The sequence below is a fragment of the Taurulus bubalis genome, assembly GCF_910589615.1.
Source record: "Taurulus bubalis genome assembly, chromosome: 11".
In the NCBI taxonomy this organism is placed as follows: Eukaryota; Metazoa; Chordata; class Actinopteri; order Perciformes; family Cottidae; genus Taurulus; species Taurulus bubalis.
The window spans coordinates 14,849,192-14,975,425 of record NC_136599.1 but is presented as its reverse complement, the minus strand read 5'-3'; the positions used below and the strand labels follow the sequence as shown (position 1 = coordinate 14,975,425).

Here is a 126,234-nt window from a genome sequence, read left to right as displayed (position 1 = left end):
CACTATTCATGCAGCGGTGGACAGAGAAGCCCACATCAGGGTCTTAATCCAAATAATGACTGAAGCTCCTGATTGCGTTCCCACACACACAAAGACTCATAAATCCACCCCTATTATACAATTGAAGCCGTGATGGAGAATAGGGCACAAATAGAGGCGTCATGTATAGAAATGAATTTAATTTTGGCAGAGTGAATTACCTTATTACAGCTTTCAGAAGTGATGGCATGCGAGAGTACAAATTGTAGATTTCCCATGTGTGACAAATATGATATTGGTGGTTAAAATTACTAAACTGGAACCCCATCGGGGATATTACTTGAAACCAGGACAAAAATTAATTACTGCCAAACCAATAATGCAATTGGAGGCCCCTGGTATTGGAGAATAAATCTCAAATTGAGGAAATAAAATAAATGTGTTATTTATTTTTATTATTATGGAGCAAAAACAATGTTGAATTAAGGTGCAAGGCTGCAAAGCAGAACACATTAATAAATACACATGATAAGAATTATGAATTCGGGGAGATGTGAGACTGATGACGGCACTGGTCTTTGCCTCCATGATGTTGTCTTCATCCTTTTTCTGTCTTGGACAAAATCATGTCTTTGTTTCAGCGAAATGGAGAATTCCCCTTAGTGTCACTCCATCTGGAACAGAGTCAACTCTATCAGAAAGGCTTTATTGTTCACATCAGTGACTATATTTGGACTAAATTGACCCTTTGTCCAGTGTGTGTCAAAACTCCGTCTATGAAGTGTACTGTTGATTTTCAAAGATGTTTCTCTGCGCATTTGTGTGCGTGCATGTCTCATCACTAGCAGTGACCAGTATGAGATGACCTCATGAATGAATTATCTATCATGAAATACCAAAGTTTGGTTATAGCCTTTCATTTGTGAAAGATGATATGAAGTATCTGATGGCCACATTGCTGAGATACAGTAAGTCTGAAGTTGAATCGCTTCTGAGTAAAATAGATTATGTTCTGCTTCACAGAAAGTTATTAATGCTTTTGTTTTGCCTCTCTATATTTCTACCGTAAAGCTCTTTGTCATTTAATTTATTACAGAAGCTTATTAATGTTCATCTTTTTCAAACTCTTGTCATGGTTTATAGCTTATCTTCATCTCCGATGGAGTTAGATACACTGATTAAACAAAACAATTTAAAATTAAACTAAATATATATTTTAACCTTCATTATTCTACCTTATATAAATGACATTATAGCGAATTTAGCACCACTAACCTTATAAATGAATATGTTTATTTGTTATATAAGATGGTTTATTTGTTAAGGACAACTTGGACCATGACACCATTCTGGCTTTGATTACATTGGACAGGCTGTTTATTAACGGGACATGACAGCATTGGTTTACTGATTTATTGATTTGTTGCTGAGAGGCGAGCTGCATTTTTAATGAAACTTGGGGGCATGATGTATCTCAGAACTGTAGGAAACTTCTGCACTGTTGCTTTGCTCTAAGTTACATCATATTGTTCCACTAAACTTTTTCTAACTGTGCTCTGTTTCCCCTTGACAATGTTTCTCAATCTCCTTGGCACGACTTTCATTCTAGCTTAGAATGGTTTTTCCTTTGCCAATTCTTAAGCTTCGGGGAAAAAAAAAAATATTCTGTCAATACTGTTAATGGAAAAGCGATGATCAGCCACCCTTCATACGTACAAGTGCAAATTTTGCACAGGTAGCATTTGACAGTCATCAATCTATAGCTCATTTAAATAAACATCAGCTGACCAAAATGCTTTACAACCATAGGCATAATAAAGCAGGAATGTCTGTTTCGTGTGGAGGCTGCAAGTCTCAGTTAACCAAAGTTGAGGAAGTTATCCTGACAGACATTTGCATTCTGGCACTGAGCACGATCACATTCAAGTAGTTTCCATGTTCCTTTATGTTCTCTGAAAGCCTGGACTGGATTGAAACATTGAGGCTTATGCCAGAGCATATCCAGTAATTTGTAGCATCACAGAAGCACACTCAAGAGTTTACTGATTAAGATGATGTTCCCTGAACTCTGAAAATTAGGTCTTGAAATTCCGTGCCTCAGTTGTAGAATAATTAAGTCTTTAAATTGTACTGATAAGATGGGAAGCAATGTTTGTTATGTTTCTGTCAAGAGACGCATAGTTGGCAGAACAAACATACAACAACTGTGTTTTTTGAGGCATTAGAGTTAGTCTGCTGAATTGAATGTGACTGCTAGACATTGACTAAGTGGCACACCGTGTGGTTTGATTGTGTTCTGAATCCATCTAAACGCTTATTTATTTGGACTGTTTACGTTTATTGATTTTGTTTCACTTGTCTCTTCCCCACTCTATTGCTACACTTCTTTTGAATGAACCATAAATGAAATAGATGGGGCATGAAACACAAGCACCCATACACACTTGAACAGACACAGTGGCCTCAAGTATTGTCTGTATTTGTGTCTGTGTGTCTCTATGATGTTGTGACTGTAGTTTCTAACAGGCGCTTTATCTGCTGTGTCAGCCATGATATATTCATTAGGGTTGGATTACAGAGAGTGGGAGGGGATCAGGTTTTGAGTGGGTTGTAATCCCCCATACACTGGCCTAATTTAATCTCACCTACTGTGCCATCCTATTACACACTACGCCCACCCCATGCGTGCAGACGCTGGCTGGAGGAGAGCGGTTGAAGGGCAGGCCAGGTTAAAACAGGGTAATGCCAGACAAGAGGAGGCATGGAGACCAAGAGGGAGGATTGTAAGAGAAGATAAAGAGTGAAGTTGATTATGAGCAGCAGGAGAGATTTATGCAGAAGTACAGAGAAACTGTAAATGTCAAGGAGTAAAGAAATGTCAGAGGCAAAGGTGTATACAGATAAGAGTTAGAGAGGTGTGCTCTTTGAGATAGTTTTTATGTGTAACAAGAGTTGTGTTGCCTATTTCCCCTCTGAGAAGGCAGCTCCATCTTTCAGAACGCCCTTATGACTTTTTATATATCAAATGCAAGAAACAGTGTGTTATTTATTTAGCTTTTGGCATTTTAGCCTGTATTGAGAGTGACTGTAAAGATTGTCAAAAAGCACATGGGAAGCGAGGGGGGAAACGTTTTCATGACCGTAAAGATCACGTGATTTTTCAACCCATGCGCGACTGCAGAATGCCTCAGCTGCCGATGAAACAGAGATTATTATCGCCTCTTGCTTTCTCATCAACACCATCATAATTGTAGTTATTGCCATTGCATGTAATGTATTCTATTTCATCTGTTTGGTTTTGTGTTTTTTTACTCTGTCTATGGCCCCTATTACACTTATTCATCATTGGGTTGAAACATTTTACATTTTTCAGTTTGGATAACTAGATGCTTAATATATTTCGGGATGCCTCCCCATCTCATTATATTTATTCGGCCAAATTGCAAATAATTTGCATGTCAGGGAGACTGAACACAGTAAAGTAAGGGTTTATATAACCTATTATGCTGTTTTATTTCCACTTTATGACCCACATCCCTCCTTATCCTTATCTGCTCATAGCCAGAATAAATCAGGCCATGCTTACCTGCTGCACACTCCACGCACTACCTGAAGAGATGGATGTCTTTGAATCGGTTCTTGTTAGCCTCTTCGGAATGCAGACTTTTAAATCAGGTTGATGTTGGAGATGTTTGAGTTTGCTCCCTGAATTGATCAGGGGTAATTGGGCATGGCGCTACAGAGAGGCTCCCACAGTGCCTGAGCTGCAATAACGAGACTATATTTAGCTATAAAACTGTCTGTTTACATCAGCCACCATTCTGTTGCACAGCAGGAAGAATTGAGCAATTGTGTTTTGTGGCCAAACTTGTAGGTCACACTTTATGTGTAACAATTTTTGTAAATCATTTATAGAAATCTGTGCTGAAGAGAGGACCCAGTGATGTAGCAGGAAGTGATAAGGAGACACGGGGTGAGGCTTCTTGTTAATACGAGGAAAAGATAAAAGGCACAAATCCCAAGAGAAAACACATGAGCAACAAGAAGGAAAAATAGATTTATTCAGAGGGCCAGATGTCACATCGGGGGAAGGCGGGAGATGAAGAGAGAGAGAGAGAAGACGAAGAGCAGAAAAAAACCCACATGGAGATAGCAACAGGAGAGAAGAGACAGAAAGCCTGGATATTGTTAACGAGCTTAATGAGGTAATTACACACGTAAGAAAAGACCTCACCCTCCAGGCCTTACATGGTAGTGTGGGGCAGGAGAGAATGTGTAATACTAGGAGAGAAAGAAACAAAGTTTATCATAGTAACCTTTAAATAAATGTTAATTTCACTGTTAAAGTGTGATCCTGCTCAGGGCAACAAGCAGGACGTGTGAGAGTGTGGAGGTTAAGACGGGGGGACAATGAGGGAAGATAAAGAGAAAGAGATACAAGGAGCAGAGAGAGAGAGAGATATGGGAGGGTAAGGGATAGAGATCCTGTAGCGATTAAAATGTCAGCGCGTGCAGGCGGCAGATGCACACCTGCCAATCTCGCACATGCACACGCACACGCACACTCACACCCACAGGTAGCTCACCATAATCTTCTTAGGCTGTGTACAGAGTGACTCTGTGTCGTATATTAAATAAGGAGTCCAACCCCAAACACAAATAGTAGGACTGCCTACAGACTGAACTGACGGGATGAAATCAGCTGGGACGACTTCATTCTCAAGGTGGGCCATTTATCATCCATCTTTAACGTATTTGTAGCTTTGTCTCTTCTTCATTCCCACCTTCCCTTCAGTCTTTCCATTTCCCACTCCGTCTTCCTCTCCTCCTCCATCTAGTACTCCAGAAAGTCTGTGTTTTATTTATGACTTTGACCAATGCTTGGTTCAGAGGGGGAACAATCCAACAGTAAACGTTACTGACAGGGCTGTTACTAGCCGTGCGGCCGTCAGACATACAGTTGCCTGTGTTTTGGTCCCTCAGCCGGTCTGTGTGGCTGTCCGCCTCCACAAGTGACAGAAAAGCTGGTTTCTCCTTTCAGTTTGAATAAAAGGAAAAAAACTTGGAGGTGTTTGAGAAATGTTATCACGCAAAAGCTGTGTTTGTAGGCTAGTGCACGCTGGCAGGAGTTGCCGACGTGCACTAGCCATTCCTATAAAGGAACCCGCACGCTCAGCAGGTTATAAGCCACGCTATCATGGGATGGAGATGATTTAGATATATGCCACTATAGCAGGGCAAGGTGAGTTTATTTATACAGCACATTTCAGCAACAAGGCTATTCAAAGTGCTGGACATAAAACATAAAAAAACTAAATGCTAAAGAAACATATTATATACGGACATTTAAATACATAGTATTTAGTATAAGTATAAATCATTAAAAATCCAACAGTATAGAAAATACAAACAAGCTAAAATACAATAAGACAGGTATAAAATGCAGGAACAAAAATGACATTGCAGTGTAATAAGTTATTTAATAAAGGCAGCGGAAAACAGAAAAGTCGATTCTAGATTTAGAAGAAAAGAGAGTTGTGCTCGACTGCAGTTTTCTGAGAGTTTGTTCCAAATATATGGTGCATTAGAACTGAACACTGCTTCTCCCTGTTTAGTTCTGACTCTAGGAACAGACAGCTGGTCCCAGACAAACTAAGATGTCTGCAGAGTTCCTGATGTAGCAGAAGATTGAAAATGTATTTTGGCCCTAAAGCATTCATTACTTTATAAACCGTAGTATTTTAAATTATTTGACCGACAAGAACCCAGTGTTTTTGAATTTCTTTTACGTATGAAAGGTGCTCTATAAATAACATTATTATTATTATTATTATTATTATTATTATTAAGAATACATATTTTTCTCATATATTTGACTGTGGTATCAACAGCTGGCCGTGAGCATCTTTGTTTTGTTTGTGTCTACAGTATAGATGTGGAATGTCAGACCTTGTTGGCCTGACTCTATGGAAAGCTCATCAACCGGTTGTTTAGCCGCAGGGAAAGGTCACCACAGCTTCCTCTGCATCCCTGTGGCCACTCTCTCAGTTTCTATCCGCTTTTCTTTTCCCTCTCGCTCGCTGGAAATAGAGCCGAACCCTTTCTGTCATCTTTTATAACTGAAGCAAAACGAGAGGGAAAGTGAGATGAGAGAAAGCAGTGGAGTTGCGGCCACACTGGGGCTTCAGTGCACGGGGCAGTACCCCAGGAGGAAGAGGAGGGGGAAAGAAAAGCTGATGCAGGAGGAGGGGAGCGAGGAAGGAGAGGCGCAGTGAAGCTCTGCAAAACAATATTAATAGAGTGGCGATATAACGGCTTCCTCACTTTTCTTTTTTTTCTGTCTGCCTCCTTGAATAGATAATATAAAGACAGATTTACTTGTCACTCCCATGATCACACACACACACACACACACACACACACACACACACACACACACACACACACACACACACACACACACACACACACAAACGCAAACATAGGCGGGATGGAACAGGTCTGTTTACTCTCTTTCATATTTCAAATTGCGGCGCGTTCTGTAAAATGTCACGTCCTTGATCTCTTTACCACGACACACTGGTGTGTGGAGGGGCTGTGTGGATTCATGGGGAGGGGGATTTGCAGAGACAGGGGTCTGCAGCAGAGACAGGCCTGCGCACAGTAGATAACACTGCAGCCTTTGATGGAGTTTGGCCCTCCTCTGTTGGAGAGCACAAGCTGCCCTTCCTCAAATAGATTTCCGCTGCGGACTCCATCGGTAATGATTGGATTTAGTTACAGAGCAGAAATGGTTTGCTGATGATAATGATAACAGATGCGCTGGGAGTTAGTCAGACACTTAGAGTCGAGGGACTGTATCGATGCTGCGCCAGCCTGCAAATTTCCCCTAAGACTGGACAGTCTCTCTCAGGCTTGATCCAAGTTGATGGCAGAGGTTGATAGAATGCTACCTGTAATCACATTGTGTATAATGTTGGCTGTTAGCTAGGAGGCTTGTAATGAAGATATAGTGCAGCACAGATGGAAGACAATGTCCCATAAGCATAAGTTTCTTTCTATGAGGAAGGAGAAAAGGACTGTGAGCGAGGGGTCGGGTGAAAGAGTTCACAGAGAGGAAAAGGGAGTTTTATATTGAGGAGTGAGAGGCAATCAGCAGGGAGCAGGGCATAGAGAACAGAAGTGAAAGAGATAGAAGAGCACAAAAAACAGACAGACTTTCAGCAAAGACGACAGTCAGGAAGGAGGAACTCTTTCAAGAATGGGAGGCATATGTAGACATAACAGGGGAACTGGAGAAAGCTAGTGATGGGGGAAGAGCAGGAGATGGAGACACAGGAGACAGGAGATGAAGGTAGATAGTATAAAAGAGAGCGAGAGAGAAAGAGAGAGAGCGAGAGAGAGAGAGAGAGAGAGAGAGAGAGAGAAAAAAAGAGGGGGGGAGGAGGATGAACATGTAGGAGGGGGAGGAGAGAGAAATATTTTCTGTGCGGCTGAGCTGGAGTCAGGAGGTTGTCATGGTGATAGTAGGGTGAGGAAAGGGAGGCAGGGGTATTGACACCTAGCTCTAGACATTGCACACGCACGCACGCACGCATGCAAAAAGACATGTTTTCATGACTTTGGGGACCATACATTGACTTACACTCATTTCCTGGACACTTGCCCTAACCATAACCGTGAAACCAGCCTAATCCTCACCAAGTCTTCACTCAAAAATGTTATGATTAACATTATGAGGATGTGCATTTTGTCCCCATAAGGAAATCAAGTCCCCAATGGGACTGTGAACAGATGTATGCCCACACAAGACGACTAAAACACACACACACACACACACACACACACACACACACACACACACACACACACACACACACACACACACACACACACACACACACACACACACACACACACAGGACAGATTCTACAACAAACCACATGAGTCATGCATAACAATACTGACACGTCACATCCTAACTACACTCACACTCACACTCACACTCACACACAGGTGCAAATAAGATGAGCCCATGTATGAAGCCCAGGAGCCATATCACCATGCAAACTCTGTTCCCCATGTCTCTCTGCCGGCTTCAACCCTCGCTCAGCCTTATTTGAATGGCAGGCAAATCCCCGTAAACTGACTTGTCTCGCCAGACAATTACCTAAACCAACCTTCAGACTGCTGCTCTGTGCATGTGTGTTTGTGTGCAGGTTTGAGCGACCGTGTGTGTGAGTCTTCACATATCTGAGCTTTGCGGTTTTCCTCATGTGTGTTGATGACACTGAGAGATGAGAGAGGCAGAAACAAGCTGAGGTAGAGACAATACGCAACTCCAGTGGGGCATTGTTTTATAAGCCAGTGCACACACTTATATAATAATAATTTGTACTTGTATATCGCTTTTTTTTTAACACAAAACGTATGCTCAACAAAACTACAGTAAAACAAACCACATATCTACACTGCATTACTGCTGAAAGAAATGTAAAACATATTACGTCCTTACAACTGAGGGTTGAACTGCATAAAGGTTCATCACTACGGCCTATAGTAGATAACATGTTTACAGAGAAAAGCAATTCACTAAGATGACTTGAATCATGTGAATTTTACCATTAGAAGTTCTGCAAGTCTGACTGACACTTTTTTGAATTTGCACTGACACAATTGACGTGTCACTGCAGTGTGGTGTGAGGCTGGAAGCATAAAAGAAATACAGCAAAGTGCAAACACAGCAAGAAAAGAAAAATGATTACCATCTTGAACAACAAACAAATCAATAAAATGTCTCACTCAGTACATTGGCTCTTATATAAAATGTGGTTTTAGTTGTGTCCAAAAGTAGACAGAGTGCTGGAAGGTGGAGTTATGTTAGATAAATTCTCCACAGTCTATGAAACTGTGATCAATTTTAATATGTTATTCTGGACTTGCGAGACTAGACAGTTTGAAGAGAGTTGAAATACTGAATCTTCCTCTTCACTCCTTTTCTGTTCCTTCTCGTCCACAGACACCACCATCCTCTCTTTCCTCTGTGATTCTACTCGAAAAACATTTACTCGCTGTTTAGGGGCGTTACATCTCCTTCCTCAGCCCCAGAAGACTTTGTATTTGATTAGACGAGGAGCACTTAAGGGGAAGTGCTGCTTGTGCAACTTTTAACAAAGTTAATGGGATTGCCAAGAAGCCGTTGTTTGAACTAGTTAATCATTTTGAAAATGCAAATGGTCTGGTTCTGTGAGCTGTTTTACTAAGACGGCATCACCTACACCTCTAATGTAGTCAATTCACTTGTGACATTCGATTGGTATGCTATATGCTATTTCAGCAGCTGTTTTAATTTGCTTTTGTTGTAAAGAATTTACAAAATTGTATATTTCTTAGTTAGCATTGCTTTGATTAACAAAGCAACTGTGGCAGTGCAGATGTGTGTTTGTACAGTACTGATACTGATGTATGTTTTTATTCAGAGACTCTCTGTAATGTCATGTGTGATTTCTTCATGCTTCCACAAGTCCAGCATCAGGATAAAAAAGAAAAGAAAAGAAGAATCAGCCCACAGTCGTGGTGCCACTGGGCTTCTTCCATGCAAATGTGTGAGCAAAGCACTGTGTATGACCTTGGCCTGCCAGCAGCTCATTTCCCTGAAGTGGTCGAAAAGACAGGATTACATCCAACCTAAGGAGACCTTGACAAATGTTTCTGGCAACGTCTAAATCTTAGCAATGAGCTGCCTGCAGGAAAGCTCAGGGCAAACAAATATTGTGAAAACCTCGGGATGAAGAACAAATGTATTTCTTCAAAACAAAGCTATGCCACAATTTTGCGTTGGTTAAATTTGTGACATGGTTTTGTTTCTTCACTGAGTGTTTTTTTTCTTCTAACCTTTTGTGGTGGAGGTTGTAGGTCATGTATACACATTCCGCCCTTCTCCTCGGGGTGTGGCGTGCCGATGGTCCCTGCGAAGGCAGCCACGTGTCCTTGCGTGTCACACTGGTTGCGGGCAGCTGATTCCTTGAGCCCTGTACGGGCCACTTATCACCTGACCCAAGGGACCGTTCCCTCCCCCTCTCTGTCTTCCGAATGACTGACTGTGCAGCCCCTCCTCAGACATCACTACCTACAACAGCCAACACCCACCTGCCGCCACCTGCACACTTGATGCAACCCAGACACACACACACACGCACACACACGCACACACACACACACACACACACACACACACACACACACACATGCTCCCATTCATGCCCGAGGCTCGTTAGTTAACCTTAGCGCCTCAGCCTTCTCTTTGATGCTCATAGCTTTCTCCTCGGCTGCTTTATCCTGTATTTAAGCGTGGCTGACTTAAATAACAATGTGACCTGTATGGAAAAATAAAGTAATGTGTTGTGCCCTTTCATGGTATGGTTATTCAAGAATGCGCTTCAGTGGCCCATTTCCCTCTGGTGCTGGTGCATACTGTTTGTGTTGTTCCAGCTGGTTTTTCATCTCCAACAGTGTTAAGCTGCTGCATCTGGTTTCTGGGCTAACACTGATAGATACTATACTGATGTCAGCTTCTTTTTTTTTACCAGCCTGCCTAGCTCCAGTTTGATCCCCAAAGGCTGTACAAGCACACACACACATTACAATTGTCTGATCTCCCTCTAAATTTTCTCTCTAAGGGATAAATGGCTGCATACAAACACGTTTACGGAAGGATCTCCACTGAGTTTCACTTCACACAAACAGTGTATGTCGTCACAAAGGTAAAGAAAAGGAAAAGAAAGTTGTCAGTGAAGGTCAAAATGCACATCAAATAAGAAAAACACAAGCCAGGCTGTTAGCTCCAGAGGAACAGGAGAAAAGGGGAGAGGCTGACTGTGAGAGATAAAGAGAGAGAGAAAGAAAGAGCTGTAGGACTGAACAGGAGGCATAAAAGGAAGCAGGGAGGGGAACAAGAGAAGGTCACTCCTAATCGTCCACGTAATTTCATAATGCCATAATTGCCCCTATTTACTCATCGCCATTAACTATCCACGTGCACTAAACCATTCAAGTATATTCGTAAGCTGTTCATGTGTTGGCATGCTCCTATACTGCACATACGCAGAGTGCATAACAATGTGCCTTTGAGGATGTGTGGGGTTCATGGAGGCGCTTGTGTGCATCGCATCTTATATCTTCTGCCTGACACGGAGGGTGTGTTCGTAATTACTGCGCTTTGTGCTGCAGGCGCAGAATCTGACTGATGCTGCTGCTAATGAAGCAAATGACGCCCACAGGCAACAGTGCAGCAGTGCAAGAAGACTCTGTGCTTGCGTGTGAATGTATGTATGTGAATATGTAATCCATATGTTTCTCATTTAGTGTACAGAAACAATTCTATTTGTTTCTTTGTTGTTGTCAATGTTTATTTTTTCCAGTGAGACCAAACTGTCTGTTTTATTTCCATATTTATTGAGATTACAAGTAAATTAAAAAAGAGATTCATATTATATGCAGCACTGCCAACATGCATATATTTAAACTTCCCATACAAAAGACTACAGTCATGATTTTATCTACGCAAACACACAAACCTACCATTCTGTTTATTTTTCCTTTTGGTTTATTGATGGCATATATCTCCATTTCCTGTGACTATATAACAATCCATAAGCCATAAGCAAATTACCTTATCAGTTGTGGACTTAAGTGAGCAGCAGCTAACATGCTAGAAGCAGAGAGAGAGCTTCAGGCGGCACTCCATCTGCAAGACCGGCTCCATTAGCTGACAAGAGAGATTAGCTGACCTGTTGACATACAGGCTGATCTTGACTGATACACACACACACACACACACACACACACACACACACACACACACACACACACACACACACACACACACAGGGATATGATACACTATCACATTCGGGGTAACACCCCTGTTTTTGATCGTTGCAGAGCTTTTACTGGTCAGTGATCCCATAACCAGATCTCTCCCTTTCCACATCTGTCACTTTTTTCTTTTTTGTTCTTTCCATCCTACTTCCTTCTCTCTTTGTTTTCAATTCCTATGAATTTTTTAGACTTTTTGTTGTTGACTTTGTTGTCAATTCCCCGTTTGATCTCCCGCCGGTGATGCCCTTCTTTCTCTTTGTCAGTTTTCTTTCCCTCCGTCCCTCCATCCACCTTTCCTTTCTTTTTCCAGTCCTCACGGATGTCTTAATGAGTTCACTGCCTTCTTGTTCAATTATTCACCACTTCTTTTATTCTACTATTCCCACTGTGTCTTTAGGGGGAAAAACATCAATAAATAAATCACGCCAGAGGTAACTTCTTTTGTAGCCTTGGCATAGGAGGGATGCCTGTGTGCATGTTTTTGCCGTTCAAAAGGGAGGGACAGTAGAGATTTGTAGAAGACTTTGGGAATCTTGTACTTCTGTTTTGTATTTTAACTTTCAGCTGGATGAGTCTGGAAATGATTTCACTTTATAAATCTTTGAGTAACTTAAACGTTATGTGTGTGTGCACATGGTATACATATGAAGACATCCAGTATTTGTACTTACACCTGTGTGAGTGAGCAAGGGCCTGTCAGTGTGCAGCAGCAAGTGAGTGAGTGTGTGTACGTGCGCGTGCATATGTAAGTGATACCGCAAACCCGTTGGTGTCCATGTGTGTGAATAACTGAATTTGTATGTACAAGGGGGGATGCTGTGTGGAGACCATGTTGTCATGGCAACCAGGATAGAAAGAGAGAGAGAGTGGGCGGTTGCCCTCACAGCTCCTCTGACAACCTTTATTTTATCCAGCTTTGTGTCACTCCAATTTTAACCCCTAACCCTTGACAGAACAGTGGGGGTGTGGCGGGGTCTTCGGAAGAGGTGCCGGCGTTTGGAAAATGAGGAAAATATGGCGTCTGGGGTGCTTTCTATCGCAGCATTTTACTCTAGTGGGAGTAGCTATCTAACGGCCAAGCTTATGCTAATAGTGGTATTGATAAATGTGCTGTCTGTGTGCCCTGATTCCAGATACTATATAGCTCTGCAGCTTTTTCTGCTTGTAAATTTCCATTTGGAGTTGACCATGGATCATTGGTCTTGAAACACACTTTACTTGGCCTTTTAAACAATGAGTACCACTGGTACCCCACTGTGCTGTAAGGCCCATTTTCCATTTAAGTTGCAAATATTAAATGAATCAGTCATATTGCCTAATGTCCAAGCCAGAGTGAAAGGTGTTGAATACAGTAAGAAGAGCTGCAGAGTAAAGGAAATGTACTGTGAAAAGTGATCGGAGGGGAATTGAAGAAAGCTTTTAGTGTCAGCTTCCGAGGGGGCTGAGAAGAAGAAGACTGATAAAAAGGCGACAGGAAAATGGGCACTCATCCTTCTTGGACAGTTCCTATTAAAGGGTTCAGCTCCTAAGTAGAAAACGTGAGAAAGGCTTGTAAGAAATGCAATCTTCACTGCGGTGAATGATGAAAGACATGTCTGTGTTTCGAAGTGAATTGTGGAGTCGACCAGAAACAGGTAGCCAGTGTTATTTCACATGATTTGTGGTATTTTTCTGCTGTAGTGACAAAGTGGGTCTGAGACTTGTCTCACTGCAACAGGCTCATGCATTAAGTATGACCCTGCCAGAGAGAGGAAGAGGGAGGAGAGGGGGAGGGGGAGGAGTGAAGGAGAGAATCAGACGACCACAGACACCAGGTATAGATGGACGCATCACTCAGGAAACAAACCAAATGTATGGGGGTGCAAATTAATTATGAATTTGGGTGAATTTAGGGCAAATTGTGCCGACAGGAAGGGGATTTCTATGAATAATTCACTCCGTAGGGGGCCTTATCATCAAACCCCCACCAGCATCACCTTGTTTCTCAGACGTCCCTCATCACTTTTACCATCCATTGACCCTCATAATCTCTCACTGCCTTTCTCGTGTAATGCCTATCAGTCCATTTCTTCCAGTGAGTGCTTCCTTTTGATAAAGTCTAAATCACCCCATCCTCCGCCTGTTCCTCTGTCTGTCTCTTTTCAGCCTGATGTTTCTTCAGACAGACGAACCCTGAGGGAAGAGTAGGGGGTAAAGGGGGGCATGTTTTCATTTATTTTTCTCCCCCCCCTTCTTCCGTCCCTCATCCTCTCCCCCTACACATCTTCACAGCTGGAGGTAGTTAATATTTAAAAGCAAGGCATGACAGGACACAAGACCTGCACACATGTTTGAACATGCATACACACACACACACACACACACACACACACACACACACACACACACACACACACACCAACACATATGTACAAACACAAATCCAGTAGCGCAGCACATCCGATTAAAGAACGGAGAAGCTTTCAGAATTAATAATTGCATGACTCACAGTGTTGAGATAAAATATACAACACAGCAGCTCCTCATGCGAATACATAGGGATATGAAGCAAACAGTAAAAGTCTCTCATGTATATGTGGGTGGGTGGCACGATGGGAATTAGAATATGTGTGAATCTCAAAACACGATTTGAATCTTGAGGTTTGATCTTGTGTGTGTCCCCCCCCCCCCTCCACCGATACGAGAGCCTATTCAGCATTCAAAGTCCTTGGCAACACCCAACATGTCTACTTAATGCTAATTACTACATTTTGCAGTTGAAGGAAGGGTGCAATTTTCTATCTAATGGATGACAAGGGGGGTATTCGCCACAATGGTGTACAGCAATTATATTCTACTAATGATAGCAACACCCACAGTATAATACAAAATGTTTGGGTTATTTGGGTTTTTGTAATTCTAATTTTCTGCAGTCAGGCTTTCTTGTAGAAAAATGAAATGGCCACGCCCTGAAATCTCAACACAGCGCTGTTCACTCTACAATCTCCGTGTGATTGACCGACTTCTGATGGCGCCTGTTGACATTCTAGCGGTGATAATAGTTTTTAAAAACACTCAGGAACAGTGTGGGGGGGTCATCTCTGCCCAGCTGCAAGCATTCATCCCAGGCATGACCTTTGACCCTGTCCAATGAAGCAGGTAACAGGGCTTGGATTGGATCGTTGACAGCTGCACAGCAGAAGTGAAATCAAGCATCTTCTTCGATGTCAGTGACTCTCACCCCTGTGATAATGGAGCTCCACGAGGCTCCATGCCGTGCACACAGCAAGTGTGTGTGTGTGTGTGTGTGTGTGTGTATGTGTGTGTGTGTGTGTGTGTGTGTGTGTGTGTGTGTGTGTGTGTGTGTGTGTGTGTGCGTGCGTGTGCGTGCTGGTGTTTCAGGTCATCAGTCTGTGCTATCAGCATGTTTGGGTGGCTGGGTTAGCCTTATTACATGGCAACCTTCCGTGCCACTTCTCTCTTTCTGTCTGTCTCAGCCCCTCGCTCACTCACAGTTCCTCCTTTGCACTCCCCTCCCAACCCATTATAGTGTTCCCCTTTACTGCTCCTACTCAGCATGACTGGAATATTCTTTGGCCAGGCCTACCTCCTGACTGGAGCCACTGGACCGTGCCCTTTTTTCAGTCTGATCTCTTCTGTCAGACCACTCAAGGTGTGTGTCTGTCTGTCTGCCTTCCTTTCTGTCGGTCTATTGCAAGCTTCTTTGTTTTTATTTTACTCCCAAGAGTGTGTACTCGAGCACACTCCCTTGGTGAATTGTGAATGGCGGTATGACAAGCGGCGGCGTGCCACATCGTTAAGCAGCGTCCTGATTTGCTCCACTCGGCTCTCCCTCACCGTTACTGTGGAAGGGCCACTGATAGGAAAGCTCCAATAGATCATTAACACAAGTACTAATACCCTGACTAGCCCTGCTTCATTCATCTGCTTCTAATGGCATTTTGGAGAGGCTGGTTTAATACTAGAACACTGTAATTGGCCCCCTGTCTCCAGAGAACCACAACCACTAAAGCAGTTGATAAAAGGACAGAAGAAGAAGAAGAACAAGGAGAAAGTGAACCAATGATGCACACTGATTGGAAGAGCTTGCACATGTGTGTGTGTGTGTGTGTGTGTCTGTGTGTGTGTGTGTGTGTGTGTGTGTGTATGTGTGCAATTGAATGGATATATAGGATTAGTATCACAGCTGTCACCCTTTGTCATCCTTCCTCCTCCTCTCCTTCCATATTCCTCCACTCCTCCCATCACCTCTCACCCTCCCTCCTCCACTCTGCCTCTCTCCTCCCATCACATCTCACCCTCCCTCCTCCACTCTGACTCTCTCCTTCCTCACCTCCACTTCTCCTGTGCTCTCCTCTTTAAACCCACTTTTCATTTGTATCGTCTCCTTAAGTCCTCCACCCACTTCACCCTTCCTTCTTCTCACTCTTTATGTGGCTGTTGTAGCATTCTTCTGACAAAGCATGCATGTTAACGTAATGGCTCATTTAATCCTAATGCTGTCGGTTTAAACTGCCTTATTAAAGGCTCAGCTCTTGTTTGGTCTTTAATTTCATCTAATTTGGCTCTGTTGATGTACACAAATCCCATCTTCCTGTTGCTCTTTTCAAGATATTTTTAAATTTTATTTCTCACTGAGTGGCATAGAAATCTCCCTTGCAATTAACTGGCCATCCATTCCCCACTAGATCACAGAAAATTAATAATGATTACATCTCTCCATCCTCCTCTCACCCACCGCTCTTCTCCATCATCTTCATCCCATCTCTTCTCTGACCTCCTCTTCACTCTCCAAGGTCATCCATCACTCTGTTGTGACATTGCCAACAAACAGCGGAAAGCAGAGGCAGAACTCTTTCAATCAAGCTGCCATTACTGTAGAGCTGCCAAATAAGCTTCCTTTCTCTATTGTCGCCATTTTCTTTTGTCTCACATTTACGTCTCAATCATGGTGTGCAATAACAGTTCTTTGTGTGTGATACTGAGTAGTGTAAACAGTCAGCGGGCTGCGCCACGTGGTGTCGCGGGGGAGGACAGCCTGCATGTTGTGGTGCGGACCGGATCCAAGGGTACAGATGGAAAACGGATAGTATCCTAGCAGGGGTGGCTTGCTTCACTCACCATGACTGATAGCATCTTTATTGCACATTTATCACAGCACTATCACCCAAGTACAATACGGACTGTTCAGTTCGTTCAATGCAGCCCGGACCAGCCAACCTAATTATCAACTTTTTGTTTGACTGTCTTGCGTATTATCTGATTTGACACTTCATCAATCTGCATTGTCTGAGCCCATCTGGGTGATGCGAGGCTCTGTACAGCTTCTTCTTGCAGTATTCTGTCCATCTGTCCAGCTGACTATAGCCTGTTACATATGGGCCACTCTCATGTAATTAAACAAATGGGGATTTTTGTTTTTAGCAACAGGTTCAGTGATAGGCATTGTTGGTGCTTTTTGATGGGATGTGTATTGTTCCCCCTTGATTGGTGTGTTAACTCCATGTCGCGGTCTGTGCTCAGGTCTAACCACATGGTGCAGGGTAATTTTTCTCCCATTCTGACACATGGTCCCTCTCTGCCCCTCCCTCTTGCTTCTCCACTCCTCTCCTCCCCCTCTCTTTTATGTTACAGAGAGGAGACCAGCAGGAGGGCGTTGACCTGACTTATAGAAGAGAGCAAAAAGGAGTGAGGGGGAAAATAGAGAGAAGACCAGAGGGACATACGAGGCAAAGCTGAGGCCTCCTGAAAAAGAAACAAAGCCTCACACTTGCTCTGCACAAGTGTGTGTGTGTGTGTGTGTGTGTGAGGTTGACCTCTGTTTGCGTTTTACTGTACATTTGTGAGCAGGTGGGACTTTGATGGGACAGTGAGCAATGCCTCACACGCAGCGACAGCAGGTTGGCAGTAGGGGGCGGTGCTCCTCTCCCCTCCTCCCATTCCTCCTCCTCCTCTCTCTGGCTGCCCAGCCCAGCGAAGCAGCCATACACATACCCTCCAACTGTGAGTACAGATTCATATCGTACCATTCATGACAACGTAAACTGAATGCTTCCATGGGGTTCAAAGATCTGTTTATTGTGTTAATTACATTGTTGATTCATCAAAGCACGCTAATAATGATCTTTTATCAGGATTCATTTGTGCAAATGAGCAGAATGAACATGTATTTCTCTTTCAGTAATCTCAATACTCTGGGTTGCATTGCTCGATTATGCTCGAAATACTACACTGTCTGAGATTTCTTTGGTTAGCGAGCATCTGTGCCTGTTGTGTGTCTAATTACTTTGTAATTGATCCCCTCATACAGCATTGATTAGTCCCACTATTGATCTGGTTTCCTTGGTGCGAACCAGAATCAGATTGGGGAGTAATTTAATCAACAGTTCGGTTATACAACAAAAATCCAGCAAGGTTTTTTTTCCTCATCTTATTCCTTCCTTCTCCTCAATGCAATATGTGGGCATTAGAAATACAGCTGAGCTTGTGGTCCTGCAGGGAAATTGATCTTCATCTACTCTGCTGTGTCGGCCTGGCCACGAAGGGAGGGAGGTAGAGAGAGAGGGGAGAGAGAGAGAGAGAGGGAGGGAAGGAGAGAGGGGGGGAGAGAGAGAGAGCACTTCTGCTTCTGTTGTTCACTCTTTGTCTAAGATACTTGCAGTGAGTCACAGTCCTTCACCACCCACACAGACTTCAAAAGTGTGTGTACAAACAAGGGTTTGCACACGCCTGGACACACGTGCATGACCTGTAAAGGTTGATGAAATGCAGTAAATCTCCCAGTCTAATTCCCAAAGGGGGAATCGGTGACACAGAGGTGAGAGGGCTGAGGAGGATGAAGGGAGGATGATGAGGAGGAAGATGGAGCGGGTCAAATACGTAAAAGGTCAAGGTCTCCCCTGCCTTTCAATTAGCAAGGCTCCTCCATGTCAATGAGAGTCACTTGGACAGTGATCAGGATCAATAAAGGAGATGTGTTCAAATCTGTGTCAAGGAGGCCGGGGTTAAAGCTACGCTCAATTACAGGAGACATTACACTGCTTTATCTACCATGTATCATAAATGTTGTTCAATTATCAGTGATCATCGTCAGTCTATCTGTCTGTCTCTCTGTTTGTCTGTATGTTCACTAACTGTCTGTATTAACTATCTCTTTCTCCTTCTTGTTTACTGTAACTAAAATATTTTTCCCTCATTGCCTTTTCTCTGGCCACCACTGCGGCGTTACAGACCACATAAGTGATCGTAAGTGCTTTTAACTTTATTGACTTCTATCTGTCTTAATGCAGGTGCTGGCAAATTGTATTGTACACTTTCATTATGCCAGAGAGGTTATTTTCCATCCAGCACACACTGAAAGTCCTGTAGCACTGTGCTGCACTTTAATGAATCAGGTTTAGTGTGCATTTGCAGTGTTATGCTTGTGTGTGTCCGTGTTTATGCTTCTGTTTCTGTATCATGCACGTGTGTTTGTACGTGAGGATGTGTGTGTGTTGTATTGTGAACATGCGCCTGTTTCTGTTTGCCTTTTTCTGTATGTGGGTGCGTGTTTATCCTCACCGGCTTCGAGTAGGTGAGATCCCTCTAGGAGCAGGGAGGAAGAAGTGTGAGGAGCTGCTGTCTGTAAGGAGGCAGCAGGGCTGTCAGATCAAAGACACAGGGAAATAAAGAGGAGTTAAAGTACTAAGCAACGGCTCCTCTCCTCCTCTTCCTCTGCCAATAATGGAGCTGCGCCCGCAGCCCAAACTTCAATTTGATCAGCTGAGGAAATGGGCTTATTGCCTCTGTCAGTGGGAATTCTTTCATTAAATTCCCTCACTCTCCCATCCGTTTCTTTCTGAATCTCTGTAAGTCTACCTCTTGTTTGTTTTTTCCCTCTCCCCTCTGTCTCCATTTGCTCTGCTTCTCTGTTGCTCTATGTGGGCTCTCTCTTTGCTGTACTTCCATCCATCTCGTCTGTCCGCTTAACTCTCCATCTCCATCACCTTCTTCTCCTCATCTACCGCAACCGCCCTCCATCCTGTGTCCTCCTTTACCCATTTACCGGAATAATATAAATTCATCTTGGGCTCTGTCTCTTTCCCTTGAAGCCACATTTTGTAAGAACTACTATCAAGCTTTGACCTTTATTTCATTGCCAACAGCCCAAAGTCACTGAGCTATGTGGAGAAAAAGATTTACATTTCTGTCTATAGGTATTGGAAAAACAGAACATAAAAATACAACATGGGCCATAAAGCATGTGGAAAAATCGAACATGCTGGTTCAATACTGTATTCACAGCAAATCCCAGCGTGTTGGTTTTTACAAGTCTCTTATTGAGGCATTGCTTTATGGCTGTTGCGGTGGTCATTACTTTTTTTCTCTTCAAAATCTCTGCTTCATTTCCCCGCAGACTCTTTCTCTTTCCCACAGGGAGCACTGTGCCAAATATCCCTTTTATACATGAACTTAAATTATGCTGTATCAATTTCCTCTCATCAACGCATTTTCTCTGTCTGCTTTCTTGCTCTCACTTTTTTCCTCGGCCTACATTTCATCTCTTTCTCTGAGGAGTCTATTTCAGTGATATTGACTGAATATACTTATTGGCAGCTGTTAAACTAAGAAAATTAGTGGTATCGCTGGTTATTCTGTGCTGTTTGTTAAGCCATTAACAACAATGGGATGATATATGTGTGTATGTCAGAGTTGGAGTTATTACAGCAGCATGCAGAATGAAAGCAGGTCATGTGAAGACTGCCGCACTATTTGGACTGTGTGCATGTATCTCTATCTATTTAAACCAATAGGTGTGTAGTAGCACATGCACGCCTGCTCTGTAACTGTTGTTGTGACAGCATTAACTCTGTTTCTGGCCGTTGCAGTCAAGAGGCCTCCATTGATCATCACACAGCCGGAGTCTGTCACCGTCTTTAGTGTTGAAGACCTCGTCATGAGCTGTGAAGCCACTGGCAACCCTCAACCCATGTTAGTACACACACACACACACACACACACACACACACACACACACACACACACACACACACACACACACACACGCGCACACACATGCACACACGCACGCACGCTAACGGTCTGAAGATCCTATATTGGTCATGGTGGAGCTTAGCCACTAGTTATCTTTTTAGACAACTGAGAACGTTGACCTTCCCTCTCCTTGTCCAGCTGACATCTATGTATTAGTATTACATGAGAGTACAGCTTCTCCCAGTCATAGTTCTCATTTCAACAAGGGATAAATGTCATTAAGCCCTCGAGCAATCTTTTCAGAGTGTCTTAGCTGCTCTGAAGTGGAAAACTGCTCCAATTGCCACGGAAAAGATGAACATCGCAATTACACAGCACACACGTATGAGTCCCACTGGGGCATCTCCTGTACATTTTGCATTAATTCATTTGTACCCTCAGATTCAGTGACATAGAAGGACATTTTGTGTGTGTTCAAAAACTGCTTTTTCAAAGGCATGGAAATCATTTTTTATTGTGAACATCCTCCCATCAGCATTACTGTTTAATTTTTTTTTCGCTCAAGTTTCCGATGGACAAAGGATGGAGAGGAGTTTGACCCAGGCAGTGACCCAGAGCTGAAGGTTTCTGAGCACTCTGGCTCATTTGCATTCTACACACTCAGTAACACCATGGAGAGCGTGAAGCAGTACCAAGCCAAATACATCTGCTATGCATCCAACGAGCTCGGGACAGCCGTCTCTAATGAGGCCCTCCTCAGCACTGATGGTAAGAACATGCTGTTTACTTCTAAAGCAACCACTGACCAGTGAACAAGAAAGAGTCATTCATTTTGATGGTTCATTTGAATATTCAAATTTCATCCTGCTCCATGAATATTTACTGATTTGGTATCATTTGGCTTTAGCCTTGAGAGACGAAATCACACCACTTGAAATATTATCGAACTAGATATGTTTTTAAAACAAATTGCATCACGTTAGAGGAGTTACACATCTTTTATGGATGTCAGTTTCAGAGTTTGAGCACTTGTAAATGCCTTCAAAGTCCAGATTAGAAGCAAGACATGTTGTTGGTTTTCATCAGCGATAACAGAGTGATTTATAAAGCCAGCGTATAAACCTTTTCCTCGCCCTGCTTTACAGAGAGCTCATTTGTTAGCAGATGGAGGCTCACACCTAGAACATAACATAATAATCAGCATATACACGCGCATACACGCACACACGCGCACACATGGGCCCTTGGGGCGAAAGTAAAGAGCACCTCTGTGTATCCATCCACCTGTGTGACTGGCTATCTCCTGGGCGACCTCCTTCCATCACAGTTTCCCTGACAACGGTTTCCCCAGAAACGCTCTTGAGTTGATGTCATGCGAAGCGCTCTTCAGTAGCTCCTGCGGGGTTATCAACGATGGGCAGAAGGGAGGAGGGAGGGAGACGTGACTCACAAATCACATAATTTTACAAGGCAAAAGACAACCTGGCGCCTCCTCACACGCTGTTCCTAAGATTATGAAGTTCTTTAAAAATGGGATTTACAAATATTACTCCATATCCAATGAATTGTGTGTTTTAAGTTGACGTAAACGTGTGCAAAGGTGTTTGTATGAACAGATCTGTGTGTTTCCTCACTTGCTTGCCTTTAGTTCCCCCGACCCAGCAGAAAGAAAAGAAGGATCATCTGAAGTCTGATGAAGGAAGCAGTATCATTCTGAAGTGTAACCCCCCGCAGAGCTCCATGGAGCCTATTATTCACTGGATGGACTCGAGTGAGTACATTACCTTTCCATCTCTCCTTCCATTACATCCTTCCTGTTTCCTCAATAAATCTGCTACGTGGACAATCTATATGTCCTTTTGGGCTCCACTAGCATCATAGTGAGGTAAAGATGATTGTTTATTTCTGAAACAATATTATCTTGTTTCCTTTCTCAATGTCCAGGATATCCTTTCATGCATTTATCTGTCCCTGAATGTTTTTTTTTATTATGTAGTACCGTTTGTAGGCTGAGCGGATTCAATTTTTACCCTTTTTCTCAAACGTCTCTTTATTCTAGTTCTCTCTTTGCCTCATCCTATTGTATCTCTATGCCTCCCTATTCTATTTCCGCTCTCTATTCTATCCTCTTGTTAAGCTCCTCTCTCTCTCTCTCTCTCTCTCTCTCTCTCTCTCTCTCGTTTCCCATTTCCCCCTCTATCTGTCATACATTTTCTCTTATATCCTCCCCTCTCTCTCTCCACAGGGCTACACCATATCCAGCTAAGTGAACGGGTGGCTGTAGGGAAGGATGGCAACCTATACTTTGCCCATTTGACAACTGAGGACAGCAGGAATGACTACACCTGCAATGTCCAGTACCTGGCGACACGCACCATTCTGGCAAAGGAACCCATCACCCTGACTGTAAACCCTTGTGAGTTTTGTTCTGGATCAACTGACAGTAGACTGGACTGATCTGACCTAAACTGAATTCCAGAAATGCATCTTTAAGCAAAGACTGTTTATATCTAAAGCAATAAAGTTGTTGAGATATCTCAGTCTGAACCAAGTGGTGGATAAACCAACCGTTCCACAGAGCAGCAATGCCATCCCCCTGAGCCATGCTGCCAGCATGGCTAATATACACTCACCTAAAGGATTATTAGGAACACCATACTAATACTGTGTTTGACTCCCTTTCGCCTTCAGAACTGCCTTAATTCTACGTGGCATTGATTCAACAAGGTGCTGAAAGCAATCTTTAGAAATGTTGGCCCATATTGATAGGATAGCATCTTGCAGTTGATGGAGATTTGTGGGATGCACATCCAGGGCACGAATCTCCCGTTCCACCACATCCCAAAGATGCTCTATTGGGTTGAGATCTGGTGACTGTGGGGGCCATTTTAGTGCAGTGAACTCATTGTCATGTTCAAGAAACCAATTAGAAATGATTGGAGCTTTGTGACATGGTGCATTATCCTGCTGGAAGTAGCCATCAGAGGATGGGTACATGGTGGCCATAAAGGGATGGACATGGTCAGAAACAATGCTCAGGTAGTCCGCGGCATTTAAACAATGCCCAATTGGCACTAAGGGGCCTAAAGTGTGCCAAGAAAACATCCCCCACACCATTACACCACCACCACCAGCCTGCACAGTGGAAACAAGGCATGATGGATCCATGTTCTCATTCTGTTTACGCCAAATTCTGACTCTACCATCTGAATGTCTCAACAGAAATCGAGACTCATCAGACCAGGCAACATTTTTCCAGTCTTCAACTGTCAAAATTGTAGCCTCTTTTTCCTATTTGTAGTGGAGATGAGTGGTACCCGGTGGGGTCTTCTGCTGTTGTAGCCCATCCGCCTCAAGGTTGTGCGTGTTGTGGCTTCACAAAGGCTTTTCTGCATACCTTGGTTGTAGCGAGTGGTTATTTCAGTCAAAGTTGCTCTTCTATCAGCTTGAATCAGTCGGCCCATTCTCCTCTGACCTCTAGCATCAACAAGGCATTTTCGCCCACAGGACTGCCGCATACTGGATGTTTTTCCCTTTTCACACCATTCTTTGTAAACCCTAGAAATGGTTGTGCGTGAAAATCCCAGTAACTGAGCAGATTGTGAAATACTCAGATCGGCCCGTCTGGCACCAACAACCATGCCACGCTCAAAATTGCTTAAATCACCTTTCTTTCCCATTCTGACATTTAGTTTGAAGTTCAGGAGATTGTCTTGACCAGGACCACACCCCTAAATGCATTGAAGCAACTGCCATGTGATTGGTTGATTAGATAATTGCATTAATGAGAAATTGAACTGGTGTTCCTAATAATCCTTTAGGTGAGTGTATGATCTTTGTAATTTTGGTAAACCAAACCTTTAATTAAGATCGTTTGTTTTGTAAAGTACTTTCATTTTGAAAGTTGGCCTGCACGGATTGACATTACGAAAACATCGTCTTATTTTCATTACATAAGAGAAATCTGTTACAGTAAAACACTGTATATGAAAAGACCTCATACTTAAAGCAAAGTCATCTCACCCCCATGTGGTGGCATGTTGTGCTGACCAAAGCAGTATCTAATCCAGTAGATGGTCACAGAGCCGCCGGGGGGCCCTTCACCTCCTCAGTTCAGTGCTAATGAGATGCAGCTCACACTGAGATGTGGCTGCCAGCATCTGTGGCCAATAGAGGTCAGGAAGATGAGCACATGTTAACACGAGACCTGTGTGTGTGTGTGTGTGTGTGTGTGTGTGTGTGTGTGTGTGTGTGTGTGTGTGTGTGTGTGTGTGTGTGTGTGTGTGTGTGTGTGTGTGTGTGTGTGTGTGTGTGTGTGTGTGTGTGGAAGCTGTACAATGATGTGTTGTTAGAAAGGTAAAGTCTTCTCCACATGATAACACCCTGCATATGTTTGTGTGTATCAGATTCTCTAAAGTGGCTGCTGCGCTAGCAGCACGGCAATTTGAAAACTACCCATACATATGCATGACTCTTTTGTTCCGTCTTTATGTTTCCGCCTCTCCAGCCAACTCTCTACTGCGGAACAGGAGGCCCCACATGATGAAACCTACTGGAAGCCACAGCACTTACCATTCCCTCAAGGGTCAGACCGTGGAGCTTGAGTGCATCGTCCAAGGCCTGTGAGTGTCTGTGTGTGCACATATTTCTCCCCCCATCATTCAGAAAACTTAAGCCGCACCTTTATATCTTACATAGGTCTCATCCGTTCCTCTCCTCTCCTTCTACATCCCATCTCTCTCTCTGTTCAATGTGTTGCTTCATCTGTTGCATCCCTCCATCCACATCCTTCTGATTCCTGCTATCTCTTCCCTTCCTCTCTCCTCCTCCTCAGTCCAACTCCCAAAGTTTCGTGGCTGAGGAGGGACGGTGAGATGTCTGAATCTCGGATCATTAAAGAAATGTTCAACCGCCGCCTGCGCTTCAACAATATCTCAGAGAGTGACGCGGGCGAGTACCAGTGTATGGCTGAGAACTCCCAAGGGAAGGCCACACACACTTACACTGTGACTGTGGAAGGTATGACACACACACACACACACACACACACACACACACACACACACACACACACAAACACACACACACACACACACACACACACACACACACACACACTATATGATTTTAAACTATAATGGTAACTACAATAATACAGATTCACATTACTGTATCTTGTGTTTATTACGTTTAACCAGTTGGCATGTGTACATACTGGCTTCACCCTTAGCAATTGATGCAAAAACCATCATTTGTCCCCTGCTACGTGATCAATTAATTCTACACTTTTGTTCTGAGTTTAAAGTATTCAAGTTCATGTAAAGTTATGGCACTTTTAGTCTGCACTATTGGTCAAACTCATGCACTTCACACAACTGTCACAACCCGAGTAGTACTCGCTGTGACTAGTAAATATACCTGGACTTGAAAAAAAAAGTTTATTTTTAAGCCCAACAAAATCAGTTGCTTCATTTTGGAGACTTATTTGGTGTGACCGATCAATCCCAACCCATCAGTCTCACTGATAACTATCCTGTGGAGAGGTTTGGTACTGTTTAATTGAAGAATGTATTGTTTTGCTTGCGCTGTGTGTAATTGATATATTGTGGCCCTTGTAGCGGCTCCCCACTGGATCAAGGAGCCACCCAGTCAGCTATATGCCCCAGGAGAGACTGTCAAGCTACACTGCCAGGCGGACGGCATCCCAAATCCTACCATCAGTTGGACCATCAACGGGATCGCCCTCTCAGGTCAGCGCATACACCCAACAATACGTACCTTAACACACAAACTTGTGCACTGTGCTGACTGCATGTTTTTTAAATAGCAACCGACAAGGACCCCAGACGTTCTCTGACAACAAGCGGATCTCTAGTACTAAAGGATGTCAACCTGGGAGACACTGCCATCTATCAATGCCAGGCCTCCAACAAGCATGGAACCATCCTCACCAACACCAACGTCTATGTCATTGGTGAATGTTTGTTTTGTCTCTTATTAAATAGAGTTGTGGGTGTTGTTCTGTGGATGTCTCATTTCTCTTTGTGTGCGTTGTTTCAGAGCTGCCCCCCCAGATCCTGACAGAGGATGGAATTACATACACATTTATAGAGGGCCAGAAAGCTTTACTGGAGTGTGAGACCTTTGGCTCTCCTAAACCTGAAGTCACATGGTGAGTGAGGCACATAACCTCCTTATTTAATTGTGTTTGAGAGCGTTGTATTGTGAAATGTATTCTAATGTCTTGTTTGACAGATTTTTCTTTTCACAAATTTCACAGAGGTGATATAATTGCGTAGGTAGCTGTTCATATGCATACATTAACAGCTAAATACTGTTACATCTGAGCTGTTGCTGTAAATGTGATCAGTTTGGCAGCTGCCCAACAAGGCTTTGTTCTTTTGGTGAAATAGTGGCAATTAAACTGAATTCATTAGCCCCTGCAGGAGCTGAACAGGTTTATTTGTTACTCTGTTTGCCAGGTTTATAATGTGTGATTTTGTGTGCACGTGTGTGTCTTTTCCAGGGAGAGTAGCAGAACCTCCTCCCTTCTGGCCGATCCCAGAGTGAAGCCGCTCACCAACGGAGTGCTTGAGATCTCTAATGTCACCCATGACGATGAGGGCTTCTACACATGCGCCATACAGAAAACCAACTTATCTGTCAATACCGAGCTGGAAGTGCTCAGTGAGTGGATACACACACACACTCACACACACACACACTCTCTCACACACACACACACACACACACACACACACACACACACACACACACACACACACACACACACACACACACACACACACACACACACACACACACAGTGTCCCTTAGCAGCTGATGTTACTTGCACCAGCTTGACTCAGCATTGTGTGTCTGCTTGCTTTTTCCTCCAGACAGGACAGTGATCCTGTCGCCTCCACAGGCTCTGAAGGTGCAGCGTGGAAACACAACAATCTTCACTTGTCTGTCCCTCGTGGACCCAAAACTGGGCTCTCCACTCATTCAATGGAGAAAGAACAATCAAAAGATCTCTGAGTCCCACACTGACGGAAAGTAAGACCAAATTGTATGCATTAGAACTGACCAAAATGAGGATAATGTTAGAAATGACTGAATTTGTTTAGTTGTTTTAAGCCAAATTAGGAACAGAGAATACACGTTCAGCTAGATACCCTATAAACATTACATTTCTTTTCCCATATAATGTGTATCTGTATTGTTCCTCTTACATAAACAAACAAACAAATGACTTACCATGTTGAAAAAAGTAGTAGAAGTAGTAAACGATGGTGGAGAAGTAAGATGAACATAACAATGATGACATTGATTCTTCAGATACACAATGGATGGACCAGACCTAAAAATAACTAATGTTGAAGCAGATGATGAGGGTGTGTACACCTGTCAGGTCATCACTAAGCACGACATGGCTGAAGCCAGTGGCACCCTGACTTTATGGGGTAAGATCAATGAATATGTACTGTATGAGTTCTAATGATTAAAAAAACTGTTAACGCTTGTAGTGTGTCGACAAGCAGTGTGCAGATAGTTGTAGTGATGATATTATTGTTGTCTCCCTCAGATCGTCCAGACCCTCCTGTCCTGCTCCAGATTATTGATCCTAAGCGTCGTGCAGTCACCCTAACCTGGACTCCTGGAGACGACCACAACAGCGCTGTGCTAGGTTTGCAGACAAACATACACACATACTCCCGATACAGACGCATACACATGTGCACACATCTGTCTCGTCCGTCCTCTGTTTTTCTTCTCTGCAATGCTAAAACTGCTTTTATATGAATAGGGATTTTATTTTATTTATTTGATACCACACACACACACACACACACACACACACACACATACACACACACACACACACACACACACACACACACACACACATACACACACACACACACACACACACACACACACACACACACACACACACACACACACACACACACACACACACACACACACACACACAGAGAAAAGCAAACATACAATTTTCATCTTGTCGAACTCCAATACTCCAGAACAACAAACCCATATCTTCATCTCCCTCTGGCAAAATGAAAGGCTGATCTGTTTTCATTACGTTGACAGGATTATCATTATTTGATCTGCAGCATCCGACTTTTGTAAAGCTCAAAGTGTCTCGACATGACTTCATCGCTACTGAGTGTTGATTTTATGTTTCTATTTCTTGCTTATTGTTTATATCCTGTCTTTCTCCATCACCCCTTGACTCTTTCTTTCTCGCTCTGCAGAGTATGTAATTGAGTTTGAGGACCAAGGTTCGCAAGAGAGGGGTTGGGAAGAGCTGAAGAGAGTGACAGGAAACAAGCCGCATGCGAGCCTCCCTCTGTGGCCCTACATGTCTTACCGTTTCCGGGTCATTGCCATCAATTATGTGGGAAAGAGCGGCCCCAGCAAGCCATCTGAAATCTACAATACACCCGCTGAAGGTGAGAGCCAGTGCTTTGAAACCACAAGTTGTCACACTCAAAGTGAACTCAGAATAAAACTATAATTAACTTGTTTCCAACCACAGCTCCAGACAATAACCCTGAAGATGTTAGGAGTGAGTCCAAAGACCCAGATACTCTATTCATCAGCTGGGAGGTACATTTGTTGCTTCAATGTACTAATTATCTAAAGCAGCATCAAGCTCATTATCTGGAGCAACATCAAGTACATTTTCTCTGCATCTGACTTTGCCTTATTGTTTGCTGCTGCTTTAACTGCAGGAAATGGACAAACGTAACTTCAATGGACCTGACTTCAAGTATCGGGTTCTGTGGAGGCGAGTGGTGGGCAGCGGACCCAGCTGGCACACCAACTACACAACAACACCTCCATTTATGGTCAATGACATTGGCAACTTTTCTGCCTTCGAAATCAAAGTTCAGGCTGTCAATGAGAAGGGGAAGGGACCTGAGCCAGATCCCGTCATCGGTTACTCAGGAGAAGATGGTAAAAAAATTAAAATTCAATAAAAAGCTTTTCTTGTACTAGGAATATTTCTACTTTGTATTCTTTCTCACATTTCACCGTCCTGTCTGTTGTTGTTTCTCAGTTCCATTGGAGGCTCCAATGAATGTGGGTATTGATTTAATGAACAGCACTACCATCAGAGTGAACTGGGCAGCAGTGAACAAAGAGACGGTCAGAGGACACCTGCTCGGATACAAGGTACTGCTCCTGTATCTCATCTGTTCTTTCATATTCAGCCCTGTCCTCATGAATAATACATATTTTGGGTTTACAGCGGAGGCAGCCAGACCGTAGCTTGGCAAAGGCTTCAGAGTTCTCTTTAGTGTCAAGGTTGTGATGAGAAAAGCATTCTTTATTTTAGATGATCTTACCTTTAGAATGTATCAATGTAGTCACAATGCTTTTGGGTCTTTGATTCATCATCTATTCAACACCCTATCCGTACCAGTTTTAATGCCATAAGAACATTTCTTGATAGGCAATGAATTAATAAGAAGAAGTGTATCACATTTATTTCAAAATGTAACTAAAAAACTAACCGATGATTTCCTCGTCCATAATTTTACAATGACGGATTTTATGACTCCAGGTCTCCTTGACCAGAATTGGCTCCAGGAGCCACCACAGAGGCCGGAGGTCCAGGGAGCCAGAGAGCACTTCGGTGGTGGAGACTGGACCCAACGAGGAGGAGAAGGTGATCAGTAATCTCAGACCATACTCCCACTACATGCTGGTCGTCACTGTATTCAACAGCAAGGGAGAGGGACCCCCCTCTGAGCCGCTGTCCTTCAAGACTCAAGAAGGAGGTGAGAATGAAAATGAAGGGGGAATTGATGGTGGAAGAGGGATGGTGATGGATAAAGTGGGTGAAGTGGTTTTAATTATAGACATGGAGAGACAAAGATGGGAGGAATGAATAGTGGATTTCAAACAGGAAATGACATTGTATCCAGAGGTTGACTGGGTGGAGGCCCGTGAAGAGAAGGATGGTGAAATTGATGCAGGGATAGATATTATTGAGCAGGTAGTTGTTGGGAAATAGACAGATCAAAATAGTAGTACATTTTACAGTAAGCAAAGGGAATTTTAATCAGGCATGTTTATGTTGCTGTTAGTTCCTGGTCCTCCCATGTCCCTGATGCTGGACAGCCAATCAGAGACAGAAATGACCCTCCACTGGACGCCACCTGCTCAGCCCAATGGAGTCCTCATTGGATATCTACTACAGTACCAACAGAGTGAGCATTGTTTGCACAAGTGCTTTTATGCTGCATTAAAAACCCCATGAATGTATCGACACAATATAATTACGGCAAAATCAATAACACAAATATCAAAGAATAGCTTCCTAATGATGCTCATCAGTCAGTCGATGTGTCACTCAAAACAATGTGTTAAAGATCAAATTGTGATTGAATGTTTTTTTCTGCTGGGATGTGGTCAGTTGTGGAGAGTGATGACAGCCCCATGCAGGTACAGACAATAGAGGACCCCTTAGTTGCCCACCTCACCCTGAGGGCCCTGGACCCCCACAGCCAGTACCGCATCGTCTTGAGGGGGCGCACCGCTGCAGGGGACGGAGAGCTCATCATGAGGGAGGGTGCCACCACACTGGATGGAGGTACAAAGCCGGATTCACAGAGGTCTTCACACTCACAGATTTGTCACAAATAGGATCAGATTGTACTCAATTAAGAGTTTAATTCCTCTGTCTGAATGTTTGCAGCACCTCCTGCCATCATCGACATGTCTCCTGGAGAAAACTTTGTTAACCTCAGCTGGGTGGCCAAGAAGAGACACAGGAACGTTAGCTTCCAGATATACTACCTAAAAAAAAATGGTATATTTTCTAATAAGCACATAACACAAACCCTAATTATAGTCAACCTTTTAAAACCACAAAGCTAGCCGTGGTATAGTTTCATAATCCTAAACAAGAGAAAGTAAATCAATGTTCTTGTCATGTCTCTGCAGATGCCAGTAAATGGAAGAAAACAGAGAAGGTGAACTCCTCCCAGTCTTTCTACCAGCTCCAGGGCCTGACTCCTGGCTCTCATTATCGTCTACGCTTCATCTCCAGCAACGCCACCTTCTTGGAGAAAAAGTTTGACACACTAGGAACAGGTACTATAAGTGTTCCGCCTTCATTCATCCTCTTTTCTTTCATCTTCTCTGCTCTCTCCTCTGGGCTTCCCACATCTAAATATAAAGCCTGATCCTACAGAGAGTGCCTTGCAGTTCTCTCCACTGCCTGTGAAGTGCTTTCAAAGGCTCTCATGAAAAGAAAACTTGGTTAGCTATATGCAATGATCCATTACTTGTTTGTTTGGTGTATTGTGCTGTATTCTTTGGTTCCCGGGTGTGCAATGCCACCTTGTCAAAATACATATTGCTCTGTCTCTTCCGCTCTAGATTCTTTCTCTTTTATCTTGCTTCTCTTACCGTTTTCATCCTTTCCACTCCTCTTGTACTTTCTTCCAGTTTTCTCATAACAAACGTACACTCACTTCTCCCCACCTCGTCTTTTCTCTCAGAAGAAGTAACTGAGGTGCAGCCCAGTTTTGCAACGCAAGGCTGGTTCATCGGTGTTGTGAGCGCCATCGTGCTGCTTCTGCTGATCCTGCTTATCCTCTGCTTCATCAAGAGGAGTAAAGGGGGGAAGTATTCAGGCAAGTGCAGCCTTGAACAACTTTTTTAAAGAATGTACTATATCCAGTCCATCTTCTAAGTCTGTCTGTAAGAACAAAACAGTGTTAGACAACTTCTGTGTCACAGACTGAACAGTCTGCTGGAGCCATAAAGCTGTCTGATAATGAAAATTACACTGCGGTAGAAAGCCTTGCAGTTACAGAAATGCATCACAGTAAACAAGGTCATTCTTACTGGAAAGACAACAGTAAATTAAGATTGCACCATGTTTAAAATTCTTTGTGTGATCCTTACAGTGGCTCCATATCTAAATAATTGACCACTTCTTTTCACTTGGCCATATTTTTTCCTTCCAGCTTTCACATCAAACATGTAGTGAAACAGACCTCTAAGCCTGTACTTCCTTACTGTGACAGTAAGAGGCTCTGAAAAGAACAGTGAAAAGATAATCACAAACCACTGGAGTAACTGCAACCTGCAGGCTACTGTCTGACTGGTCAGAGAAAAGCACCGGCCTTTCATCCCTTTCCACATGAGGGAGAAACAAGTGTCTGGCTCCTTTTAAAGTTTACCTAATTGTCTCTGCTAAAAGCAAGGACTAATTGAATAATACATCCAACCATACCCACTGGCATTATACTTCTGAGAGATTAATTATTTAAATTTTAACAGTAATATTCAGAGTGCTATCTCTTATGTTGAAAATCAGATGAGAAATTAAGACAAACATCAAACTTTAAACTACATAAATACACAGATTTGGTGTACAGATAGTCCAAATCTTTTTGCAACACAATCCTTTTTTTTCAACGGGTGTTATCTTATGGTGTGGGACAGAATGTCATTATCAATGTCTGAAGCAGTAGTTTAGAGCGAAACGTAATGTAATGAAACATGGTTGAGATCTCACTGATAATAAAATCCAATATGTTCTCCTTCTCAGTGAAAGATAAAGAAGAGGGTCCGATGGACTCAGAAGCACGGCCTATGAAGGATGAGACTTTTGGAGAGTATAGGTTTGTCATCTGAATGCTCATCCTCTCTTTTTTGGTGTTACATTATACTTCTATAGATCATTTACATTCTAACTCCCAGTCTTGATTGCCTCAGCACTGTTTGTTTTTCCTAACCCTGTGTGTTCCTGTCATTGTCCCTCTTTTCTCAAATGCCTGCTCCTACAATGCAGATCTCTAGAAAGGTATGCTGTGGTGTGATTTGCTATGCTAAACCCACTTTTGTATTATCCCTGCCAATGCCTTACTTACCTACTGACTTCCCTGTAACGTTTGGTATAATCACAGAGAGTGTATTACCTTGTATATGGCCTGCAATTAACAATCATATTATATTTTGCATGAATCGTGTGATCTGTAAAATGTTAGAAATCAGGCAAAAATGCCAATCACAGTGTGCTATAGCCCCGGGGGACTTCAACAAAAGTCTTCTTTTGTCCATTCAACAGTCCCAAACTCTAAAATAAGAAATGTACTATACAGTAAGACCAAGAAAAGTTGCACATTTGCACATTTTAGAACGTAGAACTATCAACACTGGGTACTTTGGCTTACTTAAATGCTGAGTCGATCATCAACATAGTCAATCAACCAACCGATGAATCGACTAATGGTTTAAATTGTACCTATTTTCAGCTTGCATATTCCTTTTTACTGGCCATATAATAACATTTCTTGCTTTTACTTCTTCTGTGCTCTTGCATGCTGTAGTGACCTCGAGGAGAAGCGCACGGCCAGCCAGCCGTCCCTCGGCGAGGAGAGCAAGCTGTGCAGCGAGGACAACCTGGACTTCAACGGCAGCAGTGCCATAACCACCGAGCTCAACATGGATGAGTCTCTGGTTAGCCAGTTCAGTCGTCCCAGCGAGGGTCCGGAGGCGCTGCATGGCCTGCCAGACAACTCCCCGCTCAATCCCACCGCCGTCTCCCCCGCTACCAGTGGCATGCCCAACTCGGTCACCATCCTCGATTAACCCCACACGTCCACCGGGGGCCATTCAACCAAATCATGTCAACCCATATGTGCCCATACATTCCTGTTCCCCACTGACTTGCTGATCTGTAGTTAAACGACTAATATACAATCAATGTATTGACTATTCAGATGTCCCTGGCAGTCATCTGATCGACTGGACTGTTTTGACCAAAGGAGTGTCCAAAGTAGTGAACAATGTGATACAAGTTTGACTGACCTGAAGATGTCTTTTAACCCTGCTTTTATCTGTGTAGTTTACAACATATCTTAATGACTGAGATTAATTTCCCTACCTTTCTTCTCTTTCTTTCTCTCCACAGACAACTATGTAGAAAGCTAAAGAGAGAATGTTGTACAGGTAGAAAATATCAGCGGGATTGTAGGTACAGAGACGCAGAGTAGTGCATTGAAAGAGGAGGATTATCATAGAGCCTAGCGTGGGGAAAGAGGCGGCACATGCTGCTGTAAAAAGTCTTTGATATTTATCATGCCTTATATTATTTTACACATTTGTATGTCTAATGCCATTTGATGTCTCAGATTGTACTTGCCACTGACATTTTTCTTTTCTTTTCAAAAATGTGTTTGAATACAAAACATCCTTTTTTATTACCCATTTTTATTTCTATCATAACTATTTAATATTGTTTTCTACACTATTTATATAAAACTCCTGACTTTTCTCAGTTGACATATTTCACAGATCAAGATGTTTTCATTGAAACTAAGTAAAGCCAAGTTTCTTACTATAAATAACATTGGATGCATTATGGGAACTTGCTGTGAACATGCTGAGTAGCATCTGGTGTATATAGCTGCATCTACATCTATCTATTTAGCCATAATACAGTATTATAGATATGTACATGCTCCTTATAAGTTCCTGTGCCTGCTGGGTCTGCATAGAGCACCAGATTGATGTCATTACTCTCTCGCCTTCCCACCAGAAGTGTAATGTCATTTTTGGAAATGATGTAATTTTGTGTCGAGACCTTTGTGTAGCTTTCTGTATCTGTCTTTGTCTCTTTCTACACTGTATTAAAAACATTGTTGTCTCTAATTAACAATCTTTTCATACCTGTTCATCTCATGTTTCACAAACGGTTTGAGGAGCAGTATTTATGTATATTTACAGATCAGGGAGTGGAGTCTTGTGGGCAAACACTCATGTTTTATTTTCAGACCCTCATCAATGCAAGTTGATATTGCAGACAGGCAGAATGATTGCCAGTTGATGTATAATAAAGCAAGCAGTTGGTATTCACATCAAACACAGAGAATGTATTCTTTTCCGAGCTGGGCAGACATTGTATTTACATGCTACTGATTAAAAAATAAATCTGAGATACAAGGTACTGGAGTGGTTTTGAGTACAACTGTTTTTGTCTCCACAGAATGTAAATACCCTTATAAGATTGTTTTGATGAACCCAACTGTGATTGATATGAAAATGTGCAAGTTTGAAACCACTTATCTTAAAATGTTAAATCGTTGCAAGTTGTCATTTTTCTTCTTTGTACTATAAATTCAAACTTTCCATTTTTGACAAATTATTGCAGTGATATCTGGCTGTTTTAAGCAAAACAAATTTAAAAGGTAAAAAAAAATTACAAATTAAAAAATCAAAAACATATTTATTAGTTGCATTTAGTGATAATAGCAGTTCCATTACAATGAAAGCTATATGCATTCATACCCATAACTATCTTGCAATGAATTGCAGCTCAGTGAATATCTGTGGAGTTTTTGTTTGATGCTGATATGAGAGTCGGAGATGCAGTATGCTGGTTTGTGCATACCACAGGGAGTACCTATATGCAACCTTGCTGCCTCACTTCTCCCAATTTAAATAAAAGCTTGACACTGGCCGAATTCCATCTGACAGTCCCTGAGATAAAGTGTATGGGTTGTCTTAACAGGCTAGTGGCACTGAAGGAAGTTAGTTACACAGACACACTCGAGGACAATAAAGCTTTTGAAAATCTATTTTCAAACAGGAGCAATGAATGGTGCAAAATATGCCAATATTCTAACTTAACTATCTGCTGCTAAACATCTGTGTTTGTCAGTGTTCAGGGCAAACGTTAGCTTTGAATGAAGAATAAGTGTACACACACAGATACTCACTTGGCTGCCACTCACGCTTTGCTTTTCATGTGTCGAGGGTAAGGCTGAGGACACTGGTCTTTGCTTTTCCACTGTTGTTTTCCCCCTTTTTTATGTGTAAAAAAAGAGAATTGGTTCATTTTCAGAAGCTTCTTCAGAACCCAGAAAAAAACAGACAGATTTGAAAAAACAATGCCTGAGTGGGAGGGGAGGGGGAAATGAAAATAGTGGAAAATAGTGTGTGTCACGGCCGGGTGTAGATGTGCTTCTTTGTGTTCTGTGCTGTGCACAATGGGACTGATGTATCATGGGTAAACGACAGGAGGTGGGTGGACGTGTACTACACATGGGGCCAACATAACTGTAACTGCACTATGAATCTACCACTGTAACTGGTTTTATGAAATAAAACACGTGGAACAATCTGTACCAAAAAATCAAAAAGGGTCCCTTCTTTGTCATCAGTATCTGTAGATAAAATCAATGCATGTGTGTCACTCCAAAATAAGTAGGATGTATTGATTAAACAACATTCAATTTATATTGAGCGTGAGTATAACAATCAATAGATTTTATTAGCACATTGTCACAAAGAGACAAGCCTGTGTACTGTGTGTGGTGGTCAGCGGGAGCTGGTGTTGAATTGATAAAAGTAGTCCTTGCTGGGTTTGTTGGTGTATAGCTTCTTGTTCAGGTACTCCTGGCTGGGGCACACAGAGACACACACAAACACACACTGAGTAACTGTTCCCAAAAATGGTTATTTAAATCTGAATCCTACATCAGAGTACTTTATCAACTACACCCAAAATACATTTGGTCTCTGAATAGTCAGTGCTCACTATGCCTGTTGCTCTCTGGCCAGCTGCATGTTGTATTGGTCTGTCTGAATCCTCTTCTCTCTCCTCAGCTCCTCTGCTATGCACTCCTCATCCTCTGCTTTTCTGGACAGCTTCAGGAGCTGGAGTTCCAAAGCTGCATCCTGAATCTTCTCAGCTTCACGTTGTCTCTAAAGATGGAAAGGAAAGAAAGGTATAAATGCTAAACCTGAGCGGAAGTGTTATATGGCATAATGCATTTAAAAACGTTCTTTCATATGTTTTTTTATGAAGGAGTGTTTAAGGACCTGGACCTTAGAACAAGACTCAATGTCTGCATGAGGAATCTGAGGAGTTCCAAGATGATAAATAGGATAAGAAAGAAGAAGAACAACATATTTCTGCTACACCTTATGTCAAAATTAGGTATATTTTTAGACTTTCTTTCAGGCCTCTAAAAGGTATTTAAATACTTAAAGAAAATGAATAATACCTCTCTGGTCACAACCTTTAGACATATGTAACATGGAAAAAAAGGTTTACAAGTAGACAGAAAGATGGATGACGGAACGGAATAAATTAGAAGATAAATATAATGATTAGACTAGCATGTTAAACAGAGGGAATACATTTAGGCAGAATGGTATTCCTCCCTCTGATAAGAAGCTGTCTTTCAATTTGCCACCCATCAGTGGTTTAATGTTACAGGGTCACCGGTCAAAAGCTTTGATAGATTTCTGCAGAAAGACGGAAGTCAAGAGGAGTTTTGAGCAAAGCACGATGTGACTTGACCGTGAATTGCTCATCGTAACCTGTGTGTGGTAGAGCATTGTGTCTTAGAGTCACTCCAGTACCTGTCTCTCAAGATGCTGTTCTTCTCTCTCCTTGTGGATGACGCTCAGTTGTTCAGGACTCATACCCTTCCATCTGTCTACCAGAACCAGTGGCAGCCTCCCTCCTCCCACCTCTCTCGCCGCGGCCTCTGCACACTCTGTCATCATGTCGGATGTCAGAGTGTGCCGCATCTCTGCAAGATTCTCCCTCTCCTCTCTCCTGTGCTGCTCCTTCATTGTCTCTGTCTGCTCCGCCGCCTGTGGGGAGCAGGACATGGTGAGGCCTTACCACTGATGTAAGGACAGTCGATTGATCATTGCCTTGGTGGTTAGAATAGCAGGAGCTTTATGAAACCCGACCTTTAATATGTGGTTACTTCTAACATGGAGCGAAGAGTCAGCCATATGGTGAATATCCTCCTGAGAGATCCACTCAGTCTGTTGTATTTGCTTGTGCATTGTGCATGAGAGTTGTTATTAGAGAAACCACATAATTGTCATGAAAAATACCATGACCTGAAGGATTTATAATGATGCCTCCCAATGGAGGATTCAGTCGAGTGCGTTCAGTCAAATCAGGGCAGCGCTAAATGGAGGCTTTTAAAAACAGACAGGGCCCATGCATACATCAAAGCAGTTTAACCATCCATGTTGCTTGATATCAACTAATATGATGGCCACCCTCCTGCAGCAAGTGTGTGTACGCATCACTTAACATCTTCAATTAGCAATTTCAATTTCTAAATCCCACCTGAGAACACCATGTCAGGGCTTAAAACCCCAGTGGATTTTGCTTTGAGCATCCACATCAGCATGTGGTGTGTGCATCTGTGTGTCCATCTGTATGTGCATTGTGCACACGTGTGTACTGTACCAGAGCTTGATTGTAGTTGTTGAGTGCGAGGCGGGCAGCTTTCTTACACTCCTCTTCTAGTGCACGCAGCTGAAGCCCCCTACAATCCTGATGCACCAGCTCTTTGCTCACCAGCATCTCTGTAACACGTGTTTTTTCACACCTGCATTAGCTGTTGCCGTACACACTCACACATTCATAACGGCTCTTTGGGATGAGCATCCATCAATGCCACCTGGCAATAAAGGCTGTGCGTAGGAGTGTGTAATTGTTTGTGCAGGAATGCATGAAGTGTCTGTGTGTGTACTACAGAGGCTGCAACATACAGCATATTAGCTCACCAGTAATAACAGAGTATGTGTGCTTGTGTTTGTCTCTTTTTACCTCTGTGGTTGTCTCTCAATAGCTTTCTCTCATTGTCTTCCTTCTGTGCTCGCAGATCTCTGTCTGTCTTTTTCTTTTGTTCTCTCCTCCTCTGTTCTTCTCCAATATCCTCTCCCTGTATGAAACAAGAAAAATGGTTATGGTGGAGTAACGCGATTATTCATTTAATCATTTGCTAGATTTTGTTCGGTTTTTGATTCACATCAAGTTCCTACCTGAAATATTTGCATACTTGCAGGCCCCAGCTCACCCTCTGGAATGGTGATCCTGAATGCCCCCTTCAGGCCACACTGGAGATCAGCATCACGTGTGTCCTCTACACGTTGATGAGTGGCCCAATACTGGGTCAGTCCGGTGTGTATAGCTGCTTGCTTCTCTCTTTCATCAATGTCTTGCTGAAGCAGTGTTTCATCATGATATTCTCTCAGTTTATCTACAATGCAATGACAACAAAGACACTTGTGATCAATGCTTATTAGTGGTGAAAGAGGATTTCATAAATGGAGGTATACCTACGACAGTATTCTAAGAGAGGATTCAGTATTAGGTGATTAATAGTTGTGTTCAACTGATTTAATCATGACCCACTCCCCGGCTCTCTTCATGCGCATAATTTACCGAAAGCTTTGTCCCGTTGTTTCTCCATGTTTTGCTGATGTTTTTTCTCCTGGACCTGTTGGTTGAGAGCATCAAGGTCGAGGCCCAACACGCGCCGCCGGGTGTTGAAGATCCGGGCCTTGCGTGCTGTTTCTGCAGACCTTCGCATCTCCACAGCATTTTCTATGGATGGGTCTACAGGCAAATCCACTTTGTACATGTTCTCAGTTTCTAATGAACATGGAGGGAGGAGACACAGCATTACATCACTATAGCTGATACCATTGCAGGAAAGGAATTACTGTGTTAAATGAACCACTAGGCCCTGATGTATTCATCTTCTGTCAGATTTGATCCTATTCCGACCTGACAACGCCACACCTGTAGAGTCAACCATATTGGATGCATGTTTCTCAATTAACAGACAAGGATTATGGATGTTACAGTTTTTTCTGAATGCTTAAACACTAACAGTGATTCTTGAAGCACGATTTCTGAAACCATTAACACTTTTAGCCAATGCATTTACCAAGTGTGCCAAACTGAATGCACGTTCTCTGCTTTACACTCAGTTTATAATTTTATAACACATTTTTGCAAAACTGTAAACATAAATCACTGCTTTACACTCAGTTTGCAATTCATTAACACACTTCTAGCAAAACTGTAAACATTGGTCTCTACATTGCTACACTATTTTGCCAATTGCTTTTCCACATTGACACATGTGAAAACACTTTTAGATAATGAGTTCACTTACAAATCAAAGCTTGAGCACTATAAATAGGCCACAGGTAAACATTTGGTTTGGACAACAATGGAGGCCAATATTGGACAGAGAGTAAGAGGTGTGAGAATTAGAAGAGGACGAGGATGAGGACGTGAAGAATGTTATTGTTTTCTTCTACTGCGCTTGTGTTTGTTGTTTAACTGTTAGGAACAAAAATTAAACTTTTCTTATTTGTACGCATTTGGATACCCTTGTGTGTGTATGTGTGTTTACTACACAGAAAAAGCAAAAGCCACAAGTGTTTTTCATTTATACTATCAGTGCGTAGTTGGTGCTTCGTGTGCTTATTCAAATAATGGTTTGTGTGTACTGTATTGACGCAAAAACAGATGTTTTTCAAAGAGTTTGAAGAGTTTTGCAAGAATTGTTTGCTTTTGCAAGAGATATATAACGTTAATGTTTTGCTGGTTTGGTGTAAGGTTTTGTGGTTAGTGTGTAGAGTTTTGCAAAAATAGCCTATAGTTTCAAAGATAGTGCCTAAGCAATCAGAAAAAACTGTAAGAAGTACTTACCTTTGATGGACCAAATTTAGCCGAACAATCTCCTTAGTTTAGTGACTAGTCACACTAGTGTCCAGTGTGGCGTTGACAAAGTCGGGTGAGTCTGACCCAGTTGTGTTTGTATGCCCTTGGTAACCATGGTAACTCACGTACGTGCAGCGCCGAGCTTCGTGCTTTGAAACAAATATAATTGGACCGGAACCAAACATCAAGACTCTATTAAACTAACATACATTGTTGTGGAACTCAGATAACCTACGTTAACGTTAGTTGTAGCATAAGGGACACAATACTGTAGTCATGAGAACCGTTCCATTGGTCTCGCGATAAACTGCGGGATTTCGCGTCTCGCGCGCTCGAGGGTCTTCCTGTAAGATTGTAAAATGGCGCATTGTTGTCACCGCCGCATCGCGTCTATTTGTTTAGGATTATGAAGCTATTTAGACTATTGAAGTAAATATGCACTTCATAATGTGACGTATGCATAGAGCAGCAATATATTGAACAGAGAGGGTCATTTATTTGCGTGACTACATCGTCTTCGAGATTGCTTGCTCGGTAAACATCGGTTGGTACCGTTAGCTAGCTAGCTAGCATTTTACGAGCTGCAGCTATAACACTCACTGCAGGTTTTCCCCCCACAACAGAGTCATTACTATCACGAAGATGGGTTATTTAAAACTGATAGAGATCGAAAACTTCAAGTCGTACAAAGGAAGACAGATCATTGGACCCTTTCACAAGTTTACTGCGATCATCGGACCCAATGGATCTGGTATGTTATGATTGTACATATTAACTCGCGGCTAATGCAAACTTCTTGCGAGCGTTTGCTAACTGTAAACACCGTGCATCCATGCCCCGCTGTCTTTAACGTTTGATATCACAACGTGTAGCTTAAATATGCAGTTGGACAACGTTAACTTTCGTTCTAATCATCTGACCAGCTGACATTACCATTCTGCACTGCTTATTTCAATGTGTTTGTGACTATCAACTTGTACAATGTTTGGTTATGATCAGTTTTAGTTTCTGTAAACTGTTATTATGATCACGTTTTCTCTGTCAAAGTAATAGTTTGTCATCTTTGTGAACTATATAAACTATGCTCAGCGGGATTTACATAGTTACATATGAGGAGAACGAACTCTTGGAAATAAGCATCCTTCTTATGACATCCGATACAATGCCACTAACTACTGCCTTGGAAATTAAGTCACATTTTACAATCCTCACCTTTCTGACAAAATGTAAACTGAACAAATAAACTTGTAACTCATATTTGTATATATTTGTGTTTTCATATTAGATCTGAATAAGTTACTAAAATAAATTCTGAATGCTGTTGTTGTAGGAAAGTCCAACCTTATGGATGCCATCAGCTTCGTGTTGGCAGAGAAGACCAGCAACCTGCGTGTGAAAACTCTTAAGGATCTTATTCATGGGGCACCCGTAGGAAAGCCAGCTGCCAACAGAGCTTTTGTCAGCATGGTGTACCAGGAAGATAACGGAGAGGAACGTTCTTTCACAAGGGCCATCATTGGTATGAACCGCCATTGACTGTCATGTTGGATCGTATGCTTCATCATTAATGCCATATGTGTGACATGGAAAAACAGCATTTTTATAACTATCTTCTGTCATTTATAATAGAAATTAGAAGGCATGAACTTTACAGCATAAAAAAAAAAGTAATTTAGTGTGTTTAACAGCCTACAACTGCACAACCACAATACTGTTACTGCCAGTACTAAAGTGCTTAAGACAATTGTCTTTCTTTCATTGGACAAGGTAAATGAAAGACTCTTGCTGCCATCTTGTACGGGACTTCAATATATTAATGTGCTGTCTTTTTATCTCCTTTTATTGTGCATGTGGCGTGTGCACCAGGTTCCTCCTCTGAGTACCGTATCAACAGCAAGGTGGTGGGCCTGCCTGAATACAGTGAAGAGCTGGAAAAACTTGGCATTCTAATCAAGGCTAGGAACTTCCTGGTCTTCCAGGTGAGACTGAAATCCTAAAAATCTCTTCTCGGATGATTTTAATCATATAGTTTCTTTCATAATGCTTCTGTAATAAACCACAGGTTTGTGATCAGACAGTTTTGCTTAACATTGATCTCAGAACACTTAATTATTATTTTAAGTTGCTTATTGCAGATGAAGATTTCACAAATAATATTGGGTTGTTGGTGATGAAAAGTAATTGTTAAATGTCCCTCGTAGTGGGTTTGCTTTGTTTTCTTTAATGCCTCTACTCATGGGGGTGTGGTTAATGCAACCATCCATGATTTTTTTTTTCTGTGCTACATTAATATCAGGTAACATGGTGTTGGCAGTTGCTATTGTTAATTGTTATTTTCGGCGTATTCTCCTTTCAGGGAGCTGTGGAGTCTATTGCCATGAAGAACCCCAAGGAGCGTACAGCTCTGTTTGAGGAAATCTCACGTTCTGGAGACCTGGCACAGGAGTACGACCGCAGGAAGAAGGAAATGGTTAAAGCAGAAGAGGACACGCAGTTCAATTACCATCGTAAGAAAAACATTGCTGCTGAGCGCAAAGAAGCAAAGCAAGAGAAAGAGGAGGTATGTACACTTCTATGTATTTGTGTCCAACTTTAATTGGAAATTAAATGAAATGCTTAATGTAAAGTTTATGTCCTGTGAGAGGAATTTTACTTGCTGAAAAGTTTAGTTGTTGAGATACGCTTCCAAATAGTTACCGATGTGTATTTGCTGTTTATTCTGTGTTGTCTGTGCCTCTGCTCCCATCTTTCCACTAGGCTGAGCGTTACCAGCGTCTGAAAGATGAAGTGGCCAGGGCAAGTGTTCAATTGCAACTTTTCAAGTTGTACCACAATGAGACTGAGATTGAGACGCTGAACAAAGAGCTGGGCCAGCGAAACAAGGAGATCGATAAGGACCGTAAAAAGATGGACCATGTGGAGGAGGAGCTGAAGGACAAGAAGAAGGAGCTGGGCAGACTGATGAGGGAGCAGCAGACCGTAGAAAAAGAAATCAAGTAAGTGACAGTTATGTGATAGTCCACTCACAGTTGGCTTGATGTTCTCCTCAGATGATGTATAACTATGCTATTTAGAACCTGGGCTTTGTTAATTACTTGACTCCTCTGCCCACAGAGAGAAAGACTCTGAATTGAACCAAAAGAGGCCACAGTACATCAAGGCCAAGGAGAACACTTCTCATAAGATCAAGAAGCTTGAGGCGGCGCGCAAGTCATTGCAAAATGCCCAGAAGATGTACAAGAAACGCAAGGGGGACATGGATGAGCTGGATGATGAAATGAAGGCAGTGGAGGTGACCAAGCAAGACTTTGAGGAGCGCATGGAGGAGGAGGCACAGAGCCAAGGCCAGGACCTCACCCTGGAGGAAAACCAGGTCTGTTTTTAGAACTTTAGGCACATTTGATGGCCCCTGGATACATAATATATTAGGATTCAATAATGTATTATTACAAGATTTAATTTAGTTGATAAACTTGAAATACTGGGAATAATTCTTAATTTATACTGTAATAAGATTGCAGTAAAAATAGCTGACTATCATATTACCTGACTACTATACTTCTCAAAGTATCTCAAAATCTATTCATGCTGGCACATGTACTTTTCACGTTTTGGTGTGTGAATTGTAACTAACATTTTTGTCATGATGTCATAGAAAGTTGAGCTTAAAGTTAGGATGGCTTTATATCACCCACTGTTTCTCCCCTGCCAGGTCAAGCAGTACCATCGTCTGAAGGAGGAGGCCAGTAAACGTGCTGCCACACTGGCACAGGAGCTGGAGAAGTTCAACCGGGACCAGAAGGCCGACCAGGACCGCCTCGACTTAGAGGAGAGGAAGAAAGTGGAGACAGAGGTAAATAAATACTGATGGCTGCTTTCCTGTGTCAGACTCAATTGATTTAACCAATTTGAATGCATACAGCCATATATTTCATTGTTTCTCTCCAGGCCAAAATCAAACAGAAGATACGTGAAATTGAAGAAAACCAGAAACGTATTGAAAAATTAGAGGATTACATTACCACCAGCAGGTATGCCGCTCTCATTTTTGCAGTGTTTTAACTGTGCTATGTTCATCTTATTGATTTACTAGGCTTTTCCCATTATGCTCCTTTATTTCATGTTTTGTTTGTTACCCCTCAGGCAGTCACTGGATGAGCAGAAGCGCATGGAGGAGGAGCTGACCGAAGAGGTGGAGGGTGCCAAGAGGAGAATTGATGAGATCAACACAGAGCTTAACCAGGTGCTTAATACATCCACAAAGAAAGACAAGCAACTTACTTTAAATGTTGTCATCTTGGCTGACTGTCAATAATTTCAGTGTGCCATGTTTGAGTTCATGATTAAAGGCCTTACTTTGTATCAGTGTCTTAAGCGAGACCTCTTGCTGCGTCTATAGCTAATCCGTGCCTTGGAATTGATCGGGAGAAAATGAAATTTCTCCATGTGAATCAATAGCTGTTTCTCACTACAGACATTTCCACAGGGAAAAACACAAATGTGATCAATACAATAAAGGATAGTTAGGTGTGCCAGTAATCCAAGCCAGTGGGCCAACATGCACCGATTACTGACACACCGAACCATCACCTAACTGCCTGGCACTGACACCCCGGTTGATGATGGTATTAGTTACACCTGTGTCTGACAAGTGAAAATGTCAACTGTGGAAAAGTCTCTAATGAATCCCATTATTATTGGCTATTGCTGTAGGTAATGGAGCAGCTGGGAGACGCCAGAATCGACAGACAGGAGAACAGTCGTCAGCAGCGCAAGGCTGAGATCATGGAGAGTATCAAAAGACTCTACCCTGGCTCTGTGGTAAGACAACTGTGACAGTATTCAGCACACGATTATGTAATTTTTCAATAATTTCAGGACTGCAGTTTTTTGTTTCCCCACTTTATTTAACAACAATGTTGAATAAACTTTGATTAGTAAAACTATTCTGTTCTCTCTTTCCGCAGTATGGTCGTCTAATTGACCTGTGCCAGCCCACTCAGAAGAAGTATCAGATTGCTGTGACCAAAGTGTTGGGCAAGAACATGGACGCCATCATTGTTGACTCAGAGAAGACTGGCAGAGATTGTATTCAATACATCAAGGAGCAGAGGGGAGAGCCCGAAACCTTCCTTCCTCTCGACTACCTTGAGGTGAATACTTAAAAGTACAGATGATTGCTCTTTTTGAGTGGTGAAAGTACACACTATCAAGTGCCAATACTAAATGAAAACATCAAGCTTGGGGGAAAAAGAGATTTTGCCCACAAACTTAAACTGTTAGACCCCTTATTTAAGCCCAATAGAACTACACTTCAAAGGAGAAAAATGTCAAAGCATATTTTGTCACTCTGATTATCTAGTAAACATCTACCGAAATCATTCTTTTGATTTGTATTGTTCATTTACAAGCTGCTCATTGAAATTAGTTAGGTGCCTGGTTTGCAGTTATGTTTTTACATCCAGCTATAAAAGGTTTTTAATTTCTAACTTAAAATCAGACCAATTTCCTGCTGAAAAAGACACTGGAGTTTTAAATGTGCTTTTCTCTTGTCTTATCTTAGGTGAAACCAACGGATGAGAAACTGAGAGAGCTGCGAGGAGCCAAACTGGTGATTGATGTGATTCGTTATGAGCCTCCCCACATCAAGAAAGCCCTCCAGTATGCTTGTGGAAACGCCCTGGTCTGTGAGAACGTAGAGGATGCACGAAGGATCGCTTTCGGAGGGCCATACAGACACAAGGTATTTAACTTAATTTAGTTCAATAATCTACATTTTTGTGCCAGGAAAATGGAAAGATTGGAAATCTTAACATGTCCACCTGATGATTTGATAGATGATAATGTTGTCTGTTCTTCCACCTAACCTCTCCTTGTGTGCCTGCGTCCAGACGGTAGCCCTGGATGGTACTCTGTTCCAGAAGTCTGGAGTCATCTCTGGAGGAGCGAGCGACCTAAAGGCCAAGGCCAGGCGCTGGGATGAGAAGGCAGTGGACAAGCTCAAGGAGAAGAAAGAGAAACTCACTGAAGAGCTCAAGGTAACTTTCAGCATATCTTGAGCAACTTAAAAATGTGAATCGTTTTTTTATCTACATACAGTGACTGCAGTTTAATAGATTGTCATTTGAAGTAAATTCACAACAATGTCCACTTAATGCTTTTTCTTTGTAGGAGCAAATGAAGGCCAAGAGGAAGGAGGCAGAGCTGCGTCAGGTGCAGTCTCAGGCCCACGGTCTGCAGATGAGACTTAAGTACTCCCAGAGTGATCTGGAACAGACAAAAACCCGTCACCTCTCACTCAACATGCAGGTACGGCCTGTAGAGTATTTCTCTCACTGATTGTTATTGCTATAGTGGCGGTTGCATTTAAACTTGATTAATTTGTGTCATGCAGGAGAAGTCTAAGCTCGAGAGTGAATTGGCAAACTTTGGCCCTCGCATCAACGACATCAAGAGGATCGTCCAGTCCCGTGAGAAGGAGATCACTGACCTGCGAGATCGCATGAACCTGGTGAGACTGACACAAAGCGAGCTCCATTTAGAAGCCCGTCTATAAATAAGAAGTATTTCAGTCATGTCAATATGTATGTTTTTGTTTTCCAGGTGGAGGATGAGGTGTTTATTGAATTCTGTAAGGAGATTGGAGTGAGGAACATCAGAGAGTTTGAGGAGGAGAAAGTGAAGAGGCAGAATGAGATCGCAAAGAAGCGGTGAGTTTAGTGATGAGTCGGTTTAAGTGTCAAGTTTTGCCACATTGTTCTTTAACTTGTTTCCTATGTTGTTTTAACCTTACACACAACCTGCTGCTTCAGTCTTGAGTTTGAGACCCAGAAGACCCGCCTGGGCATCCAGGTGGACTATGAGAAGAATCAGCTAAAGGAGGACCAGGAGAAAGTTATGATGTGGGAGCAGACCGTCAAGAAGGATGAGGCTGAAATAGAGCGACTGAAGAAAGTAAATACATAAAGTGAAGGATGACAACTTTACTTATAATGTAGTTTGTCCTCAATCTTGACATCAAGTTATTTTTCACTTGTTCACTTGTGTTTATTTTTCATCCGCCTGCAGGAGGAGCACAGACACATGAAGATCATTGATGAGACAATGGCACAACTGCAGGACCTAAAGAACCAGCACCTCACCAAGAAATCTGAAGTCAATGATAAGAACCATGATATGGAAGAGATCCGCAAAAAACTGGGTGGCGCCAACAAGTCAGTGGCTGCAAACGCACATAAATTTGTTGATGTCCTATGATATGTGATGGATATATTGTATGATAAATATTACACACGTTTTTGTATCTTGCAGGGAGTTGACTCACCTCCAGAAGGAAGTGACGGCCATTGAGACCAAACTGGAGCAGAAGCGTAGCGACCGTCACAACTTGCTTCAAGCCTGCAAAATGCAGGACATCAGGTTGCCTCTTCGTTCTGGAACGATGGATGATATCAGCCAGGGAGAGGTACACACAAACACACTCCTACAGGCCCTACCCTTTGGGAGTGAAACAGAAAATGACATCTTTCTTTTGTTTTGTTTTTTAACCAGGGGAGCGCCCAGACAGAAGAGTCGAGCAGCCAGAGGACGACATCCAGCACTGTTCTTGCTAAAGAGGCTCTCATAGAGATTGACTACGGCATCCTGACTGAAGACCTTAAGGTAGCTAGCACACAGAGAACGATGCCGTATATTTAAAGGGTCCAACTTGACCAATTCCCTCATTTTATTTTAAATTGGTATTTGTGTTACTTGGTTTTCCAGCTGAAAGTAATGATAATAATAAAGCACTTTTCTCTACAACGTGCTTAATGATGTACAAAAGAGGAAATGTGAAGAGATGTAATGTATTTAGTTAAAGGCAGCTATTCTAAACCACTTAACTGTCGCAGCTTTTCTAGATTTTATGGCACTTGTTCACTCAGTTCAAAACCAGTATGTCTCATGTTCAGTGACTGATTATTAAAAGCGGCAGTTGAAGCACCACCACGAGCATAAGTCTTTTGAGCAAACGTACCCACTCAAATCCAAAATGAAGGCACAGAAAATAAAGCGTCTAAGACAGGGGTGTCAAACTCATTTTCACCCCGAGCCACATCAGCATCATGGTCGCTCAAAGTGCCGGTTGTAACTGTACAGTGGCGGGCCGTGGATTTTCTACCTATGCATTCAGTGGATCAGCTGTCGTCTCTCTCCCCCACCAGCTACAAATTAAAATGTCTCTGTTACTATGACACAAATCCATTTAATTCATGGTTAAGAAACCCACATTACTCTTATCAAAGATCAAACTTAAAACAGATGAAAATAACAATGACAAAGGCACGATATTATATTAACTTTGTTCAAAGCTTTTTTGTCACAGTTGAGAAGGACATAACTCTAATAAGAACATGCATGTGGTCTGGGGCAGTGGTTCAACTGGTCTGTCTGCAAGACTCACCATCACCCCGGAATGACAAGCCGCGACCAAAGCGAGGAATATTTTCAACTTCTCAATTTGATTTAATGAAAATACTGTGCAGTTTGAACCTGAGATAGTATCACAGTATGCCAAACACAGAAATATTCCCTTTCACACTCAATTAAAAACCCCATAGTGCATCTTAATGACACAAGTTAATACAACACACATAATAATGTTATAAGTTCAGCCTCTTTGAACATAACATAAAAAAGGTTCACAAATAGTCCGGTGTGTAAACTCACGCAAGTAAAGTGTGTTGTGAACGCAGCATTGAGGAGTGTGTGAATATTCAATTCAGTTTATTTTATATAGCCCAAAATCACAAATTAAAATGTGCAATCTGTACACATAACATTCCTGTCCCGGGACCTCACATCAGATCAGGAAAAACTACCCAAATAAAGATAATAAAAACCCTTTCACAGGGAAATCAGGAAGAAACCTTCAGGAGAGCAACAGAGGAGAATCCCTCTCTGGATGGACAGAAGCAATAGATGTCATGTGTACAGAATGAACAACGTAACAGAGTTACAACACATTACATGAATATGACTGAAATTGAATAAACGGCACTCTGCCGCATAAAAAAATCCCTTCAAAATAAATGCACAGGATTTTTCTTTTTTGCCCGCGAATGACTGAAAACGGCTCCGCGATTTCATGGCTTTCAAGCCTTGAGTTTGACACCAGTGGTCTAAGAGACCATATGATCGATCCTCCAGATTCCTAACGCAGTCATTCACTAAAAACAAACAGATGTAAACAGAGCTGAAACAAGTGGTTTCTATAACCACAGATCTAGTCCCTGCACAGTTTTCTCTCTTTTTAGAAGATGAGAATAATATGGATATTGTGTTTGTTTTTTTTGATTGAAATCACTTCACATATATATGAACTGAATTTAATTCTGCAGGGCAAAGACCATTCATTTATTTATCATTCATTCATATATTATTTATGATTCATTCATTTGAAAACTGACTATCAATATTGTTGAGATATTAGTTCATTGCACTTTCTTTATTTATAGACTTTAATGCAATTACGAGGCTACTTCAATACACATGGCTCTAAATCATAGCGAAAGTTTAACATTGTGATGGTCCGGACCGTTGCATGAGGACATTTTTTCTAACTGGACCCAGTTGAATTTTAATTGAATCCCTCTGTCCTACAGGATGCATTGTGCGAGGAGGAGATCAAGGCGGAGACAAACACACTGCAGCAGCGCCTGAACGAGCAGCAAAGTATCCTTCAGAGGATCAGTGCACCCAACATGAAGGCTATGGAGAAGCTAGAGAGCGTCAGGGACAAGTTCCAAGAGACCAGTGATGGTGAGACGGGAGGATAATGTTAGAGGATGGGATTAAACGAGAGAGAAAAAGAAGTGATGCCGGTTACAGTACCTTTCTGGAGCTCTTCATAATGTTATCCCCTTTTCTCTTTCTCTCCCTCAGAGTTTGAGGCTGCCCGTAAGAGAGCCAAGAAGGCCAAGCAAGCCTTTGAGCAGATCAAGAAGGAAAGGTTTGATCGTTTCAATAACTGCTTCGAGTCTGTGGCCACCAACATTGACGAGATCTACAAGGCCCTCTCACGCAACAGCAGTGCCCAGGTTTGCCAACTTAAAACACACATCACAGAACATGCATGTATTGTGAAGCCACAACTTTTACAATGATTGTGTCCCTCTTCTTTAGGCTTTCCTAGGCCCAGAAAACCCTGAGGAGCCATACCTGGATGGCATCAACTACAACTGTGTGGCTCCGGGAAAGAGGTTCAGACCCATGGACAACCTGTCTGGAGGAGAGAAGACTGTTGCTGCCCTGGCTTTACTCTTTGCTATTCACAGGTGAAACAACGGACGAGCACATAGTCTTAATACATGTTTATGTTATTTATTAATTTGTGTTCAAAAGTATTGTCAACAACATATTTATTGCGTGTCTTTAGCTACAAACCCGCTCCCTTCTTTGTCCTGGATGAGATTGATGCTGCTCTGGACAACACTAACATCGGAAAGGTCTGTAAAATTATAATTGTTTCAGTGACTTGAGTGTTTTATCAATGTCACTTTTGATGTAAACATGCCACCATAACTCATACCTTACATTTGTGCCTTCAAGGTTGCCAATTATATCAAAGACCAGTCGGTGCTGAACTTCCAGGCCATCGTCATTTCTCTGAAAGAGGAATTCTACACCAAGGCAGACTCACTCATCGGTGTTTATCCAGAGGTGTGTTTCTCATTATTGTCTCTACAAAATACAGCGCAAAATACTAAATAACAGCCATGACGCTTTAATTTAAGCATTGCATATTAAAGCAGATATGCTGATCTTAAAAATTCTTAAAATGTGTAAAAAAAAATTGTATGTGGTTACAGACTGTCTGTAGATGTATAACATATACAACCACATGTCAGCTTAGTGCAACAGTGGATAGTGCATGCAGGTCAATTTAGTGTAAATTTGTCAAAAACTTAAATTAACAAAAAAAAACATTTAGGACCAAGTCAAGTAAATTGATTACATATATCACTATAAATTATTGTTATACAGCTGGGAAGTAAGCAAAAATGTGGTTGATAAATAATGGTCCTTATTGTACCTACTGGTATTACCTTGAGGAAGGTATGTCGTGTTAAAAAGTAGAAAATATAACTACACATAATTCGGTAAATACTATGGAAATCGTGTATTATAGATTTCGAATAAGTCATAAATCCAATTTCGAACGTCTAAATTTCAAACATGACATCATTAAAACCCGTCAGACTCCCTAAGAAACCTGCCAGTAATAATAAAGTATTTTGATCTGTTGAATTAATCCACATTTTTGCTGGACAAATTATTAAAGTATTAACTGCTTTTCTTTCTCTTTCACTCACAGCAAGGAGATTGTGTCATCAGTAAAGTGCTTACTTTTGACCTCTCCCAGTATCCTGATGCCAACCCAAATCCGAATGAATAAAACGAGCCAACACCAGCGTTTTGGCAAATTGAGCAAGCAAATTATTTTGCTACACTCTCTGGATTGCTAACCTATTCTGTAGTCACAGATTATGTATTCATTAGGTCCCACATGTTATTTCCTTTTCTTTTTAAAAAATATAATGATGTATTTTTTGGGGTATGCTAGAGTAGTAAAATAGTGAGGTTTTTTGTTGTTGTGGGGGGTTGTTGTATAGTCAGCGACAACCAGGATGTATGTACATTTATAAAAGCCCGCCCTTTCTCAATTTGGCAATACAAGAGTGATTATAATAATCCATAAATCATTATAATCAAGTGTAAATGAGAAGGAATGAAACCTTTTTCACAGACTGTAGAATTTGTATCATGTGGTAAAATGTGGCGAATTTACCTGGAACAAGTTTTTGTTCTCAGAGCTTTTATACTATTTACGGCCCTCTTTTCCATTGTGTGCTTTAAATACTTGCCTCTCATTTGTTGTGTGTAATATGAGATATATTGCGTATGCATTTTCATGTGCTACTCTTTTCTTCTTTTTTTTTAAAGCGCAATCAGAAAACTGTTGTTATAATATGGTGGATCTATTCCCTTGTGTGATGGCTAAATAATACTCTCAGTAAGCTGCAACTGGCAGCGCTATATTGAGATCATGGAGGTTTGTCAACAATGTCGTCAGAAAATGTCAAAGAAAATGTGCTGAGGCTATTTTGCCGTATGAATAACGACAGTCTCTTTATATTCCTTGTATGATAAACTAAAGCAGCTTTAGGAAAATGGAAAAGGGGCAATGCTGTTTGGTCTGCTTCATTGATTGACTTACTTCAATAAATACAATTTGACTGATTTAAGCCCCTTTTTTATTTTGTTTACTTTCACATTGTAATGCAAGCAGGTGCTGCTTTTGACAGATTTGTGCATTTTCCTTTCCAATAATTTGAACCTATATTGCAGAATGCATCTTAATGCATTCATTTCCATTCCATGAGGGAGAGCCTGAGCTTTGCTTGGCGGTACTATTTATTTATTTTTTTTATATAGAGGGTCTCAGTTTTCACACTGACTTCTGCTGGGGGCATGCAAAGCACGCACCCATCTTTTCACTAAGGCTTTGTCTTCACTAACTGTCCCATTTTGGGCCATTTCTGTCATTAGTTTTGATTATTATTTAATGAATCAAACTCACCTGTTGTGGGTGTGTTTGTTCCCTTCGCTGTAACAGCCTGGTATTTGGTCCATATTTGGTTTGTTTGCAAAAAGAAAACTAACACAGAAGTGAATGTTTTGGATGATTTATTTCTTTTGCCAATGTAACATCAACCATAATGGCATAGATCCAGACGTAAAGGAAACTTGAGGTTGAGCAACAAAGTTCACTCAAACCATTTCCAAAATTGTGCAACATAGTGTATGTATAACAGCAAAACACAGGCTGATCCGATGTTAATGTTAGAAAAAAAAGTCCTGTAGGGCCTGTCACTGTTTGAATTAGGCAAAAATATGTAAAGCTAAATCCACATACTCCAGGTATGAAGATGCATTATCTGTATGGCTCAAACTAAGTGACACTACTTCAAAGGTTTGACATATTTATGTAAATCAAAAAAGTAGCAGTAGAGCGACTGACAGTACCTTGAAAAAAAAATCACTTGCACTGCTTTGACTACAACACAAGTTTAAAATGAACAAATACTTTAATACAGCTAAATCTTTGGACAATAATCTGAGAGATTAAATGTACCTCTATGTCCAGAAAAAAATAAGTTTCCTCTTTAAAATCTGCTAATACCAACCGCACACAAGAACAGTGGTGAGTAGGAGAAAAATCTGTAAACCTCAGTTTTAAAAGACAGAAAGTCCGAACTGATCAGAGGACGGTTCTTTGCCAACAAAGTGAAACGTGGTTTAACCTGCATAGTCATCGTAGCACCGTGCCTCGTTTTTAAAAGCATGAACTGCTTTTTCAGTTGAACTTCTCTGGGCCTGGATGCACAGAAACTCTGTCCTCGCTGAACGGCAGCACACTAGAGTCGGCGGCCTGCTCCCTTTATTCAGGGAGTTGTTTAAGTCTTCAGCGAGTCGACAGTAAGACACTCCGCTCACTCACATGGTTGTCCCATAAGTCGTATGGAATGGATAACTTCAACAAGCGTTGCAAAGAAAGAAGTGCGTCATTCTGTTTGCTCTGAGATAAGTTAGTATTTTTATTACAGGGCTTTCAATAAATCTGAAAATAAGATGTTCGATCATCAGATATTATTGTTTCTTCTTGGTTAAGTTTCAAACACACTTAACAATACATTAAACCTGAGCCAACCTGCCTTTAGGCCTTGAGCCAGGCTATACAGACTGTTAAAAGGGCAACACGCTTAGTAAAGTGAGTTTGAGGTGAAGCTACCTGCAGGTGTAAAAATCACAAGATTACCACATAAACTCAAGTGCCATCTTCTAAACGTTGGAGTCTTCCTCCTGTACGGAGGGAATCAGGAGGATTGGACGTCTCTTTCTCCTCACAGCTGGATCTGGCTGGCCCATCACCTGTGCAGGAGGGACGGGGATGGGACGTCTCTTTTTGACAGAGGTGACGCTGCCGGTACGTTCGCTGAGGATGCCCTGCGCCACGCTTTCCATCTCGCCAACGGTTGTGTGCATGGCATCAGCCATCTCCTGCTTAGCCACAGAGACGAAGCCAGGGTCTTTGGCCAGGGAGGCCAGGCCGCCCTTCACAAGCGCCTGAAGGAAGAGCACGCAGGGTCCTGGCTTACATACAGTAACATGTTCTTGTTATTACTGGTAATACATCAACCATAAACCCGGAGGTAAGTTATATTGTTATCATACAATTTCAGACCTGACATTTTGAATAATCTTAATAATGATGTGCTACTTTATTGAACCCTGCAGATGAAGGCACAGCGAGTGTCTTTCTCAAAAGGGAAAATACAGCCACATTTCAAATATATTTAGTTAACTCTAAGCTTTAATTTATTCCTTACACTTGACTACTGATGTGATCAACTATATACTTTGGTTTGTAATTAACAATAATAACTGTAATTTGTGTAGTTTTTCTAAATCTCATCATATAAAACTCAATTAGATGTAACATTTCAAACAACTTTAGCAATCCACAGTGTACTGAGTTCTTTAACAAACTAAAACAGTTTAATAAATTAAGTTCAATCCAGGACTGGTGCTGAAAAAGGAGTTATGTTGATGATTCCCTCTCTAGAGTTAGAGATCCCTGTTCACTCACCTCCTGGACCAGCTGGTCCGCTGCAGTACTGGAGCTCTCGATCTGACTTTCACCATAGTTAGGGTCATAAGGGAACTGCAAAGAAAAGATATGTATCATACTTTGTCTACATAAATTGTTCATCATTGTTTATGAGTCATCCTTAGATAAGATAATACCTGCGTTTTGTCTGTTCTCACCGTGAAGTTCCAGGAGCGAAGGTTACCTTAACAAGGGGAAATAAAGAAAAACAGAATTAATAATTATGAAGAGCAGAGAAATTCATCTCTTTTTTATTGTGCACGGTTCCGACTTATTTACCAGATTGTATATGAACATTATCATATATATCTATTTGTGGATCTGGAATTGGCAGTGGGTAAACAACAACGTAAAATGTGTTATTTAATGTGTATTAAGATCAAATGTTTACAATATTTCTCAAAATTCTTTGAGCAAAAAGTGTTATGGGGCTTGGTCAACATATAAAATGTCATAAAACATATTATGGACTTCCTCGCCCTTCATGAGATTCACATTTTTTGCATGCATTAGTCTCAAATACTAATACATCTTACTGTTTATACTTAGGTTAGTATTTTTACTAATGTATGCTTGTCGGTCATCTGTAAAGCACTTTGAATTACCTGGCTCCGAATCCTCACTGAGATTATAAAATTCGTCGGGACTGCCTTCTCGATCAAATGAATATCTGAAAGACAACTCAAACTGTCACACATCGGACATGTTTACTGCGAGCGTATGTCATTTAGTCTGTGTGTTTGTGACACTCACTCTGCAAAGGCGTTGTTGTTGGTGTTGCTTTTTGGTTCAGTTGTTGGGAAAAATTCAGTCGTGGGCACCAAGGCAGCAGAGTTTGGTGGAGACTCGGGCTGGCTCTCGGAGAACTTGAGGGGCCGCTGGTTGGTCATCTGCTGGGACTGAGTGTTGACCGGCTCAGTAGAGAACGAGTCCACCCGATTACCAAACAGACCGTGTGTACGCTGGGAAGACAAGCACACATGGATAATATTAAAAAAAAAAAAAATCTAATTGACCAGACACACAGTATTTTGCATGTATAACTGTTCTCCCCAGTTGCAGACAGTTTCTCTCACCTGGTAGATGCCTTCCTCCCCAGCCTCCTCCATAGCTTTGTCCATATCTTCCTCATTCTGCAGGTCTCCAGAAATGGCCCTGTGCATCTCTGGAGCAACCTCTTCGTCGATACTCCTCAGACCCGCCTAGTAAAACATGGAGGATGGGGCAAAATGGAGAGCCAAAGGAACATGGCAGCGTGTTAACAAGGAAAGACAGAAGAGGAAAATTAAGTTGAGTATTGGTGTAAGAAAAGCTGCCTTAACGGTGTAAATGCAGGAATTCTGAAGTAAAATGTAATACATTTTAAGACCTTATTGCCATTTCAAGCAGAAGCAGTTTAATATCTACGTGAGATTGAAAATAAATAAAAATGTCATTAAAAAGTATTATTATCGTATGTCACAAAAATTCCATACACGTTTGATAGTTTAGTAGGTCATAAAAGTCATAATTGTCTATTTTTTTAGATACATTAAATCCATTCTTAAACATCATAGAGTATGTCATAAAAATATTAAAAAGCCATAGTGTGGTATGATGTAAAAACGTTATACTAAATGTTACAGTGCGTGCTATGAACATTTCATAAATTGCAATTGCATATTGTGCCATAAAGTTTTTAAAAAGTTTAAGAAATGGTATAGCATAGTATACCGTAACAAAGTCATATGAAATGCCATAGTATACCATACAAATAAAATAAAAAAATCATAATATTGTGTGATATAACAAAGATCATAAAACGTTTGTTTAGTATGACATTAAATGGTCATAAAAAAATATCATTGTATAATGCATAAGAAATGTAAAAGGCAATGATTACATTTACTTTAGCATTCAACGTCTTTGGACAAACATACATGTTTAAGGGCCATAATTATCGCTAAATTAATTCAACAATTCTTAAGACATTTTAATGATATAAATTATTTTCATATACATTGAATGTGTTGTAACTCTGTTATGTTGTTCATTATGTACACATGACATCTATTGTACTTGTAGGATCCTCCTCTGTTGCTCTCACTAAGGCTAATGTTTTTTTTGGGGGGGCAAGTTTTTCTCCCCAATATCCACCGATGTGAACCGATGTGAGGGTCCCGGGACAGAGGATATCGTATGTGTGCAGATTGTAAAGCCCTCTAAAGCAAATTTGTGATTTTGGGTTGTACAAAATAAATTGTATTTAATTTAATTTAATTTAATTTAATACACCCTGCTTAAGAGATTCAACATACATACCAATTTTGCATCGCATGCTATTCAGAATTTTTGTTATTTATCTAATAAGCAGTGATTTCCTGTCTGACAATGTTTACATGACAATAATTATGGGATTTTGGCCCCATAATGATGGCTCACCTGGATCTCTGGGCCCGAGGCATTCTTCTTAGAAGGCCGGTAGCCATAGTACTCCTCCTGACGCTTCAAAAACTTTCGGAAATGATCCTGGATTAGGAAGGTGGAGTAGAATTTCCCCACAGTCACCTCATCATCTGTAATCAGACACGTACAGTGCTGTCAGTTTGAAAAATAATGGATTATTTTGTAAAGGTGAAATTAAGGTATTTCTATTTATCTTGAAAGACTCACCTCCAATAGGTGGGATGACCTGGTCCAACAGTTTCATACTTGTGCGTTTCCAGATTGATTTTATAATGGCTCTCAGCTCCTCGTTGGCCTGCTCGAAGTTACCTGTTCAGAAGAATCCATAAAACATTTGAGGGCACTATTGCATTTACATCAAGTTGAAGTAACACATAAGCTATTTGTTGAAGCTCTGTACCTTCTGTTTTGATCTTGAGTGCCGTCCGGACGAGAGCAAACAGGGTGGCATTAAAGGTGACGGTGCCGTCACTGTTGAGAGGCATGTTCATGCCAATCAAACGCTGTGGACAGGAAGTTGCTTTTTAAAACTGCTACTAGTTTACCCACCCACTCTTTTTAAATAGTGCATATTTTTAAATGAGCTATTATCATGCTTTATCATTCATTATCTTGATTCGTTTTAATACTATTTAAGCATGTAGTTGACCTTGTATTTTGAATTGGTATATTTTCACAAATGTCATTTCTACATCTAAACCGAATCAGTGTAGTATGCCAAATGTCAAATGTCAGGTTGTCATACACAATTGTACAATTTGTAAAGGGTCTAAATCTAAACCTAAATAATCTAACCTAATCTTTTCTAAAATATCCACAATTACATTGTGACGTGGACAATGTTAATAGTTTTCATTGGGATATTTAATATGCTATGGTCTCACTTTTTGTGTAGTGTGTGTCTCGTTATGCTTTTATAATACAATGTTTATCTACATTGATTTTATTGTTAATGTCCAACACACTCAAAACCCTTCGCCATACCAGTCTGATGAGTTGTGTATATAGTACCTTGCATGCAGCACGATGAGGACAGAACTTGCCGAAGCCGAGTGGAGGCTGGAGGCTACGCAGCAGCGTCACCACGTCCAGATGCTTGATTCTCCCCCTTTTAATTCAGAAAAAAACCTAATCATCAACTTGAATCTGGTCTATTTATTGTGCTGGCTGAGCATAAATAATCAAGTTTCAGTGTTTAGGCTTACGTGGCTTCAGGGTCATATTCAGCCCAGGTCTTCTTAAACTCATCCAGATGGTGTGGACCAAGAAGAGACCAATCACGGGTGAGGTAGTCAAAGTTGTCCATGATGACAGCTACAAACAGGTTGAGGATCTGAGGTAGGTAAGAAAAAAGACACTTATTCACACAGTTTTAAACTGTCTGGACATAGAGGTTTAAAAAAATATATAAATTGATGTTGACATACAACGACAGTTACTATTTAAGCTTAAATATAAATGTTGCTGCTCACCAGGAAGGCGCAGAGACAGTAGAAGCTGAGGAAGTAGAAGACGGCGAAGTTGGACCCGCAGGTGTACTCCTCACCTGGCAGGAAGTCAGACTTGGGGTCGCACTTCTTCCCATACATTGAAGCCATCATTACCTCCTGCCAAGCCTCTCCAGTAGCACACCTGAGTATTTAAACCAAAGTGAGATTCTGGCTCAGTTTTTGACCTTGCAGCCAATGGGCTCTCAACCAATGACGCTCGCTTTAAGACTCACCGGAATAACATCAGAACAGCCTGAGGGAATGTCTGGAAGTTGTTGTTGCGGTTGACTTGGGTGCCATCCACTAAGGCTACCTTTCCAAAGATCTGAAGGGTTGTTCAGCCAGCCGGAAATTGTAGGACAAATACAGAAACTTATTGGCATTTATTCAGAAACATATTAACAATCTACAGAGGTGTAAATGTTTTTAAGGCCTTGAGTACCTGCATCCCAATGACGGCGTAAATAAAGAAGAGCATTATGATGAGCAAAGCTACATGAGGAAGAGCCTGTCGACAAAAATACAAACAGTCGGTCATTAATTGTTATTTCCACTTTTAACATGTCTTTAATAACCTGAGTGTGACAGACCTGGAAGGATTTAATGAAGGTCCACAGCAGGTTACGGATGCCCTCCGAACGGTTCAACAGCTTGACCAGACGCATGACACGGAAGAGTCGGAAGAACGTGATGGAAACTGAGGCATTTTCAGACGCCTACAGACACAAAGACCGGAGGATTTGAGGAAAAGAAAACTTGAAAAGATAAAGGAAAAACATTTATGGTTAAGTTTAAACTTACCGCAATTGCTTGCATAGGATTTGTTTCCTGTACAAAGAAGATGAAAATATTAAATACTGTAGTTACAGTAACTGGAGTTATGTTTGATAGAAAATGTGATATCATTAATACGAGGTACATGGCAGACATAGCACTGACCTGTTAAACATTAAGTTATGATTTACGATTACAAATCAGGGTTAATATTAGAGAGCGATGTTTCCACCTTTAATGAGTTAAAGCCTCCAGGTCTTAGTTGCTGAAGACCAGAAGAACAACTGCAAGTTCTATCTCATGCGAAATAAACTCTATACAAACTTTATTGTCAAAATATTAAAGTGCAGAACCCCCGACATTGAGAGTAATAACCATGTAGGAGAGGCAGCAGGAGTCTGATATATGGCGAAAAATCCTAGGAAGCACCCAAGAAGAATATCTGGAGTGGATGCTCCAGATACAAAAGCAATATGTTTCAAGAGGAATAATTAAAGTAAAAAAAAACTCACTTGCAGGCATACGTGTGTCAACATAAGTTACCACAACTCCAGTATACTCCAAAGTACAGATAGCTTTCCCTGGTAAAAGTCCGCACAGTCAAACCAGCCATCATTAATACTTACGTACTGTGCTGATATAGTTAATGTTGAGCCCTTATAGTATTTTAGTCATACCGGAACACAACATATCAAACACCTTTAGGTCTAATCTTACGTTTGCACTGCAAGATTAGACTAACAGTACAAGCGCAGATGGTTTACCGGAAGTTTGAGCCACACATGGTCCGTGATCACTACAGTTTAGTAGAGAACACAGTGGAGTGCTCACACAGCAAGACTCATGCAGCAGTGCAGTGCAGTGAAGATCAGATATTTACAGCACAGCCATGGAGACAGTACAGTCCTCCACTGGCAGCCAGGGCGCTCTGTGGAGGATAGACAGATGAGGAGTGAGGTGCGTGGGGGTAAGAGAATTGAGAGGGAAAATAAGCAAAAGAGAAAGGGGGGAATAGCAGATAAAGAGGAAACAGGAGAGGATGTGAAACTAGATGAAGAAAACAGAAATTGCAACAGGCTTGTGTTTGTGGATGGAAAAGGTGAGGACAATGCAGTGCAACAATGGAGAGAAATAGTGACTGGAAAGAAAAAAACACTGAGTTTGTGTCGCACAACCACATAACATAACAGTAAAATCCTTTATTGATATGGTGCTCTTTTTAATTTTAAGTGCTCAGACAACACACAAACATCAAATCACATACAATATTGTCATGGATAATTGTGGGAATAATGGAAAGTTTGGTGGTTTGGTAATGGAAATGGCGATGCTTCAGAGGTCGCACAAGGCACTGAGGAAGGTGGGAGTGGGAGAGATGGCCAACGACAGTACTGACCACGTTCTGTGAGCTAGTTGTTGGCAAAAATCAGCTGTTGGGCCACTTTATATGCTGCTGCGTCAGAGCATTGAATAAATACATTCAGTCGTTTTAAATCGAATTAAACTATTGACTGAGAATGTCTCATGAAGACAAAACCAGGGACTTTTATATACAACACCTGCAATGTGAATCTGAAAATCTTTGGAATTCATTGGAACAGAAAAGACGTATAACATCATACTCACATCGACTTCGCTAAGGATGACATCAACGACACTGCCGATGACAATGACGAAGTCAAAGACGTTCCAGGGGTCTCCAAAGTAGCCCTGCACAGACAGACAGATGCAGCATTGCTGACACAGCAGGACATTGGATTGGGCAGATCTTGATTTGAACTACAACGTGTGAGACTGTTACCCTCGCTTTGAAGGCCATGAGCTTGAGAATCATCTCCACAGTGAAAAGCACGGTGAAGATCAGGTTCAGAGTGTCTGACAGCTTGGTCACATGGTTGGACTGGTTACAGTGCTGTTCAAAGTGGAATGAAAATATTAAATCTAAAATAACAACTATTCATTTAATGTAGTTTTACTACTAAATGTAGCTTTATTGAAGGTGATTACACATAACTTGAAGGAAATTAAAAAGGTATACCGGCTTAAAACCCATCCGTTTTTTCTTTAAAACATTAGTTATTCTTGACTGAATATATTATATAAGAGTTTAAAAAATACATCTTTTGGCATTTATCGTGTCAAAGGCAGAAGATCCTTGATTATTGTGTTGCCGGTTGAGTGTGTGGTTTCTACCACAAACAATTGGTCTTATATTGCGGTTGCCACCACCTCCAGCCCTTTAGTACATGCTGAACATCTTTTTGGTGAGTACTATGTTATCACAAACATTTCTCCTTTCTATGATTGGAAAATCTAGAAAAAATAAGATCTAAGTAAATGACCCTTTAATAACTAGTAAATCGGGTCCATAATGACAATTTAAAAATGAGATCTCCCCCTCTTAGTGTTTTGTCTGGTTCCCTCTAGTTAAATACAAAAATGTTTTCTGAAAGTGCAAAGTAAGGATTTGTGAATTAATTGAAAAAGACTTTGATGGCCACGCTGCATTAATGCGCTCCCAATCCTCCTCAATCAGTCTGTGACTGCTGGAAATCCATATGTATGTATTTTGAGTACAGTTTCAAAATGTCCACTTTTCTCAATAATTAAATGCTAAGTGTTTGTACGTTGCAACATCATCTTAATTTACATACCTGCATCCCCAGACACAAGGTGTTGAGCATAATTAGGAAGAACATGAGGTATTCAAAGTAGCAGGAAGTGACAATGTACCAGACTTTGTACTGGTTTGGGTTTTTGGGGATGTAGCACCTCAGGGGCCGAGCCTTCAGGGCGTACTGCACACATTGGCGCTGAAGGGGAGGCAGAAGGTGTGTTATAAAAAAAACATATTCGACACTTGAGCAACATTTTTTTGATTTTACTGGAAATGATTGGTGTCTTAGTGCACCTGGTTTTTGTCGAGCTCACAGTCTTTGTACTCCTGTTCACCCTGCTTCTGGAAAGTGACAATGACGAAGCCCACAAAGATGTTCATCATGAAGAAGGCAATGAGGATGATGTAGATGATGAAGAAGATGGACACATCTACGCGATTGTTGAAGACAGGACCCATGTCTTCTTCGTCTGAATCAATGGCTCTGTATAACAGTCTGGAAACAAATGGAGTGATGAGGAAACATTTCAAGACAAAGATCAAATACCAGAGATACCAGAAGGCTAATTTGTATAGATAAAATGTATCATTTAGTCGAAAAATAATAACAGTGTCTTTACTATCATCTCTGGCTCCAGGAAATAGAATAACTTCCAACTCAATACCGACATAATAAGATATTCTGTGATCTAACTCAATCAAACAGATGACACACAAAAAAGAAAAAGAAAATGTATGCTGTCCTTACTTTGGCCAGCCCTCAAATGTGGAAATAGTGAAGAGAGCCAACATGCCATTGAGCACATTGTCAAAGTTGAAGTCATTGTTGAGCCATTCTCTCTCAGCCAGCACTGTATCTTGTAGGGAATTCTCCATATGCTTCACGAAGAGTCCCCTGGGAGCAGACACAGAGAATGGTGACTCTAGAATAGCGTTACAGTTTTGATAGATGAAATCTACGATGTGTGAAAGATGTTGACCTTACTGGCATTCCTCCCCTGTCATTTTTGACGAGTCTGTGCAGCTGTAGAATTTACCCTAGGAGGGAAAGGATTAGGGACACATTTAACACATAAGAAGCCAGGCATACATAGTTATAGTAGATTAATCTGGAAATAATACCGTAACAGTATTGTGCTACATTCAGTGTCACCATCATATTTTAAAAAATTACCTTGAAGAGCTGCACTCCGATACAGGCAAACATGAAATTTAGCAGCATGGTGACCAGGACGATGTTGCCGATGGTTTTGATGGCCACAAACACACATTGGACCACATGCTGTCATGAAAGACAAACAATGACCACTTAATACTGTTCATACATGTACTATACTCAGGTACAATTTTGAGGTCTTGTACTTTACTTGTATTTTCATTGTAAGGTACTCTATATTACGACTCAACCACATAAAACAGAATGAAATATTGTACTTTTTAGGCTCTTTTAATACTTATAATTACTAGCATGTTTTCAGATTAATATTTAACATTAAAACATTTGATTAACTTATAAAATACAAGGCACTGCTAAGATGCCAGTGGTTCCAATTTATATTTGCTTGTGAACATTCACAAAAAAGCAGTGTCTTGAATGGCCCTCTGTTGTGTGTCAAATGTCTAATTCACAGAGGACATTTTTCTGCAGAACAAGAACTATTACTTTTGATTTAACTAAAGTATTATTTTGAATGCAGAACTTTTACTTGTGCTTGAGTATATTTGTATATTGATTGTATTGTATTATTAAGTAAAGGATATGATTACTTCTTCTACCACTGATTTCCCCAGGGTGAATTACTGTATTCATGCACGTGTTGTACCTTTAACCCTTTGGCTCTATTGATGGCCCTGAGAGGCCTCAGCACCCTCAGCACCCTGAGAATCTTCACCACGGAGATGGCACTGGATCTACATACAACACATAACCAAAATACATATTTAAATGTGCATGTGGAGCATATCTATTTAATGGGGCAATCTTAAAATGTGTACTCACTCCATCCCCATAGAAAGCAGAGAGACTGAAACCACAATCAGATCCAGGATGTTGAAGGAGTTACGGCAGAAGGAGCCCTCGTGCATGAATGCTCCATATACTGTCATCTGTCATTCAGATACATAGAGTAACACCCAGGACGTTGAACCAAACATATTTGTGTTTAAGCTTTTCATTCAGTCAGAAGAACCTGTGTTGCATTGCATGTCAAATAGAACTGTGAAAAGCAGTTAATTAACCAAACGGCCAAACGACAGAACATTAATCTGATGCCTATTAATTAACAGTAAAATAAAACTAATTTATATTTTCTGCGCTAACGTTGTTTATTTACAGCAGTACCGACACACAGTTCACTGACTTTAGTGTTTATAACTCAGTCGGGCAATAAATACTATCATTGTTAATTAATTAGGTTCCCAGTGATTCTTGTGAAACATGGAAGGCCTTCAAAGAAACCTGCCTCATCCTGCTCCAACATAAAACAATCTCATTATTATGACAGAAGATTCTAGTGACCTGTGATACATAGAATGCTGTTTCATAGGCTTTTGCCTTTGCCAAGTAAAACCTTAGAGATTTAATTGTTTAGTATTCTGTAATGGCTGGGACAAAATGCCCAGAATATCAGAAACAATGAATCATCGGCTTCAGAACAAAACTATATCTGTTGTCTGGTTTCTTGACAAGCCAAATGGGTAAAACAACAGCACATTACCTTAAGTACAATCTCAATGGTGAACACAGTTGTGAAGACAATGTCAGCGTAGGCCAATATCTGGAGGAAAAGCACAAAGTTTGCTGTGACATTTTGGCTTTCTTTTAACTGATAACGCGCTCTGTGTCGTGGTCGACCTGGTCGTTACCTTGTTTCTGTAGGACTTGGGATCGATGGGGTCCTCGGCTGCCAGGGAGATGGAGGACAGCAGGATGAACAACAGGATTAAATTAGTGAAGGAGGAGGCGTTGATGATCTTGTAGCACAGTTTACGGATTCTAGATACCAACAGATATGTAAAGACATCAGTGAGTTAAATCAATTCACTGTTGGGTATGAGAAAACACAGAAATATAACCACTGTTATTCTCAGGTTGGTATGGCTGGTTCCTACTTGTTCTGAGGGCCAAAAATGAAAAAGGAGCTGGCTTCAGGCAACGGAACGGCTTCTTCCTTCAGCTGCAGGTCGGCCATTGGTCGAGGCCTAGGACTGATGGGGATTTCAGGCTCTACCTCCTCGTCATCGCCTGGAAAAAAATAGACTCACATTTCTACAGAGAAATGACAAATTCACTTTAACACTGGTTGGTAGTAGTTGTGTTGCAGCATTACAGAAGAGAAAACAAAGCAAAAATCCAACAAATTAAACTAATATTGTTGGAATAAGGGAAATCTCTCGATATTGAATCATGTTATAGACCTTATATGGTAGTCACCAGAGTAGTGTGAAATGAGCCTAACTTTAGACTCTGCTATAAATTTGAGTCTAATAATAATGAGGGGCTACTATACTTATACTGTAACTTAGCCAAGAAAGCAGCACTGGTAAACAGCCAGTGTAATGAATATCAATTCCTGCCATCAGTGACCGCCTCCGACCACAACTACATCGCTGGGAAATCTGAGAGGATGAAGAGTTTGGGGTGAGGTCTAGACATTTGTTACCTGGGAAGTCATCAGGTGGGAAAGGATCTTTCACTTCATTGACATTGGACTCAAACTCGTCAATTTTGAGCTGAAAAAACAAACAAACATGCATTGTAGCAACTTATGCTCCTGATTAATATATAATAAACAACAGTAAATATGTGATATGATACCAGAAATAACACTAACCTTAGCTGTTGTGGGCATGCCCTCCGTCTTGGCTCTCTGCTCTGCCAGTTTCTTAGCTATCCTCTCCCGGTCCTCATCAGTCTTCTCAGGCATTTTGGACCTGAAGAGTAGGAAAAAGAGGGAACATAGTAAAGTCTAGCTATGAGAAGACTTATCATACTTATGTATTTGTTTTCTCACCTTCCTAACTTTTTTTTCAACTTCTCCTCCGCCTTTTCTTTCTGAGCTGAAGTCAAACTCTCAGCCTCTGCCAAGTTGTCGACGGCAATGGCCAAGAAGACATTGAGGAGGATATCTGATTGTGCTAAGCTCAGGAGAAAAAACACTTTGTTTTCCTTTCTTTCTTATTGCTAAGTATCAAGTCCAAGCTTTAGCCATGCTAGTGGCATTGTCCCATAGATGGTCGGATGTCAGTTGGCCGACCACTTTGGTCCAGATTGAAATATCCTAACAACACAAAATTGGTGTCACAAACCATCTGGCGGGTCAGTTTAGAAACTGGAGTGATTGATATACAATTTAGTACAAATATTTATGAGTCCCAGATAATGTATCCAAATTTGGTGATCCCCTAACTTTTCCTCTAGCACTACCATGAGATTAACTTTAGAATTTGAGTGAAATATCTTTGACAACTATCGCATTGATTGCCTTGAAGTCTTGTTCACACATTCATGTCCCTTCAGGATAAATCATAATAACTATGGTGTTCCCCTGTTCTTTCATCTAGCACCATCATGAGGTTTAAACTCAGCTGTCTATTGTGGTTAGTGCTAATTAGTCAATGTTAGCAAATTAAGCCAGGAGCAAGCCTGTAGACTCTTGTTACATCCTACATTACACTGTGCGTGTATGTGAAGGATACAGTTTCCACAGACAAAGAGGATGATAAAGTAGATGGCGACCAGGATGCCAGGAAATTCAGGCCCTCCATAGGCCATAATGCCATTATTCATTATAGTGGTCCAGTCCTCTCCTGTCAGGATCTGAGAGAAAGCCATGTGGTAAAAAACGGCGATTACTTATTGTCCGGTATGAAAATATGATGTAGATGCTACTACTGTTAATTAAATGAATGATACAACATGTATAATTAAAATCAGGCAAGAAAGGTTTAACAAAATCAAAGTTTTGTTTAAAGCAGAGCATCTATTAATCAGTGTCTCGCCTCACCTGGAAAACACTGATGAGGGCCTGAGGGAAGTTATCAAAGTTACTGCGTCGGGGTCTGTGGTCGGTAAAGTTGAATTTCCCCCCGAACACCTGCATTCCCAGGAGTGAGAAAATGACAATGAAGAGGAAGAGAAGAAGGAGCAGGGAGGCAATGGAGCGCACAGAGTTGAGGAGAGAAGCCACAAGATTACTCAAAGGGGTCCAGTGCCTGCAAAACAGTTAGAAGAAGAGAGGCTATACATTAAATTGACTCACACTTAATGCAAAATGATCCTTTGAGGGGACATGACTTACTTTGTGACTTTAAGGATCCTCAGCAAACGGATACACCTGAGTACAGAAAATCCCAAGGGAGCCACGGCTCCTGCAGAGAACATGATCATCTCCAGGATACCGCTCAGCACCACAAAGAAGTCAAAGCGGTTAAATAGGGACATGAAATATCCTCGTGGACCCAGAGCATACATCTTCACAAACATCTCTATGACAAACAGCACCAGCAGCATACGACTGGCCACATCTGATGAGATAAAAGAGGAGAGAGAGGAATGGATGGAGCTGTGAGAGACAGAATTTCCTTTTAAAAGAATCATAATTTATATATTTTATTCACCAACCTTGTACAGATGTGAGCCAGTTAGGCTGGTGGTGGTACTCTGTTGCTATGGTCAGGGTGTTGAGGAGGACGAGAAACATCACGAGCCAGTAAAAGCTCTTGGTTTTCACATACACCAGACACTTCATCCTGAAGAACCGATTCCAGCGACGGGCCAGGCGACTAAACACAAGGATAACCCTGGCTTACTGTGTTGAGTCGCGTGAATATTGCATGTTAACATTGATACATTTACAGAACTGCAGACTCACTAGTAGTAGACAATGCGGCTCTTGCCTTCCAGGTTATACAGGCTGTCTGCATCAGGGTCGCTGGTTAAAGGCAGGAGTCCTAACAAGAGAAGAACAGTTGTGAAACAGTAGCTCTACAAGGGATGGGTCCTGAGGTGGATTGTAGTGCTGACCTTTGCCCTCTCGGTCAGCATCCAGGACCTCAGCGTAAGTGATCCACTCCATGTAGCCGTGCACGTCTTCATCCAGTTGCTGACACTCTCGCAACTTCTGGAACTCTCCACGGGATCTGGCCTTCTCTCGCTCTTTGGTAAATTCTCTGAGTGGAAAGTCAAAGAAAAGTTAAAAAAAAAACACATGTGGTTATTGTTTGCTTGTTCACGTGAAGAGGCAAGATTCACACATTAGAAGATCACAATTGTCTTACCCACTCAGCACGCCCAGAACCAAATTAAGCACAAAAAAGGAACCCAGCAGAATGAGGGGAACAAAGTAGACCCAAGGCCATTCATTTCCCACGGCATCATTAACCTGAAACACAACTATTTGTCAGCCACAAACCATGAATTCTGTGAGGTACACTTTACACAATATATACCTAAATTGTAGACATATATAAAGGTTTTGGTGGCAAGAGCACAAACAGTGAAACCAAAAAAACTACCTAGAAGATGTTCAAGTAGTCACTGACCCAGTAGAGAACTTTGGTCCATCCCTCCATGGTGATACATTGGTAGACTGTAAGCATGGCAAAGCCAATGTTATCAAAGTGGGTGATGCCGTTGTTGGGACCCTCCCAGCCTGGGCGACACTCAGATCCGTTGATCGTGCAGCGGCGTCCGTTACCAGCCTGAGCACAGGGTGACGGTAGCTCGCCTTCTGCTATGGAATAGATGTCTGTCGGCCAAAGAGAAGAAATACATGTATTTAAATGTTGTTTTTTATTAATTATAGTTGGCAATAATAGTGTGAGGTATGACTAAAAATGACAAAATATATAAAATCCCAAATGAAGCAATGTCATATTCATACTTGTGCCAGTGTAATAGCAGGTTTTATGCATTTTGCACTTGAATAGCTCCAGCCCCATGATGGCATAGATGGTGACCAGTAAAAAGACCAGAAGGGCAATGTGCAGCAGAGGCAGCATGGCTTTCAGGATGGAGTTCATCACCACCTGCAAGCCTGAATGTGAACAGTAAAACCATTACAACAGCAGTGTTTCCAGGAAGCTTTCTTCACACAAACAGTATTTCCACATCTATCACACAGTGTCACATGGACAAAAGGGTTTTCTGCAGTATTTTTATAGTACAGAAGAGGATCTTACTGGGGACTCCAGAGACGAGACGTAAGGGCCGCAGCACTCTGAAGGCTCTCAGTGCCTTCATGTCAAACCCTCCGCCTTTCTCCATTGGCACACCTGCTATCTTATTGATGGTATCCAAGGCAAAGGTGAAGAGACTGCAGGAAATATTATACAACCATAAGTGTTTACCTCTTCTCAATACAAAATAAGTATTCAGCAGAACAATATTCCAGTTCTGATGTTACTATAAGATACACAATGCTAATGGCAGTTTCATAGATGTGGTTAAACACTGTGGGAGAGATATCCACATGCAGCTTGTAGCTCATCTTACCCCATGAAGACGATGACAAAGTCCAATATGTTCCAACAGTTACGTAAATAGGCGCCTTCATGGAACACGAGCCCATACGCCACTATCTTCAGAAAGCACTCTAACGTGAAGATGATCAGGAAGATGTACTCCAAACTCTCCTGCAGCGAGACAAACACATGCCTGGAAATTACATTTTATAAAGCTCACACCTCCATCCATCCATTATCCAAACCGCATATCCTGTTTAGGGGCGCTGGAGCCGATCCCAGCTGTCATTGGGCGAAGGCGAATTCGCCAGTCTATCGCAGCTCACACCTTATAGGTAATATTCTCAAGTAAAGTAATGAGTGATTGGAGTAAACGACAACTTAGGCATTTAAACACTTGCTACGGGAAATAGCAGTAGATGTTGCTGGTAATAGATGAAATCATTAGCTTCAGTAGCCTCATAGCTAATTTTGATGCAGATTAAACATGACCTCAATTTAAAACAGAGGGGTGAAACAAGCCACAATTTACAAGCTTTGTCTGACAGTTTAAGACTAAGCAAACTGTTGCCAGATATCTGAAATATTTAGTTCAGTGGTGGTAAACAGATAAATATCAGGTTTATCGAATAAAATCATCTGTTGTCTGCTGTCTGTATTTAGCATCAGTGTTGATATTTTCAGAGACAACCGCAGACAGACACAGGGTTTAATATGACAAGTGCATGAAGAAGATGGAACGCACACAAGAGGAACTAACATAACTGCAACGTCAGGGCAGTATTATTTTTACTACCAAAACACCCCATCACACACATTCGCTTACAATTGTCATCATTAGATCCACTATGTCTTTTGCTATTCATTGCTGATGTAAATACAAATGTTGTAGGAGAAGAAGCTGTAATATGAGAAGAGTACATGAGAGCTCCCAGGGAAACCACCCACGACTCCATGTCTCATCAAGGTTCACTTGAAGTACAGCGTAATATAAATGTTCTATGATGTGCTGTTTGTTTCCTTTTGATCCTTTTAAACAAATCAGGTCAATCATTTTTGGCTGAACTGTTCAACAGCAGTCCCCAAGCCCTAATCAGTTAGAAAGGCCAACCCCTGCAGACATTAACAACACTACATATATTTATTGACTAACTCAAGAAATGGGTCGGAGGAACTAGCAGAGCAGCGCTTCTACATTGTAGTGTATCACTGTTACGAGCCATCATATTTAGTATATGAGTGTACAGTAAATGTGGTTACATAAAGTACCATTTGTGGACTCTCCTGTATCGACCTGCGTCACGGAGTGACACTGCCTAGGTCGACCTACTTCTAACAGCGACAGGGGGAACAGCTCTTCTTACATCGTTCACCTCTGAGGAATGGCTCAGTAAGAAGTAAGGAGGATTTGGTAGAAGGCTAGTGAGTGGGCCAAAGCAAAGATATTAAAGAAATGGGGTCAGTTTCAGATACCTGAGGACTTGATGAATTTAGCTGTCAATCAGGTGGATACCAAGCGTGTGATGTGTGGAGCTTCTTGACTGGAGGGAGGAAAGCTAATGATGGCTGGCTACGTACGCTGTATTGTGATTTGAGCTTGAGGCCAAGCCTTCAGACAGCGCTCCACATATTACATTACATTTAGCTGATGCTTTTATCCAAAGCGACTTACATTTTTGCTCTATACACCGTAGACACAGCTATGGGAGCAATTGGGGGTTAAGTGTCTTGTTGAAGGACACATCAGCATTGACGAACGGAGCCGGGGTTCGAACCACCAATCCTCTGATTGAAAGAGGGGCATGCCAACCACTGAGCCACAGTTGTTTCTCATCCTTTAACATATAAAATAAATATCATAACACCCGTGTAAATACAACCTCATATATCTAGACATTGTCAATTTGTGTGCACTCTGCAAGAGCAAACATATTTATTTTGATCATCTAAACACACAGACATTTTGATCATCCCTGGGTGCTATTCGTTCAGTCGCTCACCTTTAATACATTACATCCTCACGGCAGATAATAACACCTGAAAACATATCAGCAGCATTCAGTGGCCAAACACCTGCCACTGGATAGTTTGCTCTCCTTTAACATGAGAGACCTTGTGAATCTTCCGCCATCTAGAGTGAGAGGAGTCAGGAAACCCAGAGGCTTCTTTTTTCTTTTACAGAACAAATATTTCTTGAATTATTGTGTTTAGCAAAAGAAAAATAGAAAAATAAAAAAGTAATCCACTCAGATGTAACGATCATAGTTTTAAAGGCATGTGTATTAGTACCAGTTTGGGAGCATTTCAATTAATAATTTCATAAAAACAGACATCACAAGCCATTTCTGCACTTAACATCTTTGTATTCAGTAAATGTATCAATGTAGGTGAAAACATCATCACAGACAACAAAATCCCACATGTTGGTACTTCATTCTCATGTTTTAGTACTATTGTCTTCTTTCACAGCCAGTTTCTGATTGGATGATAAACTAATAGCACAGTTGTTAGCTGGCGTGTTCCTCTGTAGACACAGATGGGATTCCAAATTAAGAACTGAGTTGTGTCTAATGGGGCTTGGCACTCAGATCAGTGACCAGCTGAAACTCTTAGATATGACGTGTCTAAATATGCCGGCTCAAAGCAGTTATATTAATGCGTTAAACACAGCTGCACAGTCGTCCTCTGGTCACGGTAAAAATCCATATCTGAAAAGCCAACGCTCCTTGTGGAGTACTGAGTCATATGTCAAATAAAGGGTTTGTGTTCACACGCATACTCACCAAGTTTATGTTGGTGTTATTGCTGTCTTCTTCAGGCATGGGCGTGAACACGGCCAAAGCAATACAGTTTGCAAAGATGGTCAATAAGATGATGAACTCAAAGGTTCTGGATGGGGGAACTCAGGATCATAACAACAACACAAAAGGAGGACCGGCAGACTCCCAGTTACCAAGAAAAGGGAAATTAACAAAGATATACAATATACTCAGAGAAATATAATTAATGATGATAATATGTGAGATAATTGTGTACTTATGCAGTAAATACTAACAATGAATGGGTAAGAAACACATATTTATCTGTGTATGTTTTGTAATTTAATGTAACAAATCAAATTATCCATAATATAATAATCAAACTCAACAAACTCTGATTATATTAATACGTGCCCCTTAATGCTGTCTGAAACATCATCTCTGTGGTAGCCCATTGGTTAGCCACAGGCCATGTAACCTTGTCTGCTGTGCTGCTTCATTCTTGTCCATGGAGGGCGCTCTAAGAGAATTCCCCTGCCAGGTCAGCATCATGTCTCCCTTTGATGCCGCTCGACAGCTGCACAGCCCAAGAATATGACCAACCATTTAAACACGGGCTACTCATCAGAAACAAATAACAGTTTGGTCACTCTATATTCTATATTGGATATTAATTTGTCCTAAAATCTGTGAGCATTGATATACTTTTTTAAAGTACAATCAGACGGTTTTAAGGGGTTCAGTCTATTTTTGATATTTAGCTGCTAAACCCACCATCAATCCTTTTTGTTACAGAATACCATACCAATGTGATTTACCTAACTCATGACCTGGCTGAGTAGAACTGTTGCGAAACAACATAAATATGTACAGCAGAATGTTAAAGATTTACACTCATCTCTGTTCTATTGTGACATTAGAGCAGTCACTAGATAGATATTAATTCTTCTTTCTATTTTGGATGTAAAACATGTATTATCCAGAAATGGACCTCAGGCTAAAAGCAGGAAACCCCCTATAGGGGCCATAACATCGCTCAGTAGCCTGCCTGTGCTCAGGCTTCAAGCACTTCAGAGCTGCTATTTCCACATTAAAAGCAGGATGTCAGCTATCAGGACACCAACAGGCAGCTTCATTAATGGTCTGCCAGATGTAAATAGATTGGCTTCAGCAGCTTTCCAGGTGAAAATACGAAGGCTACAAACTTGACATTGATATAGAGTTGCCAAATACATAACAAAAGTCTTAACACTTCAGGGATCGCGTTAACACAGATTTGAAAGAGGCTTAGCTTGGGCTTGTTTAACACAGGTGAAATACATGGCTGATAATGAACAGCCTGCAGACACATCATTTCTGTGGCTCAGTGTTCTTAACCAGAGCCCTACATGCTGTTAAAACCTTGAGTATCCTACGTACTTGTATATTCAGGAGTAAAATACTTAAAAATGTTAAGCCAATATCTACTGAATATTACAAACACAAAAGTCTGTGAGCTGTATGTACTGTAGGCAGGTGTGTGTATGTAAGATATAAAGGATACTTCCACTCCACAACGCTGGTGCAGGCCTTGCGGAAGGGGTTTTTGAGGTTGAAGAGGAAGAGGGTTCTCGCAGGTCGAGGGTTTCCCCCTGTGGCCTGTAGCTTCTTCAGCTTCTCTCTCTGTTTCCTCTTCAGCTCCTCTTCATTCATGATGACCAGCTTGTCATCTGCATTGGCCGCCATCTCGACGCCTCGACCGGAGAAAAGCTCTAGTCCTGTAGAAGTGTGTCTTCTTACTGAATAATTCCAAACTGAGGCAGTTTATATCTCCTGGTTGTGAAGGCCCCTGAGTTCCAGACCTGCCGATCCTGTGTGCGCTCCTCCGCCGCCTTTTGTCCCCTCTCCTTCTGACTCCGTCTCCCTCACGCAGAGCCACAGGCCTCTCCTCCTGTCTGAGGGCCTCTGACAGAAAACCCCCCGGCAGAGAAAAATAACAGGAGCCCAGCGTGGCTGGAGGAGCAGTTGGCCCTGCTGTAGTTTAAATTTAGACTGTGAACCACTGACAGGCCATGCTTGGGGGTAGTTAGGAGGGGGTGGGGTGGAGGGTGATAGGTAGACGATGGGAGTAGATGTGATGAAGGGGAGGTTGGGTCAGGGCAGCAGTGGCAGACTAGAGCACAAGAAGGTGAGACACATAGTTTCGGTGCCTTGCGTAACAGCAGAACATCACCATTAGCCCCCTGAACCTGCTCTCCTTTTTTCAAAACGGATTCAGCTGCTCTGCTGCTGAATCCCAAACTGTAAGAAGAGAGAATACACAGATAGTTCTACCTCAGAATCTCAAACTTTCAAACACTGTTTACAATTTGGACATTTACCATCTGAATTCTTGGGGAAGGAAATGTGTGGCTGGGTGACGTGATTAGTAACACTTTATTTTACCCCGTCCCCAATCAAGCATTTATAATCAGTATATTATCCTTTGATAAATGTTTATAAAATACTAATGCAGTTTTAAGCAGATATTAGGGTGTTTTATGTATTTATCACCAACTATGAGTAATCCTGTGAACACCATATGTAAAGGCTAGTGTGTTAACTGAGAACAAATGAAAACACAGTTTTGATCAAATAAAATGTCTTCATAGACTTACATAGTACATTAACAAATACAATGTATTTATGTCTGGGTGGAACTGCATTACCGTCTGCAATAAACCATTAATGGTTGTATTTATATTACTGTTTGTATACTGCTTAAATAGAACTTGGTAAAGGGTTTCCAATGTGAGTCACAATATAGAAAATGCAAGCAAAAATAACATGTACTAATCAAACTGATGTTCAATGGTAAACCTTACTTCAGACCTATATTCCAACATTTTGTAAATTTAAGATGAAAATGTGCTCAAGCCGGAGTGTCCCGGTAGCCGTGTGGATAGAGTGCATGGCATATACCTTCAACTCGCTTCTGGCCTTGGAACCTGTGATCCATGTTATACCCTTCTCTCTCCCATATTTCTACACTGTCCTCTGTGAAATAAGGGCAAACATTCTTTCGAAAAAAAACATGATGATTTTCACTGATTTGTTGAACAAAATAAGTACTAAGCTTACAATAACGTCTAATTTTTTCATGTGTGTACTACAAATGTGCACAAGCCAACTTATTGTGTACGTTGTCACCCCCTACTGTCAATCAGCCATAGCAGTGACTTCTGCTGCAAACATCCAAAGGGAAAAAATATTTATGTTTTTTTATTTCACATCAAGCCGATTGTATAAACATGAGCAGTGAAATAATCCAGTGAGTCTGGAGCAATATATAATAACAAAACTCTGATACCGGTTATATGAAATGATACTTACATCAATCAATCAAAAACACTTCAATAATAATACAAACCACGAGAGGCAAATAAACTGCAGCAGTTCACATTGTGCATGAGATAATGTGAGCCATTTTGCTCAATCAAAAGCTCCCCAACAGGGCAGTAGTGGATGCAACGGGGAATTCACTGACACATAATGATGCACATCAGGGCCAAGAGGCATCCTGATTCTGCTACACTTAACCACATTACCATCAGCTTTACCGATTTAGGACCTTCTCTAGTAGTAGAGATTGGATTACACTGAAGATAGCTTTAAAGCTTTGCGAAATGACCCGTGCTCCATTTCTCTCTTTGCATGGGAAAGTATGTTCACAAAAATCTGACAATGTGCCAACACATGTTCACAAAAATCTGACAATGTGCCAACCTCACTGAACGAACCTCTTTCCAATCAGTTCCCACATGTACATTCAAGATGAAAAATGTTTACCTTAACAACTAATACTACTAAAACTAATGAATTGATAGACCTTACTATCGGTTATATTTTACATGCTGTGAATTGCTGACGTTTAGGATCCATGTTTTGCACTGGACTAACACATGTAGCAAGGTCAAAGCTTTGAAATTACAAACCCCAAAATGTATAATCCATAAATTACTCTATTAATCCAAACTATACAAATATGCCCAGCAATGGGAGACAAATAAATAATAATGATCATAAATAAATTATTATTAGTGCTAAACTAGGAAGTGCTATGCTTGACAATAGCATAGGTAGAGTACTATTTCTACCCAAATAGCTAAATAGACCATTCACATACAAAGTGTACCTGTTATGCTACAAGAAAAATATCTGAACAATATACCAAATTAGCAAGAAGCTAAAGTGAAAAATTATCACGAGGAAGCTTAAAAACTATTCAGTTTTGCTTATTAGAGAAAAATGTCAAGGCGTTCAAAAACTGTTGCAATGCAAATTGCTGAAATGATTGAGATGGTTTCTAGCTGTTAACAGTACGCAACCATGCCGTTTTTTTTTTTACAACTGCAACTATGACTAAAATGTTACATATAATAAATAAAATCATCTGCTTGTTAGTTCAGCGTGATTAAACGTTTTCTTACTGAGGAAATACATATTCAGAAGGTGCAGTACTGTACACAGCATTAACAAAGAGGTTAGTAATAGTGCAGCTGGTGACAGTGGAGTAAACCTTCTTTGAGGTCAGCTGCGGGGTTTAACTAAGCATCTTGTGGCGGTCAAACACGGTCTTGCGTTGTTCCTGGACTTGCTTTTTCCAGCGCTGCTGTGCCCCCTCAACCCGCTCCAGCACTGTGTTCCCTTTGGCCAGGGCATTGTCCACCGGCGGACGCATCTCCTGAACCCACAAAAGCAAAGAATAAATTAGAAATTCAAGAATTTCACATTCAACTGACATATAATTAAGGCATGTACTGTGTGCAGTGTGTGAAATACAAATTTGATCCAGGGCTTTCACAGGACCTCCCGATTGCCACCAGGTATTTCACCCACTGATTGTATGCGTTTGATTACACTTGCTATTTGTTTGAATGGTTACCTCAGAGTCCTCCTCATTGTGCAGAGGCTGGGTGTAGGCATCATGTTTGCGAATAAGAGGATCAACCAGCAGCAGGAACAGCATATAGAGCAGCAGCGCACCCACAACAGACAGGTAAATGATGATGGTTACCTGGGACAGACAGAAAGGAAAACATTTAGAAGCACGTACAAGTTACCACGCTGGTATCAACCACTAACATCGTTTCCTGCTCACCTTCAACAGATCTTAGCAATACAATCATATCTGTATTGGTTATTCATTATTATAACAACCATACTGTTCATTGGGTGTAAAACTATTTCAGCTTTAGGAAACAAAAATCGTAAAATTAAAGTTTTCTTCAGTTTCTCCACTTCTTAAATTCTGATGTGTTCCAGCAGTCAGCTCTCTGCAAACACTGACACTATTGCACACTTCTCTCATTTAGTTATTGTTGATTAAGCAGATGAAAAAAAAGACTTCCCAATGTTATAAATGTCTCATGTTCTGTGGCATGAAATAACATAGTTTATATATTATATAATTTGCACTTTTCCCTACGTTGAACTGCAGCTGCTGAACAGCGATTTCACTCACGATAAATAAAATGACAATCTTATTTTATCACACCAACCCTGTTATTCTTGCTTCGTGTGATTCAAGATCACAGATTGAATGGAGGTATGTTTCCAAGTCACTAAAATCCCAAAGAAAGCTGGTGGTACCTTGATGGTGTTGCTACTTCGTTCCTCGTACTTGCACTCACACAACAGGCAGTAAGCCTCCACGTCGTGGCCGGGCACCGGCATGGGCTCGACTACATGGAGGCAATTACTGTAAAACACATCAAAGATGTTGCAACTCTCAATTATATTTCTCGACGACTGAACGACTAAATAAAAGATTTCTCTTACCAATCCTTCTGAGACACATTTCTGTTGTATATGTGGCCAGTGATGTTTCTGTATGGAGGGCAGATGCATTTGCAGCGGACATCCTCAAAGTTCTGTAATTGTAAAACAAAAGAAGTAGTAAAGGTTTGCACAAACTTGGCAAACTGCTTTCTTAAATGCCTTAGCTCACCTTTTTGTTTTTATGCTATGTTTCTCCATAGCACTAGCCCTTTCTCTGCATTATTAACAAAACTGAGTTGTAGAAAAGGTTTGTTATTCCAGCTTGAAAGGCAACATGTTTTAATTGCCACCGTTACATTAGAGTCAAATATATCCTTTAAGATGCTTCACTTTTTACCAAACCAATAATTTACAGAAACTTAAGACTTCAATGCAAATGTTACTGGTATTAATTTTGGCCTTGCCTGCATAAAAAAAAACTGAAACATTATTTTTCTGATATTACTGACCTTCAATTTACAATACTTGGGAAAAAAATGGATCGTTTAGATACACACCAAGTACTAATTTATCAGTTAATTTACTCTGCCCAAATGTTCATATTCATAAATAAAAATATTCAAGTCAGAAGCCAAACTATTATTATAAATATCAAACAATAAATTTAATCTGTAGCTGAAATGTATCTGCTAAACCCCTCAACACTTTACATGATTTTGAACATGTACAGTAGTTATGTTATGCGTTACATGATGTACTTGTAATATCTGTCTCAAATTAGGGCTGAACACACACAGAAGGTTACTCAATCTTTGCATAAACATAAATAGTAATTAATAAGATCAAGTGCATTCATTTGATTAATTAACGTTTCACAATAGCACTCTTTTATCCACTCTCGATATTTATATTACAAAAAAAAAAAAAAGCGTAGTGTGTAGTCTCCTTTACAAAGGAAATTTCGTTTTAGGACATAAGTGAAGGGGAAAGGGACACACCTTCGCCTGCACAAGAACAACAGCATCCAGCAGCAACCAGGTCACCAGTGCGGGCACAACACAAGTCCAGGATCTTTTCCTTCCAGACGACATCTTCCCACATTAGACGATCTGCTCCCCGGGTGCAGAATCACCTGCAGCACCAAAACAGACTCAGCGTTACCAGTCGGACAGGAGGAGAAACTACGCAGTCCCCTGCAGAGTCACTGCCGCCAAAGGCAGCCTCGTGAAGGCCACCAGGCATGCAGTTAGCTTACGTTGTAACGGCAGCTGGAGGGTTTATTGCTGCTCTGCATCCAGGATGGAGCTACGCAGCAGCAGCTGTATTTAGAAGAAAGATCGCCTACAGGAATGTTGCACTTCCTTATTCCGGGTTGTCGTCATACGTGCGCGTGCATGTTTCATCTTGCGTGACGCAGTTTCAGGATGAAACATGCAGCGACGCTGCCACCTACTGGACACAAATACAGAAACAGACGTGTGCTTTCTGTAACCTGCATCATAGTAATGAGGGAGTATTTGAACTACCAAGGTCCCCAATATGCATATGGATGTTAGGAAGTCAACAAATAAAAGTGTGTTTTTTTTATCTGCAAATATGATCATTATTAGCATAATAAGTAAACTAGTTATGTCTGGCCGAATAAATTGTTCGTCAAGAACGCTTCCAAATCATATTTGAGCCTATCTGCTATCTTGATCAGTTTTACTATTGTGTTTAGAAACATTACTGATGCAAATACCATACATTTGAAGCAGCATCAGCAATGTTGAACACTGTAGACTGAGTTTTTATTTAACATGACTCCCTCCCTCTATTAAGAGCAGTCCATCAGTTTGAGCGTGATAGCAGATTCCAATCCTGTGTATTAATACTGAGGCTTGCCATTTTTAACTTGGGCCTTATATGGATTCTGCCTCAAGGTTTATAGTATAACACACAACAATATAACACTGGCAAGGGTCATTCTGCTTCAATACGAGTACTATACTTTTAATACTTAGTTTAGTATATTTTTCTGATAGTATTTCAGTGTTTTTCTGTTTTAAATGCAGGCCTTTTACTTGAATATGTTTACATAAAGGTAAAAGGTAAAGCTTCTCTATACTGCCTTCACCGTTTCCCTCCTCCGCACACAGAAACACACCTCAAGTGATTTTTTTTCATAAGGATCTTGGGTAACAATCATAATCTACACATTTATGATAACCTAACTTCTATATTCTGTATTATTCTAAACACACAGCCATGGGATTTGTTACTCATCAGAATGTTTTCCCATATCTTGCAGTCAAAACAGTTGTTATTTTTTAATGTCAGATCATGTCTCCCTGGTGAAATTTGAAATGTAAGCCCTAGCTTCTTGACCAAATCAATACCTCTATTTCCTGGTAATCCAACTTTCACATCTCTCTGTAAGATACTCATACCTTTATTAAGCCATAGAAATCAATGCCTCGCAAATTCAGCCTGAACCACTTGAGCTTGTGGTCACAGAGATCAATTGAGACCATGTTTATTTCTCTAATGAGCTGTGACACCGGTGTGAACAACACAACCCCATCCTCTGTGTAACCTCGAACATGCATGTGCCACTCGATTCCACTCAAAACCACTGCAATGGTTACCTTTCTTTCATTCATTTTTTCTCTCATGCTTGTATTTATGCATCTGTGTAATAAACACTGTGTATTTGTAGTCATAATGCATGTAGTAATAAACCAGCTCATAAACTGGCTTCAGTTTGTGACTTATGCAAGCCCTCCTCTTGTTTTTCCATTCTCTCAGTCCTGTCATTGTAAGCCACTTAGTTCTCTGTCTTCTCTGATGCATGGCTGCCCTTTACACCCTTAGGCCAATTACAGCATAAATGACAGTGGCCAGAGCTCAGTGCCAGGTCTCATTATCGCTTCAGAGCTCTCATGAAGAAGAAAAAAGGTGATTCATTTCCTTTTAAGGTAGATCGAACCAATATTGTTCATTTCAGAAAGAAACAAAATCTAGTTACCATATGCAAAATAGTTTATTAGCTCTAAACAAAACTGCCAAAACATCTGCATCAATTACAAAGTGTGTGGGTAGGGACTGCAAACAGTCTGATTATTAAAAAGAAAATGAAAAATATCCCTAATGGAAACACTGCAGAGAAATCTACCTTATAAACAAACTCAAAGATGTCAAGTTATCCTATTTGTCAAGGTACCTGAAGTTTTTGCCTGAATAACATTATTCAAGCATTCATTTTCATGGGACTGAAAACCGCAGGCACTTTGCCCACTAGGAGATGCTATAAGGCCCAAGGCAAAGCAAACTGAATCCAGATCGGCAAATTTGAGTTAAAACAGACTTTGGAGTGGTAGAGGGATACAGATAAGATGTAGGAAGACAAATAACGTAAAACAAGATGTCGTGAAATCCACAGGTAAAGCTACATAAAAACAAACATTGGTGTTGTTTAATTTAAATTGCATTAATGGCGGGTCTGTAGCACCACAGAAGTGACTCAACAGCATTTATTATAAACAATTACAGATATATACTGTAACTAAAATTGTATGTGGTTCATAGCATACAAATAAAGTCATACATGTCCTACTGAAAGAAGATACCAGTGTCTGTGCACTTTCAATACACCCCTCCACCTTTCAGTAGTGTTCTTTTTGACCTTTATCACATCATCTGCAGTATCTTTTTGCTCTCCTCCCTTCCTCTGTATCATGCTTTTGTAGAGAACACTGTTTGAATAACAAGACTATCTCTGTGTGTTAACTGCTCTCCTCTCTAGCGTTGCATTGTGGGCAGCAGGACTATTCTAATAGACACACATGGTAATTGCAGTAGTAGGAGGCAGCAGACAGTGGTGGTCCAGGGACAGCACAAAACTATAAATCACAACTCCTGGTTCCGCCCTCCTGAGCATAGCCGATCACGCTCAACCAAAAAGCAATTCTGCCAACATGTGTTTGCACATTTGTCTTCATCAGCCACTGGCTTGTTTTGGGCCCTTGCAACGGAATTTTCCTTCAAACACGGACTTCTTCTCAAGTGTTACAGTCAGCTTTATCAGGCTCAACAATTAGCCACACTTGAGATGTAGCGAGCATCATTATTCTATGCAAGCGAAAAACAACATGAAAGGGTGAAGAGGGTACTCTGTGTTCACTTTGGACATTGTGGTGAAGTAAAAAACAAAACAAAAACAAGAATGAAACCATTAAATACATACAGAGTTTTACCTCAAATCACCTTCGCTTTAGGTATTGTTTTTTTGTTTCTACGGTAACATGAGATGCGTCCAAATCGAAGCGGTGGCAATAGCAAAGGTGTTAGAAAAGTAGGCAGTGATGGTGATTCAGAGTACAGTGTATCCTCCCCTGCTTTATCCATACGGACAGCTGCCTGTCAGCCAGCTGAGGCCATGCAGAGAAGAGGTGTCTGCTGAGGAGCTGGTGTCAGCAAGGTGAGAGCTGAGCCCAGCTGAGCTGAGCTGAGCTGAGCTGAGCTGAAATGGATGCAGAAGAGAAAGTGTCTCCTGCCTCTGAGGGACACAGATTTTCAGCAAGGAAACAGACTGCTGGAGCAGGAGACTCAGCCAGACAGAACATGAAAGGCAAGAGCGGCCATGACACATGATGGACACAAACGCAGGGAGAGAAGCTGCCTCCTCTTCCTCCCCTTTTCCCCCCTGCTCGCTATTCCTCTCCTTCCGCAGTGCTGCACCGAAACAGGACCCCTGAAGAAGAGGGGAATAGGGAAAGGAGAGACGATGCTTGAAACACAGTGCCTCCCAGTTGAACCCTAACCCCCTGTAATGTGTGGTCTTTGATGTTGCCCAAGATGTTTAGAGAGATGCAGGAAAGCTTCAAAGAGGGCTAAAGGCCAATCATAGAATTGTGGCATGTTGGTCGGAAAAAAAACCAACAAGCTGCCAGAAATCCACATGCATCCTTCAAGAGAGACCAGGGGTCAGGCAAGAAGACAGCTGAAAACAATAGCGAGAAATGAAAGGTGACATGAATTGAAAGGTAGATAAATAGCTGCAGGGGAGGAAAGAAGTTTGTTGTTGGTATAAAAGGATGCGATGTAGGCTTTGGTCGCGGAGAAGCTGCCAGTTGGTTTAACAAGGCTTGGCAGGCCAGTCAATAGACTGTCAGCCATTAATGTCCACATTTCAGTGACACCAGCGCCCAGCATACGACGGATTTATACAACCAGAGATGCATAGAATCCTTAATAGAAATGCTACCTGGCCGAAAAACAGATGCATGTTTGTCACTTGTGTCTCACACCGAACCATATATAAATCATAAGTGACACCGTTTCTGTGTCAGCTGCCTCAAATAATAAGGGTAAACAAGCAATACATGGTAAAATGTCACAAAGAGTCAAGGGTCGGACAAAACTATGGCAGATCAGAAAACGTTGTCAAGTCTAATCCTTCCAAGAAGGACCTCACCCATAATGTCTTCTGTCTGGTGGGGGAGGGGGTCTTCATGTTGTAGATGGGCTTTTCCTTAATGGGATGGTGATGTGTCCCAGTGATCTAGTCATTGCCTCCCATTTAGCTATCTCCAGAGATTCCCATGTTGTGGCAGTGTGTTATCCACCTGCCCCAGCTACAGGCCACATCTGCAGACATGATGGGTTTTGTCTGCAGGGGCCTCCTCCTCCAAATGCCACTGAGACTCACCTTCCTCTGTTTCGGCATTTACTACAATCTGACCTGGCAGCTTGGTGGTGTGGCACCATGGACTAGCCCCCGGCACTTTCACAAACAGAAACCTGAAACAATTGTATACTTAAGACATCGAAGCTATGTACACACAGCATGGCTGAATAACAGAAAACCGTCTTCTGTAGATAAGGGAAACATTGGAAGGGTGCTTTTTCTTTCTTTGAGACCATAGTGGCTTGCAGTGAATCAGATGTAAACAGAGGGATCTGAGACACAACGTGTCATCTCACAGCTTCAGAAATCAATAGAGCCCCACGTTCTCCCTCTAATCTCAACACACGTGCGGATTATGCTTCGGCTGAATGGGTCTGAAAAAGAAGCAGGGAAGTAGAAAGAGAAGTAAAGGAGGCAGGGGCAAAGAAAAGAGAGGATGGGACGCGAGGATTGAGTAAGAGGCCATCTCCCATGAAGTAAAGGAGCGTTGATCAATTCAGATTTTCATGTTCCTCTTTTTGTCCCGGATTTTGGATTATCGTCATAGATTTCTGCCCACACACCCTACGGTGGACTGGTAAATCCAGAGCTTTACCACAATGGTCCGGTACAATGCCTGCGTCACTGCTATCGCACTCTGTCCATCTTACAGTCCATTATACCTTCACTCGTGAACAAGACCCTTAGATACTTGACCTCCCTCGCTTTGGGAAGTGAATCACTCTTGAGTCAACGGAACAAAATCCTGGTACCAAGTACACGTATGAACCGCCCTCTACACTCGAACAGTGTTTGTTATGGCCAATCCATACCGAGCACAAAAGTCCACAAACAAAGCACCACTTGGCTACATTTTAGGTAGGCTGTTCCTCAACTGCCTCCATGTTTCATCATTGTTGTTGTTCACTCTTCGTCTCTTTTGCCGATTTGCTGTGGGTAATTATTTTTCCAACCTAATTCGAAGAATTTCTTTGCATCAAATGAATTCCCTCCCAGTTAGGTAGGCGCCTTCTATCGGCTCTCACTTTGTCTCTGCTCTTTATTGACTTTATTCAATAGACTACCTTAAAAGAGGAGCGAAGAGGCTATTTAACAGACCTGAGGAAAGCAAAAAACAAGAATTGCGAAAAGACAAGGGAAGCCGAGCACGAGAGGTGGAGGTTTAGAGAGATAGAAAAAAACCGAGAAAGAAAAGGGAAAAAAGAAAGAAAAAACAGAAGAGGGTGGGGTTAGAGGTAGACGCTCCACTGCCTGGCTGACAAACAGAGGGTCCCTCCAGAGCCGGGCAGATGAGAAGGAGAGGAGGAGAAAGGGAGAGGGGTGAGAGAAAAGGAGAGGAGTTTGATGTGGGCAGTCAACCCCACAACCCTCCAACAGCCTTCTCTGTCTTCCTCCACACCCCCAGCGGAAAATCTATGCCTGCTCTCTTAGTATTCCTCCCATTTCTTGTGAAGGCTCTGCGGAGGAGAGAGCAGACAAGTGGACTGCTAGTGAGGCCCTGGCCAGCCGTGTGTGATGCTAGCTGGGAGTTTTTTCTCTTCTTCCATTTTAGGATGGAGTGTTTGCTCAGTGCTGACAGGACAGACAAAGCTCCCAGCCACTCGAAAATCTCCACTAAGGACCTTCAGTGGACACGTCTTCCCTGTACACCACTAAGTTAGGTTTAGGAAAAGATCGTGGTGTACGTTAACCTGACTGACTAACGACTCAAGTGACTAGCGATAGGAAAATCTTTCCGGTTGCCATTGGGATTATTATGAAAAAACAACTTGCAATTGAATGAAGCTTGGTGTGCTGCAGAAGAGTTGTCTAACGTTTTAATCTAAATGGACTTCACATTGATCTGCGCTTTGCTGAGTGTTCTCAAAGTATAAAAAATTACTTTACTGATTATCTTCATAAGCAGCTAGAACCAGATGAAAGCACTCCGTGTATACTGTCAACACACTTGAGATTTAAAAGTTGGTGTCAGAAAATCTAATTCAGGGGAAAAATAAGAAGCCAACATGGATGTCGTGCAAAAGAAAATGTAAATATGGTCATGTCCTTCATCAAAATTTTGCCTCTCAGCTGAAATCTTTCATGAAATAAATGTTTGAAGACCAAATATGTGATTTATTACCAAAAAGGCCCACATGAAACAGAAGAGAGGACACCATTATGTTTTTTACCTTTTATTTTACTGGAATCATTTGTCTGTTGCGAATAATACATTGTGTTACAGGCATGCTTACAGTGCGCAGTGAAATTGCGATGGACTTCAATTGCTAATTTTTTTTTTTTTTTTTTTAATCTTGGACTGCTTTGACACACAATTAACCATTGTTCTCTGACAAATATTGCAGTGTTATTGAACAACGGTATACCTATAATCTCCAATACCACTAATGCACCATGGCTGCTAAACCACAGACACACAATGCTTTGTTGTCTTTAACATCCTCTTCCAAAGTATCCCGCTTCTCTGTCACCTTGAGCCCGGTTCGTCATGCTTGTGTGATCGCTCGAAAGGTCACAGCTTGTATAGCTACTGTCATTAGCTGTCACTCTTCCACACTTCCTCCCGCTCCCTGCCTCTCATCTCCTTCAAGTCGCTCTCGGTCACGCGCTTCTTTCTTCTCTGGAACACAGATCAAAGTGCCATCTTTAGTTGGACTTTGAAGGTTCAGGGAAGTGAGAAGCTATTGCAGAACGAGCCTGCTATGTATCTGTGTGCATGTCTGTTATTTGATGTGTAGATGTGCAGTGAGTAGACACAAGTTGATCAAGGTGGCTTCTTCTGGGAGCACAGTATCTTTAGTTGTTATCGTGTATCAGTCAGTATGCTAGTTGTAATTACAGTTGTGCTTGAGACAGAGTGTCTACGGCTATCTGAGGATCCACTGCTTGAGGGCTGAGAAGGCACGTCAACAGCACCTAAACAAGGTTTAATATTTGGAATAGCAGTTCAAACTTGAATGCATTTTTGTTCAGGGACATGAAAAACAGAAGCACAATACTGTTTTTTTTTTTTTAAATACGAACACAATTAATTAACTGAATTCTGCTTGAGCCTATAAACGAGAGGAAATTCAGCTTTATGCTGGAAATCCAACTGAATGAAATGGCAAAGTTACGGACGTGTCTTACATTCCACCACACACAGAGTGACCGCATGTGTTTAATTGAAACATGTTTGAGTGAGAGGAAGGAGAGAAAGACGAGAATAAGTAAAGAGACAGCAAACACAGGTGTGGCGTTTTATCTGTTGGGGAGGTGAGGGGTAATCACTGCAAATTTTAATCAGTTTAGATCAATTATTCATGGTCAGGGGCCTAGTGAGCTGATTTCCAAAATGCCCCTTCTCTCGCTTTCTCTGACAGCCCTGTATGAATTATTCAGACTGCATTTACACAAAGAAGTCCATCTCAGATACCTGATCAGTCAGTTAGAAACATTATGCAACAGGGAATGTCAATTAGAAATGTGTCTCAAGGTATGAGCACAATAAAAAGAAAAACAAAGCCACTCAAGGAGAAGCAAGAGGATAACACACACACACACACACACACACACACACACACACACACACACACACACACACACACACACACACACACACACACACACACACACACACACACACACACACACCAGGAAGTCTTGAAGAACCCCACATGTCATGGTCCCTGTGTTGTGTGTCCTCTATTCATTCATCAGTGTACCTATTTACCAAGTGAACTCCACATAAACGCACTGCATCAAAACTAAATCTTGCTCCATGTTCATGCTTTAATCATTTCCCGAGCAACTCCTCCCTCCTACTCATTGTAAAACACTTCTTCCAGCAACCGCTGCTCATTCAGAATGATTCTTCCGCTTCATTTTCACCCTCATCAAATAACCCTTGTCCTCTTGCAGTTCATTCATTGGCTGCCGCAGGCTGTTTGCAGTTAGATTAAAAACCTGGTGCTGGTTTAAAGCCCACACTCCCTTACCTCAAGGCCGTATGCACCAGCCACTGCCAGTCATTTAGCTCTCCTTTCCCTGGTCATTTTTCCACATGGTCACCACTCTTCTCCCTGCTGGCTCCCAGAGGCGGGAATGAACTTCCCTCTCTGGCCTGAGAGGAAGAGCTACACCCCATCGTCCATCCTGTACTTTCAAGCATCTCCATATCCACAATGAATATTTTTTAAGTGAAAATAACTGCTTTTATCTCACTTCTCAGTACTTTTTTAATCTAATACTGAGAGTTGTAGGTAGCAGGATGACTTCATTGAAATATTGCAAACTGATTACATGCAGTAAAAAGAGATGTCTAAAGAGATGGGATAGACAGACAGACAATCACGATGAAAGTTATGAAGTAATTAAATAAATCCATTTCTTTGCATTCCACCCAAAAGTTGTCATGACAAATTGGGTGAAAGTGTGTGAAAGTGTGAACTTCGTGGTGTAGGTAGAGAACAAGTCAAGGGATCACCAGGGTCAGTAGGATGCATCCTCTGGAAATCATGATTGTCGGTACCAAATAGTGTTCCAATCCATCTCAAACTATTTCACAGAGTAAGAAAAGGTCATTAGCTTTTATCCTATAGCGACCTTGGATGTTCAAAATTTCATGGAAATCCATCCAATAGTTAATAATAATATGTTATACATATACAGTGTGAACCAAAGTGGTGGACCGACAGACCAACATTGCTAAAAGGCCCTACAAAACCTAAAGGGAACACTACTGTATAGTCATCACACATGCTGCTTCATTCCATGACTTTTGAGGACATGCTTCCCCAAAAGTCCATCTGAGACCTAGTACGAGGGCAGAGGCGGTAGAAGGATGAATGTCTGGGAGAAAAGGGGTGGTCAGGCAGAGACAAATACACAGCAGGAGAAATGAGAAAGTGTAATTCCTGCTCAGCACAATTTATCATTCTGTACCTGACAGCCACCAACCATAAGTCACCCAAAAATCACTCTCAATAATTCAGTGGGATCTCTTGTGTCCTCCCTTCCTCTCTGCCTGCCCTTGTAACGCATTCCCAAGACACAAAGTCAAACCTGTATGGCCATTAACATTCTTCATGAATGCAATTGGACTAGACCAGGTTGGACTTGACTGACTGTATTGCAATTGCAGCGGTGCATGACAACAGGTTACAAGCAGGCGTGTTGCTCATTCCTCCCAGTGTTTCTTGGCGATCCTGCATCTCACCGGCTGGACTAAGACGCTATCACAATTGACATCTCCATGGGAACGTTCACTGCATCACTAACAAACAATTGACTGCTGTTTCCTTACATTTAAAACAATATCCTGTTGTACTGTGGAGACACTCAAGATCAGCCAATGCTGTTAACTGCATCTTGGATTTCCACCTATTTCATAGAGAGATAAGACCACAGATCAATGCCAATTTTGCAAGTGTATGGAATTCTGCAGGATGAAAAGATATCACAGTAGATATAGGGGTACATTATATAAGATGCGATAAGATGTTCCTTTATTAGTCCCGCAGTGGGAACATTGCAGGATTACAGCAGCAGGTAAAGTGCAAACAAGAGACACATAGTAAAATTAAAATAAAAAACAAGTAATATAAATAAACCGTAAACAGTAATAAAAACAGTAAAGAATCCACAATAGCAATATTATATATACAGACAGAATAAAAAATAAAAATGTATTTAAAAATGTATTTATATTGCACCAGTTGAAGTGATTGAAGTGTTTTTTGTGCTCAGTTGGTTGTGCAACCTGACAGCAGCAGGAATATATATGAATGACATGAGAAATGCAAGTTCTTGATTACAGGTGTGAAAGAACTGAAGGATAATTGAATGCAGGAACTGAAGGACTTGATCATGATTGAAAGAGATTATGAGGCAGATAAATATATCATTTTCCCAACAGCATATGTCTTGGTTGGGATAGCTGGCCAGTCCATTCATCCTCGTCATGCTGCTGTCAAGGCCCCACCGCATACGAGTGATGACCACTCGTGTCAAACCAAGCGCTGTCTCTCTCCCTTTGAATGACAGCAATGTAGAGTGTGTCTGTACTGAAGGACGGATCAATTTCTTTCACTCTGCCCTCTATGTCTCAGTGCTTTCCCTTGTCATACCTTGAAAATCACTGTGATATCTTCTACCCTGAACTAGAAGCTTTGGGTGTTTTTTTGTTTACCATCACTATCTGAATCTGAATCCACACTTTTCATACATCGGTATAGCTGTGACATCTCTCCCTGCTGTGTGTCACTTGTCGACCTTTTCTTTGTGTGTCTGTCCATCATCTCTTTTGTCTGTGATTGCTGGCTTGGGTGATCATGTGTGCGGCGTGTGTTTATTTCACAGCGTGTCACAGGAGGGCATTGCCACCGACTTGGGGATGCTCTTAAAATGTCATTGTTTGGTTGTGCTCTGCTTTCTGACGCAGTTTATACAGCAGTGATGATTTCTCTTCCCCAGCGTGGCCTTCTGCTTTGTCTGCCTGGAATCGGGAATGGTAAATAAGTGGTAATGGGAGTGAATGGGAGGGGAAGTCAGCCAACGTCTTTCTGTCATCACTTTAGAAGGTTGCGACCCCAAAGCACTGTGGCACAGAGCTGCTAAATTATTCAGGCTGTGTCTCAAGCCCCGATCTCTGGAGAAGACGGTCCTGTGATTGCTTGGAGCGGACTGACTGACATTTGCACATGAAAATCGCCTCTGTTTCCCCCAAACACCCATTCTGCTCAAAGGAAACATTAGAGGGACCCTGGTTCGGTGTGATGGGGGCTCTGGGTTGTGGGATGGTTGGAGGCAGAGGGAGCATTGCTTTTTAGACTCACTCAACTCCCGAAGAAACAAAGTACAAGAAAAGTTCAGTCGTGGGGTGAAATTGCAATTTAGGGTAAATTAATATCCTAAAAGTATCAATATATTTGAGCATTAATGCAGCATGAGAATTGGAGTGGCAGAGCAAGACCTAGGGGACCAGTTGACTCATAAATCATCTTTCTGAGTTGGGTCAAGGGCCATTTGATTGAGACATGAGAGGAAATGTGATTTTAGTTATCAGAATATTTTCTCACCAATGATGCAATAATACATTGTAGATATCCCAGCACACTTATTGATTAAATGCCAACATTTTGTGTACATAGAAATTTCAGATGCCTGGTATTTATGCAAAAAAATAGAATCAATGTGTTCCAAAAGGCCATTGCAAGCGATCTCAGTGAGTGGTTGTACATCTCTATAATGATGCATTACACTGTACAAGGAATATTTGTGCAGCAAAGCTGGCAAAGAGCATTCTTTATAATACATCTTCAGTAGATTGTTACCAAAACAGTCTATACAATCCAAGTTGTTAACTGTTATTTGGCCATTTAAAGGTGAAGAGCTTTTGATTAATCAGGCTCCTTCCAGAGTGCAGTTAAAGTGAGCAAGCAGGAGTGTGTGTGTGTGTGTGTGTGTGTGTGTGTGTGTGTGTGTGTGTGTGTGTGTGTGTATGTGTGAGGGGAGAGAGTGAGAACATCCCTCTGTATGCTGGACCATGTCTCTGTGCTGAAGGCGAACGGAGCTGGGGTGAGGGGTGGGATGAGGTGGGGAGGTACAGGGGATAACTGGCCCTGCTGGGATGGAGGAGAACACATCTACAGAGAGGGAGGGTGGGAGAAAGGGAGAAAGGGAGAAGGAGAGGGTGGAGCATCGGACAGATGACAAATTGTGATTAATAAATGTGGTTTTGGACAGCAGTGTGGAGGGTTGTTATTAATAGGGAGAATTAGAGTGGCTGTGCGACTCAATCTGCACACTGTCACTCTGCATCAGGCCCCATAATCAGAACGTAATGAAACAGCACAGCACCAGGATGTAGACATCTGTTTACAAATAAACTGTACAGTAAACACACATGCCAGGTAAGTCAGGGAGAAAATAATACATTTATGTCAAGGTGCAAGCACAATGTAATGCATGGTCTAGTGGGCCTGCATAAACCAACTTCATATTCATCTTTGAATTATCTTGCTATGAATGGGATATATTGTCTGTGCTTTTACTCCATGATATATCCTTATTTTCAAGGGTCAATCAACACAATCATATGTATCTTCATAGTTACTCTTCATGTACAGACATGAATGTAAATTCAGCAGCGTAGATGTCATTTATAGCATCTTTTTATTCAACTGTACAGTTCTCGTAGATTCCCTGGCTTTGGTCTTGCTTCAAATCACATCTTTATATCCCTAATGACCTCTAAATTGATTTACAAGAGAGTAATCTCTCGCAGCAAAGAATCGGAGCTTGATAGCTGGATTCCTGTCATTGTTAACTGTGGAAGACGTGAGCAGTGGTCCCCCGGGAGCGACGGCCCTCCGGCAGCAACGTGCCTCTTGGGGACTATATGTCATCATCCCTCAGAGCTGATGCTCAGTATGTGCTGGTCACACTCCATGCGCTGGTGTGCCACAGTCTCAAAACAAAACACAATATGTCACATACACCTATCACTGACTGGGATAGCTGTGATTATTCCACCCATTACCACTCCGCTTGCAAGAAACATTTGTTTTGTTGCCTGCCAAAATGGTATATTTAAAGAGTTATTTAAATGTTGCTTTGAATGGCTTAGTTGAATAATTACTGGTGTCTTTAAAAAGAGTATGCAGCCAAACCAACCAGAGCAGAAAAAGCAAGAAATATAAAATGAGTAATGTGGCCATAAATAAGTTCCTGCTTCTCTCTTACTTGTTTACACAGAACAGTAGAGAGAAAAGCTAGGGCTCAAATTATGCAGGCGTGTGCACAAAAGACAGAGATTTATTCTTGGCGTGTCATTATATATGAAATTAATTATTAAACAAACTGATTATTCAAACAGGCCAGTACTGATTCTCCTATGGCCCGTTTTCTATTGGTGACAGTGGCGACGGTGTGACTCAAAGTAAAGTCAAGTGACACAATGAAGCAATTGGACTGAATAAAAAAAAGGCATTTCATCAACATAATGCATAATGTTGAAATTTTGGGGAGTGTGAATACTAAGGGGAACAAATCAAGAAGAGAATAGGGAGAGAGGGAGACAGACAGCTGAAAGACATGCACATATTTCAATATTAATCACCTCAGTAATATTTTAACAGGCTTTAAAAATCCAATCCTGAGCATATTGCCTCTGATGTTGGCAATGATTATCTGCCCCATGCTGCTTAGGACCTCTGAGCACTGTTTTAGTGGGACAGACAGACCGACCATGCAAACTGGGACTGACACAGCCTTCACCTCCCATTTACGCTCAGCTACCAACATTTCCCAAAGGAAATATCACAGGCAATCGCTCCTCAAATGTTCCCCCGGTGGTCGAAATTCTGTAATCAAGACTCATAAGAGAAACGATCTCTTTCAGAGTTTTATTCTTGAGAATCGTTTCACTTACAAGTGGGCAACAATCAATTGAATGATCGATCACGAGAAACTGATGAACTATCCAGTCTGTTATTGCTGATGAACTCACTATATTTACACAACTTCATCCGAACCCTTACAAGGTACATTTCTCTTATACCTCCAAATTAATGTTTTATGTTTGGTTGTATTTTTCCGCCCACACAAACTCATCCTTGGAAAACCACCTCTCCATGTCCGGTGGGATCAGGTCGGTTGATCCCTACATGGCCAGACAGTGGTCATCATATCTGAGGAGAGTGAGGTCGAAGAGGTTGGGTTAATAAAAAGAATGTCATCAAATATGTAGACCTATTCCCCTTGCTCCCAATGCTTCAGCCATCAAACTTTAAACTCACAGATTTGCGATTGTGCGTGTCAGACAGGTGACATAAAATTCTGAGGAAATAGTGACATGAGTTCAAAATTAGCCCAAGATGTAACTGAAATGGAAGGTGATCAGGAAACATTTCCGTCCATAAGGAATCACATTATTTCCCGACTGTCATTGCAACAGCGAGAGAATTGATGCAAGAATACCAAACAAGGCCTTCCATTGCTAATGGTGCAAAAACGGTTTGTCCATCTATACCTGCATATGTCTATGTGTGTGCACTTGTGTTTGTGTGTATACCAGAGTGCAAGCAGTGTATGTGTTTGTGTGTGAGGTTTTAGGTTAAGGAAAAAGAGCAGCACAGTGTGTGGGGCATGGTGTCTCGCTAATGAGGCTTTAGACCTGTGGGATGCGAGTCACACACACAGACAATGGTCTGGGGAACATTTAGTGTCTCCTCTCCATTCCTCACACATCATGCTGAGCCATCTTTTACTTAGTCAACGTCCTCTGTTCTCCCTTCCGCGGTGCACAGAAGATGAAAACATCTGCCTTGGTTCTGCAACACTTTATCAAAAATGTCTTCTCACTCTGAGTTTCCCTCCAACAACAGGTGAATGTCAGGCTAACAAGATGCAGATGGGAGGCGTGTTGGCCAGTCCTTATTTGTTGGTTGCCAGTGAATAACAATGTGGCTTGACACAACATAGCACAATAAACATGCTAGTATGATGTAAGGAAGGGGGGGGGGGGGGGGGGGGGGGGGGTCGAGAGAGAGAGAGAGAGAGAGAGAGAGAGAGAGAGAGCTCTAACAGGTGTCGACGAGGGCTGCCCATGGACCACACTGCGATAAGCGATACAGTCTCAGCCACTCTGAACGAGAGCGTCTGGTTTCCGTGCGCTCCTCATTTGGAATTGCGTCAAAGTGCTCTAAGAGGTATTTTCTTAATTTCCTCTAAAGTTAGCGGAATTTAAACTCTATTTTCTACCTGGGAAGAACAGAAGGGATTAGGCGCTGATTAAGAAACTCTCCTCACTTTCCTCGCGTCCCCTGCGCGCCCGTCGGCTCTCCGGTTCTCCTCTCAAAGTCCTTTAGTCCTTTTGGACATTTTGGTGGACTGAACGGATTCACAGAAACATGTTACCTGCTTTAAAAATATTCTTGCTTCATGACGAGCAGATGGTGAGTTTTTTTTGTTCATTTGTGTTTGTTTTAACTGTTTCAATTTCAACCTGAAACATGTTCATTGTGCATTGTAGATAATCTCGTATTTTATATATAGGCTCATGAGAAATACAATAAAACTAAATAAAATGGATATTATCCTTATTTCTAAAAAACATGAATCCAATCTTCATTTAAAACCCACCTTTTTATTTTGTATTTTTATCATTTGATTTGAATCATTCTTTGAATTAACCCAAACATATTACAGTTAAATAATGAAAATGCCAATAAGGACAAATCAATTAAAGGTGTCTGTGCTCTTTTTCCTCTTTTTTTTTTTCCAGATGCAGATGTAGCCGCAGTGGAGGAATCTATTAAAAGTGTTATTGGTTTCCTGCAAACGGCAAAAAAAAAAATATGTGGACAGTGACATGTGAATTGTGTCAGGAAAAAATATCTGATCTCTGAACTTTTGTCACTAGTCATGGCATTAAGTGAAACGTCCACATGAAGTGAAATCCTGAGCGTTGTAAGGAGGGGCTCGAAAGATGATTTTTCTTTGAAAAAACTTCAAATTATACTCATGCAGCGAAACACAATACAACAATATCTCCACCCCCTCCTCAATGAGCTGAATTTGACACCATCCCTCGTTTCAGCATACTTTTAATAAGCTTTGCTTCCACAACAACCCTCTCAGTGCCAGTCATGCTTTCTGTCTGATGCTGAAAAGAATAAACTGAACTGCAGGACAAAGAGAGAAGTCAAAAGAATTTGAACCAGACTTTATCAGTTAAATTGTGTTTTTTTTGTACTGTGTCACCAAAAATCGGAGAAATACAGATTTTTGTGTTTATTTCCTTGAACGCGGTGATGTAAAGTTTTCATCATTTTAATAGGCTTTAAAATATTGTGTTCTCGGTCCCTTGGACGCGTCTACCATTTTTCAAGGATCCTTCCATCCACTTGTTTCCCTTCTCGCTGGTTTCCATTTTGCGATCTGTCTCATACTTAGCGCACTGATACACAGTTTTCTTTCCACTCCTCTCCACATCCTTCTGCACCTCTTTACCCCAAACTGGTTCTCTGAGAGGCTTCATCCTGGCCGGCAATATTCCAGTCAAGGGGGAAGAGGACTTCCTGACGCTGGCCGCTTCACGGCTCAGCCGCAGGAAACGCGTCATTGGAGCTGCTGTAGGTGTGGCCATGGTTCTAATACTGTTGGTGGCCATTCCCCTGCTGGTCCATACAACCAAAGGGGGGAACGCCGAAAATGCAGGGAGCCATTTTGAAATGCTGGGGAGCTGTAGGATGGTTTGTGACCCCTATGCCACGTCTCAGCCTGGCCAGGAGCTGACAGCTGTGTCTCCACCACCCCAGGATTACTCGGGGAAGAAGCTTAAGTCTGGGTTTCGTGGGCCTCCAGGGATCCCTGGCCCTCAAGGAACACGTGGACCCCCAGGAGAGCCAGGCAAACCAGGGCCACAGGGGCCCCCAGGTCCAGGTCCTGGTGGCTATTCTCCCTCACTCTACACTCCCAAAATCGCCTTTTACGCAGGGCTGCGCAAGCAGCATGAGGGGAGTGAAATACTGAAGTTTGATGACGTGGTGACCAATGTAGGTAACTACTATGAACCCAGCACCGGCAAGTTCACCTGTCCTCTACCGGGCATCTACTTCTTCACCTACCATGTTCTAATGAGAGGTGGTGATGGGACCAGCATGTGGGCAGACCTGAAGAAGAACGGACTGGTAAGATAATGTGCATGCAATAACGTGCATGCAATAAGGTGTGTGTGTACAATAGAGCGTCTGCATGCATGTGTTTGTATGCACACACACGACCATGCGACAGATTCTTTTTTCACAGTTGACCATTCTATCGCATTCACCTCAGTAACATTGAGCTCTTCAGATTCGGAGCACATTCCACTTAGCAGGTGGCAACATGACAGCCAAAGAATGAAAGAGCAATATTTCTTCTCATTAAGGGAAATCCATGCTATACAGTCTAAAATCTCAGCTACGGATATTTGCATTCTCATACGCACTTTGGCTAAATGACAAGTGGCAGAATGCCGCCGCCGCCAAAAGGAACAGTCTAATTAGTAAATATCATGCACAGAGCTTGATTATCGCCTAAACAGAAGTGCAAAAGAGCACAGGAGAAATGTCTGTCAGTACGTGGACCAGTCAGTTTACATCTCAGCTAAATAAATAATGAATGTAAAATTGACAGTCCACTCATCCACTCGCTCATTCCCCAGACACTAATTAAAGACACATGGGCTGATGGGAGGAAGAGGAGAGGAGAGGTGGGAGGAATCACAGGGATTTCATCAGAGGACTCCAAATGCAGGAAACATTCTTCAAGTTGTTTTTTACATTCATTCATTCATCAAGGACTTCAAATGTAAATACTCTCTGCTCAGACCTTCTAGACAAGTAGTGCACCAAGGACTCTCAGGCCGTGCACACGGCCTAATATACAGGTTCATACGTACGGTGTGGTTTAATCCGGCAGTTGTAAATGAGGTTGATTTTTTATATTTAGTTTAGACTAGATTTGGTGCTGCAAAGGTGAATATGTGGCCTACCTAATGCCTCGTATTATCATGCGTCATCTTAACCCGCTCAATAGTTTTACATCTTAAATTAGATCCCATGGACTCCTGCTATACTTTCTTCTCCTTACCCCTCCCCGGCTTGTTCATTGATTCTCCATTAATTATCCTTTCACTCAACTCAATCATTTAACCTTGGTCTATCTGAAACCCGTCAGGTGGCCTTCCTAAACCGTTCCGTTGTAGAGCGCTTTCCTAACAAGGATCTAAACATACAGAGCTGCTGGTAGATGACAATAGAGAGTCTATGAAGTGTTGAGGCGTTCTTGGATATCTTTCTGCCCACTGTATGTTTTAAACACAATAAAGAAGGATTGCCGTCGCCACAATTTTGCCACCTTTCCGCTTGTGTCGTAACTTTGACACCTTAATAGATACGGCCATTTGTAACGTTGGGTTTGTTAGGCAGCCGGTTTTAGTGCACGTCTCGGACAGGTTCAGTGAGAATGAATGAAACACAAGAGACCTGACATGACATAGACATGCCGAGGCGTCCACTCTGAGACAGTAATAGTGAGGAGGAAAACAAGACAAGTGAGTTGATGGGAAGATCAGGGGTGGAGCAGAGGAAGATAGATGACTTAATGGAGGTGTGGAGACAGTGGGCTGGTAGACGAGGCATCAGGGAGGCTGGTAGTGAAGGCCGGGATGAGATCAGGCATGATGACCAATGGACACCCCCTCAACACGTCTCGGCTTGACAAGTGATCAAGGTCGGCCAGAGAAAGAGAGCAAATTGGTTTACAAACTGTATTTATGCACCAATTGCAGATAGGAAGTTTGAAGTGAAACAGCGAATTAATTAGTTCTGGATACCAATAGATTTCCTATAGGAATTGATATAACTCCTGTATCTTTGCTAATGATGTATAAATAGGCCCACTGCCTGAGCTGTTGGACTCATGTGACATGAGTGTGGTAGAGTGCGATGCAGGATCTCAGGAGGATGTGATGACTGCGGCAGCGCTTCTATGTGATTCCTAGATCCAATACCTATTACCTTCACTAAATCCCCACTCTGTGAAGCCTACCTGCTCACACTTCAATCTAACTTTCACAAATCATCGCAGAATCATGACAAGGTTTCAGAGATAGGGGATTTGGGATTGAAGAGGTTCACACTTCAGTTTCCATCCATGTTTGTAATGCGGTGGTATTCGACTTACAGTACAATTCCAAAGTAGGATGTGGATGTTTGCTCCACACTGTTCGACCCCATTCACCCCTTTCAAATGTTAAATGCATAGTTAGGAAACAGGAAGCCCACAATGCCAAATTTGATAATCCAGTTTGGACAGATGATGCATTCATACATCATTATAATACTTAATGATTGAATATTTATTTAGCCTCAGTCAAAACAAATAGTTATAGATGTTCTCCCCGATTGGTGCCACTGCTATTATAAATGTGTTTAATCAGTCTATTCCTAAATCACTGTCAAGGATGCATGAGTTGGATGCTACTTAATATTCCAGATAGGTGGCAAATGTTATTAGGACGGTCTATGCTAATGTTGGCATGCTGAATGCTATGAAGGTTGGTAATACGTCATGCGTACCTTCTTAACAACCTCTTCCTTTCTCCTCATTAACTGGTTGGTGAACTGTTCACCTACTCATTTATATTCCCATAGTGTCCCACTATGATAAATATTCTTATTACAATGTAGACAAATAGATACTAGCTCGGCTCCCATTTAATTTCTCCCTTATTTTTTTTACCAGACTCTTTTAATAGCTCAGTTAAAGGTCAAGTTATTTCACCCAGTAGTGTTAAAATGTCATCAGTTGCTGTAATGACCGGTACCTGTATTAACTTTCCCAGTGCAGAGACATGCAGAGATATGCTACAGGTGAAACATAATTAGCCTCAGAGTGAGGGAAGGTGTTAGATATATAATAGAATTTGTTCTAAGAAGGTAATTCAGACAAGATAATGTCTTTCAGTCTATAAGAGATCTAAATATAATATAAAAATGTGCCTCTGATGAAACACATAATTAAAATAAGTCAATCCCTTTCATACTGTCCAAAGGTTTTGCCATTATAGCGCAGCAGACTGCAGCCTGTAACACTGGATGGCAGGTAATAGCAATCTAAAGAACGGTGCAATGCTACAGTCTCTTGTTGCGACGTAATCCCTGGGGTCCCAAAGGAAAGGGAAAACCTATTCAATAAATATTCTATTTCCACAACATCGCCCCCCACCACCCATCACCAACTCTCCTGCCATGTGCTGGAGTCCCTTAGGTAAGTTTAACAGCTACTTTTCTATTGTCTCCACTCTAAGAGGTCAGTATATCACAGTGAATGAATCTTGTCAGTTTTATTACCAGTGGAGCACAGACCCACAGATAAAAACAAGGCTTCATATACCCCCACATCTCACCGGTCTCACAAAATAGCCTCGCTTGATCAGCCTGTTACACTAGGCCCCCTCCCCTTTCCTCAACCCCCTTGTTTTTGTCCCCCACCCTACCTTCTTTTTGTCTATCCATGTCTGTCTTCAGCGGTGCAGCTCCCCTTGTATAGACAATGACACTGCAGCTGCTCCGCACACCTCCACCAGCCCTCTCTACTCCCTCCTCCTTACCTGTGGCCCCCTCTGCTCCCAGGCGTGTTTACTGGAGGCCCTATAATGAAAGGGCGAGGCAGAGACAGAGACAGCCACAGGCAAACCCTGGGGGCCCCTGCCTCACGGCTCACAACCCTTCAAGCTCCGGGATCAGCACAGTGTGCTGCCTGGTTCACATGGATCAGGCTGTGTCCTCCAGCCGTATCCCTCTCCTCCGTCGGCTTCCTGTCCTAATCCCACCACGGCACTCTCATGCCTGTCTGTCTGGCATCTGCATTAAATGGACGGTTTGCATTATTCCTTCACGCACAGGAACATCAACTGAAGCACCAATTCACATATGGTATATTGGCAAAATGACATACATACTGACTGATGAATATTATTCTCTTGTGAGAGTTTTCAGCCGCACTTTCATGCATTAAGTCATGAGAATGTGAGAAGACCTGAGGTGGGAAAGATCTCTCTACATCTCCCTCGGTTACAATGTTTGTATAAAATAATGAGCAGGATGACATATGCCGTGTGTCAATAGGAAGTCACAACAACAGCAGAGCTGTCAGCTGCAGCCAAAGATGCAAATTTGATATTGGCTGTCACTACACATGTCAAGCAGAACAACAATATAACCTTTTCAGATGACAATGGATTGGGGTCGTTATTTGAGAGATGGTCCAGGGGGCCACGGAAGAGTAGATTATGTCCATTGTTTAGCAATATTAATTGGGCTGCCTGTGTAACACAAGAGTACACACAAGTTAAATAAATGACATGGCTCTGATTATATAACAGATCATCAACAGTCAATGTTCCTTTCAACCTATGAACTGTTCTGCATCTCGCACAGATGTGATGCTGCCCACAGACAAAGTACTCAAAACCGCTTCAGATGACATTTTTCCCAGATGACATACAAACAGACTCACAAAGTGAAAACAATACCAGCCACACATTGTCGTGGATATAAAGGATGTCAAATAACACAAGCATAGTGATCAAATAATTCAGTTGCTATATTATTGGTCAGCCTTTAAACCACAGGACGATGTAGTGTTCACACATAGTCATTTTATTTTTGTGGTCTAGGTCAGATTACCGACTATGAACTTAATGTTTTAGTTTCAATCAACTTTATTTTATTTCACTCATTTCAAAACAATAGTATATGTATATTTATATCTAGGACACAGGTGCATTGAGCATATCTACATTCCATATATCTCATACTGATTTTATATCCAGATAACCATACTTTTACACTATATAAATTAATTATATATGTGATTTTAATTAATAATATACAAGATTATTGTTGTATGAACAGGTGCACCTGCATGCACAGGCATGTCTTTCACTTCTCCACATCCCAGACAGTCTTTGTCATATCTAGACAGAGGTTACTATATCCGATTTTCACTTCCTCCATTTTTTTTTCTATTTTTTTTGTAACTTTTACTACAAGGTATTGCTACAGTGCACACTTGTACATTGCAATGATACAAGTTGAATGGCTCTGCAGTGAGTGGGGCGACCATGCTCAGTAGTTAGCAGGTCCTTCTTTCAATCTGAAGATCGGTGGTTCGAGCCCCTGCTCCGCTAATCCATGAGCAAAACACTTAATCCCAAATGGCTCCCCGTTGCTGTGTCTACGTTGTACACATGTAAATTGCTTTGGATAAAAGCGTCAGCTAAATGAAATGTAATGCAGTGAGAATTACAGCAGTTTTGGGATGCCTAAAAACACCCCTGTGGACTACAGAATCTTAAATATAAGTTGTCGTAGTGTAACAAACGCTATGGTCGTTTTTAATGTGTGGCTATTGATCTGTGGAGATCCACTTCTCTGCTCCCTTAATTCATCTGTTTTAGACCGGACAGCAACATGCTGGTCACCATTCATGACCTACAGATAGTGTCCATGAAATTGAACACAACTCCAGGGTAGATGGATAGATGGTGAACAATCTGGCTCAGTAAGACAATGGCAAAATGGATAGGTGCACAGGGATACAAGCATACTTTTTCTGTGACAGTGATTAAGGCTGTGTTGCTCAGTGATTGACTGTTTTCAAATTGATGCATGCTCATTGGGGAGAAAGAGGCCCCAGTGATGGGAATGACATGATGGTAGTTGAGTTGCAGATCATATTCGTTGCCTGTCATGGAGATGTGAGTGTCTTGTCTGGCTGCTGACATGGATTGAATGCTCCCACCGTAGTTGGACACTGAGCCAGACACAAGGCCACTGATAGCTGACATATGTCAGATGTCTGCTCCACAAGAAATATTGATAGATCGTACTTAGGAAGTTTTTAGGAATGCAACTTAGTGTACAATTATACTTTTCTATATTTCGATCTATCTATCTATCTAGATCTATATACAGACACTATTTACTTCAAGCCCTCTGTGTGTACATGCCAGTTCTAAAAAGCATGAAATAATGCAGAGCTATATGCCTGGTATATGGCAATCCAAGCATGCATGTATTTAAATGTCTACAATGAGTAAACCCAATTAAATGTGTTAACAAACAAGTAAAGATCCACTGCTGCTGTGTCAATAACACCGAACCCACACACAGCATGCAAATGTGAAACTGTCTGGCTTCGGCATCGCCACTCAATATCATGCATATTGAACTGGTCCTAGGATCACAAGCAACAGGTCAATAGCTGATGTGGATAGTGATGCTGTTTCTCGGCTGAGCTAGTTTCCCCATGGACAACTTGTTGTCCCCAATGATTTCGCTTATCTTCACGACCCAATCAGATCTCCATCCTCCATCCTTTGCTGGGAGCCTCAGCCACAGCGATCAATAACAGACAGAGTGGTTGTGTTCTCAGTCCACCTTTGGGGTCACAGGTCACAATCCCATCCATCTGTTTATCCAGCATGAATGCAGAGGTGATGTTATATTCGCCGGTGTCTCATTTGAAGGCTGTTAATAATTGATCATGACCCAGCCTAAGAAGATGATGCGATAAAGGAATGAGTTAGTGGGCTTTGCTGAGTTCCTGCAGCTGTTGAGTAAGTGGCGATGACATTTGCAAGTGTTTGTTCAGTTTCCTCCATGTTCTAATTGCCAATGCGTATGTCCTCTGTGGGTGACAGGTGAGAGCCAGCGCCATCGCTCAGGACGCTGATCAGAATTACGACTACGCATCCAACAGTGTGATCCTGCATTTGGACGTGGGTGATGAGGTGTGTGTGCAGCTGGATGGAGGGAAGGTCCACGGAGGGAACACAAACAAGTACAGCACCTTCTCCGGTTTCCTCATCTACCCGGACTGAATCTAATCCGTCCTCACGGAGAATGGACACCAACACACGCTCAAACATAATCACACTTACATGTTCGTATGCAAATCAATGCACATATACAGACATGCAGACACTCGATTGATTCCTGCATGGACAGACACACATATACACACAGTAACGCAAGCAAACACACACATACAGACATGCTGAGATTACAACGTACGACAAAAGCGCGGAGCGAGTGAAAGTCAGAAAGAAGTGGAATTAAGTTGAGTTGCGTGATTTTGAGCCAATCATCATAAGCAACTGTAATTATTGCCGCCCTTTGTGCAAATATGAATAACAGAAGATGTACAGTATAGGTGCACATAACAACTGCACGTTGCAGCTCAGAAATATCTAAAATACTATAATGTGATCCATATTAACTGACTTTGTGAGAACTAGACTATGAAAATCACTCTTAGCATAATTGTTTTTCAATGCAATAATGGTGTTGAGGTTGCCATGAATCATGATGACTTTGCTGACCTCTGACCTCTCATCATTGTGAAATATTTTTCCTGGAAGTGAATTACGGCAGTTGAAATGAAATCCCTGTTGTGGTTCACCCTGTATTTGGGACGTACTTATCAAAATAAGGCCATCTGAATAAACACAGATGTTTGACCTCTCTTTCCTGTTTCCAGCACAAAACAGGATATCGCAGCAAGACAAAACAAAACATATTACAAGGCATCGCCTTTTATGGATGGTACTTGTGTAAGATGAAGTTTGAATTGCCAAGTGCATTATTGCCAATAGTGTGTGTGTGTGTGTGTGTGTGTGTGTGTGTGTGTGTGTGTGTGTGTGTGTGTGTGTGTGTGGTCAATAGTATGAGTGGATACATTGATATTGTAATATGAGGCAGTGAAAAGTAACAGCTGCAGTGTTTAACTTACATTAAATGTTGTACAATACATTACAGGCACGTTACTGTTATTACACTGCCATACCTACTTAGTACTTTATTTTTGAGAGACCCTGTCAAAGTATTATCATACAGTATGTATCAACACTGTAATCCTGGGATGGGCTATCTGGTATGTTGAATAGACTGAGTAGACAACTGCTATTAAAAATATCTATACCTACCATGTCTGTGTTCCTGCATGTTGTTTTGCTGTGGTGAAGGTCAAGGCTGAATAAAGGCATGTATGTTCAACATAAATCGTCATAAATAAATAATAAATAAATACATGCAGGTTTTGTGGACTTGCAGCTGAGATCCAACCAGTAGTGGCTGACCACAGCCTCAGTCTGCTACAACATGGATTTCCAATATGTCTTAAGACAAAAACATTAAGAACGCTATATTGAACTCTGCTCATAATACACCCAGGAGCTACAAAATCCAGCCGATGTATACTAGTTAAATCTTACAATATAAAGTCATCAATTGTACAAACAAACCAAATTGGTTCAGTGTTTAATGGATGTGGCTTGACATTTATTAGCATTTTGACCCAAGATCATTTGTTGGCAAGACCCATCACAAGAAATAAATCCAGGGAATTTGTGAAATTGTCCTTAAATAATATTGGTACATTTCTCTCAATTCACTCTCACACACTCACACTTATCCAGCCTCTTTGAGTGAAACTATATTTCTGAATAGATATTGTATATCTACAGGGTAATGGGACATTACAAATAAACTTTAGCACTTCATAATTTGATTGCTTATTGATTCAAATTGACTTTTAATTATTGATTAATCGAACAATTATTTTCTTGATTAATTTGTTTATTGTTTGGTCAATACAATGTTGGAGAAAAAGACAAACATGTCCATGACAATTATAGTGCAAGATTGTTTTATCTGACCAACAGCCCAAACCCTTTACGAAGCTGGGGTCTGTGTATATTGATGTTTTCCATAAAATGTAATATTTTGATAAATGGTTCAAACAGATTGATTCATATTCTATTGACTACCTGACTGTTAGTTATTTTTGCCAATTTGATAATCAGTATTATCTAATATTTGAGGCATATAAAAAAAAGAAGGTATTAGGTATATAGTTTATTTTTGTATCGAATTTACTCACCATATAGCTCTTTATTTAAACTACAAAGGTGTCATACAGTTAGTCTTCATGAATTCATGAATGGTCTATAAACGGTTCTTTGGCATAACAGAACTGATGAACACTGTGTGGATTAGAACTGTGGATGTGATTTCATGATACATAATTGGGCAAAAATAATCACCTAACACTGGGTACAAATCACAACTATGTGATATAAAACTACAGGCAGTTAATGGGAATGTCCACACTATGCATTGTTTTATGGTTAATTCCACCAGTTCATTCAAGGGATCCCAATATTGCCACTTTAACAGTTCCTTAAACATGGAGAGAGAGACACATCATCTCCAAGTTGATTACTGGCAAAAAGCAAAGTGTCTAATTAGAGACGAGAGCTGACGGCATTCTAGACTTAAAGGATTTGGTGAATCTGTTGCTCCTGAGCGGAGAGCGAGGGCTGCAGCCGAGCCGTGCCTGGGCCCAGCCCCCGGCTCTCTCTACTGGCAGATTCCAGTTGAAAGTTAATTGGACGGGGAGAGGTCTGAGACAGGCTGTGCTGAGGCCCATTAGTGATTCCCCTGTCGAATGCAGAGCCACGAGGATCACAGACTCACAAATAGGAGGATTAAAATAATCAATAGCCTTGACTTCCATCGACCACACACATACACGCCGAGTAATTAGTGGACAACCTATTCAGCAGTGGACTATGACACCCTCCCGAACCAGAGCCCACACACACGAGCCGCACACTCCAATAAGCTGTGGTGCCTAATGAGAGGAAATAGTTGGGGCGGCTTGTGAGGAATATGAAGAAAAGGTCAGGAAGCCACCAAACAACCTTACTGCCCGTATCTTGGTGCTTTGTCACCGAATCATTCCTTGGACAATTTAAAGCATGGCTTGTGCCAATGTACAATGAAATATTTTTGGGATGATATTTGAGTTGGCAATGTCCCTAAACCACTAAGAGACAATATTGACTTGAGACCCAAAGCTTAAATACATGATGACCTTTAAATTCTTTATTTAGCAAAAAAAAAAAAAAGCATTAAGAGCAGATCAAGATATGCCTCTGAACAATAAATTGGGCCTTCCGAGTCGCTGATTGCAGCAGCAACACTGCCCTCTTGTGTCGATGGATGAGACAAGGCAAGTCAGAGCACACCTTATTTTATCAAATCCGATCAAAACAAACAAACTTAGTTTTCAGGAAAAACATTTATTTAAATGAAGCAAAAAAAACGGGGTGAATTAAAAACATGGGAGCCCATTTGAAATGTTTTTTTTACTTCATGATAGTATGGTTTTGAATATACCGGTTTACCGCATGATTGGAGGAACAGATTCCTCAGCCAAAAACATTCTTAGCTAATGATACAGTAGGTTGCTGACAGCTGGATACCATACATGTATATATATTTATATATTAATGTCCCATCCAACATTGACACACTAGTATCAATAATTACAGTATATCATTATCAATTTATGTCATCTTAAGTGCTGCATCTTGGAACTTTAATGCAAACAATGGAAGCATTAAGACATCTGAATGCATACAAGTTGGTCACATATGTAAATGGCTCTGCCAGCAATAGATGGGGCCATTTGTGGTATTTTTAGGGAATGTAAAGGCACTTCTTAAATCAAACAAATGTGGAAAACCAATCCATGGAAAAAGTTGGGAAGCAGGTGTTGCAGAAGCTAACTCAAAAAGGGGGTACATGTGACAGGGTAGAAAAAGTTGGATGCTCTTCGTCTTCACCCGTTCATGACCATTCTGACGAGTTCTGCAAAAGAAGAGAGACAAGAGAGACAAGCGTGAGAGTCGTGATCTAGATCCGGAGTGGGAGATGCAGCATTTGGAGGCAGATCCCCCATATTCTGTTCACCCAGACGAGAGAAGGGTTGACGACGGTACTGCGAGAAAGAGGTGAGGCAATCATCTCTATCTGCTATTTAGCCAAAGCATATGGCCATGTCTATGATCCAAGAAGAGCTGGTTAGAGAAGCCATCCTCGCTATATGCTTTCCTTTAGTTGAGAAGCAGAGAAAAGGGGAGAAGGTCAAAAGGAGCTAAGTCCAGTCAGACAGCGGCCAGCTACAAATTCAGCTTCCATAATTAGAGAGGAGTAAATAAATCAGCACAAGAGCAACTCATTGCATTTCTCTGGTTAGTAAAAAAAGGGACTGGTCCACTCCCAAAGCTGGTGGCTATATTCAAATGTAAAGAACATGTCGGCAATGTAATGAACTGTCTATTGTATCTGTTTGAAAAGAGCAGCACCTCTAACACCAACAGAGAAAAACTAATAGCGCCAATGACATGCAAATGAGATTAGAAGAGCCATCTTGTGCCCTCCACATCCATCAGCTCAAATAACGCAACAGTGGTCACCAGGCTTTCCCTGAATGAGACCAGTCACTTCCCTGTGTGTCCATCATATGCCCATATGGGGAGTTCAGACACATGCAGAGGGGCATGCGGCAGCCAAGACAGAGGGCTGTAGGAGGGACAGACAGAACAGCAGGAGGCTACACATGGGTCAGAGCCTCAGGATTAAATGAGAGGGACCACAAGGCTTTCCCACAGGCACCTACAGGTCAAATCTACTTTGCAACAGCACATTGTTCCCGTTTGCAAATTATGAAGAGCAAAACTACATCTAATAAGTGTGAGGGTGGCCTAATGGGAGTGAATTATTTAACAACTAAAATGCAGGAAAGCCTGGAGGTGCAATCTCATGGTATACCAAATGCCCGTACCGGCCCTCAGCCTGACATGATGTGGCGGACAAATGCTGTGGAGGAAGAACAGTTAACACACTGTTATGCATGGCCTCTTACAGCAGTCAATTAACCACACGTGGAAAGACACAAAAGACAGTGAACAGGACGGATACCCACATCGTAAGACTCAATCAAGCATTAGCTTACTGTAGCGACAGTAGTTAAACAAAAAAAAATAAGGTGCTTCCAGTGACTGCTTTTAGGATAGTATTTTCCCCAGGTTGACTGCTTTCAACACCACAGAAAAATTTCAGCCTGAATGCATGTTTTTTTCCAGTGGAACATCATTGAAACAGAGCAGCGGATATTGGTAATGGGGGCAACAAGTTAGGGGATTGCCAGTGAGCCCTGTCCTCAGTGAAACACAGAGGAGAGAAACTAGAATGACAGTAAAGACTGAGCTGAAATAAGAGTGTATATAAAAAGGTAGGTAGGTAAATACAATATATATATATATTTTTTTCTTCTTTCAGTGGGGTGAAATGAATGGGCAATGGTAGGGAAAACATTGTAGGTTTTACAGAAACCTGAAACTATATTTTCACATAATATTTCACATGTAAACACAGCGCACAGTAGAATGTATGTGCCGACTGCAGTTTCATTACCACATTGACTTTTTGGCAACAGGATTGCCACACACCATCGCAAATATCCCATTCTTGTGAATTTCTTTCCTCTTACCTTCATAGTTGATGCAGCCATTGGCATCTTCGTGTCCCGCCAAGAGTGTCTCAACTTCCTCCTCTGACATTTTCTCGCCTGAAAAAGAAACAATAAAACATGAATACATATTATATGAGTTATATTACTATGATTTAAAATAAGATAAAAACAGGATTTCTCAAATGGACAAGTCATAAAAGTACACAGGTAAGTAAAAGATAAATAAAAACAATGATAACACTAAAAATATACTTGCACACCTGATAATGCCAAATTAAGAACATGCAAATAATTGACTTTTGATATCCTGCATATTCAGTTTTTTAGCAAATACATTGAATTTACAAAAAATCTAAATAGTCCTCCCATTCAGTTGTCTATTCAAGGGTGATAAAAATGCAACTCGCCTAGCGTGGTGAGGACGTGACGAAGCTCTGCTCCCATTACTGTGCCGTTGCCCTCCTTGTCAAAGACACGCAGACCCTCCACAAAGTCCTCCATGGAGCCCTGGTCTTTATTCTTAGCGATGGCCTGGAACATGGGCAGGAACTGCTCAAAGTCAAGCATCTTGCAGTTCATCTCTGTAAAAAAAAAAAAATAAAAATATGAGGAAAATCTCTGAGCCTCCAAAACACACCATTGCTACAGAAAGATTATATCATAATAATATTTTTGGACAATTTGATCATCATCTATGTACATTAAAATAGATAACATCCATTACGTGTATTTGATTCCCTCTCACCCTCAGCCTTGGGGTTGCCCAGGACCTTAAGCACTTCGGCATTGACAGGGTTCTGTCCAAGGGCCCGCATGACATCACCACACTGGCTGAAGCTAATCTTGCCATCTCCTGTCCTGTCGAACAGCAAGAATGCCTCCTTAAACTCTGCAGGATACACAGACACATGACCAGTTAGGGTAGGGATATGAATTATTGTAAAAAAAATGAAGAGTTCAGCAGACATGTATGGATGAATGATATGGAGATTGTAAGAGACCTGAAAATAGATGAAATCAGAAAAGCCAGTAAATGAGAACAGGCAGACAATAAAAAGCAAAGAGTTTGACATGATCTTGTTTTCTGCTGGTAGGCAGCTACATTTAAAGTGAGCAGGCAGGACACACAGCACTACACGGACAAACCTGCGTACGTTTCATATACCACTCTAGGCAAGATAACTCTTGCTGGTCTCTCCAGGATAAAAGATGTATTAATAAATTCTACAAATCTATAGGCAGACCCAAACTCATGTTCCATGGACATGCTTTGTTCAAATGCTAAAAGTATTTTTTTACGTCTCATTACTAAAGCCATTTGAATGGGAGATTGCGATGCAACCACTAAAAAAAAACGGTGTCTCTATACACTCTGCTGTTTGACAAGGCAAACACCGGTCTAACTTCCTCAATTCAGCAAATACTGCATATCCACTTTAGTCCTCTTGTTGGTCAACTACTTTTTTACTACACCCTGACAAAAACAAGGTGAAACAACTTTACAAATGCAACAGTACACGTTCTGTCATTGTTGTTGTAGTTTGAACATGCAAACACTTGGGCATTTAGTTTCCAAAGATATCAAATATGTCTGAATATCATGAAAGCAGGTTACAATGTTAATTGTAAATGGTATTATGCCTTGAATAAAAGAACCAAAAAACACACAGGTATGGATATAGTATGTTAGATTTTCTTTAAATAACACTCTGAAGTTAATGGTTAACGTTAGGGGAATTGTAATTGAGATGGCCAAGATCATCCTAAATGCTTTAGAACTAAACAGAAGCACACACACATTTCTTGCCGATCAACATCAGATAAAAGCTTCAAACTCTTAGATTACAGTAAGCTGTGCTAACTCATGTTTAAAGTATTTAAAAAAGTTGCCTTAGATCTTAATGCTTATTTTGTGTGACCAATGATAAAAAAAAAAAGTTATTTAAAATGTAGAAAGCAGGCAAATCTCAATTGAAAAGTTGTAAAACAACTAAATATTTGACAATGAGAATTGATAAATATAAAATATTGAAAGAGTAAACTAATCGTTATATAGTAATTGTGGTTACGTTTTTAAACCAAGAAATACCACAAACTGTGCATACTTTTATAAATTCAGTCACACTTGCATAAATATAAAAACAAATAAAACGTATTTGATTAAACAATGTGAAAGTTATAAGATGTTGCAACCAATCAGTTTCAGTTAAGGTTTGTATCAATCAAGTGTCATCTTTAATATCTTGCCCATTTTAGGGTAGCAAGCAAAGCATTAATGTCAGTAGTTCTCACCGTTTTAGTTATACATATTAGCAGATTCATAAAGTGTCTATATGACAGGATGGTTTACCGTTCTAAGATCTAGTAATCAGGGAGACGTGGAGTCAGACCACACAATATCCAGGCAACATTCTGTTCCTAATGTTATGGGACAAGCTATTTCCCAAAAAGCTCAGGCAGGCACTGTTGTGGAGTTTCTTCCTGTTCTGAGGAATGCGCCTCTTCCCTTCTGGCGTGTGAGCACTTTTCCAAACACCATATTTGGTAGTAGAGGAGTGGAGCAAAGTAGGAGGAGAGCGAGTGTAGCTATAGCCCATTATGACAACTACGATTAAACAAACCAGCCCGAGGACAAACACATGCATCACTGTCTCCAGTACCTAAAAAGGGCAGGCTGGAAGATGCCTCGCTCGGAAGATAAAAGGCAAAGTTTATGGCAAACTGACAACCAGGACTGACTTCTGATAACAGATATGAGCGTTGGCTACATTTGGCTTTATAAATTCTGCTAATGCATGATTGAACACATACAAAAACAATGCAACACACGGTCAAAGCTGCTAAGTAATATAATAGTATATGCAAAATGTGCATGACTTTTGACGGACCAAACAACAGTGCAAAGCGACTCTACTTCACAGTTGGAACAGGTTAGGTTGACCCAAAAGTAACATGCAGATCACACCCTAAACACTCCGATCGAGATAGCCATCAGTTTTGTGCTGAGGCGGTCCCCCTTCACTGACTTACCATGAATCTGATCCAGGTTAAATTCAATCTGGAAAGGACAAGCAGTTGCAAGTGGAAAGTGATGAAACAGTACAGAAATTAAGAAGGATAACTGAGCCTAGAAAACACCACAGCTATGACAGGCGGGCAGAGAGCAGGGTGATAGTGGAGATACAGGGCAAAGTGTCATCCCAACCAAGCAAGAATGAAAGCATGCAAAACAAGCGAGATCTGGAAAAATGTCCCGACACAAAATTCAAACTCACCAATAATTTGATCTTCCGAGAAGTCAGACTGTTCAGAGAGAAAGTAGGCTACATGATTATGGTTCCCTTTGCTCTCCCGTACATTGCTAGCTGGGTTAACTTCAACTGCGTTTCAACATATTATTTCGGATAGTTAGATATTACTCAAACAATACATTCCGTAACATTAGATCATTCAGCAACGATTGGTATACACGCGGGTGTTTAGACGACATCAACTAGCTTGTCGTGTGAATGTTAACTTTAATCCATTTACCGTGCGAGCTAATGTTAGCTTCTCAAAAGTTACACTTCCGCTAGCAGCACCGCGAGCCAACTCCGACAATTCAACTCAACTTATCATATTTGAAAAGGCTAAACCATTTTCTTTGAGACAAGAATCTAATCAAACACGAACAATTGCAACGCTAGTCGAGTCGAGGAGAGCAAATAAAAAACCCACCATGGCTGTGTTGGCTGAGGTGTGTCCGAGGAGTCGGCAAACCAAAGAATGTGTGACGGCTCTCAGAGAAGGGCTGGGTGAGAAGGAGAAAACCTAGCAGACTATGGCAGCCGTGCGTCATGACGTAGGACGCACGACGTCCATGCACGAGGGCGAACAACCACGCTCCATATATAGGAATGGAGAGCAAGGTATATATATGCCTTGTGATACAGTGCATTAATTACATGCCTTAACGCTGCTTGAACTACTCACTTTATCATTGGGGTGACAGGTAGTACTACATGTAATACGCAACTGTATTCTTGAACTTTTTAATTACATGTAAGAGCTGAATTCACTCCTTAAAAGCTTAATGTCACCTATTCTGATCATCCTGCCTTTACATTAATAATGAACGGATTTAAATACATAAAGCCCCCCCTTCATTCATTAATACATGTTGCTTTGCTTATTGTGCTCACCTTTAATCTGAGTCCAAGGCAAGTGAGATTTTGTGACATCACAACTATTGTTAATGGGACATTGTAATTCTCCAATGCACATACAAAGTGCACTAATTAAATCAGTAAAGTAGGACACATCGTGTGTCAATTAGTTAAACGCTTTCAATATAAATAGGCTAGTGCATATTCATGGTTTCTGGGTGAAGAACTTTTCAGGTTCACTGTTTTTGTGGAAAAACCATATCAGACACAAATTATCATTCCGAGGACAGTATTTTATCTCAGAGGGGATCTTACATTTCAGCAGCCTGCCCTTAACCTTACAAAGTAAGCAGCAGTCAATGGACCCCATATGTTAAGTGATTAAGGTTTTAAAGATGTTTTAAAGAATCTTTGTTCCTTTGTGGTGTGCTTTTGACTTTGATGCATGATTGCACTGGATGACTCTTAGCAGCATGGCTAAAGCACTGTGTTTGCCCAGCAGGAGCTCTGGCCTATTGTCATGTCCGTGGTCCCACTGTGAGTAGAAGTGGATGTCTTAACATGGCCCACATATCCTTGCAGGCTAAATGGGACAGCCTCACTCCATAACATCGTGTAGTAACAGCAACACACTGTAACACTTAAAGCACTATGGAATGGCAGCAAAGCTAAACCACGAACACGGATAAAGTACATCAACACAACGTCTAATGTGGGCATATAGTTTGAGTTTCATCAACACATGAAATATATATATATATATATATAATACACACACATATATATATATATATATATATATATATATATATATATATATATATATATATATATATATATATATATATTCATGTTTTGTCTGATTGATCTCTTCCTGCCTTTGACCTGATAACACCAATAGCTTGGACTTAACAGGATTTATTTGCTCAAGGTATAATAATTTACAAAATTCCTATTTATATTTGATATTGTAATGCTAATTAAATGTGTCAACTTAATATGTACTTAATTTCCAGAGTATACAATATACATGACACAATTTCTCTTTTCTCAATCCCTTATTGCATTATATATTGTATAACATAAGCAGCCAACATGTGTCACCACAAACACATGAGACTACTATATCTGTCATGTGACAGTAAACAAAGGGCCTCAGGTTGCTCATGTTATATCTCACAAACTGTATGGGGAGGTCCATTCTTTTTGCAGCCAGTTTATAGCTTTGAAAAATGGGTCAAGTAAAACCTCTCTAAATTATTAATCAAGTGAAGAATAAAAATGTCCTTACTTTGAGTTATAAATGAGAGATGTTGTTGTCTTGTTATTTTGCTTCTTGTAACACTGCTAACATTAATAGGTGTGTAGGTCACCTTCATTGGTTGGAATCTCCTTCATGATGAAATAAATAGAACAGACTGTGGCAGAAAGCAGCCTCCTTCTCCTTAAGGAGGCCACTGACTGACATGCTCCCTTCCAGTGCCCCATTTCTTAGTTTAGCCTAGATTTAGTCTCATTCCAGATTGATGCTGACAGTTTATCAGCAGCAGTATAGACAGCTACTGGGCAACTAATTAGCATATAAACAGAACTTAATGGCAAACAAATTACTATTTTGATTTATCAGCTTGCTGCGATGACTAAACACTAGACATGGAATCATAGATGAGATGAATAGTACGGCTTTTCTAAATATAGTCATAATTTCTGAATGCCCCACATTAGCTTTGTCATAAAAAGCTTTACTGTATTACTCCACTCACCTCCAAAGCAGTGGGGTCAAATGGTGAATCCGAAGGACGCAGCATCCTCGGTTTCTGCTCTGGAGCCGGTTTTGGATCTGCAGGGAGGCAGGGGTAAGGAGGACCCAGTCTGGGTTGGGTCACTGGTGAAGGAGACTTCTTAATGGAGGATTCTCTTTTCGGAGCCATTCCTAACGTCCTGGGCAGTCAAAAACTTCAAATCTCTGCACCATCTGCTGGTATACCGGCTGCTGAGAGGAAGTATCAAGCTATGAATAAAGTGTGTCAGTTGTGCATATCCCGTGGAGCTGTGAGGAGGGGAGGAGAGAAGCAGGTTGATGATGCCGATGATGCTCAGCGACTAGTTGGATGAAGCAGAGGTGTGTGTGTGTGTGTGTGTGTGTGTGTGTGTGTGTGTGTGTGTGTGTGTGTGTGTGTGTGTGTGTGTGTGTGTGTGTGTGTGTGTGTGTGTGTGTGTGCTTGTGTGTGTGTGTGTGTGTGTGTGTGTGTGGAGGGGGGTACAATTAAAATACAATGTATTATAAAATGTATTTATACTGCACAAGTTTAAATGATTAAAGTGACCAACGTGATTGAAGTGTTTACTGCGAGCTCAGTTGGTTGTGCAGCCTGACAGCAGCAGGAAGGAAGGTCTTGCGGTAACGCTCCTTCAAACATGAATCAGCTAGTGGCTGAAGGTACTGTGCAGAGCAGCCAGAATGCCCTGCATGTTCAGACTTGTGAAGATATGGTGTAAGAGAGTCTCATGTTTTGTTTTGCATTACAACTCCGTATGCAGCTGACATATTGTTCTAGAATAAACACATTACTCTTTGTTTCTGCTCCCAGATCTATTACTCTCCTCCTCCGGTTCTCTGCAGACTTGCCCTTATGAATATTTATTTGATGATCATGCTGTTTATGACACAAACACATTTATTTTTGTCGTTTACATTTAGTCAATTGTATTAAATTTTGCTTTTCTTGAGGATTTACATGTTATGCTATGTTATACTTCCAATTCACTATATTTCAGAGGTAAATTGTTTATTTCACTCCACTATATTCATTTGTCAACTATATATAATTGCTCTGCCGATTCATATTTAAAATATAAATGATTGTATTATCATCTTTGAAGTATGATCCACAATTTCAGTCTGATTAAAGTGTATAATAAAATTGTCTAAAAAAGTTAACAACATTACAATGCTGTTTACACAGTAATGCACCTGAAACAATACATATTTAATTAACTATATTTTGCTTATAATACTTCCAGAAATAAACTTTTATTGTTTGTTTTCTATACTGGTAATGGGGTATTTTGTACATGCTATTAGTCTACTAGCTATTCCTCCCTGAGTGGTGGAAGACATTTGCCTGACAGCTTTAGCTACTTTTTAGTAAAAAAATGTTATACCCTTCCTGTCCTATAAAATCCATGGATCTCCGTGGTTTTTTCTCGATGGTGATTATTAATTTGTTTCTTTCTGATAAACTAAAGGATGAAGTGTTCCTTCATTGGTTGAGAAGATAAATAAACTATGAAAACCTATCTTGGATTGGCTGTAAAATGCATGGTCACAAAGCTGAAAACTTGGAGTGGACTTTTTAGAGATACATGCTTTTCACCACAGGGTGGCGCTACATACCTTATAGAATATAAAGCATTGCTGTAGATTTAGTATAGTATATACAAGGAGTTAAATATACCACAACCTTAAGCAGCAAAATACAATAGACACATTAATGCAGCAGTAATATAAAACCAGAAACACTGAGTATGTACAGCACGACACAGCCAAAATGAGACAGTAGTTCAGAACAGTGCCACTAGATGTCAGTGTTATACAACAGGAAGACACAACCGCCTACTGCTTTTGGCTTCAACTTGCTTCAACTCAAAAAAAACAACAAATCTGTTATTTAATTTAGGCGCAAGTCTACTTCATGCATGCTTGATACAACAGAGACCCTGTGACTAAAAAAGAACAGCATTTATAACAACAATAACGATGATGATGATGAATTGCATCTCTATCTTGCTGTATGTGTATATCCAGTGGTTGTAGGCTACATTTAAAGTACTGTACTTTTGAGGTTATTGTACTTTACTTGAGTATTTATATTTTCTGTGCCTTTATACTTTTCACTACATCACTACATTTTAGAGGGAAATACTCTTTACAGCTCTAGTTACTTCACAGATGCAGATTAATAATACAAATGATAAGAAACAATTAATATGTATTGATTATAATAATAACTATAATATAATATAACCTACACAATTAATAGATAATGGGCCATTCTACAAAATCCTTTTTCTTAGGACCATAGGACTAATTTCTGTGGTAGCCTGCTATATTTGTACTTAAGTAAAATGATCTGGCCTGTCTATATGGCTTTAAGTGACGCACTAGTTCGATGTTAAATAATTTAATTTAACGTCACTGCAGAGACAACTGATTTACAACTTCTGGCGTCACTCTACCCGTGCCTCCACTAATCAATGCTGCCCACTCCTCAGCTGATTTTGGAACAATCCATCGCGCGCTCAATGGGCCTTGAAATTACCGTTTATGTGGGTCGAGCGTCAAAACAATAGCGGCATAAGACCCTTGCTGCGAGACCAACGGCACTCCTGGCACTTTAATAGCGGATCGAACATGCAAAAGTAGTAAAAAAGACCCCCCCACAAAATCATCCTCATCCACATAATATGAAATGAGGCTACAATATAGCTTTTGTTGTTTTATTTTTGAAACGTTGATGTATTCTGTCAGCCTGCAGCTTATTGCCATCTGATTGCTGATGAGTCTGCCGAGCAGACAGCTCAGTGGCACGCAGTTTAAGAAGATTAGCAGTACCTCACGTTTTCCTCATCATGTGCAACAATAATCCACCACAAGATGAGAGGCTAATAATAGCAATAGGAATATCCTAAATGTCTGCTTTAAAATCGATTACCTAAATAGCATACTATAATTAGTAAATTGAAATATTATCCTATCCAGATGTCTGCATAGTTCTTAACATGTCTGAAATTAATTTTTAAATTACTAGACACTTAATAGGAAACATTACCAACATCATTTTCCCTTTCTGTAATTTTGTGGGCATTGTTGTGAAAGCAAATTCAATTACTCCAACTCAAAGGAAATGTTTCAACAGATCCTCTGAGGTGCCCAACTGACTAATGAAATTATGGCAGTTCTCCCACTTTAATGTCATTCAAAGTCCTCCATGCTACAGCAAATCTCCAAACCACCTGATTTATTTTTAATGATATTACACCCCTCAGTCGGCTGTGTCATGGTAATATTCGGGGCTGCTCCAGCTGCCTCTAGATCACATTAGCCAGGCTTAATATTGACAGTGCTGGGCCTTCTAAACAATGAGGCTATGGGGATAGGCGGCTTAGAGGCTGCCTAGCCAATGGGCATACTGCAGGAGGTAGAGGTGGTGCAGGCCAGGATGCTCCAGTTCCCTATGCCCTGGAGAACTAGCACCATCATTAGGCAGCATCTTCTATAGTCCTGTGGAGCTTTAAACCCACCACTAGATCCAGACCCCAGACATCAAAACCATACTGACAAGGGATCATAAAACTAGTGGCAACTTGATTCTCTGCTATTCTTTTGTCAGATGGCAAAACCTGCCAGGACAATAGCTCAGCTGCTGCACCTAGGTTCCTGCTGTTTCAAACGCTCTGGACGGCTCAGGGAAAACTTGTCTGCAGGTTCATTTTGTGACAACATGGAATCAGCTGTTGAACGTTCATCTTCAATACTACAGACTACATTTCTGATTCCTGTAAAGAAATAAAAAAAATAAATACATGTGTGAAACACTCATGAAATGTTTTTACAATTTCTAATATTTTGTTATTTTGGGTCATGTCCACCAAAATGCAAGGAAAAGCTTTTGCAATCTGATTTGATTAGAAAAGTGCTTTTATCCGTTAGACTAATTTATGTTCCAGGCTTGCCTAGTTTTTTTTGGATTTGCATAATGGTCACACTGGGAATCAGAGGCCACTTGTGGGACACTTGCACCTGATCACAGAGACACTATGGCTCTTTGCCAATCACACCTCCACCGTTGAATCTCCCAATTAAAAATCACCTGGATTTGTCCTTGGATTTGTCAGGTTGTACGACATCAGTTAGATGCCCCTGTACACTGAGTTTTTTCTTCTGTCCCAAATTGTTATTTGGATCGGTGGGGATTTTGCACGGGGGCCCACAGATTACCGTCGTTGATTAGTGGTTGGGTGTAATCCTTTCAGCCCCTCTCTCTCCAAAACACCCTTGGGATATGCCCGTCTCCCTGTGGACCGGCAGCATGGCAGATGGATTCTCCTCCCCCTCTTCTGCCCCCTCTAACAGCACACCCAAAAACACTGTTGATGTCCTGGGACGGAGGTTGTAAAGTATCCTGAATATGAAACCACAGGCACCTTTGTTTAGTGGCTCTCTCCCCACTTAGTGAGAATTGCCCTCAGGCCTGATTCCCATTCTGTAGCTACATTTCTGCCCAATTGGAATGTTTTCCAAATCCATTAGCCCAAAGGAAGAGGAATAAGTTGCACAAAATCTATTCATATTGCCTGGATGATATTCTGCTGGATCTTATCAAGACTCACTTTGTAAACCAGACAACTCTGAGTTGTTGACATCTTAGTTTAATGGTTATAAAAGCAATTTGCCCCAAAAATGTATAGGTCTCAAGTCAAAACATGGGATTATATTCCAACACAAGGAGATAAAGATAAGTGCACTCGTCTGTGGGGCATCAATCCACAGACATGCCTTTTTTGAGTGAATCTTTTTCTATATCGTGCATATTGTGTGTAAAGATATAATATACATTGGCTGCATATTGCATGATGAAAACCTGCCACCGTAAACTTTCATTTACATTTATGTGGTGATCTTAACGATTAATATAGTTTGATCTCCAAATAGAGAAAAACGGATAACGTTATATGAAGAAGAAACATTTGGCTTGGTTTCTCTTTTTAAATGATTCAACATTTAGACTTATCTGAAATATCTCACTTAAATACGTTTTGCAGTGAAAAATTAACAAAGAATGGTATACAAACTAGTTACCATCAGGAGATTTAATTGACTTTTTAAATATCATGATTCACAACTGTCTGTGTGTGTTTATGTGTGCACGCCATTGGTGTTCCCCTGTGTGAGCAGAGTTAGTAGGCTGTCAGTCTCTCCCTCAGCAAAGTCTGCTATATTCAGCCTCAGTGAGCAGCAAATGGAGAGAACTGAGCCCTGGGACTTCTTAACACACACACACACACACACACACACACACACACACACACACACACACACACACACACACACACACACACACACACACACACACACACACACACACACACACACACACTGTAGCAATACAATGGAAAAACTTGAAAACTTGAAAACAGTCAAATAAAGTGCATATACTTTTCTCAAAAGTATTACAAGCAAAACATGGAAAATGGTTGAAACGACCAACTTCTTTTTGGTTTCGACAACAATACAATGTAATCTCTCTCTCCATCCCGTGCCAAATGACCCCCACCCCTTACCACACCAACCCCTTTTGCAAATCCACGCTCCCTCCATCTTTTATGATCACTACAAGGGGCTCAGCTTTCAGAAGCGGTCCAGGGAGCATGTGTGTAGAGCTTTAATTCCTATTGTATTCGTGCAGTCTTGGTGTGTGTGAGTGTGTCTGTGTTTTAGCAAAAGAGGGAGAGGGAGATAGAGATGAGAAAAAGGACAGGAACAAGGACCCATCTGTCAGCGCAGCACACAAATCCCTCCCATACCACTCTGAGTCCCAGGGGACCAGAGCGAGAGACAACTCACTTGTGGCAGCGTTTTTTGGAAGTACGGAGGTTACCCCCATTAATAGCACTGGAATAGCTAATGTAAGACTGGTAGGCCCACTCTTTTGGTCAAAGACTTATATTGGACCACTCATGTCTAAATTCAACATCCTTAGCAGTCTTAGTGTCATAAACTCAAAACTAAATTAGGAATCTTTTCCTATATTGGTTACATATTTAATGTCTTAGGAACATTTTAATAAGTCAGTAATTCATGCATAACTTTGTTAAAACCTAAATTTGTTCGATAAATATTTTGGAGTACCCAGGTTAAAATCATGCAAACTCATCAAAAGTTGGTTCAGATCAGATGTGTCCACTGTGACCTCTTCCAGAAGGCTGGCTATCTATGTTACTGCTTAAATGGGAGCAGGACTCGATTCCCTCTCTGTTAGTCAGTCAGTCATTGGGGAAACCAATGGGGATTGTGGGAGACTGCGAGACTAATTCCCCACACAGGCTGCAGGTGTGGTGGAGGCCATGCTCACACTCATGGGACAGAAGGGTAGTGTATGTGTGTTGTGTTTTATGAGGTGCATATACCTGGGGACCTTTAGACACATCACATTAGAGTTGTTGCTGTACACATCGCATGGGGCAATATCACACACACACACACACACACACACACACACACACACACACACACACACACACACACACACACACACACACACACACACACACACACACACACACACACACAAACGGCAGGGCTCCTCTTTCTCTCTGTCCACATGCCTGTATAGCCAGTGCACTGACCAGGAGTGATTAGGGCCGTTAGCGAGGTGGATAAACGCTGTTTCAGCACGAGACATCGTCTTGGGCAAGCGGTGACGCGTGAGCATCCAAGCAACAGATGCCCCCTCCCACTCCCAACGCTTCCTATATCCAGCCATCTGTTAGGTTCTGTTCAATTAATCGTTGGATAAGTGCCTGTTTTTACGCGATGTTGCAGATTAGCCACGTGACCACATCTTATTTCTCAGACATGCAAATACATTGCACACTCAGAAACACGGAGAACCAACAGTGCAGTTGGCAAAGTTCAGTCTAAATCTCGAACACAGCTGTGCGCAATCGCGCGCACAATGGTATCAATGCGGGGGCACGTGCAGCTCGCAAGACCCCGGCTGTCAATGGCCAGCGATAACAATAGACCCCCACTGCGCTGCAGCGCGCCACGCACGCGGACGGGCGGGAGTTTATTATGCCGTGGTATTTATAGTCAAAAATGGGGAAAATTCTCAATATTGAGAAACGATTAGTGTAGAAACAACAAAGGCCATATAGTCGTTTCGGATTGCATGGACAAATAGTGTATACTGTTCTGCTCAACTTGCATCATACAATAAAAACAAAAAGAGATAAAGAAAACACGTTCTGAATAAATAGATAAACTATAAATTGAGGATTAACATATTCCGTCTTGACAAATTATTTATCATTGACTGCATGGCAAATACGGAATTACTGTATGTCCCCTGCCTGGGTCAGTTGAGCCTATACCATAAAGTACCTGCATGTTCATCATCGCTCCAATCGATTCAATAATCAGATGGCCCTTGGGGACAGAATATGACGCTAAAAAAAATGGAAGAAAACAATTGAATAAGTGGGTGAACAACGCACACACCTGCTCTCTGCACACGAAGCTGTCAACATCACTTAAATACGCACACACGGAAGAGCGTCTTTTTACTCAGCAAAGACCAGGCCTACACTGTGGTTAATTAAGTGGAAAATTCCTAATCCAAGCGACTAATGAAGACAATCGATTAAAATGGTTAAAATATTGATTTAAAACAGAATATGGGATTTTATTGGTTTAGTGACACATATCCAAGTGTGAAGATGTATTGGCTAATAACGCTTAGCATAACATATGTTTAAATAAAATTCCTAACCATATTACAGAGTGTATGCTAAACATTTTGGCAGATTATAAAGTGTGAGATGAAGCTAAGAAATATGGCGTTTGCGCGATGTTGGGCAAATACTATGTGGCTGCAAAGATATGTGCGTTATAAACTCCAATGAAGATACTCATTTATGATGGCTGTATTTCATTTTTTTTCTCCAATTTGTGCGCATTGTCTGCACTGAGCCAAAACCTCCCAGTGTTACAGGAACTCATGACTTACAAATAGAACACTATACACGCGCACACGGGGATAGAACACTGCCTGCACGCGCACACTGGGGGTGCACTCTGTCCCTCATTCATTTGCTGGATGAAACTTCTGGCCACGAGCCCGCCACGCGCGTTTGGCTGAGTTGGAAGTGGGTAGGGCCCTGAGGGAGGGGCTTACCCGGTTAAAGGCCAGGATATCAGACCGGTCGTGTCATTTGTAGATGAAAGTTCCACGCGCACTGATGGTTATCTGAGGAGCAGAGAAGTTTGGGACACTGGTGAATGCGCAGAGAGAGAAACTCAATTCCTCTGGACTAATCACTCAGCTGCAGATTTTTTTTATTAGGCTGGTGTTCCTTTCATTTTGCACAGACTGAGCAGTACATACAAACAGGTGAGTTTACACATTTTTTTCATCATCAGTTATGAAGAAAAATGTCCCAAATTAATCTTGTTAATGATCCAAAATCGTGCCACCAAATTTACCGCATGCACTTACATTGTCCTCTCAGGGGCAGACACAAAATCGAATATTGTCAAGTTCAATAAACTGAAATTAAAATATTTTATTTGCAGTGTTCTAGCATAATTACGTTCAGTTGCATATAGTCCGGAGACAATTGTCTGTCTACAAAAATAAATTACAGCATTTGTCCCACTTTACTGCATTAGTGCACAATAATGAACTAGGACAGTTTTTTCTTTCAAAACAATAGCAAATAATCTGTCTGGGGACATAACACAAAAAAAACAATCTATTCATTTCATGTATTCTAACGTTTGGGCTACATGCATTATCATTGCATTATTCTTCAAGATGTTAAAACACAAAACATGTGTGTTGACTTGTATGTTACCGATTTAACCTTTGAGCTTTATGTTGAGTAAATCCTGTTGTGTCCCAGATTGACAGGGTCTCTAGAGATACAGGTCTGTAGTGACTACAGTATAACAGCAAGGGGGATATTCCTATTCTATTCCTTAATATCAGAATATCACACTATGAACCATTTGAGATAATTACAGGGCTTCTTCCAAACAGCTTTGGTATGTTGCTCTTGAAAAGAGGAGTTGTTCAGAATTTAGGGCTGAAATTGGAGCGCTCATTCTGTTATTCATGGTACAACATCTCATCATTACATATACATTTTAGGGAGAAGCATCATGCATTAAACATTTAGGTCTTAAGATATTACACACTTGAGGTTGATACTGACTTTTTGTGCTGTTTTTTCAGATCAAAATGATGACCAAACACTTTGAAAAGAGTGGGGATGTGAGTGAGCTGGTGAGCTCCCTCGGCTGGCTGGAGGATGATGATGGCAGTTCTCAGGATGGAGAGGAAAGCCATGGCATGACTGTAGGTGGACGAATCCGCTCCTGCACAGAACTGGGCAGTGAGGATATGGAGGAAGAAGAGGAGGAGGAGGATGATGAGGATGATGATGGGGAGCAGGAGATCGGACCAAATGGAGAACAGGCTCCCAAAAGGAGAGGCCCTAAGAAGAAGAAGATGACCAAAGCAAGAAAAGAAAGGTGTCGTACCCGGCGAGTCAAAGCCAACGCTAGAGAGCGTTCACGTATGCACGGGCTGAACGATGCCCTGGAAAGTCTGCGCGGAGTGATGCCCTGCTTCTCCAAGACGCAGAAGCTGTCAAAGATTGAGACTCTGCGGCTGGCACGCAACTATATCTGGGCTCTGTCGGAGTCGCTTGAGAGTGGCCAGTCCCCTGAGAGTCATGGCTTTGTGGAGATGATGTGTAAAGGTCTGTCTCAGCCCACCAGTAACCTCGTGGCCGGCTGCTTGCAGCTGGGACCCAGTCCAATAATGCTCAACAAGATGGACGATAAGTGTGGAGGCCCGGGGCTGGGTGGTGTTGGGGGTCAGGCTAGCCATCCCCTCAGCTACCCGTCTCCAGGCCTTCCCAGCCCCCCCTATGGCTCCCTGGAGGCTTCCCACCTCCTCCACATGAAGGGATTCAAGGGGTATGACAACCCCTCCCCTAACGAGTGCAGCAGTGGCACTCCACCGTATGATGGACCCCTCACTCCTCCCCTAAGCATCAGTGGCAACTTTGCCCTGAAGCAGGAGCCCTCTCCCTGTGAGTCAGAGAGGAACTACACATCCCACCCTGGCCACCATGCGCACTACCTCTCATCCCACCATTACCCCACTTCCACAACTGGCGGCCTACAAGGAGGGCCTCAGGGCCATCCACTTTTTCAAGCGTCACGCTATGAGCTACCCCTGGACGTGGCCTTTGACCCCTTCACTCCCTCTCACCTGGTCGCCTCTCAGATGGGCAGCATGTGAAATGTGACCATGAACACTTAAGA

The 126,234-nt window shown here is 41.4% G+C and overlaps 8 protein-coding genes across 11 annotated transcripts; 4 read left to right on the top strand and 4 right to left on the bottom strand.

Annotated features, from left to right (window-relative positions):
* Nucleotides 1-17,736: 17,736 nt before the first annotated feature.
* On the top strand, nt 17,737-36,020 carry l1cama (L1 cell adhesion molecule, paralog a; the record flags this gene model as incomplete). The annotated part of the gene is made up of 27 exons (XM_079226227.1): nt 17,737-17,863; nt 19,091-19,105; nt 20,728-20,830; nt 21,399-21,601; nt 22,482-22,604; nt 23,079-23,249; nt 25,341-25,455; nt 25,668-25,852; nt 26,452-26,583; nt 26,661-26,807; nt 26,894-27,005; nt 27,360-27,520; nt 27,733-27,892; nt 28,175-28,299; nt 28,422-28,523; nt 29,116-29,313; nt 29,400-29,470; nt 29,596-29,821; nt 29,925-30,040; nt 30,432-30,648; nt 30,958-31,080; nt 31,287-31,463; nt 31,569-31,682; nt 31,817-31,966; nt 32,377-32,511; nt 33,435-33,507; nt 34,216-36,020. The coding sequence occupies 27 exons, from the start codon at nt 17,737-17,739 to the stop codon at nt 34,475-34,477; spliced, it is 3,843 nt and encodes a 1,280-aa protein (XP_079082353.1). The 3' UTR covers nt 34,478-36,020.
* Nucleotides 36,021-37,195: 1,175 nt separating this feature from the next.
* ribc1 (RIB43A domain with coiled-coils 1) lies at nt 37,196-40,290 on the bottom strand (the record flags this gene model as incomplete). The annotated part of the gene is made up of 7 exons (XM_079225740.1): nt 37,196-37,289; nt 37,428-37,594; nt 38,258-38,494; nt 39,111-39,229; nt 39,474-39,588; nt 39,689-39,906; nt 40,092-40,290. The coding sequence occupies 7 exons, from the start codon at nt 40,288-40,290 to the stop codon at nt 37,208-37,210; spliced, it is 1,137 nt and encodes a 378-aa protein (XP_079081866.1). The 3' UTR covers nt 37,196-37,207.
* A 3,890-nt stretch (nt 40,291-44,180) lies between these two features.
* LOC306744002 (structural maintenance of chromosomes protein 1A) lies at nt 44,181-53,657 on the top strand. Its single transcript, XM_079226559.1, has 22 exons — nt 44,181-44,380; nt 44,499-44,757; nt 45,097-45,237; nt 45,333-45,415; nt 45,528-45,627; nt 46,098-46,205; nt 46,352-46,537; nt 46,948-47,127; nt 47,276-47,422; nt 47,556-47,693; nt 47,779-47,895; nt 47,988-48,094; nt 48,197-48,338; nt 48,453-48,598; nt 48,696-48,849; nt 48,936-49,046; nt 51,029-51,185; nt 51,309-51,463; nt 51,549-51,700; nt 51,802-51,871; nt 51,975-52,085; nt 52,741-53,657. Exons 1-22 carry the CDS (start codon nt 44,292-44,294, stop codon nt 52,819-52,821), a joined length of 2,934 nt encoding a protein of 977 aa, XP_079082685.1. The 5' UTR covers nt 44,181-44,291; the 3' UTR covers nt 52,822-53,657.
* A 439-nt stretch (nt 53,658-54,096) lies between these two features.
* On the bottom strand, nt 54,097-75,371 carry cacna1sb (calcium channel, voltage-dependent, L type, alpha 1S subunit, b; the record flags this gene model as incomplete). The annotated part of the gene is made up of 45 exons (XM_079226315.1): nt 54,097-55,553; nt 56,077-56,151; nt 56,235-56,281; nt 56,703-56,767; nt 56,851-57,059; nt 57,174-57,299; nt 58,519-58,652; nt 58,750-58,851; nt 58,943-59,045; nt 59,554-59,650; nt 59,748-59,875; nt 60,015-60,174; nt 60,266-60,357; nt 60,475-60,540; nt 60,623-60,748; nt 60,834-60,860; nt 61,687-61,734; nt 62,433-62,516; nt 62,608-62,718; nt 63,461-63,619; nt 63,718-63,919; nt 64,172-64,318; nt 64,409-64,461; nt 64,598-64,705; nt 65,247-65,334; nt 65,423-65,529; nt 66,141-66,200; nt 66,289-66,418; nt 66,535-66,667; nt 67,086-67,155; nt 67,257-67,356; nt 67,437-67,551; nt 68,122-68,242; nt 68,430-68,637; nt 68,724-68,949; nt 69,047-69,207; nt 69,297-69,375; nt 69,449-69,594; nt 69,703-69,806; nt 69,967-70,172; nt 70,308-70,460; nt 70,606-70,739; nt 70,919-71,058; nt 73,671-73,776; nt 75,190-75,371. 45 exons carry the CDS (start codon nt 75,369-75,371, stop codon nt 55,269-55,271), a joined length of 5,523 nt encoding a protein of 1,840 aa, XP_079082441.1. The 3' UTR covers nt 54,097-55,268.
* A 1,500-nt stretch (nt 75,372-76,871) lies between these two features.
* On the bottom strand, nt 76,872-80,707 carry tmem9 (transmembrane protein 9). The gene is made up of 6 exons (XM_079225763.1): nt 80,641-80,707; nt 80,384-80,517; nt 79,446-79,537; nt 79,257-79,365; nt 78,550-78,681; nt 76,872-78,348 (listed from the first exon to the last, which is right to left on the bottom strand). The coding sequence occupies exons 2-6, from the start codon at nt 80,474-80,476 to the stop codon at nt 78,208-78,210; spliced, it is 567 nt and encodes a 188-aa protein (XP_079081889.1). The 5' UTR covers nt 80,477-80,517; nt 80,641-80,707; the 3' UTR covers nt 76,872-78,207.
* Nucleotides 80,708-97,178: 16,471 nt separating this feature from the next.
* Nucleotides 97,179-104,470, top strand: c1ql4a (complement component 1, q subcomponent-like 4; the record flags this gene model as incomplete). Its single annotated transcript, XM_079225689.1, has 2 exons — nt 97,179-97,727; nt 104,291-104,470. The coding sequence occupies exons 1-2, from the start codon at nt 97,182-97,184 to the stop codon at nt 104,468-104,470; spliced, it is 726 nt and encodes a 241-aa protein (XP_079081815.1). The 5' UTR covers nt 97,179-97,181.
* A 3,045-nt stretch (nt 104,471-107,515) lies between these two features.
* LOC306743131 (myosin light polypeptide 6) lies at nt 107,516-116,047 on the bottom strand (the record flags this gene model as incomplete). 4 transcript variants are annotated; one of them, XM_079225618.1, is made up of 7 exons in its annotated part: nt 107,516-108,305; nt 109,282-109,316; nt 109,990-110,067; nt 110,379-110,552; nt 110,717-110,860; nt 113,247-113,274; nt 113,689-113,750. In XM_079225618.1, 6 exons carry the CDS (start codon nt 113,689-113,691, stop codon nt 109,288-109,290), a joined length of 456 nt encoding a protein of 151 aa, XP_079081744.1. In that variant the 3' UTR covers nt 107,516-108,305; nt 109,282-109,287. The 4 variants fall into 4 exon arrangements, with proteins under 4 accessions (XP_079081744.1, XP_079081741.1, XP_079081742.1 ...); XM_079225615.1 differs by lacking the exons at nt 109,282-109,316; nt 113,689-113,750 and adding an exon at nt 115,880-116,047; XM_079225616.1 differs by lacking the exons at nt 109,282-109,316; nt 113,247-113,274; nt 113,689-113,750 and adding exons at nt 113,002-113,029; nt 115,880-116,047.
* Nucleotides 116,048-125,140: 9,093 nt separating this feature from the next.
* Nucleotides 125,141-126,211, top strand: neurod4 (neuronal differentiation 4; the record flags this gene model as incomplete). Its single annotated transcript, XM_079225722.1, has 1 exon — nt 125,141-126,211. The coding sequence occupies one exon, from the start codon at nt 125,141-125,143 to the stop codon at nt 126,209-126,211; it is 1,071 nt and encodes a 356-aa protein (XP_079081848.1).
* Between the last annotated feature and the right edge of the window lie 23 nt (nt 126,212-126,234).

What these genes read in the sequence shown, in the direction of transcription:
- LOC306744002 (XM_079226559.1), top strand. Translation starts at nt 44,292, where the DNA reads ATGGACCATGTGGAGGAGGAGCTGAAGGACAAGAAGAAGGAGCTGGGC. An exon ending in TCAACACAGAGCTTAACCAG is followed by an intron (nt 45,628 to 46,097) that starts GTGCTTAATACA and finishes CTATTGCTGTAG; the next exon opens with GTAATGGAGCAGCTGGGAGA. An exon ending in ACAACACTAACATCGGAAAG is followed by an intron (nt 51,872 to 51,974) that starts GTCTGTAAAATT and finishes TGTGCCTTCAAG; the next exon opens with GTTGCCAATTATATCAAAGA.
- tmem9 (XM_079225763.1), bottom strand. Translation starts at nt 80,476, where the DNA reads ATGTCGTCTGGAAGGAAAAGATCCTGGACTTGTGTTGTGCCCGCACTG. An exon ending in AATGTGTCTCAGAAGGATTG is followed by an intron (nt 79,366 to 79,445) that starts GTAAGAGAAATC and finishes TGTGTTTTACAG; the next exon opens with TAATTGCCTCCATGTAGTCG. An exon ending in ACAATGAGGAGGACTCTGAG is followed by an intron (nt 78,349 to 78,549) that starts GTAACCATTCAA and finishes TTGTGGGTTCAG; the next exon opens with GAGATGCGTCCGCCGGTGGA.